General features: G+C 46.1%; 1 protein-coding gene across 1 annotated transcript; it reads left to right on the top strand.

The window, feature by feature from the left end:
* The first annotated feature begins 61,345 nt into the window (after positions 1-61,345).
* On the top strand, positions 61,346-123,825 carry LOC145715045 (coiled-coil domain-containing protein 71L-like). Its single transcript, XM_081794627.1, has 2 exons — positions 61,346-62,105; positions 123,755-123,825. Exons 1-2 carry the CDS (start codon positions 61,367-61,369, stop codon positions 123,823-123,825), a joined length of 810 nt encoding a protein of 269 aa, XP_081650753.1. The 5' UTR covers positions 61,346-61,366.
* Positions 123,826-144,179: the final 20,354 nt, after the last annotated feature.

Genomic DNA, 144,179 nt, shown 5'->3' with positions numbered 1-144,179 from the left:
TTGCTCTGAGTGATATCCAGCAGCTGGTGGTTTTAAGCAAAAAGTGACATGGTCCAACCCATTCTGAAGGACACTCAGGCTGCTATGTTGAAATCAGATCACAGGGCAGGTCAAGGATGTACCAAGTTCCTGCCTCCAGGGTGTTCTCAGGCTATGAATGGTGTTGGGTGGTTCCTTACATCCCCCCCTTCCATACAGGGACATCCAAGACAGATCCGTTTGTCCCAGGCTCCTGGCCCTCTGCACAGTGTTGGGTGAATCCGGGGTAAGTTTTGCTGAGGGAGTGGGGGAGGAGGGAAGGAAGGAGGTGACAGTTCCACAGTCAGAAGGGGGCCGAGTCCATAACATTGCATCTATTTCCTAGATTCTGTTTCTATCTGCCTCCTGGTTTATCTTGTTTATTTTACACATGACAAGCTGATAGCCATTTAGCAAACACTCTGCTCTATTTTGGGTGAGACCAGCATATGGCAGCAGGAACAACTGTGCCCAGAACCAGCTCCTGGAAGCCAAGCTCTGGCAAGGTCGTGGAGACTCTGTTCCACAAAGAGCCATGTGCTGAGAAACCACAGCTAAGAGCAGACGCAGTCATGGCCCTTTCCATCAAAGCTCATGAATCCATGGCGGGGGATCGGGGAAATGCAGCTGCTACAACTCTCTCAGAGCGTCGACCCACGTCCACTGGCCAGACACACCAGTGGTGCAAACTTCAGGACAGAGAGCATGTCTTCTGTTAGGGAGTCACGATTGTGGGGGGTCACTTACTTACCTACTGTTTTTGATATGAGTGTGTCTGGATGGGGGACAGAGGGACAGTCAGTGGGAATTCATCAGGGATTCTAAAGGATCTGAAAAAGTTTTTGGCTCTCCATTAATATCTCTATCTCTATCTCTAACTCTATCTCTATCTCTATCTCTATCTCTATCTCTATCTATCTCTATCTCTATCTCTATCTCTATCTCTATCTCATCTATCTCTCTCTCTATCATCATCTATATCTATCTCTATCTCTATCTCTATCTCTATCTCTATCTCTATCTCTATCTCATCTATCTCTCTCTCTATCATCATCTATATCTATCTCTATCTCTATCTCCATCTGTCTATATCTATATCTATATCTATATCTATATCTATATCTATATCTATATCTATATCTATATCTATATCTATATCTATATCTATATCTATATCTATATCTATATCTATATCTATATCTATATCTATATCTATATCTATATCTATCTATCTATATCTATCCATATATCTATATCTATCTATCTATCTATATATCTATATCTATATCTATATCTATATCTGTATCTGTATCTGTATCTGTATCTGTATCTGTATCTGTATCTTTATCTGTATATATCTATCATCTCTATCTCTATCTCTATCTCTATCTCTATCTCTATCTCTATCTCTATCTCTATATCATCTATATCTATAAATATATATCTATCTATATATCTATATCTATACCTATACCTATATCTATATCTATATCTATATCTATATCTATATCTATATCTATATCTATATCTATATCTATATCTATATCTATATCTATATCTATATCTATATCTATATCTATATCTATAATCTATCATCTATATCTATAGATATAGATATAACAAACACAGAGCTTGCATAAAAATTCAGAAAATTCCTGAAGGCCTTGCATGATTCTCTGGAGAAGAACTCAGGCCTTCAGGACACCATCCAAGGCAGAAACCCACGGCAGTCAACAAAATCCATGGTGCGAGATGTGGGAACGCGGTGTTTTCCAGCGGGACCCGGGAGAACTTATATGCCTTTGCTAAACCGATCAGCAAATATCAAGTGTGGCTTTGGCTTTATCGCTGCTTTGGAGGGCTGGCCTCTTTGTTTAATGGAGAAATCCTCCCGCTCCCTACTGGACAGGCTAGAGCACACACCTTACCTGCAGGGTGGAGGTCCCCGGGCGTGGCTGTCTAAATTTCAGCTGCTAAGCTGCGGGCAGGTGAGTACTGTGTGCACACTCTGATGGGCAGATTGAATGGTCCGCGATGTAAATGGTCAGCAAAGGGAGAGTTCACAGCTCAGATCTGCTGGGGCCAACTTTAAAGCATGGGGAAGCTCAATTTCCATACTGCACACCTGGAAAGATGAGAGGATTTATTTCTGATTCACATGAGGATGGAGTCTGGAGGGCACGGAAGGACCAAGAGACAGATCTCTACAAGGAAGTCCCTCCATGTCTGGGCCCTTTGTTCTTGTGAGGACGTCCACAAGAGCCCCTTTGATAACCCTCATGTTAAAAGGTGGGGGTAATTCCTATCTCCTTAAGCATGGGGTGTACTTAGTGGCTTGCTTGTAATGAACAGAATGTGCTAGAATGTGGATCCTCCTGGAGGTGGCTGTGCGGTGAGGACTGGAGATGCTCAACTATCTGCAATCTCCTCCTGCTTGAGACACAGGCTCAGCAAACATTCACTGTGTACTGACCATGTTCCAGGGATGTGCTCTAGGGACACAGAATCACGTGAGGCGAGGTCCCCGTGAGATGGGCAGGGAGACATGAGACAGACGCTGTCACTGGGCTAACCCCTCTTGGTCTACTGGGGTTGCATTAGTCGGTGAAACTCCCCTGCTTGTTCCCCTTTTTCCAGGAGCAACACACAAGGACAGACCAGAAGCAAACACTGGGCACAAAGGGGACTTTGCCCTCAGGAGCTGGGGGACAACTCCGCGTTAGGACCACTTACCAAGTAACAAGTCCCCTGGTTCCTGGTTGGGGAAAGGCCGGTCCTGCCACAGAGAAGGCGGCCAACTCCTAAGGTCCCAACTGGAAAAGACACTCCACTTGGTGGGAGAAGATCCCCACCTGAGCATTTGGGGAAGAACAGCCCCAAGGGGGAACGTTCCAGCATCCACAGACACACAAGCAGAGGCCAGGTGACTGCCTGGCAGAGAAGACTTGATGACATTCTTGCGGGGAAGAGGGAACAACTCTACAGTTGTCCTTTAAGGGACACGACGGGATCCATGGCCGCTGACCTTGAGGAGTGGAGCATTGGAAGAGGTCATGGCAACTGGTGACCTGGAGTTCTTTTGATCCCCAACATTCTATTGAGATAACGTGGACCTGTGAGTCCACAAGTGGCTGGAGGTGTGTGGGGTGGCTTTGTGCAGAGCTCAGGAAGCAAGAGGAAGGAGGAACACAGGGTCAGTGCATGGGGACGGGGAGGGAAGGGAGGTGTACTTCAAGCAGGGATGGAGGGCCAGCTGGGGAGGCATGGACTCTGTCTAGAACATGACGTATAGGGATGAGACTGTGCCGCGTGTCCCCAGCACGCCTCTGGAGTGCCCCCGCCTCCCCCAACACGGCACTGCTCTAGGGGATTTTCTCAGCGAGCCCTCCACACACTAGTCCATGTAGCCACTGTACCCAAAGTGCTGAAACCCAAAACCTGGACGTCACGCTTGCAGGCTCTTCCCGCAGCCTCTAAACCCATCAAATGCTGAGTCCAAGGATTCTGACTCCCAGAAGTCTGGGAAATGTGCCTCTTCTCACCGCCCGCCCCCCCCCCCCCCCATGGCCACCTTCCAATCCAGAGGACCATCACGTCCTCCCGAATGGCACCCAACTTGTGCCTAGCTTCAATCCAGCCCCTGTGAAGCACCCAGGAAGTTTTCAGTCATGGGTTTGGTCATGTCCCTCTGCTGCAGAAACTCCACTGTGCCCTTGCTTGTGGGATCCGAAGAGTGCCATCTGTGGGAGGAAGGGATTAGTGGGGTAGGACAACAAGTCTACATGGGGCTCTCCTCCGATGGAGAAAACCCTAGTCCATCATATCCTGGATGGAGATGCTGGTCAGTGGCGTTGGCCTGTGGCAGCCCAGTAGGGGATTCTGCTCTTGCCAGCCTCACTTCCCACACAGTGGTCTCCTCCCCTGACTCCTCCAGGTCTCCTGGCCAATCCCCTTCATGGCCACACACTCAGGCCAGACACCCATGAGCTCGCTGCATCAGACCATAGTCACCTGTACCTATAACACCTGCCCTTCTCCATAGCACTTGGTCCAATTATCATTTTTTACATGTGTTTGCATGATTTCCTCAAAATTAATCCTTTCCCTTGCTCTGGACTGTATACATCAGAAAGGTGGGACCTGGATCCAATTTGCAACTGGATCCCTGGGCCCCAAATGGACTGGGCAAGGGTCTGGAATGTCACAGAGGGTCTGGGTTGAGCTTTGGAGCCCTGACGTACCCACACACCTGCAGAAGTCTGTGGTTACATGGACGCTGAAGGCACGACAGTCAGGGGAACGGGGCGGGGTTGGGGGGGCTCAGTCACGAGGTCCCTTCTCTTTCTCTCTCCAGCAGGTGGCCGGCCCAGACCTAGAGGAGAAGGCTGTGTGTCTGGGGCTGGGGGGCAGCCCCCTGAGCTCTGAGGACAAAGTGTGACAGCACAGTCCTTAACCAAATGGTGTGATCTCAGAGGTGTGCACATAAAAGAATCTGAGGGGCGGCCTGCAGCAGTGATCATGACAGGCATCTGGAGGAGGCACCCAGGACCCCAGTGGGGGGAGACACTGATAATCCTTATCTCTAACCTGTGCCCCCTTCAGGCCCAGAGCCTTTCCAAAGGCCAATAAACATTTTACATTCTCACTTCAACTCCAATGTGGGAGCATGTGCTCCTTTTCTTTGGCTTTTCAAAGGGAGAAGGACAAGGCTTAAGATAAGGCTTTGGAAGCTGTGACCTTCCTCCAGGGTTAGCAATGACCAGCAGTATTTACTGAGCACTTATTAGGAGCCCACCCAGGAGTTACTTTCAGCTCCTGTGGCCACACAGGCATTGCTATTTTCCCAAGGAGAAAAGGGAGGTGTGAGAGTTTAAGCTTTCGGGATGCATGCACAGCTGGTAAGTGGCAGGACAGAAGCTGGAGCTGCCCAGCGGCTCCCACAGTACCTGTAGACATGTGATTGGCCGCTTCCGTGGTACCTGCTGTGCTGTCCACGAGGATCTTGCCGTCCAGTGAGGGACACAAGAGAAGAAGGGTCACTGAGATTTCACACCAGATGATACTCTGTCCTGGGGGTTGGGGGCGGGGCGGGGGGAGACTGTCACCATCCTGGGCACTACAGGGTGGTTATCAGCATCCCTGGTCTTTACCCACTAGATGCCAGGACCACCTCCCCTCCAGTTATGACCATGGAAAGTGTCTCCATACATTGTCACACATCCCCTGGGGCAGGGGCAGGGGCAGAGTCACACCCCGCTGACAGCCCCTGACACTGGGGACATGTGAGTTTTGCAAAGTAGACACAAACTTGTAGAATGTTGTGCAAAGGAAGGCCCTGCCTTCTCATAATGGTGTGCAACAGCACACATTTTAAGAACCCTGAAACCTGAGCTCTCCACGCCGTCCTGGAAATTGACATGAGGGAATAGGATTTGGGGTAAAGAGAGATTTTCAAAACGCAGATTAGTTTTCTCTCTCTGCAACCACATTCTTAGGGACGACTCCACGCCCTAAATAACTCAAGGTGTGCCCTCCGTCTGTTCCTTGGGGCCTCTTCCCATAATATGACTCCCATATTTAGGTGCCCACGTGTATTTCTTATCACTCCTGGGATTATGTATGCACGCCGGTACCTGTGGGCTTAATGTCTGTCTCTTCTCTCAAAAAGAAAATCCACTGGGAAGAGCCCTTTGTCAAATCCTTTGTGGCCCAGGGTCAAGCCTTGCACTGATCAGCTCCTCAGTAATATTGTTGAGTAGATCTCTGGGCATTGATTCTTTCAAATTCTTCCCCAAATCATCAGGATAAGTTAGAAATATCCAAGTGTACACACAACTCACAAGTCACAACGTGGTGAGTATTTGCAGAGAAGGGGGTAAGAACCTCACAAATGAAAAACCTGGGTAAATTTAGCTCCATCCTAATGGCGGTGTCATTGATTTTTGTCACACTTCACATCTTGTATTTTAGAAATAATAGTCATCAGCTCCTGTAATCAAAAGTCTCCCTGTAAACTTACTGATTTGGGGTACTTTTTGTTTTTGAAATAACACCTGCAGAGCAATCATCAGAACCTTGATTAATTCTTTGTGACACAAGGAGAAAAATGAAATACATCTTTTAAAAAGCTGCAGGGTTTTTGTGTGAATAATTTTCAGAGCGTCTTCTAAGAAGGGAATATTCTGCTAAATAGGAAACAGTACAAATATTAGAGGAGGTGGTGCATGCACTTGTGTGGGGGGTGCTGTGCGTATATAGTGTGTAAACGTATGTGTTCACAAAAAAGTAGAGAAACTATTGCGGAGAAAAATCAGAAAACTCTTGGTATCTTGCAGAAGATGATCAGGTTGACGTCGGTTTAAAAATTCCCCCAATTCAACAATATGGTGGAGGAAAAACAAGAATGTCCAGGCCTTATGTTTAGATATGACAGAGAATTTGAATTTACTTTGTTCCTTCCAGCTTCTTAAGAAATACCCCAAAGCTAGGAATGAAAGTCATAAGGAGACTCTGTGTACAAAAGAAGTGGAGTCTTGAGTGATGGCTCCACCGGGGAAGCCAGACCATCCCCTGCATAACCACTGGTGAAGGGGCCTCCCGGAGAGCCCCCACACGGAGGGAAGACCCCTCTCCCTCAGGAGGCTGCCCGGAGTGGGGGTTGTCAATGATGCCCCAAATTTGTGTGGAGAGCACTCCTGGTGAGGTGGGAGCACTTCACACTACATGCTCCTGCTGGTCACACACACACACACACACACACACACACACACACACACACACACACACACTTTTACTTTGGGTCTATTTTGGCCACTGTAATATTAACAAACTGACAAACTGGGAGAGAAAATCGGAGACTGATTTCTCAGGGGCTCTCTTCCACTGAAGCCCTCCCAACCCATTTCACGATGTGCCAGGGATTTCATCAAAGTTAATGAAGAAGCAGCATGAAGGGCCAGCTGGCTTCCGGACTTGGCATCCACTCCTACCCAAGGAGCTTCAGCCTCTTGAGATCCGAAGGGAATCCTGTTTGGAGCGTCCGACGGGCTGTAGGGCTGCACAGAGATTCAGCTTAATTAAGCTACATTCACGTTCAATCACAACACCCCTTCTTTACCCATTTCACACACTTTAGAAAAGAAGCTTCTTTTTTAATCACCAGAGGAAGGCTGCACAGAACCAGGGTATGCCCGAAGCATAGAACCTGCTCCCATCTCAGGTGCGACTAGGAGATGTGGGCAACAATGGGGCAGATTCAACACGAGGAGAGCATGTGGCCACCCTGGTGAGAGGTCATGTGTTTACTTACCTGGAATGAGTTTACACCCCAGCCTGAGCAAGCGGTGTGATGCTCACCCCCATTGGGGACTCAGACTGTTATCCCCTCGTCAGGCAGATTCCCAGGGTCTGAGCCTCTTAGGTGGGAACAATGGACACTTTGCTCGTTTGTCTGGTAAGTTAATATTCCACAAAATGAACGTGGGAAATTAGGCCATCTCGCGGGTATTTTAGAAACCTGCCATGCTATGGCTCCACGCTCTTTCCAGTTCGTTCTGGTGCTAACTCAGGGTTTCCCTGCCCCAGAGGGAATGCGTCTGTCACAGTGACAGCACCGCTAGGTGTGTCCTCTCACTCTGCAAGCCTCAGGGTGCTCCTGCTACCCACGGACTGTCCCCCTGCCACCCCACACTTGCTCACAACATCGTATTCCCCAACTCACCCTCGGAGTCCATCCAGGACGACAAATGATGCCAGACGTGGGGATGGCTGCTCCCGAGCTACAGAGATTTGAGTCCCTGATGCTCAAGGACCTCTCTTCCTCCTACTCTTCCTTCGTTTTAAGAATCCACATGTAGGTGATACCATGCAGTATCCATCTTTCTTTTTCTGGCTTATTTCACTGATCATAATGCCTCCAGGTTCATCCATGTGGTCACACACGGCAGGATTTCCTTCCCTGTTATGGCTCCACAAGATTCCATTGTGCATAATGGAATATTACATATGTCATATACAAAGAAATATTATATATCTGGAGATGCCCATTCATTCAACAGACACAGGTGGTTCCCTATGCATCCCAACCGCTGTGCACACATATTATCACAGAAACAGAGATTGACTGGTGGATACAAGGGACCAGGGTGAGGGCGATGGGGAGAGGCCAGACAAAGGGTGCAGAGGAGTAAGTTCTGGGGTCAACTGCAGTTAACAATTCCATATCCTATACTTGACACTTTTTAACAGAGTAGACCATAAGCATCCCCATAAAGACAATGCTATGTGAGGGAGGTGATGGATGTGTTCGTTCACACAATAGGTTGTGGTGAATGTTTCTCAGGATGGAACACAGTCATGGATGTTAATGTTAAGAAAGGGCTATCCCCTCCCTGGAAGAAACAACCGCAATGGGAAAGAAAGTCGTGTCCTCCCTGCCCTTGCCCTCTGTCGCCTACCTCTCTTCTCTCTTCTTCGATGTGAGCCTGGGTGCATGAAGCTCTTCCTGGAGTAGGCACAGGGTGCCTGCTGCTAACTGACTAATCTGAATCAGCTACTCCAGGAGAGGAAAACAGTGGGTCAGCACTCCCAGCGGTGGCACAGGGACCAAGCCCCTGTGCACAGACCCTGCTCCTGAACCTGTCCCTTCCAAGGCTGGATGAGACCCTGATCCAAAAGAAGCAGTGGGCCAGAAATGGCCAACTGTGAGTGCAAACAGCACGAAGATCAGAGCTGGATGCAGGGCTTGAACCCATGAACCGTGAGTCGAAGTCAGATGCTTAACTGACTAAGCCACCCAGGTGCCCCAGGCATTGGCTCATTTTTAAGCACATGACATCAGAGTCCAGAATGCTACTAAAGAAAACTGCACAGTGAAAGTTCCAAAACAGAAGAAACTTCTAGAGCCAGGCCTGGTGAGGAGGGCCCTGTTACAGATGAGAAGCCGGTGCGAGCCACTCTTCCTGGTATCTGTGGGCACAGTTCATCTGCACGTTCAGCCAACAGATGCTCACTGACACGCCCCACCGGGCTAGGTCCTCGGCTCTGTGCAGTGGGAGGGACAAAGATGAATGTGACTTAGTGCCAGCCTTAAGATGCCCCCCAACTAACCCGGTAGACACATCCTCAGGGTTCGGGAAACCCTTGCATTAAACTACTCCTTTCTGTGGAGAACGATTTAAATGCTTACTCTATGTGTGGGTGGCGTCCCTGTCCACTGGCTGTCATCTGAAGAGCTCACCTTTCTAGAAGAGCCCACTGTGAAGAGTAATGTGGGTGGGTTTCATTATTCCTATTATATCCCTCCCCCAACTTCCCCTCCACCAACAGAATTGTGTTCTGGACACTGATGCTTGGAGAAGCATGACTTTGACACAGCCTGCCCACCAATGTGCAATCAAGCCCCATGTTTCCAAGAGACTGGACAGTGGGCCTGGGGTGGAGCTGTGGCAGGGGGCTATCTTGAGCTACTTTATTGTATTTTTAAAAATATATCGTCAAGTTAGCTAACATACAGCATATACAGTGTGCTTTTGGTTTGGGGGGTAGATTCCCATGATTCATCGCTTACATACAACACCCAGTGCTTATCCCAACAAGCGCCATCCTCAATGCCCATCACCCATTTCCCCTCTCCCCCGCCCTCCCTTCATACTTCAATACCACCTCTCACCAGTCAGAGTGGCTAAAATGAACAAATCAGGAGACTCTAGATGCTGGAGAGGACGTGAAGAAACGGCAACCCTCCTGCACTGCTGGTGGGAATGCAAACTGGATCACCCACTCTGGAAAACAGTGTGGAGGTTCCTCAAAAAATTAAAAATAGAACCACCCTACAACCTAGTAATAGCACTACTAAGAATTTACCCAAGGGATACAGGAGTGCTGATGCACAGGGGCACATGTACCCCAAAGTTTAGAGCAGCACTTTCAACAACAGCCAAATTATGGGAAGAGCCCAAATGTCCATCAACTGATGAGTGGATAAAGAAGATGTGGTTTATATAGACAATGGAATAATACTACTTGGCAATGACGAAGAAAGAGCTGCTTTAAACAAAGCCTGGTCTTCAGTGTGTGTGAGTGGTTCTCTGGGACAGGAGGTGTATAAACGTGGCCTCTGGCCAGACTCCAGCCTCAAGGCCATGAACACCCTCTGGGGTTCCCAGAAGCCCACCAGGCTGTCACAAATGGCTACAGAAAATTAAGTGGTTCTAGATCTCCCAGAGGTTCTCCTTGTGGGTGCACAAAAGAAATCAAGTGAAGATAATGTTTTGTTTGTTTGTTTGTTTGTTTTTTCCCAGAGATACGTCGTTAGTAGAAATATTCCCTACATTTTATCTTTTAACTTAAATAGTTATTTCATGGCCATCAAAGACTTCTCAAGCACTTTTTAGAGATGATTTTGTCTCAGAACGGAATTTCATGCCCCATTATCTTGCAATGATTGTAACTTTTACATAGTCAGTATTCACTTTTTTTTTTTTTTAGTGGGGGCATTGGGGCACAGGCAGCATTGTGAAAACAATAAGTTGTTTGCCTTACAGATGGGTTCAGGGTTGAGTGCTTCTGAAGGTGCACCTATCCTGTTTCCAACGCTGGTAATGAGAATATTGTTAAATAAAGGTAGAAATTAAAAATTCAGAATATATTTTACATAATTAGTATTTTAAACTTGTGTGATTTACGCACCATTTTAAAGAATGCTTTGCCATACTGTAATTCCGACCATAAATCTCGCCCATAATATATACATTAAAGTACTCTGAGATTGCTCTAGAATGTGAATTACTAAGTACTGATGAATAATTTTGAATAATGTGACTGCTTTCACCATTGAGTGGAAAATTAAAATTGTGGTATTGCTCTATTTAGAAATGATTGGTTTGCAAGAGTGAAACTCACAGCTGTTGGCCTCCTCTAAATGATGGTGCTTCCTTCCAGAACAGAGGAGCAGAAACTAAGACTCGCTTGCAGGGTTTATCACACTAAAATGTTCCTACGGCAAAATAATGTTTCCTTCTAGATGCCCAGACGACCAGTAAATCTTGGACATCTCCAGGGGAAGGCTGGAGAGCCGTTGTCATGGTGTGTGAGGGTGTGTGGGGGGGACACATCCATGGGTGCCTGCCCACATGAACTCCATGATGACTCTCTCTGGTTTGTGATGACAGGAGGTGGGCACTAAAGTGAGGGCATGGCCTCGCATGACCCAGGGCTCCACTCTGGTCCAATGGAGTGCTTTCCCAGGACAGAGAGCTTTCCTGGGAACCCAGACTTTCAGTGCTAAAACCAGAGAAGAGTCTGGGCCCAGCAGGGACTACTGGTCACCCTAGATCACGATGATGATGTTGGTGCCAAAGACAACAGCACAATGATGGTTTTCATAATACTAGCAACAGCAACTGCTAACACATGCATGGCTCTGGCTATGGGCTGGCCCTGTTCTAACATTCCAGAATGTTAACCACTTCGACCCTCACAACAATCTCATGCAACACATATGACTGTTTCTCACTTTACCAATGAGGACACTGGGGTTCAGGGAAATTAGGTAACTTCTCTAAAGTTACACTTAATAAAAAAAGGGGACTTGGTGCAAACTCTGGTGGTCTGGGTCTAATGTCCAGGCTCTTGATCACTTTGCTGATATTTATATTTATTTTTATATTTATATATTTTTATATTTTTATATATTTTATTTTTTAATGTTTATGTTTGAGAGAGAGAGAGAGTGAAAGAGAGAGAGAGAGAGAAAGAGACAGAGGGAGATATAGAATCTAAAGCAGGCTCCAGGCTCTGAGCTGTTAGCACAGAGCCTGACGCAGAGCTCAAATTCACAAGCAGTGAGATCATGACCTGAGTCAAAGTCAGATGCTCAACCAACTGAGTCACCCAGGCACCCCTCCCTTTGTTAATTTTAAACCAGCAAGAACCACCACCAGTTCTCAACTGTTTCATATGAATCGGGTTCTTTGCTGGATATTTGATATATTTTGCATGCTTAATGTTCACAAATGTTGTGTAAGGTGCAAATTTATGTCTCGGCATAGAAAGATGTGCCCAAGGTCACACTCTTGATGAGCGAGGCCAAGACTGGACCCACATCTCATGGACTCTAACCAGAGGTGATCTGATGTGGCAGGGGCCCCTCCTGATTGCACTGCCAGCAATCACTCCACATTGCCACACACTCACCGTGCAATGGCACACACAGCTGGTGTCTCTTGAAAATGTTCTTGAAAAAGGAGTAGAGATGAGTAGTTTGGGGGTATATTAACTTTATGATATCTCAAAACTTGATTACATACCCTTTTGCTGCCCATGTGACAGAAAGTACTTCTGGAAGACATCTGCAGCAATGGCAGCTGTCTAAGAAAACACATTTGTGTGATTGTGTGAGTTGCTAATTAAACCGATGCCTTTTTGGAGACCACTATTCTTACCTGAAAAACAAAAAAAAAAAAATGACTGAGAGACAAATTGTGGTGTTTCAGACCTAGGTCTATGGAACCGATATGAGAATTAGAATTTGGAACATGTCGGGGCACCTGGGTAGCTCAGCTGGTTAAGGGACCAACTTCGGCTCAGGTCATGATCTCGTGGTTGATGAGTTCAAGCCTTGCATCAAGCTCTGTGCTGACAGCTTAGAGCCTGGAGCCTGCTTCGGATTCTGTGTCTCCCTCTCTCCGCCCCTCCCCTACTCACATTCTGTTTCTTTCTCTCTCTCAAAAATAAATAAAAATTTAAAAAATGAAAAAGAGAAGAATCTGGAAAACTTCCATTTTTCTCCATGAACTTTACAGCTACCCAATACCGAATGATTTTTCTGAATAAGTCAGTGGTGATATTGATGAATATGAGATTTTGATATTGTATAATGGTCTATGTCCACTTTTGGGAGATCGGCCCCAAGACTCACCAGCACTAACGCACACAGAGTCTGACAGACGTCAGCATGTTTAAATATGCCAGGGTACACTTGTGGGTTCATTACAACACCCGAGGTCATCAGTTTGGACACAGTTTGGGAATTGCAAAACCATCCAAATACATAAATGCATACTAGAAGATATGAGCAGCATTAGCAAACAACTTGACTTCATGGATCTTACAGAACACCACACTCAACAACCGCAGAAGGCATGTTCTTTACAAGGGCATGCAGTGAGCTCCCCGAGACAGACCCCACACTGGGCCACAGATTAAGTATCAGTTAACTTAAAAGTACTGAGATATACTGAGTATGTTCTCTGACTCCAACGGAATTAAATTAAAAATCAATAACAAGATTCCTAGAAAACACAATTCCGTATTTGGAAATTAAACAACACACCTCTAATTAATCCATGGGTCAAGGGAAAAATTAGGAAGTATTTCAAAATCAAATGGAAACAAACATACAACCTATCAGATAAGGTGGTACTTGAGGGAAATGGATAGCCTTAAATGTTTATATTAGAAAAGAAGAAAGGTCTAAAATTGATGACCTAAATTTTCCACCTGTGGATACCCAGAAAACAGAGTGCTGGGCAAATACAGGAATTATAAGGATAACAATAAAAATCCAGGACGCAGGAACCAGATGAGCAATAGAGACATTTCATAGTGCCCAAATGTGGTTCTTTGAAAAGGTGAACAAAACTGGTCTTACCTAAACTGGTCCACCGAAAAAGAGAGAGACACACGCTCCTGATACCAGAGATAAAGGGAGTACCATCCTCATTTGTATTCTACAAGTGTACACAGGAAATACGGAATACTGGAAGTAACATTGCATGAATGAAATCTGAAGGCTTAGACGAATTGGACAAAGTCCCTGAAAATGCAAATTTAGCACAATTGAGGCAAGATGCAGCAGAAACTCTGGGTAGATCTCTGTCTTTTAAAAGGAACTGAATTTGGGGGCGCCTGGATGGCGCAGTCGGTTAAGCGTCCGACTTCAGCCAGGTCACGATCTCGCGGTCCGTGAGTTCGAGCCCCGCGTCAGGCTCTGGGCTGATGGCTCGGAGCCTGGAGCCTGTTTCCGATTCTGTGTCTCCCTCTCTCTCTGCCCCTCCCCCGTTCATGCTCTGTCTCTCTCTGTCCCAAAAATAAATAAAAAACGTTGAAAAAAAAATTAAAAAAAAAAAAATAAAAGGAACTGAATTTGTTAGCAAAACCATGTGTACAAAGAAAACCTCAAGACCACATGGTTTCACTGGTGAATTTCATCAAATATTTAAAGAACAGGGGTGCCCGGGTGGCTCAGTCAGGTAAGTGTCTGACTTCAGCTCAGGACATGATCTCACGGTTCGTGAGTTTGAGCCCTGTGTCGAGTTCTATGCTGACAGTTCAGAGCCTGGAGCCTGCTTTGGATTCTGTGTCTCCCTCTCTCTCTGCCCCTCCCCTGCTTGCACTCTGTGTGTATGTGTGTGTGTGTGTGTGTGTGTGTGTGTGTGTGTGTGTGTGTCTGTCAAAAATAAATAAACATTTAAAAAAGGTTAAGGGAGAAATAGCACAATTTGTACATAATTCTTATAGAAATAATAATGTGAGGATATTAATTTCCAAATCATGTTATGAGGATAGCACAGCCCTGACATCAAAAATTGACGAAGATGATATAAAAAAGGGAAATACAGACCGATATCCCTCGTGAACATAACACTCCTTGGCCAACATGAACACGCTGAATGCAGAAATACACAAACTGGGAGGCATGTCACAACTAAATGTGGTTTATCCCTGGATCACAAATACATCTTCACATTCCAAAGTCAACATAATTTACCCTATCAGTACGATAAAGAACAAAACTTTTGACAAAATTCAGTGCTTATTTATGATTAAGAACTGTCAGCAACCTCTCAGAAACAGAAAGGAGTCTCCTTGATCTACTGAAGAGCATCTCGGAAACCCTACTGCTAACATCATACCTGTGAGCTATGAAACGCTAGCGCACCTGAGATCAGGAGCAAGGCAGATATATCCACTTCTGCCAACTCTGCTCTACATGAGACAGCAGTGTTGGGCCAGTGAGTGGGAAAAAGACTGCTTCAGAGACAATCCTAAGGAATCTAAACAAAACAAAACAAAACAAAACAAAACAAAACAAAACAAAAAAAACAAAACCCAAAAAAACCGTTAGACCTAATAAGACAATTTAGCAGAATCACAGGATACAAGCTCACTACAAAAAAATAAATAAATAAACAAACAAAAAATAAATAAATAAATGAATAAATAAATAAATAAATAAATAAATAAATAAAATCAATTGTACTTAGCAAACAAGTAGAATATTAAGTTTAACACTTTAAATAACAAACTCACAATATTCCATTTACAATAGAAACATGGTTAGAAATAAATTTGATGAAATCCACATGACATATGCACTGATAGCTTTCAAATATAGCTGAAAGAAATGAAGTAAGTCCTAAATAAATGAAGATGTATAGCATGCACATGTACCTTGGAAGACTTGATAATGTTAAGATATCAATTCTTTCTAAAACTGATCTATGAATTCAACAAGATTTCAAGCATACCTTAGAAGAATTTTCTGAGAAACTGACCAGCTTATTGAAAAATGTGTGTGCAGATGTGAATAATTTAGAATCACCAAAGCAATCTCAAAAAATAAGAACAACATTGAAAGTCACCTGATTTCAAGGCTTATTATAATAAAAAACACAAGAAATAAGGTGCTGGTTATGATGTGGAGAAAAGAGAGCTTCATGCATTATTGGTGGGAAAGCAAACTGGTGCAGCCACTGTGGCAAACAGCATGGAGGTTCCTTGAACAATTAAAAACAGAACTACCGTGGAGTGTCTGGGTGGCTCAGTTGGTTGAGTGTCTGACTGGCTCAGGTTTGTGAGTTCGAGCCCCACATCACGCTCTGTGCAGACAGCGCAGAGCCTGGAGGCTGCTTCGGATTCTGTGTCTCCCTCTTTCTCTGCCCCTGCTCACACTCTGTGTCTCTTTCTCTGTCTCTCTCAAGAATAAATAAACATTAAAGAAAAATAAAAATAGAACTATCATATGATCTAGTAAATTCTACTGCTGGATATGTACCCAAAGAAAATGAAAAAGATACATGTTTATTGCAGTATTTACAATAGCCAAGATACAGAAGCAGACCAAGTGTCCATCAATAGATGAGTGGATACAGAAGACTTGGTCTATGTACATATATGTATACATAGATATATGTGTATATGCTATATATACATACACATAGAATGGAACTTTACTCAGCCATAAAAAAGAATGGAATCTTGCCATTTGCAACAACATGGATGGAGCTAGAAAGTATAATGCTAAGTGAAGTCACTCAGAGAAAGACAAATACCATATGATTCCACTCATGTGGAGTTTAAGAAAAAAAGGAACAAAGAAAAAAAGAGACAAACAAGAAAACCAGACTCTTAACTTTAGACAACAAACTGACGGTCACCAGAGAGGACGCAGGTAATGGGACTGGTGAGACAGGTGATGGGGATGGAGAGTAAACTTATGATGAGCACGGAGGCATGTACAGAGATGTGAATCACTCACTCTATAGTACACCTGAAACTCCAATGGGAAATGACCACACCCTCTCGAAATGACTACCACTGAAAGAATGGGAACATTAAATGTCGATGTGTGTGTTGAAGGACTGGGGCTCTCACACGTTGTTGCTCAGTGTTTCATCCATCTCTCTCTCTCTCTCTCTCTCTCTCTCTCTCTCTCTCTCTATATATATATATATATATATATATATATAGTAAATAAACTTTATATAAATTTTACTTTATATAACTAAACTTTATATACTTTATATACAAACTTTATATATAAACTTTATATATAAACTTTATATGCTTTATAAACTTTATATAAAGTTTACTATATATAGTAAATAAGTAAATAAACTACATATATAAAGTTTATTTACTTATTTTGAGAGAGAGAGAGAGAGAGCACATGAGCAGGGGAGGGACAGAGAAACATGGAGACAGAGGACCCAAAGTGGCAATGCCCTGAACAGCAGAGAGCCCGACGTGGGGCTCAAACTCAAGAACTGAGAGATCATGACTTGAGCCCAAGTCAGATGCCTCACCGACTGAGCCCCCAGGTGCCCCAACTGTCAGTCAGTGTTTCTAATCAAGCCACACATATACAGCATGACCTGGCAATTCTGCAGCCCAGACGTTTTCCCAAGGAAAAATAAAAACAGGTGTCCACAAAAGACTTACACACCCCATAGCTTTATTCACCGGAGCCAAAAACTAAAAATAATCTTGACATCAGTGAATGGGAGAATGGATAAACAATCTGTGTGTCTATCTACACAATGACTGGGGCTCAGTAACTTAATCGAACAGAGTAGTTACATAACATGACTGAATCCTGAAAATCATTATGCCAAGTGAAACAAGTCTACAGAAAACAGCACGCAGTATGGTACCATTTATCCAAAGTTCTAGAACAGGCAAAACAATCCACGGTGGAAAATAACCAGCAAGCGGCTGCTTCCGGGGAGTGGGAAGGGAGCGGGAGGTGATGGGAGATGGGCAGAAGGGAACGTTCTGTGGTGAGGGGGATGTTCAGCGTCTCGCCAGGAGTCTGGGTTACTTACACACGTGCATTTGTCAGAGGGAAATGGGATGATTCACTTGAAATGTGTGCGTTTAGTGTTATGCAAATTTTACCTCAAAAGAAAAAAAATCTAAGTCAATACTAAATTCTAGTTTATGACACGTATGTTGAAGAACCCAGGGAAATGTGCACTGACTTCCACAAGTGACTCTGAAATACATAAAAAGCATATGATGGTTTGATGCTTGGAGGGGATAGAGAGATGGACGAAGCTGTGATAAAACAAGAATAGTAAAAGCTACATGGAGGAATGTCACGCAGGCCTTCACTGTAAAATTCCGTCAGCTCTTCCGTACGTGTGAAGTTTGTACAGTGGAACGTTGGAGGGGAAAAAAAGTAGTGGCTGAGTGCACACTGGGCTCATGCACTTGTGTCCCACTCTGTTGGATGTAGCTGGCTCTGCAGACGGTGGCCCTGAGCCCTGAGCCCACCAGAGATGCCGTGTGGCTAGGAAACCTGCTCGGTGCTCCCTGGCCATCATCCTCCCTCAGAGGGGTGCACAGGCACGGCGGGCAGGTAGGGTCCAGCATGGACGCCAAGTCATGAGAACATGGGCTCTGAAATCTGATCTCCGGGGTGCGGACTTAGTTCCATTTCTGATGAGCTATTCAATCTCAATCCAGTGATGTAAACCCTCTGTGCCAGAGTTTCTGTGACTGCAACGTGTGGGTAATACAGCGCCCTCCTCCTCAGGTTGTCACGAAAAACATACCAAACCAGTGCTTTTAAGTGACTAAGGACAGTGAGTAGCACCATCGCCATTGTCATTGTCGCTCTGTGACTCTCATATCCTCTCCGTTCACCTCCGACACAAGGACACACAAGCACTCCCCAACTCCTTCAGCCAACATCCTAATTCCCCATAAAAGTAACCTCAGAAAATGGATGCCTGTCCCAGTAGCCAGCCCACCTCTGCCCTCAACATGCTCAAGCCACAGCATTTATGAGGACACTGGGTATAGCTCCTGGCTTCTCTCTTCCAGTAACCTCACCCTCCATGCCTCAGTCACCCATCCCCACGGCTCTCTCCCAACCTTGTGGCTGGTGAAGCCACACCACCTCCATTCGATCACGTGGAGCACAGCACTCTCGAAACACCACATGTATCTAGACACGTATCAGAGCGACTCACCCGCTCTGGTCATTTCACAGCCAAACCCCAGCCATTTCTGAGAGTCTCTGAGATGCAGATCTGGGGGCCTGTCTAGGGTCCCTCGCCTTCCTTCCTCATGAAGCTTGATACCTCCTGAGAAGTCAACCCCCTTGGCCTCTGCCCACATGGCCTATGTCCCCAGAAGACCCCTGCCCTGATTAACCCAAATGCTCTGCCTACATGTGTCTGCACCCACCCAGCTGACCGTGGCAGTAGGCCAGCACAGACATGTGTCCAGGTCGCTCCAGGACTCAAGGCCACCCATCTTGCAAGGGCCGGGGGCTGCTGGCCTCCCCTCTCCCCATGACGGCCTTCCCTCCCAGGTCACCAAGGGAGACAGAAGCAACAAGAAAGAGACAAAGGTCCTCCCAGCCATCGCTCGCCTGGCACCCATGTCCCCATGTCTCCTCCACCTGCTCACTCCTGCAAACACACACCCGTGTGCCCTGCGGAGGCTGGGGACCCTGTGTGGACACCAGGGGCCTGGGCCTCTCACAACTTCAAGGCCACCTCTCAACCACAGTCATCTTGTCTTTCATTACCAACTCGCCTCTCTACAGAATTCCGTCTGGCCACAGATGTGTCAAAAATGCCTCCCACCTTGAACAAACCATGTAAGATCCCTTCTCCCACAGCAGGTACCTCACTCTCTTCTCCCCTTTATGGAAAGGTCTCAGAGGCTGTGACCATACTCAATGTCACCACCTGTGTTCCTCCCATTTTCCCTGAAAACTTCCCACAGAAGGGCGTTCACATACCCTATTCCCATCACCTCCTCCAGCAAGACCCGAGGGATCCCATCACCAAATCTCACAGTCAGACTGTCACCAGGGTGGCACTCTGCATGTTCTTTCCTCCGCCCCCAGGGCTCACACTCACTGGGACACCTCCTACCCTGACAGTCACTGTTCCATCCTCTTCTTGCACCACTGCTCATTCCCAGTTGAGCTCACTCAGGCTACCGGCACCAGCTATGTGTCCATCTCTGTCCTACGGCTCTACCTGCAGCCCACATCACCGACGCAGTCAGACAAACATCCGGGGCACACTTGGCTGTCCCATTTTATTCCTCCTTTCAATTATACAACACAGACTGATTTAGTACCTACCACGTGCCCCATGTTCTTCTGCACGGTAGACATGTATCAGAGAATAAAACAAACACAACTCCCCACTAATATTCTAGCAGGAGATTCTGTTCTGCTATGAAAGACAATTAACAGCTCAAATGACTAGATTACACGATATGTTAGCGGATAACAAGTAGTACTGAAAACATACCGTGGACACGGGACAGGGAGCTGGGGGAGAGGGCAGTAGGATGTAGTTCTTTAGAGGATGGTTCAAGGAGCCCTCGGCAGAAGGTTACACTTTTTTTTTAAATTTTTATTAATTTAATGTTTATTTATTTTTGAGAGAGAGAGAGAGAGAGAAAGAGAGAGAAAGAGCGGGAGCAGGGAAGGGGCAGAGAGAGAGGGAGACACAGAATCCAAAGCAGGGTCCAGGCTCTGAGCTGTCAGCCCAGCGCCCAACGTGGGGCTCGAACCCACCAGCCATGAGATCATGAATGACCTGAGTTAAAGTTGAACACTTATCCCACTGACCCATCCAGGTGCCCCATTTTACATTTTAGAAGAGACTAGTGAGCTGGCAGGAAGCTGGCTAGGGAGGAGTGTCGGGGGCAGCTGGATGCTGCAGGGCAAGGAGGGGTATGGTGCAGAGGTCCAGGAGACTCATGGGCAGGACGTGGAGAGGATTGTAGGGACCCTGACTTCTGCTTGGGGTGACATGAGAGTCCACGGACGGGCTCTGTGCTGAGATACAATGTGGCCCTCGATGCTCTGAAGGCTGATGGGACATGAACATGGGTACAGGGGGCGCAGTGAGGATAGCTGGCTACCATAACCCAGGCAGGAGTGATGTTGGTGGCCCAGGTCAGAGGGGTGGTGCTGTGTGGGGACAGCACGGGGTTCTGGTCCAACCAGATGCGTTGAAGAATGAGCCATGGGAACCTCAGGGGCGTGTTTATTCTCAGCGTCCTGGTCAGCATCATCGATCGCCCCTGATTGGCCCATATTATCTCCAATCCAAATATCTGCCTTTATCCATCAATCTAGATTAATTTCACAAAAATATTCTACCCCCAAAAAAGAAAACTGCAGAACAACAGAGGATTCCATGTGTAAAAGAAAATATTGAGTTTTTTGGTGGGAGATGTATGAATATGTGATGAATTATAAGAAAAGCAAAGAAATAATTATAGCATTTGGGGTAACAGGAGAAGGGGTACAGTTGATGGGTGTTCATGGGCTTCTTTGTGTTACCTGAGTAGGGTAGAGAATCCATTCATTGCCATTCTTTAAGGAATGCACCCAGTATATGTACTCTTTTGTCCATATGAAATATTCAAGATCGGATAAGGAAAAAGGTGCATTTAGAATGGGAAACGTTCATCTAAATCAGGCTTCTCAAATGTGCATATGTATACATGTGGAGATGCCTTATAAGTACCATAGAGATGTATTATATAGATGACATTGTGGTAAATGCATACGTATTTCTATAAAGGTACATAAGAAATAAAGTAGCTAAAAGCTAAAAAATACTACTTCTAGAAAATAAACTTACATTGTTTCTCACCCTTTTGGCTAAGATCAAGTGTAGAAAATGAGTACACAGTGGAAGGTCAAGTGTAGAAAACGAGCACACAGTGGAAGGGGTGGAGAGAACCCTAACTTAGTCTTCTACATCCTCCCCATCTTTGAGATCCTACTTAGAACGGTAGAAACCACTCCTGTGTGTAGCATCTATCTTCTACCTTCTTCTCTACATTTGACTTTGTAAAAGTCATATATTGTATATATTACCTTTATAATATTTTTAAATAGTGGTTAAAAATGCCACAATAGGGCACCTGGGGAGCTCAGTCAGTTAAGCGTCCAACTTCGGCTCAGGTCACCATCTCACGGTTTGTGAGTTGGAGCCCCACATCTGGCTCTGTGCTGACAGCTGGGAGCCTGGAGCCCGCTTCAGATTCTGTGTCTTCCTCTCTCTCTGCCCCTCCCCCACTTGCACTCTGTCTCTCTCTCAAAACTAAATAAACATTAATTTTTTTTAAATGCTACACTCAGCAACCTGAAGGTTCTGCATTAATAATCACAAGGAAAGTAAAGGTATTTGAAATTCCTTGGCCCCAAACCCTGCCAAAACCAAGAATCATCTTGTCAATACCCCAATGCTGGAGTAGAGCCTGTGGAGCTGTCCCCTCTCATCAGCAAACATTGTGTGGGAGGGACAGCCTGTGGTCACTGTATCCCCAGACATAAAGCTTCAGGAAGCGAGTTCAGGCAGCTGTCCATGGTAGTGCACTGCTGGCCCCTTCCCAGACCGCAGATAAGGGCCTTCAGGGTCTCTTTATGTCCAATGTGCTATAAAGGCCAATGCTGAGACGGAACGTGGCATCCGGGTCACATTTGGCACAACAAACAAGACCTCGGGCCAGAAGCAACTGACTCCACTCATTTGTTGCAAAGAGGAGTGGGGACACATGAAAATGGCCATTTCAGATCACGAGTGTCATGAATACAAATGAAAAATAAACTCACAGTGTCTGCGGGTCGTGAAGCCTGTCATGCTTGGCAAGTAGGAGGCGGGACTGAATTTGAAACCATAATCAACTGCTAATTGTTCACTCACTGTCAACCGTGTGAGAAAACAAACATATGAATATGGCTTTGACTTTTGACGAGTACTTGTGCGCATCGCCAGATGGGAGAGTACACAAAGATGAGAACACGGGAGGAGAAAGTGAGGCAGTTTGGAAAACATCAGATGATGTATTGTTTTTGTACGTAACGTTTCCTACCTCTCAAAGAGGGCTGCTGGACTTTCACAGAGATTCCCAAATTCTTCATTAGAAAAACTTTTTGGGGGGGCACCTGGGTGACTCAGTCAGTTAAGCATCTGACTCTTGATTTTGGCTCAGTTCATCATCTCAGGGTTCGTGAGATCCCAGGATTCAAGCCCCGCGTAGCGCTCTGTGCTGACAATGCGGAACCTGCTTGGGATTTTCTCTTCCTCTCCCTCTGCACCTCTACTGCTCTCTCTCTCTGTCTCTCTCTCCCTTTCTCTCTCTCTCTCTCTCTCTCTCTCTCTCTCAAAATAAACATCTAAAAAAAAAGAAGAGAAAAACTTGGGGCACCTGGGTGGCTCAGTCGGCTGAATGTCCGACTTTGGCTCAGGTCATGATCTCATGGTCCATGAGTTCCAGCCCCACATTGGGCTCTGCTGACAGCTCAGAGCCTAGAGCCTGCTTCAGATTCTGTGTGTCCCTCTTTCTCTGTCCCTTCCCCACTCACCGTCTCTCTCTCTCTCTCTCTCTCTCCCTCTCTTTCTCTCTCTCTCTCTCTCTCTCTCTCTCTCTCTCTCAAAAAAAATGTTAAATTTTTTTTTAAATAAAACTTTTCTTAACACCTGCTGGCCTATAAAGAAGAGCAAATAATACAAATATTTTTAAGGATACTGAACTTTTTTACAAAGCTTAATTTTTTAATTATTGGCTGCTTTGAGGATCCTTCATAAGGCATATCAATTGGATCAGTAATTGTATAGCACCCTGAAAACGCCGTTGCCTCAGAGTACTAATGTCAGAACAAATGATTTCCAACTCATTAGATCTCAACTGAGACCAGAAGAGTGTAAGAATGAACTCTCAGGAGCTGTGAGGCATTTATGTACAGCATGCCCAGTCTTAGACAACCCCACAGGTTGATTTCTCAGGGCATATTTCCAGATGAAGGAGTCAGGGTAGTCAGCCAAGTTCTTGGAATATCTCAACTAGTAAGTGCCCAACTTGGATTCAAACTCAGGTCAGCCTGTGCCCATCCCAGAATCCACACTTCCTTTCAAGCACAGTCTTCAAACGTCTTTTTTCTCTTTATGAAACATTCCAGAATTGATGCAGATTCCTTTTATCCCACAGGCCAATCAGTGCCAGCCCACAGAATGATGGATTTCCTTAAGACACTAGAGCCCAAGATTCATCTTCTGGTTCAAAAAATAAAGTTTATGTGCTTCTAAAGCCCGGTGTGTATACTGGTAAGTGAGCTAGGTTGAACAGACTTGACTCTGACCCTCATCTTCCTCGTCCTTCAGTTCATGGCACCCTGCCCGCCCATCCCACGCCTAGACCAGTTTGGGACCCTTGTGCTGACACCTCTGAACTGTATCCACAGTATTCACTTTAAAGTAAACCAGATGTGCGGGCAGATCAGTGCTCCCCACAAAGATGGCTCGTCTGTGGACCGCAGGATATGGAGAGTACCCTGGGTCACCCAAGTGGGTCAGCCCTGAAGGTGGGAAAGGGAGCAGAGAAAGACTGGTGGGTGCACCGTCATGGGTCTGAACCAAGGAGCAGGCGGACTCCAGCCCATGAGGGCCGCTAGTGGCTGGAAGAGACCAGGAGGTGGGAGTCTCCCTGGGAGCCTCCAAGAGGAATGCGGCGTGTGGGTGTCGTGACTTCAGCCCCATGAGACCACAGGTGAGCCCAGAGCTGGGAAGAACAGTGTTGCTTGAAGCCACTGTTTTCCATCATGTACATCAGCTGATGCCACTCCCTGCTTAACAGGCCACAGCACTTTCTCACTGCTGTTGCAAAAATATCAGCTCCTTGCTGAGCTCAGTGGCCCCAGGTTGGGGGACCTACCTGACACCAAATCCCCTGTGTGTCACGTCCCTCCTCCCCTCTCACTGGACGCCAGGCTCAGGGCCCCTGGTGTTATGATCCGGTTGTTCCTACCTCGGGGACTTTGCCCTCGATGCCCCTCCCTAAAATACTCTGCCCCCTTCCTCTCCTCCAGGCCTCAATTTCCACGTCCCCTTCTCCAAGTGTCCTATGCACCGGCAGCAGCAGCTCCAGGGATTGCTGCAAATGCACATTCTCAAACCCCGTGGCACACCTGCCTGATCAGAGACTCTGGAGATGGTGGGTCCCAGGTGCACTAGTTGACTGAGCCTCCTTTCCTCCCCTCATTCCACAGGGGGTGGCAGCCTCACCTATCTCCATCTCTGGTACCTAGAATGAGGCAAGCTGCACAGCAGGAGCTCAGTAAATATTTGTGGGATGGATTACTGAAAGTATTTTCTAGAAGCCGCCAAGAAGGTACCACGCTATGTATAAAAAGATCAAAACAGCATGGCTTTGCCCTGCAGAACTTACAGTGGAGTGGAAAAGGTCTTTTCTCATACAGTGTGGTGCACACCATGACAAATGCCTATGACAGCCCGAATGAGGGCCCCTGAACATATGTGATGCCTGGCTTGTGCCTAGCACAGGACAGATTGTGTGTGATGCATGTCCTCATCCATGAAACGTATACTGTCTCCCCTGCTTAGAACATGATCCCCCCATATTGCTCATTCAGAGACACACCTATACCTGGTGCCTGTCATCCAGAGGAAGTCATTAAAAAAATGGATTGGACGTGGGATGTCTGGGTGGCTCAGTCCGTTGGGAGTCCGCTCTTGATATTGGCTCAGGTTGTGATCTCACGGTTCATGGGTTCAAGCTCTGTGTGGGGCTCTGCACTGGCAGCGTGGAGCCTGCTTGGGGTTCCCCCTCTCTGCCTCATCCCCACTCATGTGCACTCTGATTGTTCACTCTTGCTCTCTCCCTCTCTCTCAAAATAAATAAACTTTAAAAAATATGTGTCGGGGTACCTGGGTGGCTCAATCAGTTGTCTGACTTCAGGTTAGTTCATAATCTCATGGTTTCTGAGTTCGAGCCCCACATCAGGCTGTGTGCTGTCAGCTCAGAGCCTGGAGCTTGCTTCCAATTCTGTGTCCCCGTCTCTCTCCGCCCCTCCCTGCTAGTGCTCTCTCTCTCTCTCTCTGTCTCTCTCTCTCTCTCTCTCAAATATAAACGTTATAAGTATATGAATGAATGAATGAATGAATGAATGGTCATAGATTCAGAAGATAGAAAAATCTTAGAGGAATGTGGACAAGGCAACCAGGCTTGGGGTGTTCCAGCTAAAAGGTGCAGTCAGAGCAAAAGCCCTGAGGGGTGGGCAGCTTGAAGAAAGGCCAGAGGGGTGGTGGCGGGGGTGCCTCCAGTGACCGTGGAGTCGGTAAAGCTGTGGTCCCAGCTGAGGCATGCTGACCCACACCAGGCAGAAGCCTGCGGGGGGTGGGGGAGAGGGCTTTACCACAACCCCCACGGAGAGTATTCCTGTCCAGGATTCTCCACCCAGGTGAGGGGTCCCCGGTACAGGATGGGGTCCTATACCAGGGGAGTCACTGGCCGACCCATCCTCGGGGGCAGACGGACTGTCTTCCCCGCCCAGCAGCTGAGGATGCTGCTGGAAGGGGAGAAGAGACTCAGTCCAGAAGGCAAGTGGAAACTTCCCACCTGAACTCTGAAAATAAGGAATGGGTGGTTTGAACTCTGCTTGAAACTATGCATTGGGAGACAGTTAGTCCTTTCAAGGCCATGGGCTAAATAATCTGAGGCATTTTCACAGAGCAGTGACTCATCTGAGATAGATTCACCACTTCACCTCACAGCTGGCCTTGTGGGGACTAATTTGATGACGTGTCTCCCTTCAGTGAATTTCCAAGAAAGGGTTTTGTGCGCCTCTATTTATTTAAGATGAAAAACACAATAAAGCTCTTTATTATCAAACCTATCCTGATTCAGTCGAAGCCCCACAGGTAAAGTCTTCACGTGCCCCTGTGTGTAAACAAACACGGACACTTTGCGCGGGGACAGGCACTTCTGTACGCACAGGACACTGAGCACACAACGTCGGCATATATAACATTACACCAAAACCCAGGGTACTTTTTTTCTCCTTATCAAAAATGTACTGGGCCATAGCTCTGTGAATATTCTTGGTGATCTAAGCTATTCATTAAAGGTAATAGAACAGAAAAATAACTTTTGATACACAGCCACTCCAACATGTTATGTTTTAGAGTCTTTGCTAAATCACATTGTCAGAGTTCACTTTATTTTACTATTGAGTCAATGTGAAAGAATGAACCCTTTCTTTCAGAAATGTCTCTCCTTAATGCTCAGGACCTGCTCTGCTAAGTTTAATACAGTGACAGTTCCAGGCTTAATTTACTCCTTGGAACAAGCCATTAAGTATGCATTTCAGCTCTGTGCCTGCACTGTGAACTGTCCCCTTTTCTTAAATACACAGCCACGTAGTAAAGGTCCCCCAGGAGGGGATTTGAACTAGGTTTGGTAGTTAGCAGAAAATCAGGCATAATGTGCACGCATCCAGAATCTTTCATGTGACACCAGGAATTTTTCAATCATCATCAAGAATCATAAAATACTTAGGAATAAGCCTAACCAAAGATGTAAAGGATCTGTACACTAAAAACTATAGAAAGCTTATGAAGGAAATTGAAAAAAAAAATAAAAACAAATGGAAAAACATTCCATGCTCATGGATTGGAAGAATAAGTACTGTTAAAATGTCAATACTACCCTAATCAATCTACACGTTCAATGCAATCCCAATCAAAATTGCACCAGCATTCTTCTAGAAGCTAGAATAATCAATCCTAAAATGTATATGGAACCACAAAAGACTTCAAATAGCCAAAGTAATATTGAAGAACAAGACCAAAGCAGGAGGCATCACAATGCCAGACTTTGGCCTTTACTACAAAGTTGTAATCGTCAAGACAGCATAGTATTGGCACAAAAACAGACACATAGACCAATGGAATAGAATAGAGACTCCAGAATTGGACCCACACAAGTACGGCCAAGTAATCTTTGACAAAGCAGGAAAGAATATCCAATGGAAAAAAGATAGTCTCTTTAACAAAGGGTGCTGGGAGAACTGGACAGCAACATGCAAAAGAATGAAACTAGGCCATTTTCTTACACCATTCACACAAATAAACTCAAAATGGATAAAGGACCTGAATGTGAGACAGGAAACCGTCAATCCCTAGAGGAGAAAGCAGGAGAAAACCTCTCTGACCTCAGCTGCAGCAATTTCTTACTTGACACATCTCCAAAAGCGAGGGGATTAAAAGCAAAAATGAACTATTGGGACCTCATCAAGATAAAAAGCTTCTGCACAGCAAAGGAAACAACCAACAAAACTAAAAGGCAACCGACAGAATGGGAAAAGATATTTGCAAATGACATATCGGACAAAGGGCTAGTATCCAAAATCTATGAAGAACTCACCAAACTCCACCCCCAAAAACCAAATAATCCAGTGAAGAAATGGGCATAAGACATGAATAGACACTTTCTGAAAGAAGACAACCAGATGGCCAAAAGGCACATGAAAAGATGCTCCACATTACTCCTCATCAGGGAAGTACAAATCAAAACCACACTGTTATATCATCTCACGCTGGTCAAAGTGGCTAAAATGAAGAAATCAGGAGACGCTAGATGCTGGTGAGGATGTGGAGAAACAGGAACCCTCTCACACTGCTGGTAGGAATGTAAACTGGTGCAGCCGCTCTGGAACAGTGTGGAGGTTACTCAAAAAAACAAAAATAGAACTACCCTACAACCTACCAAGAGCACTACTAGGAATTTACCCAAGGGATACAGGAGTGCTGGTGCATAGGACGCTCGTATCCCAATGTTTATAGCAGCACTTTCAACAATAGCCTAATTATGGAAAGAGCCTAAATGTCCATTGACTGATGAATGCATAAGGACATTGTAGTTTATATACACAATGGAATACTACTTGGCAATGAGAAATCTGGCCTTTTGTAGCAACGTGGATGGAACTGGAGGGTATTAGGTTAAGTGAAATAAGTCAGGCAGAGAAATACAGATATCATATATTTTCACTCATATGTGGATCCAGAGAAACTTAACAGGAGACCATGGGGGAGGAGAAGGAAAAAAAAAAAAGGAAGAGAACCAAATCATGAGAGACTCTTAAAAATGTAGAATAAACTCAGGGTTGATGGGGGTGGCGGGGAGAGGAAGGTGGGTGATGGGCATTGAGGAGACCACCTGTTGGGATGAGCACTGGGTGTTGCATGGAAACCAATTTGACAATAAATTTCATAAAAGAAAAAAAAAAGGAATTTTGCAATCATTAAAAAGTCAACCGTATGGGGGCGCCTGGGTGACTTGCTTGATTAAGTGTCTGACTTCAGCTCAGATCATGATCTCACGGTTTGTGGGTTTGAGCCCCGTGTCAGGCTCTGTGCTGACAGCTCAGAGCCTGGGGCCTGCATCTATTCTGTGTTTCCCTCTTAGCGCCCCCACCCACTTATGCTCTGTCTCTCTATTTCTCTCTCTAAAAATAAATAAACACTATTTTTTTTAAAAGTCAACCATATGCCTGTTCAGGTATTTTCTCCTGCATAGATGGACTGAGAATTAATAAAAGTGACTACATTATTTAACAGACGCAGTAAAGAGATCATCACCAGGTGAGGACCATCCCTGCCACCAACGGCTTCCCCAGCCAGATATAGGGACATATGTTGCCTTCTGAGAATGTGCAAATGCAGAGTATACTGTGCATACTGGGGCATACTGGGGCATACTGGGGGCAGGCACAGGCTGGCACCTCCCATTCACCTTTGCAAACAACGAACCTGTGTGTTCTGACTCCAGGAATGCCTGGAATACACACTGGCTCTAATTAACAACCGAGAGAAACATAGTGGTATAAAATTGATAGAAGAAATGTAAAATTGAACAAATGAATAATGATTAAATGGAAAAGCTATCTGTAACTCCCAGTAAATTATATTTTATGGCATCAAAAACATGCAATTTTTTTTTCCCAGAAGAAAGGATCTAGAATTTCCAAGGTAAAAAAATTTGGCATAAAATATGAGAGGAAGAGGGTACTGAATTTAGAAGCATGTCAGGCCCAACAGGGACAGATGCTAAACTAAACAGTCAGGAAAGGCCTCAAATCCCAAATCAGAGCACCGCCTCCAGTATGCTAAGGGCACAGGTGCAACAGCGTGAGCTTCGGCCACCCGGCTAGCTTTCCTTCCTTCCTTCCTTCTTTCTTTCCCCAAATGCCCCTACGACAGGACCTGTGATGGATGGCAGGATTCTGTCCAGAGGATGTAAGAGGCAGTCTCTAGTCCCACATCACTCACAGGCCAGTGGGATCGTGGCTCAAAGACAAAGTAACACCCCACCTCAGAGCGGTTTCCCCAACTCAAAACGCAGCCAGAATTCGTCAGTGCCCGTGGGGTGAGATCCAGGGTCCCCAGCCCTCCTCTCTGGCACTCCCACACCTGCCCCGTCCCCGATCTTCCTTCTGGGATCCCAACCAGCTTCACTCCAGCCTCAGGACCTGCACCTGTGCCCTCCACCTGAAATCCTCTTGTGCTCCATCACTGAGTGGCCGGCTCTCTGTCTGTCACCTGCCCCTCCTTGACTTCACGCCAGGTGAGCTCCAGTCAAGGCAAACAGACAGCCTCGTAGACAGAGGTGTCCAAGCAACTGCAGGACACGTATGGTGAGGGCAGTGCTCTGAGGAGGAGGTTTTGGCGAGCCCCGGCTGTGTTCACCCCTTGGGTGGCACTGCTGGTGCTCAAGGTCACCCAGAGTTGCAGAGCAGGAGCGATATGGGGAAAGTCAGAATTCTCACCGTTCTTAACAAAATTCAACGGCTTTTCCTCAAAACAACAACGGAAAACCAGAACACAGAAAAACTTATATTCCTGGAAGACTTTGATTAATTTCTAGAGTTGTGGAAAAGCTTCTTCTGACCAGTTCGGCCATCTTTTCTTAGTGGGAGAGTGACATTCAGAGGTCATTACTCTATTTTTTCCCTTCTTTCTGTCTCTGTCTCTGTCTCTGTCTCTGTCTGTCTGTCTCTCTCTCTTTCACATTTAAACTCCCCTCTTGGCTGCATCAACCTGTAGGCAGCTTCAGTACTTCCCTTTGAAAACTCCTCCCACTTCTCTCGAGTGCTCCCCCAGCTTCAGCCTCTGGAGGCATCTGAGGGCGCCAGACCAGCTTCTTAGGCGCATCCACTGCTGCTTCCACTCCACGCTGCTCCTACCCCTCGGCTGGCCCGGGAACCTGCCCAGGGTCTCCTGAGGCCTCCACCTGCCCACACCCAACCGCCATCCTCCATACCCTTGTGGACCTCCCAGCACCGACTTCCTTCCAGAAACACTCCTCCCCTGGCTACAGTCTCCAGTGTCCTTCCCGCTGCTCCTCAGCCTGCTGGTAAGGCATAGTCTCTTCTACCCAGCTGGCAGCCATGGCATTCATCAGAGACAGAAGAGGGGAGAGAGAGGAGAGACAGAGGGAGACAAAAGAGAGAGAGAGAGACAGAAGACAGAGACATGGAGAGACATGGGGAGACAGAGACAGAGAGAAGAGTGGAGTGAGAGACAGAGAGATAGTGGGCCTCACTCCCTCATGGGTGACATCCTCACTGTTGCTCTGGAACCTCACCCAGGCCCTGGCCTCAGCCACACAGGAATGTGTGATTCTCACATGATTTTCTCCAGTCCAGCCCTCTCCTCTGATCTGCAGCTCGCATCTCCCACTGTGCCCTTGTCCCATCCTCTAAACACAGGACCAGGGTGTCCCCAGTAATTACTGACCTGAAAGCATTGACACATGACCTGGGCTGACAGACTGTCCACTCAGGCCCTGAGACCCTCTGGGACTGCTAGTCCCTACAACTTTTTCCAAATCCCCTGTAATTCCCCTTGGAGTGTGTCTGTGAGCAGTTGCAACATCCATCCCATTTGAAAGACAGGACCCCAGCAATAATCCCCGGAACACTGCTCACCTACACTGTCCTTGCCAGGCCCTTGCAACATGCTACCTGCTGACCATCCTGTCAGGGCACCTGCTCAGAACTGCTGACCATCCCAGTGGGTCACCTGCACACACCTGCTGACCATCCTGACAGAGTCCTGCTCACACCAGCCCCCTGGAGCCGGCTGGGCACAATTTGTCTGAATCTGCTCAGCCTGTAGGTGAAATGATCAAATACTACAACCACTGTTGTTACACCTGAGAAGAGGTAGTTGGCACTTCCCACTTGCCATCATTCCCCAAGCACCTTCAAATGTAAAGATGCTTCTTTGCGCTGACATAGCCATGCTGAGCACCTGCCTGGTTTCAACTCCGGAAGTCAGTCAGGAGACTGAGAGAGATGAGTCTCTCTCATCTGGAAGTCAGTCAGGAGTCCCTCCCCTCTCTGGTCCAGAAGTCAGTCAGGAGAAACTCCCCACTCTCTCATCCAGAAGTAAGACAGGAGAACCTCCCCTGTCTGGTTGAGAAATCAGTCAGAAGAACCTCCCCTCTCTCTCTCCTGGATGTCAGTCAGGAGAATCTCCCCTCTATCTCCTGCAAGAGAACCTCAACTCTCTGATCCAGAATTCAGTCAGGAGTACCTCCCCTCTCTCATCCAGAAGTCAGTCAGGAGAACCTCCCCTCTCTCTTATCTGGAAGTCAGTCAGCAGAACATCCACTCTCTGGTCCAGAAGTCAGTTAGGAGAAGCTCCAGTCTCTCTTTCAGAAGCCACTCAGGAGAACCTCCCCTCTCTCATCCAGAAGTCAGTCAGGAGAACCTCCCCTCTCTCTCGTCTGGAGGTCATTCAGGAGAGCCTCCCCTCTCTCTCATTCAGGAACATTCCCTCTCTGGTCTAGAAGTCATTCAGGAGAACCTCCCTTCTCCCTCATCCAGAAGTAAGACAGGAGAATCTCTGTCTGGTCCGGATATCAGTCAGGAGAACTTCCCCTCTCTCTCGCCTCGAAGTCAGTCAGGAAAATCTCCCCTCTCTCTCATCTGACATGGGTCAGGAGAACCTCCACTCTCTCATCCGGAAGTCAGTCAGAAGAACCTCCACTGTCTCTTATCTGGAAGTCAGTCAGGGGAAACTGCCCTCTCTCTCGTCTGAAAGTCATTCAGGAGAACTTCCCCTCTCTCTCGTTCAAGAATCTCCTCTCTCTGGTCCAGAAGTCATTCAGGGAAACCTCCCCTGTCTCTCATTCAGAAGTCAGTCAGGAGAACCTTCTCTCTCTCATCCAGAAGTCAGTCAGGAGAACCTCCCCTCTCTCATCCAGAAATCAATCAGGAGACCTACCATCTCTCTCGTCCAGAAGTTAGACAGGAGAACCTCCCGTGTCTGGTCTAGAAATCAGCCAAGAGAACCTCCCCTCTCTCTCACCTGAAAATCAGTCATGAGAACCTCCCCTCTCTATCCTGCAAGAGAACCTCCCCTCTCTCATCCAGAAGTCGGTCAGCAGAACCTCCCCTCTCTGATCCAGAAGTCAGTCAGGAGAACCTCCCCTCTCCCTTATCCAGAATTCATTCAGAGAACCTCCCCTCTCTCTTGTTCAAGAAACTCCTATCTCTGGTCCAGAAGTCAGTAAGGAAAATCTCCCCTCGCTCTCATCCAAAATCAGTCAGGAGAAACTCCCCTCTCTCATCCAGAAGTCATTCAGGACCACCTCCCCTCTGTCACATCCAGAAGTCGGTCAGGAGAAGCTCCCCTCTCTCGTCCAGAAGTCAGTCAGGAGAATCTCACCTCTCTCTCTCCGGAAGTCATTCAGGACTACTTACACTCTCTCTTTCTCAAGAACCTCCGCTCTCTGGTACAGAATTCAGTGTGGAGAACCTCCCTTCTCTCTCGTTCAAAGTTAAGACAGGGAAACCTCCCCTGACTGCTCCGGAAATCAGTCAGGAGTACCTCCCCTCTCTCTTGCCTGAAGTCAGTCAGGAGAATAGCCCCTCTCTTTCCATCAAGAGAACCTCCACTCTCTGGTCCAGAATTCTGTCAGGAGAACCTCACCTCTCCCTCATCCGGAAGTCATTCAGAAGAATGTCTCCTCTCTCTCTTCAACAACCTCCCCTCTCTGGTCCAGAAGTCACTCAACAGAACCTCCCCTCTCTCCCGTCCAGAAGTCAGTCAGGAGAACCTCCACTCTCTGGTCCAGAATTCAGACAGGAGAACCTCCCCTCTCTCTCATCAAGAATTTGGTCAGCAGAACATCCATTCTCTGCTCCAGAACACAGTCAGGAGAACCTCCCATCTATCATCCAGAAGTCAGTCAGGAGAACCTCCCCTATCTCATCCAGAAGTCAGTCAGGAGAACCTCCCCTATCTCATCCAGAAGTCAGTCAGGAGAACCTCCCCTATCTCATCCAGAAGTCAGTCAGGAGAACCTCCCCTATCTTTCATTCAAGAACCTCCACTCTATGGTTCAGAAGTCAGTCAGGTAAACTTCCCATCTCTCTCGTCCAAAAGTCAGTCAGAAGATCCTCCCCTCTGTTGTCCAGAAATCAGTCGAGAGAACCTCCACTCTCTCATCTGGACGTTGGTCAGCAGAACGTCCACTCTGGTCCAGAAGTCAGTCAGGAGAACCTCCCCCCTCTCTCTCGTCCAGAAGTCGGTCAGCAGAACCTCCATCTCTGGTCCAGAAGTCAGTCAGGAGAACCTCCAGGTTCTCATCCAGAACTCAATCAGGACAATCCCCCCTCTCTCACATCCAGAATTCGGTCAGCAGACCCTGCCCTCTCTCGTCCAGCAGTCAGGAAGGAGCACCTCCCCTCTCTCTCGTTCGGAAGTCATTCAGAGATCCTCCCCTCTCTCTTGTTCAAGAACCTCCTCTCTCTGGTTCAGAAGTCAGCCAGAGGAACCTCTCCTCTCTCGTTCAGAAGTCAGTCAGGAGAACTTCCCCTCTCTTATCCATAAGTCAGTCAGGAAAACTTCCCCTCCTTCTCATCGAGAAGTCAGTCAGGAGAACCTCCCCTCTCTCTCATCTGGAAGTTGGTCAGGAGTACCTCCCCTCTCTGGTCCAGAAGTAACTCAGGTGAACCTCCCCTCTGTCTCGTCCAGAAGTCAGTCAGGAGAACCTCCCCTCTCTCTTATCCAGAAGTCGGTCAGGAAAACCTCCCCTCTCTCTCATTCAAGAACTTCCCCTCTCTGGTCCAGACGTCAGTCAGGAAGAACCTCTCCTCTCTCTAACCCAGAAGTCAGTCAGCAGAACCTCCCTTCTCTGTCATTCATGAGAACTTCCACTCTCTTGTCCAGAAGTCAGTCAAGAGAACCTCCCATCTCTCTAACTCAAGAACCTCCACTCTCTGGTCCAGAAGTCAGTCAAGAGAACCTCCAATCTCTCTCATTCAACAAACTCCCCTCTCTGGTCTAGACGTCAGGAAAACCTCCCCACTCTCTCGTGTAAAAGTCAGTTAGGACAACCTACCCTCTCTCGTCCAGAAGTCAGTCAAGAGAACCTCCCTTCTGTCTCATCCAGAAGTTGGTCAGTAGAACCTCCACTCTTTGGTCCAGAAGTCAGTCAGGAGAACCTCCCTTCTCTCGTCAAGAAGTCAGTCAGGAGAACCTCCCCTCTCTCATCCAGAAATCAGTCAACAGATCCTCCCCTCTCTCTTATCCGGGAGTCACTCAGGAGAAACTCCCCTCTCACTTATTCAAGAACCTCCCCTCTCTGGTCCGGAAGTCAGGAAATCTTCCACTCTCTCTCTTGTCGAGAAATAAGACAGGAGAACTTCCCCTGGTCTGGGCCATAAATCAGTCAGGAGAACCTTCACCTCACTCTTGTCCAGAGGTCAGTGAGGAGACTCTCCACTCTCTGGTCCAGAAGTCAGTCAGGAGAACCCCCCACCCCCTTCTCTCTCACCTGGAAGTTGGTCAGGAGAACCTCCACTCTCTCGCCTGGAAGTCAGACAGGAGATCTCCCCTCTCTTCTTTCAAGAGAACCTCCACTCTCTGGTCCAGAATTCCATCAGGAGAACCTCCTGTCTCTTGTCCAGAGTCAGTCAGGAGAACCTCCCCTCTCTCTCATTCAAGCAACTCCACTCTCTGGTCCAGAAGTCAGGAGAACCTTCCCTCTCTCGTCCAAAACTCACTCAGCAGAACCTACCCTCTCTCTCATACATGAGAACCCTCCTCTCTTGTCCAGAAGTCAGTCAGGAGAACCACCCCTCTCTCTCATCCGGAAGTCGGTCTGGAGAACCACCACTCTCTCATCCAGAAGACAGTGAGGAGAACTTCCCATGTCTCCCATCTGGAAGTCAGTCAGAAGGACCTCCTCTCTCTCTCATGAGCCCCCACAATGAAGCCAGAGTGTCTTAACCAAGAACAAATCAGACCATAGCCTGTTCCTGATCTGTATTCCCACTAACTTGCAAAAACTTCTCCATATTGGCCACTGGATTCCCACATGGGTCATTTCATTCTCACAGTTCCAAGGAGACAGGTGTTTGGAAAAGGAGGAATGGCCAACATCGTTAATTGTGGTAAAGGCATCTAGTGCGGTGAGTACTAGAATGTGTGGAGTGAATTTACAGGATGGAAGCCCTCTGCATCCTGGAGCAGAACAAGTTCAGCCGCCGTCCCCTCTTAGGAAGGTAGGAAATGATCTGTTCACTGATTTCCTCTCAGCACCTATGTCACATATGGCATGCAGCTGGTGCCCAATAAGTGCATCAAATGAAAGACTGAATGTCAGGTGTGAAGGGCACTGTCCCAGGGAGGACGCCAGCTGCCCAGAAGGACCTTTACCTCCGTGCCCTCTGTGGGCAAGGATGACATCACGCAGAACATCCCACGTCTACGTACATTGGGTGAGTCAACTCAGAGATTGTGTGTTGTGTCTGCAGCTCTCCGTGAACAGCCCGTTTGCCTCTTGGTTGGCCTCACATTCACAGGTCTTTCAGTGCCTTGATGTGGAGGACTGTGCTATAAGCTTCACCGTAAGCTCATGATACTTTGGAGGCTTCACTGTGAGTCTGCTCCTGGGGCAGGAGGCATGACACTGACCTCATGACACACAGTTTCTTCTGCGCCTTTTGATGCAACAGTGAAACAGCACTCGTTTATTCTGGTTTTTAAAAATTCCCAGGTTATAAATTAAGAAATGAGTCCTGGAATCAGGAGTAGGCTCCTGCGTGAGGTCTTGTGATTCTTCCACCCTCACCTACCATGGTTCAGGATGAGTACAGCCAATCCTGGTGCCGAATGGGAGAGTAGTGGAGGGTATCCCACCTCTGTGGGGAGTGGAAGCTGTGATTCTGAAATCATTGTTCCAGGGCTTACTGCAACAAAGGGTCAATCAGCAATCTCCAAAAGTGGCCACAGGTGAGCTGGGGAGCCCCTCGCTTCTGGCAGACTGGTCTCAGCTTCCTGCTGAGACAGGGGCCCTGCCCTCAGTGCCCTGCCACCTGGGCTCCCTAGGGGCAGCGGGGTGTTCTTCAACACAGCGCACAAGGGACAGCCTCCTCACCAGACAGATATCACAATCTTTTATAGGGCAATACCAGAAACGACATTCCAATCTTCGCCACATTCGGTGGCTGAAAGCAAGCCACGGATCACGTCCACACTAGAGGGAAGGGAATTCCAGGGACATGAGTTCTGGGAGGTGATCTTACTCTGCCTGCCACGCCTCTAGACCCCAGTCCCCAGCAAAGGGTCTGAGGAAGAAGAACCCACAGTCCTCACAGTAAAACACACATTCCCCTGCACCTTGCACGCCAACGTCAGTTTTAGGAAGACACGGCGAGGCAAACGTTGTTAGCCTGTGGCTAAATCATCCAGGCGTTTTTAGCCAAGTGGAAAGCTACTTATTTACCGAGTAAGAAAGAAACAATCCCGGCCCTTGTGAAGTCTTCAGCTCAGTGCCAAGCAGCATGCTTCAGTGTAGCGATGAGAACACTAAATAACAGAAACACAAAACAGCAGCAACAGCCATTTTTTAAAGGAATTTTGTAAATTTGAAGTCCAATATAGACGCTAATAATTGTTGTATTTACTCTGAATAACTCATCATCATTGCAAAGATCTGGCTCATTTTTCCTGTGTGTTCGATAAAGCATGTGTTTATAAATACATGTTGAGGTTCCCAGAGAGCTGTGTGCTCCATTCTTCATTCTGAGAGACAATTGATTACCAGTACCTTGAAGTCATTTTTCAAGGAATAACCATCAATATTGACAGCTGCCAGTCTTTTCCATTTATAATCAGCTAAAAACAGTTCTTGCCCATGGGGAAAATATTTACATTTTCAACCTGGGGTTACTTTCTAACTCCCAGGGTAGGAATCAGGCATTATGTTGTGGTTCCTTAGAGATTCAGCTGTCCAAACAGCAGATGACACAGAGAGCTGTGTGCACATTTGGAAGGGGGCTGATTAGCATGTGCACCTGCAGAGCACATACACTCCTTGCAACCTTGTTCTCCAGCAGCGGCATTCTGCACAGGGCTGGACACCAGTGGGGCAGGGCAGAAGACACCCACCACTTGGGGTCAGAAGGACCTGAGCTTGAATTCCTGCCTCACCCCCCCCCCCGCTAAATTACTCATGTCCCCAGGCAATTGCTTCATCTCTGAGTCTCAGGCTCCCCCAGGCAAACCGTCAAGGGCCCCCCACCATTTTGTGGGGTGCTACAAGGGGAAGGTGTGTGAAGTCCCGTGGCATTAGATGCCATTAGTTATGCTAATAGAATTTGGCAGGTGGAACTTGCGGGTTTGGGCACTGTTTTTGAAAACTTTGTTTTATGTAAAATTCCAACCTTAGACAGAAATAGAGAGAACAGAAAAATGAGCCCCATGCATCCATCAACGGGGATCGACAATTACTAACTCATGCCAATTTGATTCCTTCCACATCCACAAACACTCCTCCTTCAAATTATTTTGAAAGAGAACTCAAACAATCATTTCATCTATAGATATGTGAAAATGTATCTCCAAAAGATAGAGGCTCCTTTACATGCAATCTCAAGACTATACCGCACTGAAAGTAATAATGTCTTAACATCACAAAACATCCAGCTGGGAGTTGATTTCCTGATCATCTTATGTATTCTATTTTTTAATGCTTATTTATTTACTCTTGAGAGAGAGAAAAAGAGAGAGAGAGAGGGAGGGACGGAGAGAAAGGGAGACAGAGAATCCCAAGCAGGATCCCATCTGTCAGCACGGAGCCTGAAGTGGGGCTCCATCCCATGAACTGTGAGATCATGCCTGAGCTGAAACCAAGAGACGGACACTTGGCCGAATGAACCCCCCAGGTGCCCCACTCGCCCTTTCGATTTTAAACTCAGGCCAGGACTTTCCAACCCTTGAAGTGTTGACATGTGGGGCCGGGTAACACTTTGCTGAGGGGCCTCCTGTGCATGGGAGAGTGGTCAGTGGCCTCCCTGGGCTCTACCCACATGAGGCCAGGAGGACCCCTTCCCCTCAGTGGTGACCAGCAAAAATGTCTCCAGATGTTTCCAAATGTCTCCTGGTTGAAGAGGAGGCCTCACCTCCTGTGGAAAATCGCAGATTTGGAAGATGAGAGGCACTGCATCAGAAACAGTAAGAGATTGCCAGTCTTTTCTAGCAGGGCGGAGAAGCCCCCAGCCCCTCAGTTTCATAGTCATTTGAAAGGGACTGAGCTTGAATGGCACACACCCTGAAAACCATAGAGCACAGGGGTGGTTTGCAAGGTAACTGGCAACTCCGGGCACGTTCCCTGTACTAGATTCAGTTCTTTAAAAGTACTGGATACAAGGTTTTGCAACAGAAAAATGGGCTTGTATGTTGTGTTTCACTGGTGGAAAGAGAATTGTTTTCTCTTAGCCCCCCACCCTGACCCCACCGGCCCAGCTAGTCTGGTGACAGCCGAGACAAACGAGTGAAGAAGGGGCCCACACGACCTCACCTGTGGGAAGAGCATCCTCATGGCAGCCCTGGGGAGACGACAACCAAGTGAGGAGCTCACTGCCATGTGCTTTCCCCATCCCTACCCCGCCCCCATCCCCAGCCACCAGCAGGAAGGTGGCAGCTCACTTTGTGGGGACGGGAGCCACGCTGGCCGAAGGTGACACACTCTGTGTTCAGAACACTTGTGTGATGGTCACACCTGCCTCTTTGGGGCTCCACAAATATACCACCAGCCATCATCAAGACCGTCCCCCATCTGGCCTGCGTGTCATGAAACTGGATGACCTTCATTCAGGATCAAGATCTGGAGACTGGTGGAGATGAAGGCAGGACCCCTTAGTCTTCCGGGGCCCAGATTTGACTGGTATGTGAGAGTCAGCCCAAGGCAGTCTTCTCTGTCCCCTGAGTAGGAGTTCATCCTTCTATGGGAGGTTTGTGAGAACATCCCGGTGTATGTGTGTGCACACACACTCACACACACCTCTCGGGGATACTACAACGCTGTCAGCTCTGAGCACGCGATGCATGAACTCTCGGCAAATGTGTTTAACAAACTGCAGGATTTTGAGGGGGGGTGGGGAAAGGGATACTGATGCTACCTCTGCCCCAAACTGGTTTAAGATCACCAGTAAAGGTAAGAAGGAGTGGTCTTAAACACCAACCACCCCTGCAATACTGAGAGATTTGCCAAACTCATAGTGAACAAGAAACACAAGAGCAGAGACTATCACAGAGACATTCCTGATGTACAGAGAACCTGGAATGACACTCTGTGCCTCTCATCCTTCATCATGGCCCTGAATCTCCACAACCTTTTCAAGAACTAAGCGTCAGCCCTGCCCCCTTCTCACAGATGAGAAAACAAAGGCTTGAAATCTTCCACCCATGTTTCCTTGCTCTGACAGCTGAGAAGGAGCGTGATGGGTGCTGAGTTCTCCAATTCCACTTTCCCAATCTTATTTAATAGTGAGGATTGCTTCTGGAACATGCACAAGAAAGTAGCCAGCAGGCCTTTCATGATAGATGGTGCTTGTAAGATAAACATCGATTCGGTTGGAATGACGCCCTCCATCCCCCCTCCCCGCCCCCATAGATATATAGGGTTTTGTTTTTAGCGTATCCTCTCCTTTACCTGGAAAAAAAAAGAACCACACACATATTGACATATCATTTGAAAAGTTTACAAATGAATCTTGCAAGAATAATAACACCACTGATCAGTAGACTTGGAGATGAGGCACGCGCTGGGATAAAAGTATTTTTCTCCCAAAGGGACAACACACTTAGCGATAAAGTGCCCATCAGCAGATCCTGCCCAGCAGTGAAAACACAGGCTATGGACACATAACTAGGGAGGGTGTGCACAGCACTCTCAGCTGGAGCACAGAATTATTTTATTTATGAAAAAGCACTTGCGAAATTTTGCTGAGAGAGGGGCTTACTTGGGAAGGAGAGTGCTTTCTGCTCAGATTTCTTTATTGCTATGCCACAGAACTCCAAGCGCTGCCCAAAAAACTGTCATCGTCAAGTATGCATTTCAGGGATCAGAAGTGAGCCATAAAAACTGACTCCTGGCAGGCTGCAACTTGATAACCATACTCTAAATGAATAACCAGCTTCTTCTGTCACTCCTCATGGTAGCTTAGACATGAACACTCTTCAGAGTCCCAGGTGTTCAAGAGAAGCCAGTGCAGTGTCACGGGGATGGAGGGAGGGTGGCCAGAGATGGGAGACGCTTCTGTGGATTATGACAGCAGTGCCTTGTTTCCATATAGTTCCTGCTTTCAGACTGAACAGATGGAACCTTCACTCCCTGCACAGTACGAGATATTCCTCCCCAAATGATCATCCTTGGTGCCATCTCCCAGGCCAGCTTTGGGCCATGCCAGTTACCCACAAGCCTGTTCCATGAAGTCTCAGGGAGGGGGAGTGAGCAGAGAGGTGCTTCTTTCTAATGCACCCTGACCTTCCTCAAGCCACACGATCCCCAGTGTCAGAGAACAAGTCCTGATGGGACCAAGTCTTTCGTTTTCAAACCATGGTCCTCAGACACCCAGGGCACCATATCTTCAGAACCGCTGGGTTTTCCACCTCCAATTAAGGATTTGGGGGTACAGTATGGAGCCCCAGGGAGTCTGGACACGGCTTATTTGCAACAGTAAAGAATGAGCTCCGACCACTCAGGATAAGCTGTGAAGGCTTGTGGTGTCTCTCTACTGATGCTTCTCCATGCTTCTCCCCACCCATCCCACACCCTGCGGGGGCAGGCAGTATGGCAGGGACTAACTGGACGGAGGGACCATGGGGATTTACATGGTCTTGGAACTTACAAAACTTGCTCAGAGTTTTTCCTCCTGGCTCAGGCCGGGTCCAGGACATGGCTCGGTCCCCACATGGCCATAAAACCAGCTCTGAGGCCACAGGCCAAATGGTTTCCATCTTTTTTTTTTTAATGGTTATTTATTTTTGAGACAGACAGAGACAGAGCATGAATGGGGGAGGGTCAGAGAGAGTGGGAGACAGAATCTGAAACAGGCTCCAGGCTCCCAGCTGTCAGCACAGAGCCCGACACGGGGCTTGAACTCAAGGACCGCGAGATTATGACTTGAGCCGAAGTCGGATACTTAACTGACTAAGCCACCCAGACCCTCCCAAACAGTTTCCATCTTAATTCACCCAGCTCCGGGGTACACCGAGCAGCTGTGGAGGCATCTGCATCCCACAACTTGGCTTCCTTCTTGCACTTTGCTTCATTAAGCCCCAGAACACAGGAGCTGGACTGTTCCCCAATTCCCTGCTGGCAAAGTGAGCCCTTCTCCACTCCTCAGTCGTTGCATTGAAATTGTGGTGAGGTGGGGGACCCCGGAACCCTGTTCTGGCCCCCCGGCCTGTCTGTCGACAAGAATGTGAATTAGGAACCGGTTTTCCTGCCCAGCAGAGGGGTTCGTTTTCCTACTGTGTATAATGAAGACTCTTGCTCAGACTCGTCAATCCCCATCACACTGTTCCGACAAGGCACAGTGTTTCATCCTGTTAGACATCGGATGGGCCCGTTACATGGACACAGTGTAGCAACGGGGCTCGTCCTGTCCTCTGGGAGATAAAACAGTTCCCCCATGAATTCACTAACACACTCATTGAGCATTCACTATGTAAATGGCCAAATGGGGTTTACTCAGAAGCCAGAGGTGGGACCCTTGTCCTCAGAGCTGACAAGTAGCTGTGGATAGTACTGCTGAGCTCCAGAGTCGGCAAAGACCTGGCTTAGCATAGCACTAGGTGGCCCGTCCAGACAGGGAAGGCCACTCACATGCAGGGGAAGACACTTCTCCAAGTGGGGGAGGGCTCAAAGGAGGAGGTCCGGGAGAGAAGGGGGATATGAGCAGGGTTGGGCAGGGGTCCAGGTGGGGAACTGCAGCTGGAGTCACAAGACAGGCTGCATCTGCCCCCTTGTGTCACACGGAGGGCGCTTGGTGGCCCTGGCATTTGGTGACGTGAAGGCGTAGGCTGGGTAGGGAGGCAGTTTGTCCCCATCGCTCTGCCCTATGAGTCTGGCCCATATTGACTCTCCCAGACCCCCAACCAACGATGGCTCAGTGGCCTCCACCTCCCTTCAGCTGGTGAATTATGATGTAAGTGGTGGGCCCGGGGCCCGGGGGATGTCCCTCTGTAGGAGGAAAGGAAGGAGACAGATGTGCTGTCAATGCTGGGCAGCAAATTATCCAGCAGGCGACGGTGGGCCTGGAAAATTCACATTCGTGCATATTCACGGAGCCTTGCAAACAACATGGAAACACAAGACTCTAGCAGAGAGGAATATGTTCCTTAAAGGCGAATTTGTTCATTCGCAGAGGAAAAGCTTCACAGTTGGTAGAAAGAAAGTGGACTAAGTCATAGATTCAGAGGAACAGGACGGGCCAGTGGACACTTAAAGGGAAACCAGCCAGACAAGGAGGGACTGGCACAAACTTGCAGAAATGTCTTGAAAACCAAAGCGGGGAGGAGAGCAAAGGGCACTCAGCTGGGGCCAGACTTCCTTCTCTCTCAGTTACCTGGCGACCAACCCCCTCAGGATGGAAATGATTTAACGGTGAGCAAACCCACACGTTCATGGATGAAAATACCAGCTAGGCAGGACCACCCTGGAGGCCCTGAGGGAGGCATTTAGAGAGGGCTGTTCACCAGGTAGGGCAGCCTGGGGGTCCGCACTGGGTTAAGTCGGGGGCCACCCACAGGGAGACCTGTTCTTCTGCTTAACTGTAACAACTTCCTGCACAGGCTGTCCGCACACTCTCATCTTCGTGTTTGCTGGACCTGGCACTGGAGACTGGCAGGACCCGCTCACCTGGTGTCCACTTCCTGTTGGGGGATGGCACTAGCAAGACCCCCTATTTCTCTGACCTACCCGAGGGTCCCATCAGCAGCAGGATGTGACGGTCACAGGGGAAGGGAGGCCCACCGGCAGTCATGATGACTGCGTGGCACATCTTCAACTCTCTGTGGTTTCAGGCCAGTTGCTGGCAAAGGTACTCCCGGATGAACTCGATCTTCCCCTGGAGCCTCCGTCCCGCACCTGGAGGGAGGGTCCTTCGGCACAGTCTACATCCCCTGGGACGTTAGAATCTCCCCATGTCCACCTCTAAGCCACGACCTGGGGAACAGAGAGGATACACTCTGTAGCCACGAGCCACCCAGCAACCCAGGAAGGGCAGTATGGCACATGCTCCCGAAATCATTATTAGTCTTGCAACAATCCCAACTTCTAATCCCACCGATGAGGCCCTAGCCCCCGAAAGAGCCGGATGCGCGCAGAAAGACAGAGGTAAATCAGTGCACTTGGTGGCGCGATGACACATTTTGCGTTGGCACTGCTGGGGGTGGACACTGCTGGAATCTGCTGGGTGGAGGCCAGGGATTCTGGCAGATATGCTGCAGCAGCCAGAAAAGCTCCCGTGGCAAAAAGTAATCCTGCCCAAAGTGTCAACAGTGCTGTTGTGAGAAACCGTGATGCAAAATTGTGTTCATTGCAACGATTTCACAGTTGAGGCAGAGGAAAAAAAAAAAAAAAAAAAAAAAAAGGAAACGGCCTAACTTTCCCAACATAGAGACTTGCTTTAAATGCATTTAATAACTGGAGAATGTCAAATTAAAATACCTTTTAAAAAGTTCACTTTTTAGGAAAATTTAATGGCATGAGAAAATGTTCCTGGTATATTGCCGAGCAAACTGGTCAGTGATTCCCAAGGGTTCTGGAGGAAAGATGGACAGGTGAGCCTCAAGGGAAATACTCCAAGTGACACTGTAATGGTGGATGGAAGTCACTGCACGTCTGTGGAAGTCCGCAGATGTACAACACCGAAAATGAACACTAAGGCCAAGTGCAAGCTTTACGGTTAATGACAGAGGATCCCCACCGACCCAGCGCCCATACCTCCTGCACCCTCCCAGGCAAGCTGCCAATGGGAGGAATGGGGGAGCAGGAGGGAGAACATACAGGGGGAGCCTTCGCACTCCCCACGGGTTTCTCTGTGAAACTAAAACTGCTCGATGAGTCCATTACTTAAAATAATGATAAAGGAGGTTACGGATATCACGCTGCCTGTTCCACTGTCGCCTTGATGACATCAAGACTCCTCACTCAACCCCCCACCACCCTCACCTTCCAGGAGGATGACCGAGGACTGAGGACAGACACGCCACCGGACATTTGGAAGCAATCACCTAAGTGCAGGAGTGACAGCCGGGTGCCTCTTCAGATGGGGAACTCACAGCACTGGCTTCCCTCTGTGTCTTCTACCGTCAAGGTGAGAAACGTGTGTCTCTCTCTCCCTCTGAGTGTTCAGCCTCTGGGGAGGGGTGGCACTGGGCCTCCCACCCCTCCAGGAGGACGCGGGGCTCTACCACATGCATACTGCCTAGCTAGGGGCCAGGCCGCCTTGGCCTCCTCAGACGGTGGGGGCCCGGGTTATTCACGGGGGAGCTGGGCATTCCAGAGGACCTGCACGAAGGGGAGACTCCCTCACCCTCCCGCACCAGCTCACTGGTGCTCTGTGCCTGGGCTTCTGGACATGAGTGCCTGGGCTCGGGGAGGGTTTGGGCAACCCAGGGTCCTGTGTGCAAACCACATATTAATCCCTGAACCAACTCCCCAGGCTAACAGAGACTCCCGATGCATCTTGCAAGCATGTGCCTGGACACATGTGCCCGCAGCTGCGAGGAAAGAACCACAGACTGAAACATTAAGAGGACTCACGCAGTGCTTAGTTTGGGAAGGTGGAATTGTGGTTCACTTTCTCCCTAACATTTTGTTTTAAAAATTTCAAGCCTATAGAAGAGTGAAAAGTACAACTCTCACTTGCATGATTCACGTGTGTTTTATGTATCTACGTGGGTATATAGATATGGGACATTTATAAGTATGTATATAGAAATATTATATATGAATTTATATAAATTATGTAAATGTAATTTATAAATATTTATAAAATAATTACGTAGGGAATTTTAACAGAAAATCACTTATATGTGTGTATACATAAAGGCACTTTTCTTCTTTTAGGCTGAAGTGTTAGAAAGCTCCTTACAGGGGTGCCTGGGTGGCACAGTCGGTTAAGAGTCCAACTTCAGCCAGGGCATGATCTCGCGGTCCGGTCCGTGAGTTCGAGCCCTGCGTCGGGTTCTTGGCTGATGGCTCGGAGCCTGGAGCCTCTTTCTGATTCTGTGTCTCCCTCTCTCTCTGCCCCTCCCCCGTTCATGCTCTGTCTCTCTCTGTCCCAAAAATAAAAAAAATAAAAAAAAACGTTGAAAAAAAATTTTTAGAAAAGAAAGCTCCTTACAGACACCAAATCCTCTACCCCTGTTACTTAAGCATTGAGCACCTTCCGAGACCCAGGGCATTCTCCAGTGACATCCTTGGCCTTGATGTTGACAGGTCTGGTCCCTTGCACTTGGGTCCCACCTGTGGGGTCAGGAAGGGTTCCTCTTCCCTCCCTTCCCACCCCAGCCCAGTCCCCTCCCCCCTGCTCCTGCCATTCTCCCCAGGATCACTTTCTTACTGAAGAACCTGCTCATGGATCCTCTGCTCAGAGTGTGCTTCCGGACACCCTGACCCAAGATGCAGCTCACCAAGAGAGAGGTCACTCCACAAATGAGCCCTAGGAAATGCAAGACATGCTTTTCTTTTGGGTCTTCTAGTTCCTTCTTGTGTTGTTATCTAGGTTGAATTTATGAAAGGAAAACACACCCAGGGCTTCTCATGGCAAATAAGAAACATTCCCAGTGTCCTCAAATATTTGAAGGCAGCTCAGGGACCGTGGAGTTCAGTGCCAAGAGCTTCTGGAGGCAGCTAGGCTCGTCACTGAGGAAGTCACACAGGGAGAACGTGTCGCTATTTCATGCACGCAGTGCAGAGACTTGCCCCTGGAGACCACACAGGGCAAGCCCCCATCTGAGGCGTGAGTACATCTGCAGTAACGCACGGGGGCCCCTGCCTCTTGAGACAGCCTACCGTTTGCTGAGCTACTGCCGACTGCTGGAGATGCTTTTCTCCCTCCTGGCTGAACTCCTCTTCGGTGCCAACTCCACCCTTGGACCCCAGCTCTGGTTTCCTTTTTTTTTTTTCTTTTTAATGTTTCTATTATTATTTTTTTTTTTTTTGGAGGGGGAGGAGAGGGGCAGAGAGAGAGGGAGACACAGAATCCGAAGCAGGCTCCAGGCCCCGAGCTGTCAGCACAGAGCCTGACACGGGTCTTGAACCCATGAACCGTGAGATCATGACCTCAGCCACAGTCAGACACTCAATGGACTGAGCCAGCTAGATGCCCCAACTCCAGCTCTGTTTTCTAAAGCCACAAAGGGAACAAATAATCCCTCCTTTCACACGCAAGAATTTCAGAGGTGGCAGAAAGCAAGCTCTCCGGCTCCACCTTGTCCCCATGCTGGGTGTATGTGGCCTCGACCACACACTGTTCATTCCCTCATCCAGCGAACGCTTCAAGGGCCCACCACGCATCAGATGCCGCGGTCAGTGCCGGAGACAGAGTGGTGAACCAGACAGGCTACCTGAAGCTTATGAACCAGTGTGTAGACAATGAGCATCTGTTCCTCATACCGCGGGGTCCAGTCCCACAAAGTCACCCTGCAGAACTTCCAAGCCAAAGGCAGAGAGAAGACTCTTGCACCTTTCTCCTTAAAACGTTCCCCAGGAGTCTTCTACAGAACACAAGATCCCAAGAGATGCTCCCCAAACAGAGGTCCTAGGAGCACGTGAGATTAGCAAAGGCAGTCACATACTCTTCTGGGGTCATAGCACGCGGTGTGTTAGCAATTCAACATCTTCCTGTTGTGCAACATCTACTTGACTGCTTTTAAACATTTTTTTAACACTTATTTGTTATTGACAGACAGAGCATGAGCCAGCGAGGGGCAGAAAGAGGAGGAGACAAGGAATCCAAAGCAGGTTCCAGGCTCTGAGCTGTCAGCACAGAGCCCGACGCGGGGCTTGAACTAACCATGAGATCATGACCTGAGCCAAAGTTGGACCCTTAACCAGCTGAGCCACCCAGGTGCCCCTATTTGACTTCTTTTAAACCAGTGTCGCCCCAACCTACTGGAACTACACAACTCAGTCTTTTTTTGGAAGAGAAGTTTTCCTGTTTTATCTTTTGCAACTAGAATGCCTTGAAGCATTCTTGCTTTGCCCTATCCTTAAAACTGGAGACAAAGTAAAACCTGGGTAGGCACTTTCCCTTCCCCCTCCCCACCTCAGGGGAGGAGACAGGAAGTTGTGTGCTGGAGCCAGGGTCTGCATGATCAGCAGGAAATGAGCGGCAGGCCCTCTGGGCACATCATGAAGGCCTCCAAGCAGGAGTCCCTGTGTCCTCGGGAAGCGACAGGAGATGGGGCAGACAGATTGGTCTATCCTAGGCTCAGGGTCTTGGCTCAGAGGGGGCCTGTACCATCATCCACTGAGACAAAGCAACCACCTGTGTGTGACGGTCCCCGGTGAAGCGTTTGGCAGCGAGAGTCGCTTGGCCTGATTGTCACTGGAATCAGGCCCTGCAGGAATGCCCATCACCTCCTGACAATACCACTGCCAGCTCACAGCCCCTGGCCAAGCATCCCAAGCATTTGCAGAACAAGGATGGGGAGGGGGCCGCCCCAGCATTACCAGGACCCTTCTGGTTGTAAGTGACAGAAACTAAACACAGGCGGGTTTATTAAAGACAAGAACATTATTGGTTCCCATGACCTGGCGACTCAGCACCAGGCCGGCTGCAGGGGGCCAACCTCTGCTGTCAGGTTTACATTCACCTCCATGGACTACACTCTGGGGAAGCTTCCCTGGTGGTGACACAGTGCACTGGCTCCTGTCCAGGTGAAGAGAGAAGCCTTTCCTGGATGCTGAGCACAATTCCCAGGGCCCACTCAACAGGCCAATGAGTGGAAGAGCTGACTGGCTAGGCCTGGGCCAAGTGTTCTCTCTGTGGCTGGGGTGGAATTAGCCCCACCCAAATCACGCAGACAAAGTGTGGGCACAGAGTGGTCCCCCAAGGAAATTGTGAGGACCCTCACCCCAACACCCAGGAGCGGCTGTCCACTGTAGGGGAAGGGCATACCTGCCCACTGAACCAACCATGTCAAAGACACTGGAGGACAAATCATATCTTTAATGTCACTCCCACACCTCGGCTTCTTCCTCAATACCGAGTCCCACCTTGCCCTGCTTCCCCCAGTTGCCTAATGCTTACCTTACAGTGAAGAAAGATGGGCCCAGGACTATGCATGCTTAACAATCATTTCGATGGTGTGCAATTCAGGGCGGGAGGAGACCTCCTCCTGGAGGGGACCCCTCAACATGCCCAGAACCGGGGCCCCAACTCTGCAGGAGGTCCGCAGGACAAGGCAGGAATCTGAGTGTGCAGCCAACGTCCCACATAATGCTGACGCACGTGGCCCTCGAACAGTGCTTTGAAAAAGCCAGGCTGAATCCATGGAGAAGTGACCAGGGCCTGGGAAATTGTTTCATTATCTTTAGAAGAAGAAAACAGCCTGAGGATATGCATGCAATGCACAGAATCAGAGGAAAAGAAGGGTGTGACGCAAGATGAATGAGGGCTCTGTTACTGAGGAGAAATGAAGATGTCTGAAATACCTTCGATGCCATGCTCCAAGGTAAAACAATGGAAAACCCCCATCACTGGGAGAAACTGAGAAATGATGGAAATGGTTAGGTGGGCAGTTCGGTCCTCTCTGGGGAGTCAGAAGATCTACTTTGGGGCCCAGGCAGCTCTGTTCCTCAGTGCAGAGACCTTCAGTGCATGAAGACCTTGCCTTGGGCTCAGATGTGCCCACTTGTTAGGGTTGGAAGACCGGGAAGTAGAAGCACTGAGCGTGATGATAGAGTCCGGCATATAGACACACAGGTGTGTCTGCCTGCCTCGTATGGTGTGGGTACAGACACACACACACACACACAGACACACACACACACACACACACACACACACACACACACAGGCATGCACCCTGGAAGAATTCCACTAATTGCTGTGATATGAGAATTTGAATGTTGTACTTTATTTTTATATAAATAAAAAACACAAAAAAACTGCAAGTTAGGATGGACCAGGCTGTTAACTACATGCCATAGTAACAAACGGTTTCCTGAATACGGGGGCTTAAAACAGCAAAGGTTTGTGTCTGAGGAAGCAACACGCTGTCTGCGGGTGGGTGGGAGCTCTCCTCTGCTCCCCAGTGGGACCCCGTTCCGGCACCTCTGCTGCTCAAGGCAGTGGAGGGAGGGAGGGCCTCGTGGATGTCACACCAGCAGTGGAAGTGACACGTGCCGACTCCATTCACAACTCCCGGGCCACCTGGGAGTGGTCACCTGACCGCTCCCCCCACAACAGGGGACATGCCAGGAAAGGTAACTCTACCAGATACACAGACAGGGACAATATACATAGATGTATTTCTACCATCTACAGAGAAATGAGTATTGCTTCGTACTAACGACTAGTGCACTCATAAACAATAATAATATGTAGTATGTGTATACATATCATATTGCCTGTGTATACAGATAACATTACATGTACATATACTTACGTGCACAGGTGTACGTGCACATGCATACTCCCCTCTATGCATATGTGTGGTGTGTTGTGCACATGTATGTGAGAGTAGGAGTCAATTCACATGGCTTAGTCCACAATAAGCACTTTAAAAAACTAAAAATGAATTATGATCCCAAGCCACGGGTCCTTCTGCAGACCTTGGGCAGTGTCTAACGCCCCTGCACTACCCTCTCCACACTCACTTTCTTGAAGAGGGGGTGGGTGGCAGGACATCCTGTCCCTGGGTCAGCTAGAGAACCGCTGCACGGGCTACGCACTCATTAGCGGGCCTGGCGCCGTGCCAGGTACCAGATGTGGGGCTGTGGCAATGTGAGCTAGCCCCCGCCTTCTCGAAGTTTACGTCACACTGCGGGGACCGATAATGTGTGAACAAACCCTCAGGTAAGACACTCTCCAATGGTGATAAATGCTCTGAAGAAAATCAACCAGGGACTGGGGGAGGGGGAGGGGTGGTGGCAGCAGGTTCTTTACGTGGACAGGCAAGAGGGCTCTCTGAGGAGCTGGTGCACGAAGGAGGTGCCATCGCAAAGAGGCGTGAAGGGGCGCTTGGGGACCTGCATCGCTCGCCGGGCAGGGGATCCCGGAGGATGTGTTCGCAGGCCCGGTTGGGGGCAGGCGAGCTGCCAGCAGCTGTCTACCAGGTAATTCTGTGCAAGTGGGGTTGCGAGCGCTTCCTGGCCATCTTTGTCTCCCCCCCACCCTTGCTCCTTTAGACTCCTGCCCAAACATGTGCGGGACCGTGCGGTTGGCCATGAAGGATCTTCACTAAACAGCTCCCACCACCCTGAGTGATTGCTTTCCATTGGAGACAAATAACCACATAGTTCAGCTCTTTCCCAGACAGCTCCCCATTCCGAAGAGCCGCCTGCACATTAAAGCTTTCGATGCATGGTGCCCAGCCTGCTTAGGCCTTCTTTGTGGCCTCATCAGCAGTAACTGGACGATTACAAAGGCTTCTTCTGTTTTTACAAACAATGATTTATTGGACCCCTTCAACTCTTCTTTCCCAAGTCTGGGTATTACATGGGCATGTTTTGCTATAATTAAATTCCTAGATTACTGTCAAGCCAATTGTTTTACCCATCCAATCTGTAACAATGCGTTTTTATTGTCTCTTGTTTTTTTTTTTTTTATTAAGCTGGAAATAGATGTATTCTATGAGATCCAGAAAAGAAATAAAAACATCCCTATTCTCTAGTCAATCCACCCCAATCAGAGGGACTCTGCAGGAGGGAGGTAGGAATCCTCAGTGAGCTCTACTTAGCGTGGAAGAAGCCAGACATTCTGGGTTTGTCCACCCCACACTCAACAGGTATTTATTGAGCAACTACTAAATGCTGGCCACTGAGAAGGACACAGTGGTGAACAGGACAGGATGAGACTATCCTCAAATACTGACATTCTGCTGGGACGGACTTGTAACAAAGAAGTAAGATTAAAACAGTAAGATGGCAGTGTCCTTTATAAAGACAAGCCAACAGCATGCCTGATAGGATATGACAATGACTGAAGGCTATGAAAATCAAGTGACCACGGAAGCCCTTTGGAAACTCATATTGAGATGAGATCAGAATTAGGAGGGCAGAGCTAAACCAAGGAAAACAGCACTGATGACAGAAAGAAATAGCAGGTTCAAAGGCTCCGGGGCAGGTGATAGAACCTCAGCAAGTGTTAGAAGTGGCAGAGAGCAGGGAGAATACAAGATGAGGTGGAGAAGCTTAAATGGAGTTGAATTTGCAGGAAAAAGGAAAAGAAGTGTCTTCTGGGAGCAGAAAGGGAGAGAGGAGGGGACTAGGGGGCTCTGGAAGCAGCCACAGCCTTGGCTGTATCTTAGGGGCACACCTGTGCAGTACGCCTGCTTCACACTGCAGACCTCTTGACCAAAGACTCTTGCGGTCCAGGACGGGCATAAAACAGCATGAACCTTCATGCTGGGACGCAAGCACTCTGGCCTAGTGACCAGTGGCCAGAGCAGTGTCCCCCACGCCTGGCTACAGCTTCCAACAAGGGAAGTTCTCCAAAACCCTGACAGAAGCTGACCCCCAAGAACAAGTGTGGCTGAATTTTCCTCTCACCAGGAAGGATGAAGGCTCAGCTTGTTCATTCCTTTGATGGCCAGAAAGTAAGGGTGTTAGGTATTCCGTGCACTTCACAGTTGGGAACCTGATGAATCCCTGCTGCATTTGTAGCCTTGATACTAGAATGGTACCCGGTGTACTAGGTGCTCAATACATGATTAAAAGAAAGACCTGCCTGGATTGAAGACTTGGCTGCTCCTCTCACCCCCTCAAGGTGGCCGCATGCATCCAAAGTTCCTTCTCACGCCCACCCTGCACCCAAGGCTCGCCCACATTCGAGCACACCCACTGCCCCTCCCTGGGTCCCTACAGAGATGGCGACCAAATGATTGGGGCCTGGGCTGCACCTTAGAATCGGTCTCTGCCTTACACTTAGCTGCTCACTGGACCTGGGCTCAGTATCATGAATAGAAAGTCAATAACTCTCCAACAAAGAGTGCTCATCAGAGTTCTTTGGCTGTCTACTGGGACCTATGGCTGTGCACAAAGAGCAGTGACCCAGGAGGAACTTCTGAAATGGTTTGAAGCAGGCCCATCCCCTTGCTGAAAGCATCACAGCCTCCCAGTGTGCTCGGCATAACCCAGAAATGGGGACAATCAGACGCTGGCACTGTGCGGCTTCGACAGGAGGCAGGCTGGATGTCCTGGCATCTTGGGGAGGAATCGGGAGTTGGGGTGGGGGGGCCACTGCAGTGACATGGTAGCACCTGGAGGTCTGTACCACGCATTGCCCCCACTTGTAGATCAATACTTCACGCCCATATTGATCTCAATTGGTTTCCTCACTGACAATCAGCAGTTCCAGAGGAAGTTGTAAACATTCCCCAAATAAAAGTGACAACAAGGAAATCTGAGCATAGGTACATTAAAAAAAAAGAAGAGGAAAGATTTTCTTTAAAATCATAAAATGTTTATAACAATAACAGATAATGGAGTAGCATTATATTCAGAATGCAAAGGTAGCAATTAAATCTCTGTTGGGCAAAATGTCCCCTACTGCCAGAGATGCACTCCCAACCTCAGAACAAAATCTCCTCTGTTTTGATCTCCTACCTCTGTGATTATGGAAGCTGCAAGGACTTGGCTGGGGGTGGCAGAGAACTCATCTGTTAGAAACCTTAAAAAAAAAGAAAAGAAAACATGAGAACGGGACTCAGGAGGGACTGATTACAAGTTAGCTCCAGATGTGGGTAGAGGAAAAAAGAATGCATTTTGCCAAACTGACAGAGCTCCTGACCTGTAGCTCCCTGAGGTCCAGCTATGATTCCCTATGGATAGGGAAAATTGTGGTGTCTCTCTAGAATTTTCCCCCTTGACACATGGCAGGTCAACTTTTCCCAGCAGGAAGCAGATTTTTGCAATAAAGCATTTTGATTTTAATGTATCCTTGTGCAAATTGGATACTCTGAGTCTAGACCCTCATATTTTTAAATACTTGATGGGTGGGAGTGGGGACATGCTGCTATTTTAAATCTCTCAGCAATTTTCTGAACCATCTTTGGAAAGGAAGACTGCTCTTTATTTCCAAAAAACAAAACAAACCAAAGCATTTCAATGAGCCCTTTGATTTTACAAAGGAGAAGTCAAACCCCTATTTGGGAATGGAGAGGTTCTAACTAAGGAGATGTGAAATAGCCTTGCGTGATAATGTGAAGTGTGTCACTGCTGTGCATGGAACTCACCTTTGAGCTGGGAGTGTAATGTGGGAGATGAGTCTAGGACTTTGTGTGGGGGGCTAGGGGGAAGTGGGCAGCATTCTTTATGCTGATCCCAAAATGCTGCGGTTGATGGCAGGCAAGAGGTGGGTCCTGGGACTGGTGCACTGGATGCAGAAACATGGTATCAGGTTGAGGGTTAAAGAGAAGCACATCTAGCAGGGACCCGCGGCTATGGTGGACCTGGCTTCAGATCACAGCCTTCTTTCAACTTTGGTCCCTCCAAGCTTTCCGTGAAGTTTTGATAAACATGAAAGGAGCCTGATTTAATCCCACTTTAAGGAAACAGAGGAGGACCTTAACCCTTCTGGAGAATGTAATTGTAAAATGCTGGTGATGTGTGGAGGGCAGAGCATTGGTCTGTCTGAGAAGAACAAGTACAGTGGATGTCAATGGATATAATCCTCCTTGGTTCCCTTCCCTGTCTTCATTCTTCTGGCATTAGAACTTCTCTTTCTAGCCTGAAGCCCTTTGCACACCAGACTTAGCCACTCAGAATGTGGTCTCCTACTGGCTCAATCCTGGCCAATTCAAAGCTTCCCTGGGACTTTCACTGGAACCATCAGATGCTGGCTGAGAAAGTTGCTGGGGAGGTGCTGTAAGTACAGAGGGGCTGGTAGCTGGCTTTTGTCCATGTACGAGAGAGCCCAGCTGAAGAGGAAGAATGGTTGAGTTACTTATTCCTCTGGTTTTCTCTCTGCTCCACTGTTGCAAGCTGGCTTTGTCCACCTTCTGAAGCTCTCACTTCTGCCGTGGCTCCCTACAGCTCTCCTCCATGGAGCCCTGTAACTGCCCCCTCCCCACTCCTTCAGGTCCTGGGATGGAAATGGTTCTCCCATTATCACTAGCCCAGGGGTTCCTCGATGTGCCGCTCTCTGGACAATATCTCTGTTGATTCTTCTGCTTTGCCAGTTTGTGGTCTATTTCCTTCCTGAAGCCTGATCTAGTAAAGATTGGCCTCAGTGGTCAAACAAGAAACAGGCCCTTCTGTTGTCAGCTGGATAATAATGGGAGTTAGTGAGTCCTAAAAAATGGAGCAGTTAGGAGCCACTTGTGTTATATTCATGACAAACACAAGTTATGAAGCCTGGTCTTTGCTCACAGAACCTCCTGAATTCTGGGAAGTAACCACATCTATCTGAAGTTGCCTCTAAACTTCCCTTAGCATGCTTATCTAGGGCTTGCCAGTGCTGACTCTTAAAAACCAGGCTGAGAGAATGACATCAGCAAGATGGTAGCACAGGAGGTCCCCTGTTCATATCCACACACCCCCCACCCCCCTCTCAGCAATAAAAACCTGGCATCTATCCACAGACAACAGTGCTTTTCTGGGAGCTTTGGGATCCAGGTAGGAAATTCTGAAACCCTATGCAGTCCAAGCGCTATTTTGAGAATGGAGGCCCATAGCCAGGTGGCTGACTCACTGACTGCAGTCTCAACTATATACCCAGAAACAGGTCCATGCCCCTGCAGGCTCAGCTATAGCGCCATCTGCCATCTCTCCTGTCACCAGCCCCGTACGTCAAGGGCTCTGGGAGAAGTTATACCCATATCTGCACTGGCTCAGAGGCCCATAGACCTCAGTCCCAGCTGTGTACCTTGAAATGGCCAGCCCTTCTCAGTCATACACTAAGATCAAGTGGGGATTATCCTTGGGAGACAACGATGGTTCGCTATGTACAAATCGACAAAGGTGTTACACTGTATGAACAGGATAAAGGATAAAAGCCATATGCTCATCTCAACGGACACAGATGAAGCATTTGACAAGACTCAACATCCCTTCACGATAAAAATTCTCAACAAATTAGATTTGGAGGGAATGAACTTCATCGAAATAAAAGCCATATATGATAAACCCACATCTAACATCATACAATGGTGAAAAGCTGAAAGCTTTTCCCTAAGATCAGGAACAAGACAAAGATGCTTATATTAAACCTAGTACTGAAATCCTAGCCAGAGCAATTAGTCAAGAAAAAGAAATACAATGTTTATAAATAAGAAGTTAGTTTGTCTCTGCAGATAACATCATCTTACCTATAGGAAACCCTGAAGACTCCATCAAAAATCTCTTCAAACTAAATTCAGTAAAGTTGAAGGATACGAAATTGACACACAAAAATCAATTACATTTTTATACACTAACAACAATGTGTCTGAAAAAGAAAATAATCCCATTTATAATAGGATCAAACACAATAAAGTACTTAACAATAAATTTAACCAAAGAGGTGAAAGATATGTGTACTGGAAACTATAAGATATTGGTGAAAGAGACTGAAGAAAACGTGAAGAAATGGAAAGATAGCCCATGTTCATGGATGGGAAGAATATTGTTAGTGCCCACAGTAGTTAAAACAATGTGCAGATTCACTGATATTCCTACCAAAATTCCAATGACTTTTTTCACAGAAATAAAGAAAACAATCCTAAATTCACATAGAATCACAAACACCCAGAAAGCCAAAGCAATTTTGAGAAAGGAAAAAAAAAATGGAGTCATCACACTTCCGTATATCAAACTGTTACAAAGCTATAGTAATCAAAACGGTATCATACTGGCAAAACAAAAACAAAACAAAATCAGACACATAGACCAACAGAACAGAACTGAGAGCCCATGGGGTGCCTGAGTGGCTCAGTCAGTTAAGCGCCTGACTCTTGGTTTTGTCTTGGGTCACGATCGGCTCGGGTTTTGTAAGTTTGAGCCATGCACTGGGCTCTGTACTGACAGTGTTGTGGAGGCTCTTTGGGATTCTCCCTCACTCTCCCTCTCTCTCTTCCCCTCCCCAATTCGTGCTTCCTCTGTCTTAAAATAAATAAATAACCTTCAAAGAAAAAAAAAAGAATTGAGTGTCTATGAATAGACCCATGCATATACTGTCAAGTAATACTATGTGACAAGGGAGCAAAGAATACTCAATGGAGAAAGATAGCATCTTTAATAAATGGTGTTGAGAAAACCGGATATTTTCATGCAAAAGAATGAAGTTACGATTACTATCTTATCCCATTTACAAAAAGTAGCTGGCAATAGATTACAAAGATTTCAATGCAAGATCTGAAACCATAAACTCCTAGAAGAAAACATAAGAGAAAAGCTCCTTGACATTGGTCTTGGCAAGGCTATTTTGCATGTGACACCAAAAGCATAAGCAACAAAAGCAAAAATTTAAAAAAGCGGCACCATATCAAACTAAAAAGTTTCTGCACAGCAATAGAAATGATCAGCAAAATGAAAAGGCAACCTACAGAATGGGAGAAAATAGTTGCAAACCATGTCCCAAATAAGGGGTTAATATCCAAAATATTTCAGAAACTCATACAACGCAATAGCAAAATCCTCCTCCTCCTCATCATCAACATCCCCTTTAAAAATGGGCAAAGGACCTGAATAGATATTGTTACAAAGAAGCCCTGCAAATAACCAACAGATGCATAAAACAGTGGTCACTACCACTAAACATCAGGGAAATGCACATCATGGGAAACCACAATGAGATATCACCTCACACTGAGTAGACAGACCATCATCAAAATTACAAGAGATAACGAGTGTTGGCAAAGGTGTAGAGAAATGGGAAGAAGCCTCATGCACTACTGGTGGAAATATAGATTGGTACAGCTGTTACCATGGAGCCATTACCAGTACAACATGGAGTTTCCTCAGAAAGTTAAAAATAGTATTTCCACATGATCCAGAAATTCGACTTCTGGGTATATACCCAAAGGAAACAGAATCACTATCTGGAAGAGATATCTGCAGCCCATATTCGCTGCAGCATTATTCACAATAGTCAAGACATGGAAGCAATCTAAGTGCCTATAAATGCATGAGTAGATGAAGAAAATATGCTCCACAGGCAGACACACATTCTCTCTGTCTCTCTGTCTCTCTGTCTCTCTCTCTCAAGCATTACACACACACTCACACACACACACACACACACACACACACACACACACACACACACACTCAAAGTGGAATATTATTCGGCCACGAAAAGGAAGAAAACCTTGCCAATTTACAATGCTCCAAGAGTCAAAAAATACCTAGGAATAAACCTAACCAAAGATGTAAAGATCTGTATACTGAAAACTATAGAAAGCTTGTGAAGGAAATTGAAGAAGATACAGAGAAAGCGAAAAACCTCCCATGCTCGTGGATTGGAAGAATAAATATTGACGACATGTCAATACGACCCAACGCAGTCCTCACATTATATGCAGCCCCAATCACATTGCACCGGCATTCTTCTCCAAGCCGGAACAAGCAATCATAAAATGTGTATGGAAACACAAAAGACCCTGAATAGCCAAAGTAATACTGAAGAAGAAAACCAAAGTGAGAGGCACCACAATGCCAGACTTTAGCCACTACCACAAAGCTATAACCATCAAGACAGCATGGTATTGGTACAGAAACAAATACATAGACTTAATAGCATAGAATAGAGACCCCAGAATTGGACCCACATACCTATGGCCAACTAATCTTTGACAGAGCAGGAAAGAATATCCAATGGATAAAAAGACAGTCTCTTTAACAAATGGTGCTGAGAGAAGTGGACAGCAACATGCAGAAGAATGAAACTAGACCACTTTCTTACACCACTCACAAAAATAAACTCACTATGGATGAAGGACGTGAATGTGAGACAGGAAACCATCAAACCCTTGAGGAGAAAGCAGGAAAAATCGTTTTTGGCCTCAGCGTCAGCAAGTTCTTAGTTGACACATCTCCAGAGGCAAGGGAACTAAAAGCAAAAATGAACCATTGGGACCTAATCGAAATAAGAATCTTCTCCACAGTGAAGGAAACAATCAAGAAACTAAAAGGCAACTGACCGAATGGGAAAAGATGTGTGCAAAAGTCATACTGGATAATTGGTGAGTATCCAAAACCTATCAAAAGAACTCACCAACTCCACACCCGGGAAACAAATAATCCAGTGAAGAAACGGGCAGAAGACTTGAACAGACACTGTTCTAAAAAAGACATCCAGATTGTCAAGAGACACATGAAAAGATGCTCAACAGCACTCCTCGTCAGGGAAATCCAAATCAAACCCACACTGAGATACCACCTCATGCCAGTCAGAGTGGCTACAATGAGCAAATTAGAAGACTATAGATGCTGGTGAGGATGTGGAGAAACAGGAACCCTCTTGCACTGTTGGTGGGAATGCAACCTGGTGCAGCCGCTCTGGAAACCAGTGTGGAGGTTCCTCAAATCATTAAAAATAGATCTACCCGAAGACCCAGCAATAGCACTGCTAGGAATTTACCCAAGGGGTACAGGAGTGCTGAGACATAGGGGCACATGTACCCCAATGTTTATAGCACTACTTTCAACAACAGCCAAACTATGGAAAGAGCCTAGCTGTCCATCAACTGACAAGTGGATAAAGAAGTTGTGGTTTATGTATATACAATGGAATACTACTTGGCCATGAGAAAGAATGAAATCTGGCCATTTGTGGCAACGTGGATGGAACTGGGGGGTATTATGCTACGTGAAATAAGTCAGGCAGAGAAAGACCGATACCATATGTTTTCATCCATGTGTGGATCCGGAGAAACTCAGCAGAAGACCATGGGGGAGGTGATGGGGGGAAAAAGTTATAGAGAGGGAGGGAGGCAAACCATAAGAGACTCTTCAATACTGAAAGCAGACTGAGGGTTGACGTGGGGTTGGGGAGAGGGGAAAGTGGGTGAGGGGCATTGAGGAGGGCACCTGTTGGGATGAACACTGGGTGTTGCGTGGAAACCAATTTGAAAATAAATTACATTTAATAAAAAAAAATCCAGGGGTTGCTCTTACTGAATATGAGGATAGCTTTCCATTTTCAGCACTTTATGAGCGTGAGGTAGTAGTAGCTTAAGCTGCGTAGATGAAAGTTTTGTTTGTGTGTTTAAGAAAAGGAGTTGAATAAAGACAGAGGCCTGTTACATGTATCACGTTAACCTTGGCAAGTTTCTCTTCTGATTGTTACCGTGACTTATCACTCTTAGTGATTCACATAGTTTGGAGTCGTCCTTTCATGCGGAAGTAGATTTCAGTTGATCATGGTAGGTGGTCCTTGTAGTATTTTGTGAATGAATTGTGTATGTGGTGATGATGGATGAACTATGCTGGTTGGTTTCAAAAGCACTTACACGGACGGTGTAACACGTTTTCTACCCTTGGAATCCCATACGGTCTCTTACTACTTTGTGTATGACTTACCTGAAATATCATGAATTGGTAGGTAGTGAATAGGTTTTAGTGGCACTGAATGCCCTACTGGCCACTCACAGAATTCGTTGACGCTTTGCTCTTAAGCACACAATGACTCGGTCTTCCCTACGCTGCATGAAAGTGAGCATGGATACTAACTAGGCAAACTGTTTGCTGCTGCTGTGAAGAACAGCTTCGTGAACTGTGAGCTGTAGCAACACACGTATGGAACCCTAAGCAAGGCACAGTACATCGGTATTCTTTGAAAGGGTAGAGTAGTTATTTCAATTTGGCTTTCAGTGCGTTGCATGACAAGGCATTTAATTAGCTAAAACCCTCTTAGAGTCATGTTTGATTGCAAGGTGTGTGTACTGTCCACCGCTAAGTGTCATTTCATGTTAGATGGAATTAATGGAGGCTGAAGCACCCGTGCATTCACCTCTAAGACAACCCTCTTGAACTCGTGAAGAATTATGGGCCTTCTCAGGTAAGACTAGGTACAGGTCTTTCTCAAGGGCATAATCTTAAACACAGCCAAACCTAAGGCAGCTTTGGGCAGTCCACCGTGATAAGATATGCAGACATTGTGACCTCACAAAGCGCATGGTCTCCTAGCAACTGCGGTGTAACTCTCACAGGCTGCCGCCTGATTTGGCTTCATGGTAGGAAATTCATCAGGGCCCTGCGGCGGCCGCGAGACCTGGCAAGCGCGGTCGGCCCCTAGCGGCCTCACATCCTGAGCAGCATGAAGAGGAGGCGGCGCTGGCCCAGGGAGGCCCTGGCCCCGGCCGCCGGGGGAGGAGCCTCTAGCGCTGCAGGAGGGGCCGCGCTGGAGGCGCCTGAGGAGAAGGTGGTGTACATGCGGTGGCAACCGTCGCGACTGTCGCTGGCCAGCAGCACCAAGGCGCTGATCGACGCTTTCAAGCTATTCCTGCCCGGCAGCACGGAGTTCATGAGCTCAGACGCGGAGCTCTGGAGCTACCTCTGCAGCCTCAAGCACCAGTTCTCCCCCCACATCCTGCGCAGCAAGGACGTCTACGGCTACTCCTCCCTCCTGGCCCTGGTCCCGGACCCCCGGCACCAGCCCCCCGAGGCCCGCCTCCAGACGCGCCGGCCAGCTGCCAGGCGGAGGCGCCACGGAGCCCGCAAGGTGGCGGTCGGCCAGAGGAAGGTGCCGCCCCCGCCGCCACCGTCCCACGAGGACAGCAGCCCCCGTAAGCCCGCGGCACCCAGGCCCTGCTCCAGGAGCCGCACCCTGGAGGAGAGTGGGAGGGCGGCCACCCCGACGTTGACCACCTTCCCCACCATCCGCGTAGTCGGCGACGTGTGGGTCGAGAGCAGCCTGGCAGAAGCGCGGCGCCAGGCGCGCCAAGTCCTGGGAGTGAACCTGGAACCCGTGGTGAGACTCCGCCGCTTCCCAGTGCCTGGGCGTGAGATGCGGGCCACCGCCGCGCGACCTCTCAGCCCCGGGACGGGTTGTGCCTGTAGGGATGAACCAGGGACTGCCGGGACCGCGTCCCCTAGTGCACTTTATGGGCGAAGAAGCACCAGATGGTCCCGGCCCGCGCCCCCGGGATGCGGCGCCGCCTTCTGGGACTCCCGGGCAGCTGTGCCTTCTGCTGCCTCCCAGCACCGGGTCTGCGGAGGGAGGAGACCCCTGGACCGCAAGGGAGGTCCCCTTTCGTCCTAACCCCAGATTGAGATGTCTCCAGGACTGTAGGGGCAGATCCATGTTCTCTCTTGTTCCCTCCTTGGTCTGAAGTCGTCAGACTTCCACCCCCACCCCCTCCAAAGGAATTTGGTTCCATGCTTGTGTAATAAAGCTAGAATTTCCTTGCTGTTCTCCCACCTCTGGCTCTTCCCGCCTCATTTTCTTTCTTTCTTTCCTTTTTTCACTGCCACTCTTTCTGGACGAAAGATCGAATATGTGTGGAAAGTTGTTGCAATAGTTGGTATTCTCAACACCAATTGCAATAGTGGGTATTCTCAATCCCACACCTTTCCGAGTTTTAACTGGATTCCAACGCTTTGACCAAGGATATTGTCTAAGAAATTCAAGCGTATCACTGTTAATAATGTAAGGATTTGTATGGCTTTGAATGTCATGGGCTCGGTGATTACAAACCAAAAGATTCAAAGTTCAACTGTGTACACATTCTTAAGACGTTTCTAAAGATTTTATATTGAAATGTAATGTTTATGTTTACTGAGCTCCTAAAGGAAATGGTAGACACTCGGGAAGTTTTGTTTAGTAAAATTAACTTGGGAAATTCTTTATAAGTGGGTAAAATTGAAAGTTCTTTGAGAAACCACACGGTTTCTATTAAAAACCAATGAGTGAATTTCAAAAAATAAATGAATGAAAAACTGGTTATGGACATGGATGGAATCCACTCGGAAATGACTTGGCCTTGTACCAATCTCACTTACTGATCTGGGAATCTTTCCAGGATAATTTATTTTAAAATTGAAATCACATAGTGTAAATGAGTATGGGTAAGGGTGGTGACTAAACCTGCATACATAATAGCCGTTGGAATTCTCTGAAGTATTACTGATCTAGAGCGGTGGTACATTTTTTTTTGGCAAAAATAACTGGTTGAGGTTATCTTTGGGCAAAATAGATTTTCCTCACTTGTGTTTGTCATTGTTGCTGGATAACAGGAAATATCCACATTACCATGCATCACTCTTATAAATATCATGGCAGTTGGTTAACAGTTTTGCTCCAGGACTTTCCTTTATTATCTTATGTCCATGCACAGTTATGTTAGCAGGTATTGGTCTTTTGTTTGACAAAGACCACAGGGATCAAACAGGAGAGCCACACAGAGTACTTTTCACTTTTATGATAGTGTTTATATCCTGTGGCCCAGCATGGAATTCTTGATTATCCAAGTGACCTCAGTTATTGGTGGCAGCAAGACTTAATGGTCGTTAGTCAGTGATGCCGCAGCTAGATTTTACTGCGATATCGGAAGGGCCAAGCAGTGATTTTGTACCACTATTCTTTCAATTTAAGTATTCTGCAATTGAACCATCCATCCCAGGCAGAAACATGACCTATCTTCAACATTAGGGTTTCTCTCTGCTTGGCAGCTTTTTAGGGGAATAATGAGAGTTGTGATTTTTTTCTAAATTTTCTTTTAATGTTTATTTATTTTTGAGACAGAGAGAGACAGAGCATGAATGGGGGAGGGTCAGAGAGAGAGGGAGACACAGAATCTGAAGCAGGCTCCAGGCTCCGAGCTGTCAGCACAGAGCCCGACATGGGGCTCGAAACCACGGACCGTGAGATCATGACCTGAGCCGAAGTCGGACGCTTAACCGACTGAGCCACCCAGGCGCCCCGAGAGTTGTGATTTTGACTCTTGGGCTTGTAGAGTTCAAATGGCATAGCTTCCTAAAATACAGTTTTCAGTAAGCCTCATATTCTTTTTTTCACTACTCAATGATAATGTGTTGTTACAAATACTGCCACATGAGTAAATAAAAGTGAATAATTATTTAAAAGATGCAGAGGGTTAAAGTATATTTGTTTCATAGGAAGCTTATATAAATTTTCGTTACTAGCTTCCATTGCCAATGGTATTTCAAATACAGAGGTTTTTCTCCCCCACCCTGCCCAAATTAACTGTTTTAGCTAATTAGCCCCTGAGGGAAAGATACATATTTGTACAACTTCCCTATTGTATATAATTGTATAGTAATTAAAAATGAATCCAATGACCATATTAGAATGTAATTTCAACATATAGCTTATCGAGGTAGCTTCCCAGAGGGTTTTGAAATTAGATGTAGCTGGGAGGATAACTTTGCTCAGCACAGCTTTGAAACACAACCATTGACACCATGCAGTTATTTGAACTTAACCTTAACTGAGAATCTTAGTTTTTCCCTGCTATACCTTGTTACTTTATTGCACTTGAACTTGCATTCATGCTTTGGGTTATCTGGGCTATCTGATTTCGGTTTGGATCTGAATGTCCATCCTGAATTCAATATGTTGTTTAGCTGGTCCCTTAAAAAATATTGCCATTTCTGGTTTAAAAAACAGGATGTTAAAAAAAAAATCTTTGTTTTTGCCAATTTTTAAGAAAACCTTGCTGAAGTTTTGTTTTACATTTTATAAAATGTGAAGAAACAACTAATATAGTTGATTCATCTATTAATAGGAAAATGAAAGTATTTTATGTATCCTTTTGGGCAGACCGTGAAAAGGAACTTGACACGGTGGCCTTTCTGGTGAGGCATTCATTTACTGTCTTCTAAAACGAGTCTGCGCTTAGTTTGTACAGATTTTTGAAATAATTCCCATAGTCTTTATTCATTCTCATACCTTTATATCTCATATGGCACAAGTAAGGAGGAAGTTTATGACCTTGCTATGCTTGAGTGCCTATATGTGGTGACTGGCACCTCAAATAAGCTTTTGAATTCCTGGTGTCATTTTTATCCCCCTTCTACTTGTCACCCAGCAAATTAATTTTCCTTACAGAACCAGTAATGTTATAATTGTGAAGAGCAAGCTTCATTGTTGTTTACTGTCACTGTTGTGCTGTGTGTTTTGTCCAAGTTTGAGTACACAATTTTTCCAGTATAATTTAAACCGGTGGCTGACACATATTAATTTGCTGTGTGCAAACAATAGTACTAGTGTTCTGAACACTGTTGAATAAAAATGCATTAAACATATTTGGATACAAAGAGATCTGAGCAATTTTGAACTCATAGTTTTTTGGTGTTCCAAGGATTGCCATGGAGCTCTTAAAATCAGCGTTTTTAGTGCATATATAATTTATATATATTATATATAATATATATAATATATATATAATATAATAATATTGTATATAATATTTATATTATTTAGTGGGTATATATAACATATAGTGGAGGTGTATATATATATACATATGTGTATATATATACATATATAAAATTTACTTTATTGGTGTGTTTAAAATATTTTTGGTAGATTGTCATGTCTTAATGGAATTAGAACTCAGTTGTTTGTCATGGAGCTGAATTGTGTTCTTGGACAGTTTAATGTGCACATATGATTAAGATTTACAATCTGGTTGTACTTTTCTTTTTAATGTATTAACTGTAAATACTTTTTTTAAAATATTTTAAAATATAGCCTTTATTCTCTCTTACATATGTGAATTTATTTATTTTTTTTAATTTTTTAATATATGAAATTTACTGTCAAATTGGTTTCCATAAAACACCCAGTGCTCATCCCAAAATGTGCCCTCCTCAATACCCATTACCCACTCTGCCCTCCCTCCCACCCCCCATCAACCCTCAGTTTGTTCTCAGTTTTTAACAGTCTCTTATGCTTTGGCTCTCTCCCACTCTAACCTCTTTTTTTTTTTTCCTTCCCCTCCCTCATGGGATTCTGTTACGTTTCTCAGGATCCACATAAGAGTGAAACCATATGGTATCTGTCTTTCTCTGTATGGCTTATTTCACTTAGCATCACACTCTCCAGTTCCATCCATGTTGCTACAAAAGGCCATATTTCATTTTTTCTCATTGCCACGTAGTATTCCATTGTGTATATAAGCAACAATTTCTTTATCCATTCATCAGTTGATGGACATTTAGGCTCTTTCCATAATTTGGCTATTGTTGAGAGTGCTGCTATAAACATTGGGGTACAAGTGCCCCTATGCATCAGTACTCCTGTATCCCTTGGATAAATTCCTAGCAGTATTATTGCTGGGTCATAGGGTAGGTCTATTTTTAATTTTCTGAGGAACCTCCACACTGCTTTCCAGAGCGGCTGCACCAATTTGCATTCCCACCAACAGTGCAAGAGGGTTCCTGTTTCTCTACATCCTCTCCAGCATCTATAGTCTCCTGATTTCTTCATTTTGGCCACTCTGACTGGCGTGAGGTGGTATCTGAGTGTGGTTTTGATTTGTATTTCCCTGTTAAGGAGCGACGTTGAACATCTTTTCATGTGCCTGTTGGCCATCCGGATGTCTTCTTTAGAGAAGTGTCTATTCATATTTTCTGCCCATTTCTTCACTGGGTTATTTGTTTTTCGGGTGTGGAGTTTGATGAGCTCTTTATAGATTTTGGATACTAGCCCTTTGTCCGATGTGTCATTTGCAAATATCTTTTCCCATTCCGTTGGTTGCCTTTTAGTTTTGTTGGTTGTTTCCTTTGCTGTGCAGAAGCTTTTTATCTTCATAAGGTCCCAGTAATTCACTTTTGCTTTTAATTCCCTTGCCTTTGGGGATGTGCTGAGTAAGAGATTGCTACGGCTGAGGTCAGAGAGGTCTTTTCCTGCTTTCTCCTCTAAGGTTTTGATGGTTTCCTGTCTCACATTCAGGTCCTTTATCCATTTTGAGTTTATTTTTGTGAATGGTGTGAGAAAGTGGTCTAGTTTCAACCTTCTGCATGTTGCTGTCCAGTTCTCCCAGCACCATTTGTTAAAGAGACTGTCTTTTTTCCATTGGATGTTCTTTCCTGCTTTGTCAAAGATGAGTTGGCCATACGTTTGTGGGTCTAGTTCTGGGGTTTCTATTCTATTCCATTGGTCTATGTGTCTGTTTTTATGCCAATACCATGCTGTCTTGATGATGACAGCTTTGTAGTAGAGGCTAAAGTCTGGGATTGTGATGCCTCCTGTTTTGGTCTTCTTCTTCATAATTACTTTGGCTATTCGGGGCCTTTTGTGGTTCCATATGAATTTTAGGATGGCTTGTTCTAGTTTCGAGAAGAATGCTGGTGCAATTTTGATTGGGATTGCATTGAATGTGTAGATAGCTTTGGGTAGTATTGACATTTTGACAATATTTATTCTTCCAATCCATGAGCAGGGAATGTCTTTCCATTTCTTTATATCTTCTTCAATTACCTGCATAAGCTTTCGATAGTTTTCAGCATACAGATCTTTTACATCTTTGGTTAGATTTATTCCTAGGTATTTTATGCTTCTTGGTGCCACTGTGAATGGGATCAGTTTCTTCATTTGTCTTTCTGTTGCTTCATTGTTAGTGTATAAGAATGCAACTGATTTCTGCACATTGATTTTGTATCCTGCAACTTTGCTGAATTCATGTATCAGTTCTAGCAGACTTTTGGTGGAGTCTATCGGATTTTCCATGTATAATATCATGTCATCTGCAAAAAGCGAAAGCTTGACTTCGTCTTTGCCAATTTTGATGCCTTTGATTTCCTTTTGTTGTCTGATTGCTGATGCTAGAACTTCCAGCACTATATTAAACAACAGCGGTGACAGTGGGCATCCCTGTCGTGTTCCTGATCTCAGGGAAAAAGCTCTCAGTTTTTCCCCGTTGAGGATGATGTTAGCTGTGGGCTTTTCATAAATGGCCTTTATGATCTTTAAGTATGTTCCTTCTATCCCGACTTTCTCAAGGGTTTTTATTAAGAAAGGGTGCTGGATTTTGTCAAAGGCCTTTTCTGCATCGATTGACAGGATCATATGGTTCTTCTCTTTTTTTTTGTTAATGTGATGTATCACGTTGATCGATTTGCGAATGTTGAACCAGGAGCCCTGGGAATGAATCCCACTTGATCATGGTGAATAATTCTTTTTATATGTTGTTGAATTCGATTTGCTAGTATCTTATTGAGAATTTTTGCATCCATATTCATCAGAGATATTGGCCTGTAGTTCTCTTTTTTTACTGGGTCTCTGTCTGGTTTAGGAATCAAAGTAATACTGGCTTCATAGAATGAGTCTGGAAGTTTTCCTTCCCTTTCTAGTTCTTGGAATAGCTTGAGAAGGATAGGTATTATCTCTGCTTTAAACGTCTGGTAGAACTCCCCTGGGAAGCCATCTGGTCCTGGACTCTTATTTGTTGGGAGATTTTTGATAACCGATTCCATTTCTTCGCTGGTTATGGGTCTGTTCAAGCTTTCTATTTCCTCCTGATTGAGTTTTGGAAGAGTGTGGGTGTTTAGGAATTTGTCCATTTCTTCCAGGTTGTCCAATTTGTTGGCATATAATTTTTCATAGTATTCCCTGATAATTGTTTGTATCTCTGAGGGATTGGTTGTAATAATTCCATTTTCATTCATGATTTTATCTATTGGGTCATCTCCCTTTGCTTTTTGAGAAGCCTGGCTAGAGGTTTGTCAATTTTGTTTATTTTTTCAAAAAACCAACTCTTGGTTTCGTTGATCTGCTCTACAGTTTTTTTAGATTCTATATTGTTTATTTCTGCTCTGATCTTTATTATTTCTCTTCTTCTGCTGGGTTTAGGCTGCCTTTGCTGTTCTGCTTCTATTTCCTTTAGGTGTGCTGTTAGATTTTGTATTTGGGATTTTTCTTGTTTCTTGAGATAGGCCTGGATTGCAATGTATTTTCCTCTCAGGACTGCCTTCGCTGCATCCCAAAGCGTTTGGATTGTTGTATTTTCATTTTCGTTTGTTTCCATATATTTTTTAATTACTTCTCTAATTGCCTGGTTGACCCACTCATTCGTTAGTAGGGTGTTCTTTAACCTCCATGCTTTTGGAGGTTTTCCAGACTTTTTCCTGTGGTTGATTTCAAGCTTCATAGCATTGTGGTCTGAAAGTATGCATGGTATAATTTCAATTCTTGTAAACTTATGAAGGGCTGTTTTGTGACCCAGTATATGATCTATCTTGGAGAATGTTCCATGTGCACTCGAGAAGAAAGTATATTCTGTTGCTTTGGGATGCAGAGTTCTAAATATATCTGTCAAGTCCATCTGATCCAATGTATCATTCAGGGCCCTTGTTTCTTTATTGACTGTGTGTCTAGATGATCTATCCATTTCTGTAAGTGGGGTGTTAAAGTCCCCTGCAATGACCACATTCTTATCAATAAGGTTGCTTATGTTTATGAGTAATTGTTTTATACATCTGGGGGCTCCGGTATTTGGCACATAGACGTTTATAATAGTTAGCTCTTCCTGATAGATAGACCCTGTGATTATTATATAATGCCCTTCTTCATCTCTTGTTACAGCCTTTAATTTAAAGTCTAGTTTGTCTGATATAAGTATGGCTACTCCAGCTTTCTTTTGGCTTCCAGGAGCATGATAAATAGTTCTCCATCCCCTCACTCTCAATCTAAAGGTGTCCTCAGATCTAAAATGAGTCTCTTGTAGACAGCAAATAGATGGGTCTTGTTTTTTTATCCATTCTGATACCCTATGTCTTTTAGTTGGCGCATTTAATCCATTTACATTCAGTGTTATTATAGAAAGATATGGGTTTAGAGTCATTGTGATGTCTGCATGTTTTATGCTTGTAGTGATGTCTCTGGTACTTTGTCTCACAGGATCCCCCTTAGGATCTCTTGTAGGGCTGGTTTCGTGGTGACAAATTCCTTCAGTTTTTGTTTGTTTGGGAAGACCTTTATCTCTCCTTCTATTCTAAATGACAGACTTGCTGGATAAAGGATTCTCGGCTGCATATTTTTTCTGTTTAGCACACTGTAGATATCGTGCCAAGCCTTTCTGGCCTGCCAAGTTTCAAAGGAGAGATCAGTCACGAGTCTTATAGGTCTCCCTTTATATGTGAGGGCACGTTTATCCCTTGCTGCTTTCAGAATTTTCTCTTTATCCTTGTATTTTGCCAGTTTCACTATGATATGTCGTGCAGAAGATCGATTCAAGTTACGTCTGAAGGGAGTTCTCTGTGCCTCTTGGATTTCAATGCCTTTTTCGTTCCCCAGTTCAGGGAAGTTCTCAGCTATAATTTCTTTTAGTACCCCTTCAGCACCTTTCCCTCTCTCTTTCTCCTCTGGGATACCAATTATGCGTATATTATTTGTTTTTAGTGTATCACTTAGTTCTCTAATTTTCCCCTCATACTCCTGGATTTTTTTATCTCTCTTTCTTTCAGCTTCCTCTCTCTCCATAACTTTATCTTCTAGTTCACCTATTCTCTCCTCTGCCTCTTCAAGCCGAGCCATTGTGGTTTCCATTTTGTTTTGCATTTCGTTTAAAGCGTTTTTCAGCTCCTCGTGACTGGTCCTTAGTCCCTTGATCTCTGTGGCAAGAGATTCTCTGCTGTCCTGTATACTGTTTTCAAGCCCAGCAATTAACTTTATGACTATTATTCTAAATTCACTTTCTGTTATATTATTTAAATCCTTTTTGATCAGTTCATTAGCTGTTGTTATTTCCTGGAAATTCTTCTGAGGGGAATTCTTCCGTTTGGTCATTTTGGATAGTCCCTGGAGTGGTGAGGACCTGCAGGGCACTTCCCCTGTGCTGTGGTGTATAACTGGAGTTGGTGGGCGGGGCCGCAGTCCGACCTGATGTCTGCCCCCAGCCCACCGCTGGGGCCACAGTCAGACTGGTGTGTGCCTTCTCTTCCCCTCTCCTAGGGGCGGGATTCACTGTGGAGTGGCGTGGCCCATCTGGGCTACTTGCACACTGCCAGGCTTGTGTTGCTGGGGATCTGGCGTATTAGCTGGGGTGGGTAGGCAAGGTGCACGGCGGCTGGAGGGGCAGGCTTAGCTCGCTTCTCCTTAGGTGATCCACTTCAGGAGGGGTCCTGTGGCAGCGGGAGGGAGTCAGATCTGCTGCCGGAGGTTTGGCTCCGCAGAAGCACAGAGTTGGGTGTTTGTGCTGCGCGAGCAAGTTCCCTGGCAGGAACTGGTTCCCTTTGGGATTTTGGCTGGGGGATGGGTGGGGGAGATGGCGCTGGCGAGTGCATTTGTTCCCCACCAAGCTGAGCTCTGCCGTCCGGGGGCTCAGCAGCTCTCCCTCCCTTTGTCCTACAGCCTTCCCGCTTTCTGAGCAGAGCTGTTAACTTATGACCTCCCAGACTCTAAGTCGCGCTTGCTGTCGGAACACAGTCCGTCCGGCCCCTCCGCTTTTGCCAGCCAGACTCGGGGGCTCTGCTTGGCGGGCGAGCCGCCCCTCCGGCCCCGGTTCCCTCCCGCCAGTCCGTGGAGCGCGCACCGCCTCGCCGCCCTTCCTACCCTCTTCCGTGGGCCTCGCCGCCCTTCCTACCCTCTTCCGTGGGCCTCTCATCTGCGCTTGGCTCCGGAGACTCTGTTCTGCTAATCCTCTGGTGGTTTTCTGGGTTCTTTAGGCAGGTGTAGGTGGAATCTAAGTGATCAGCAGGATGCGTGGTGAGCCCAGCGTCCTCCTAAGCTGCCACCTTCCGGAACCCTCTTCGTAAATACTTGTTAGAGAATGTGCAGTGTCTGGCTCTTCTAATGATGTTGGAAAGTTTTTGAAATGGAATCTTATGTTTGCATGTGAATCGCAAAACAATGTGAGAATTTTTTATTTCTTTTGTTAACGTCAACACCCTGGAAGCCTGGAGATATGGTTTTTATGCTACTTTGGGACTCAACTGTTTGTTAATATCAAGTCTGATGATCTAGTGAATCTCTGAGACAATGCTTCATGCCAGAGTGCAAACCAGTACCCAGTTTGCCACAATAAAGACTTTAAAACTGCATCAAAGTTCATTTTGAGTCCTGACTCCAACCCCCTTCTAGTAGTGATAGAAAGCCTAACACTCACGTATTTTTATATTATAAAAGAACGTAAGTGTGCTGCATAAGAGTAGCAGCAGTAAAGGCTGTCCTAGAGAATAAAGTAAAGCCAGAATTTTCATTACAGCCTAGCGGGTAGACGTAGAGAGCTAGCAAGGGCAGGATTCATAGTATTATATGCCCTGGATTTGTCTTTGTGTCTGAGTTCCTATCCATATTTGGAGGCAGCAGCGTACTAACTGTGGATCACATTGCCTGCGGTTGGATGAAAGATGGACCACTCGAAACCATTAGAACTGTACCTAAGGTACAGAAATGCTCTGTGCTTTAGCTTCCTGAAGAACCACATGTGGTTAGTAAAATAAACTATTGGACTGCTGAAAGGATTAAAAAAGGATATTAATGGGTGAACGCATAGAAAATGCTTCATAAATGTTATTAACTGGAGGCATGTGGGCTGAAAATAAATATATATGCTGAGAGGTACTTTCAAGTTTAACATCCTGAAAATAGAGTGTGGTCTGAGAAAACCAAAAGACAAATGATGAGAAGGTAATGTATGAGTGGGTTTAGTTGAAGAAAGAGACAGCAGGAGGTGAGGTTAAGTTGATTTATTAGGTAGTTGACACTGTTGGAGGTTTTCTAGACTTCCTTAGATATTTGGGGTCTTTTGTCCTTTGTTCTGAAATATATTTAAAACATACTGTTATGTATATTAAACTATCTGAGAATTTATACAAATAATAAGAGTTACCGATCACGAACTTGCCAAATGTCAACACGAAATTTTCATTTTGGGTAAGCTCGGTAATGTTTGCTTTAAATCCGTGTGAGTTTACCTGTACAAAACTAAATTTGAAGCAATATGTGTGAGTTTTGTACTTCCTGTGTTAAAGGAGACAAGTAAGTGCAGTAGTTAGATTTGAAATAGCAGAACGTTGTTACCATAGGGAAAAGATAGCCTCACAGTTGAAGCATGGACACACTCATCTTCTTTAGATTTGGATCTAATGCCTGTGACTTAGCTCTGATTCCACTCCCACCTGCAGAAGGAATAACAATATATTCTAGGTTGGGGAGCAAGTCAAAGTTACAGTAGCTGAAATTAACAATAAAATAATTTCCCTAGATAGAATTTATCTGGTGGTAAGAAGATCAAAACTGAGCCTGGCTGCAGATTTTGCAAGAGCAATGACTTATCGTCATCACTCCCTTGTCTGGGCAATGTCACCTTACACTGAAATTTATAACATGCGGGACATATCCAGAGCCCAAAAGGAAAGCAGTGCTCAGAAAAGATGGGACAGTATGGCTCCCAAGCAAATTCGAATAAAGATTCTAGGGGACTCAAAACTGAACTTCTCTTGCTTTGAAAGGTATTCATAGAAATGTTAATGTTGAGATTCTTCCAACTACAGAAATAGGTTATGTAAAATGTGTATAAAGTACCTATATTTATATGTTTATATTTAGATTTATTTTTTATATAATTAAATATATTTATGTTTAAAGTACATATTCTTTAAATGTTTAGTACAGACAGTAGAGAAAAAAGGATGTGATTTAGGGGTCTGCACTCAGATTAAAATAAGATTACGGAAGTATAGTATACATTCAAAAGGACATATATTATTTTTTTCATGTTTGTTTATTTTTGAGAGAGAGACACCATGTGAGCAGGGGAGGTCCAGATAGGAAGCCACAGGATCGAAGCAGGCTCCAGGCTCTGAGCTGTCAGCACAGAACCTGATGTGAGGCTTGAACTCACAAACCGTGAGATCATGACCTGAGCCAAAGTTGGACACTTAACGACTGAGCCACCCAGGCACCCAAAAAGGACATGTATTATTAAAAGTATTCTGAGCACAGCTTGATGAAGTTAAGTTCAATATACTTGTGGAACCTGTACTCATTAAACAAGGTACCAGTACCCCAAGGGACCACCTGTGCCTCTTTCAGTCACGGTCTATGTCTCCTTTGGGACAGCAATTATTCTGACTTCTTACAGAATATACAACTTTTGCTTGTTTTGGGACTATATAGAAATGGAATTATGTGTCCTACACCTAGCTTCTTTCATTCAAACTTATGTTAGTGATATTCATGTTATTGTATGTATAGATCCTTTATGCTCATTGGTGTATAGAATTTCCTTATATGAATAGTTTACAATATTTCTACAACTCTTGGTGGACATTTAGGTAAGTTATGGCTTAGGGTCATTATGAATGAAACTTCAGTGAATATTATAGGACACGTTGTTTGGTGAACATGTTTTAGAATAGTATTTATTTATCTAGGAGGGAATTTGCTGGGTCACATGTCATCCAACTTATCAGCTTTGGTAAGATTCCTCCAAACTGTTTCCAAAATGGTTATACCAATTTACATGAACTTCTTTCTATAGTAGTGCCTGCGTAGTGTCTGTGAGCTCTGAATACTTGATAGCCTTGCCAACACTTGCTAATATGGTCTTTTTCATGTTATCTATGCTGGCAGGTGTACAGATTTTTTTTATATGAGAAATTTCAATCCAAGTATTGTATACGAATAGTTAAAAAAAGAAACACAACATCCAAATTGCAGATCAGGACTTGCAATAAACAAAACAAAAGCTTTGTTTCCCCCACGAACACCTCTTCCCCAGAGGCAACACTTTCTTTTGTTTTCTTTTTTCTTTTTTTTTTTAAATCAGGGTTTTTTTAAACAGACCATTTTGTATGAACAATTTTAGATTTAGAGACAAATAGCACAAAAAATACAGTTTCCTCACCCCCACTAGTTTCTATAGTACCTTGCACTAATGTGGATACATTAATTATAAGTGGTGGATGAGCCATCACTGATTGACACAATATCATTAGACACATTATCATTAACAGTTAGGGTTTATTTTGTGTTATATAGATTCATAAGTTTTGAGAAATGTAAAATGGTATGTACCTACTATTGCAGTATCATACAGAATAGTTACACCACCCTAAAGTGCCCTGTACTCCACCTACTACCACTTCCTCTCTCCCCCTAAACCCTAACAGCCACTGGTCTTTTTACTGTCTCCGAAGGTGTTTTTGTTGTTGTTGTTCTTGTCGTTGTTGTTGTTGTCATTGTTGTTGTCGTTTTGTTTTGTTTTGTTTTTCCAGAATGTTATCATAGTTGGAAACGTAAAGCATATGGCTTTTCGGATTGGATCCCTTCACTTAGTAACCCACATTTAAGTTTCCGCCATGACTTTTAAGTAGCTCCCTTTCTCCCTCTTTCCTTCCCTCCTCTTCTATCTCTCTGCCTTCCTTTCATTAAGGGAGTTTATTTTTTAAAACAGCTTTTGGTTTACAGAAGAAGACTGGAAAGGGCAGAGTTCCCCTGTTCTCCCTCCTACCCCCCAAAACATAGTGTTCCCTATTGTAAACTTCTTGTGTCAGTGTAGTGCATTTGTTACAACGGATGAGCCAAAATGGAAACTATTATTAAAGAAAGTCCCAAGTTTACCTTAGCATTCACTGTAGTGTGCAGTTCTGTGAGTTTTGACAAATGCACAATGCCATGATTCAAAGCATTTCTCTGTCTTACAAGATGTTTCACTGCCGTAATATTCCCTGTGCTTCATCTGTTATTCATCTCTCCCTTCCCACCTGAGTTCCTGGCAACCACAAGTCTCTTTACTGCCTCCATTATTTGAGGCAACACTTTTTACTGTTCCAGGTTTATATTCTTTTCTTAGGTATCTTCATGAATATAAGTAATATAGCATACTGTTGCTTATTGATTTGTCAGTTTTAAGCACCGTCTACTGACTTCCTATGTGAAGATGACGTATAGGTCGCTTCAGCCACCTGTCTTCTCTCTCCTCACCTTCCGATATATTCCTGAACTTCTAGCTTTATACTGTTTCAGTCAGGTCCAGCCAGCCGGTGAGTCACTATCGGTATTTTAAAGAGTTACACACGTGATGGGAAATCCCAGAAGCCAAACAAAGGATGGCGAAGCAATCAGGAATGACTATCATCAGAAAGCTGTTTCCACCCCCAGGACTAGAGAAACTCAGAACCATACCTAGCAGGAACTGAGAACATGGGAGAAGAGGCTCTTGGAAAGAAACTAGAATTTGGAGGAGATAAAATAACTGGTAGCAAGTGGAGTGGGAGAGAGAAAAACCTCTGGGCTTATACCTTCCTCCCTTTCTCCCATCAAACACCCATTGGTCAAACCCCTCTGGAAGCCAGGTGGCAAGGAACCAGGAAACACAGTCTGTAGGAGTAGTGCAGGAACTGGATCTGAGGGCAAAAAGACATAATGGCTAAAGTTACATATATGTACCAGTTAGGGTTCTGCAGAGACTCAGTATCAATAGGAATTGGTTCACAGGATTACGGAGGCTGAGAAGGGCAGACCCAGGAGATCCAGTAGTTTGGTTCCAGGCAGACTCCAAAAGCCTAAGAATCAGGAGAGCTGATGATGTATGTTCCATTCCAAGTCTGAGTCTGAAGTCAGGAGACCAATATTGCAGCTTGAAGACACTCAGATACACAACAGTGGATTCTCTCTTACTCTGCCTTTTGTTCCATTCAGTCTTCAATCGATTAGTTGAGGCCACCCAGTGTTTGTCAAGGCAATATGTTTTGCTTAGTCTCCTGATATACACATGTTCATTGTACTATGAAATGTCCTCACAGACTCACTAGAAATAATGTTTAACCATATATCTGGGTGCCCTGTGGCTTAGCCTAGTTTAAACATGAAATTAACCATCACAAGATACAATTTTATGTATGTATGTATGTATGTATGTATGTATGTATGTATGTATGTATGCATGCATGTGTGAATGAATATACGTTATTTGAGAAAGAGAGAGAGAGAGAGAGAGAGAGAGAGAGAGAGAGAGAGAGAGCATATGCTCAAGCAGGATAGGGGCAGAGAGAGAGAATTCTGAGAATTCTGTCAGTGCAGAAACTAATGCTCATTTTAGTCTTATGAACAGTGAGATCATAATCTGAGCCAAAATCAAGATTTGGATTCTGAACTCACCGAGCCACTCAGGTACCCAACAAGATGTAATTTTAAAATAGAGACCTATTTCCCTTACCTGTACTATCACTTTTCATTCCTTACATTGTAAGATAAATGTCTTCCTCAACCTTGCTGCACTTTTTCTCGGTTTCCCATCAGCTTTGGACTTCTGTTTGTCATTGTTGTTAACACTGGTATTATGCTCTGCAATCAAGTCTCTTTCCGTTGTTTAAGGTTGATTCTAAAACTTGAAAACTAATAAATGGTTTAAATTATTGGATATTAAATAATATGCAAACATTAGAATTACTACTCTTTTCCTGGAGTCCTTGGACCTGCTGAATGAGGACATCTCTTGGATCAAGGTGAAATGGGTCCTTTTTCTTTGGGTTCCATCAGTGCTCTAAACCACACCATGTTTCGCTTGGCTCATTCAGACTAAGACCATCTTGTGGATATTTGCTCATTCTCCTTTGATTTCTAATTGCACTTCTTTGTTTTATTGCACTCTTTCAGTGTTCTCAAATCATGCCACTTATGACATCTTCCTGTTATCCTCTTAGAAGTCACTTATGGACCCTTCTCTTTTCCTGCCTCATTTAGGTGGTGACTCAGTAGGTCTGCTTCATAGCTTCCTTCCTGTGATTTTCCTCTACTATGGTCCCCGTTTGTTTCCATGGTTTCATGGTTATATGGCTATCTGGGGAGTGAGGGAGCATTGAAAAGCCTGGACTCTTGAGCCAGACGGCCTGGGGTTAGACTTTACTTGTTCCACTTACCAACTGTGTAACTTGGATGTTGGATGAGTTATTTGGCTTCTTTATAACCCTATTTCCTCCTCTAGAAGATAATAATCGTAATTGTATATACTTTATAAGTTTGTTGTGTGATTAATATGTAATAATATGTGAAAATAACCCATAACAGTGTCTGGCACAAAAATAAACAGTTAATGTTTGCTATTATTATTAAGTATAATTTTTCTTTATTTTTTTCTCTCCTTGTTTTGCTGGAGTACACCTTCAGATAACTTCCTAATGAAGAATGAATAGAATCAAATGTAGTGAGTCTTTGCACGTCTGAAGATATCTTGAGTCCACTCTCAAATTTAATCAATAATTTTCATAGGTATAGAATTCTTGCTTCTTTTTTTATTTTATTTATTTTTAATGTTTAAAGTTTACCTCCACATTAGTCAGCATGTAGTGCAACAATGATTTCAGGAGTAGATTCCTCAGTGCCCCTTACCCATTTAGCCCATTCCCCCTCCCACAACCCCTCCAGTGACCCTCAGTTTGGTCTCCATATTTATGAGTCTCTTATGTTTTGCCCCCTCCCTGATTTTATAGTATTTTTGTTTCTCTTCCCTTATGTTCATCTCTTCCACTCATAGAATTCTAGCGTCTAATGGCCAGTTTCCCCTTCCATCCATTATCCCCTGATCACAAATCCATTGGGACTACAATATCTGCTCTTTAGAGTGTTTTTGACTCACCATCACTTTCACCTTCTTGTATTTTTCAAAACCATTCAGTACGTCTGGCGTATGCTTAAGGAAAAGGGAATGGAGGTCCACCTTTTGAAGGGCTTAAAAGAGAATTTATGAACATATTTTAGACTACCACAGCCTGTCTTCTGGCCACCTATTATTCACTTTCATCCTACATGAAAAATATCCTCACCCTACCCCAAGAATCCTCCCTCTTAAAGACCCAACCCTTGTAACATCAGCTCAAAGTCCAGGATATTTTTATCTAAATTAGGTCCAGGTGTGAATGAGTCTCCTTGTGTGCACTGGTCCTCGATTCCACTTTCAATCTGAAGACCTATGAATGAAGACCTATGAATTAAGCACACAACCAACACGGGCACGTGATAACCAGAAAACACACACACACACACACACAAACACACACACACACACACACACACACACAGAAAAAACAAACCAACCAACAAAACACAAGCATTTCTGTTCCCAAAGAAAGGAAGGAGGTTATCATGAGTCACTGGTCCATAACAATTCTGAAGTTCAGCTGGCCCAGGTAGGCAGTCCGTTCATTGGGTCTTAAGGCCTGGGAGTGATTTTCCATGGCTCTAGCTCCTCTGGGGTTCTGGCATTTAACCTCCAAGTCATTCTTCCCTTCTCATGAAAGGTAGCCTGTGTCTACAGCCTTATGGTTGTCTCGGCCTACTTACTGATTATAGGAGTTTGTGGGTCCAAAGCCTTCTTTCATTTTACTCTCTGGGATTAAGTAAACCCTTCTCTACCATGGACTTTTTCAAAACTTTATAAGGAAAAACACTCCTAAACTTCAAGTTATATTGTAACAGAGAGAACCCTGTACCCCACAGTTTACTCTGCGAGGGTATGCTTATGAGAGAGAACACCGGTATTCTCCAAGACCCTTCTTCATTTAGGACACTTTTCTAGCATCTTTTCCCCAACGTCATCTGCTGAGTGACGTTGGTAATAATTTCACCTTCAATAAGAGTGACATTATTGATGTTATCTGTGCTAACAAAACATGAAATTGTATTTGAATGGCATTGAGTAAGGGCAAGTAGTATCGGTTAGGGACGTGTTCAGCTGTCACCGAAAGGCGGCCACCAGTGGCATGAACAAAGAGAGTTTTACTCACAAAGAGGCTGTAGGCTGTGCCCCATTAAGGCAGCAATGTCATCTGCAGCAGGCTGCATGGAATGGCAGAGCTGCCAATTTCTTTATGACCTACTACACAATTTTGGAAAAAAGGGTAGCAGCCATTAATATAATAATACAAATATTTTTACCACTTTCCATCTTCAAGATGCATCACATGTGTGAGCATTTCAAGCTCACAGCACATCTGTGAGGTAGAATTGTCGATGTCTTTTGGAGGTCATTCGTTTTCTTCTTAAGTCAAAAATTAGCTGTCATATTTCTAGGGCATGTGGCTCCACCAAATCCCCTCCTAGGATTCCTTTGCTTATCAATGCATCAAGCAAACTCATAGGACTTCTAGAATTTAATACTTGTGAGTCACGGAGAAACCAGTTCTGTCTTATCAAATCACATTAAATACTCATGCCATTCAGTATACTCTCAGATGAACCGTTGGAAGGTGTTCCTGTATTAGCATTGTATTTCTGTTGGCAAGAAACTTGCCTCCTAGGAGGCACTGTAACTTTCATATCTATTAGTAATTGCCAATGAAGTAAAAACCAAGAGTTTTCTTTGTCTTCTTGTTGACACGTTATAATGTATACTAAGTTACCCCGTTTCCTTGTTTAATTTCTTCGCATCATAAACCAACTGCAATATCATCACGGAACAATGGTGGCCCCGAATGTAGCATCATCAGCTCTGGAAACTTCAGATATGGCCACGGTAACAGTTAGGGTGGACTCCTTCCAGTTCTTGGCCTCTTGGGCTTGTCTGATTCTCTCTGTTTATCTACCTCCGACCCCACACCCCCGGCCCCAGCAGCATTGAGAATATGGTTAGTCAGTGAATCTCCAGCAGATACAGATGCAGACCATTTCTCTGGATAATCTTTATGGTTGACTGTGGCCTGGGTAGCAGGACTGGTTCAGACACAAACACCTGATTTGGGTGCCATCAAGTAGTATCCGTGCCCTCCCTGAGAAATGGGACAGTATGCATTTCAAACCCTTCAAGTCTCCACTTCTCCCTGCAGACGTCTGTGTTTTGTTGCTTTCATCCACCTACCAAAGCAACCCAAACTTTATGCTAAAGAGAGTGGGCCTCGTGTGTCCTTTGCAGATTGGAATGTTGTTACTAGTTTGGGTTATCTTAACAAAAACTGGCAAATTATCTAAACATGTAGAATTCGGTGTGAATTAAGAATCCGTACCTGTAGTAAGCCTCCATGATTCCGTTGATTAGGGAGAGGTATCAGACCAGAATGTAAGAAACCCTGCCTTCGAATGTTACAGCTCTATGGACTTTCAAAGCAGTATTTTTCACCTGGTTATCAAAAGTCGTCAAGTCTTTGTGAGTATACATTCAGAGCTTTTTTTAAGATCTGGAAAGTAGTCTCCAATTTTTCATTACCTTCCTTACACATTTATTCCCAGAGTTCTCTTTATTTTTTAATCTTTCTGTTGGGCCTTTGACCACACCTGTCAAATAAAAAATTTCCTCAAATTGAATATATGAACAATTAAGAGCAGTCACGTGTTCAGTGCCCAAATATTTTATGATTTCCGTTAGGAGTTTATTCTGTCTGTGGACGGTAAATAAACAAATGTCTTTTTTTTTTTCTTTTTCCCCACATAAGTAAGTAGATATGCAAGGCTGAATGGTAGCTACCTGTCAAGGGTAATAGGACGTTCAGGAGTGTAAATAAGATTTCTTTCAGCAAAAAAAGAAAAACAAAAGATTATTTGATGACCTAAGATAAGTTAAGCTTTAAAAATGAAAGGAAAATAGCCATGAACTCAGATAAAAGTTAGGCAATTAAGTAATTTTCCCTAGGGCAGCAAAGAGTTTTGAGAAATACCATAATCTGTAGAGTTTGTACTAAAAAGCTCTACTGACACGATGATAAGGCTGATCTTTAAAGGTTGTTTTGTGTAGTGATATTATTCCTTTTTTCTTGAAATCTAAAGAAGCTTTTCTCTTGGCTCTTAACATGAAATGAAAAGACATTTTCCCCCTATATTTTCTTCTGCCGTTTTTAGGCTGAACTTTTACAAAAGTCTTTTATGTATTCATTGCTTTTTATCTTCATCCTTTGTCCAGAAGAAGCCTTGAGATTGGGAATGATGTGGATTCTTTCTAACCCAAGCTCAGAGGACTTAACTTCTCATAAAACCCATCTTTTGAGGAGGCATTGAACTCGTATCATGGAGTTCCTTGTGTAGCCCATGGGCAAGATTCTACTGAAGTAATCGATAGCATCGTGGAGACCCTGTCTCTGAAAGGAACTAACAACAAATAAGGATTTGACCTTATAGGCTGATTTTCCTAGAAATCTAGGAATCAACAGGGCCAGAAGTGGGATGGTGGGAGAGGGACATTGGAGATGTGCTGAATACCCAGATTCACTTGAAGCCAACTGAGCAGAGGAAGGTATTGTCCTGGAGGAGCTTGGCTCAGCAGGGATCAGCTCCCAATCGTTATGCACTTAGTGAAAATACACTCATGAGAGCCTACATGAAGGATGCCTCCAGAACTCTAAGAGGATTCATTCCTTTCTTATGTCTTTTTTTATGGAAAGTGTCTTGGCGGTGCTTACTTCACCTTTGTGTGTCCACAGTTCTTCTTCCCACTAGTTGTGTTGCCATGAACCTCCTTACGTAGCCCTTGCTCCCCTCCTAGACCATGTGTTCCTCATGGACAGGGCTCACCTTAGCCATCCGTGTGTCGTTACTACAGTGCCAGCCATGTGCAAAGGACCCTGTATATACTGAATGAATGCAATGTGTTTATGGGGTTTCAGTTCCCAATTTTTACAGAAGAACTAGCTGTCTCACTTCAATTTTATGTGTAACAGCAGCAGTCTATACTGGGGATTCTCTCACACATTCTCTCTTTTTACAAACACCTGCATAATCACTTTTGATGAACTCTTACCCTTTTGTGATCAGATGAATTGGGTGGAACCTTTGCCATCTGCTACTATCTTATTTGCAACCCAATACCACTTCAATTCCCTATCCTACAGTAAATTCTTGCTTAGCAAGAAGCACTATAGTTCAGTGACTAAGAGGGTGGCCCCTGGAGCCAGGTTGCCTGGGATCTAAAATCCTATTTTGCTCTATTTCTAGCAGCATACCTTTGGACAACTTATTTTTTCTCTTTGTCACTCATTTTTCTCAGCTGTAAAATCAGGCACATCCTAGCACCTTCACCACATAGCTCTGAAATGAATGCAGTGAGGTAACAAAGGTAAAACACTTAGAATAATGCATGGAACCCCCTTAACTGTGAGTCAGTAAACACTCGCCTTTATTAGTGATGTAACTACGTTTTTGACAAAGTCGCTGCTTGCTTACTTAAAACCTCCACGTTGGCTGTGTTGAATGTACAGAAGAGGTGAACTATGGAAGGCACCATGTCAGAGTCAGGCTTACTTGATAGAATGAGTTCCAACTCCCTGATGCTGGTGATTGCAAGAGGATACTCAAGGGCACAGAGAGGCACAGAGAGGCACAAGGCCCTCGGTACAAACCCATAACAAGATGATCAGAAAGCCATAGGAAAACAGAGGGAAGAAACTAATTTTCCTTTAGTTCCCACCATACACCAGTACAGTTCTCTGCAATTCACACACGTTTCCCTCTCAAGCAAACATAACAGGCCTGTGGGAAAGGTATTATTATTCTCATTTAACACGCAACTAGACTAATGCTTAGAAAGTTTAAATAACTTGCCAAATATCACATCTATGTGGCAGAGTTAGGATTTGAACCAGCACTGGTGATATCCCACTGCCTCTGCCAAACTTCAGAAACATCTTTGGGAGAAGTGAAATACGTTAATCATAATCATGCGCTGAATAACATAGGACTGGGTACTATAGGCCCATGCAATCCCAAGGCGGGAAAAATATTAATTTACGAAGTCTATTTTGCTTACTGTTATATTTCTCAGAGTGCACAGCGCAAGTGTTCACTCTTTGTGAAATGAGTGAGTTTACGAGGGAATGGACAGAAGTGTGAATACCTATGCTCATACAATTACACCGTGTAGTTTGGTTGAGGATCTCGGGACACTCTGCCTTACATCTTAACTCAGCAGAGTAACGGGAACGTTAGAGCTGTCATAGCAGGTGAAAGAGAAGGTTACTTATCATACCACTTGTCCCAAATTACTCGTAGGCCAGTTTAAAAAGCAGCACACAAACATAAGACAGTGAGAGAGAGCCAGGAAAGCTCAGAGAGAGGGAGAGAGAGAATCCCAAGCAGGTTCTACGCTGTCCGCACAAAGCCTGATGCAGAACTGGAGCTCGCAAACCATGAGATCATGACCTGAGTCGAAAGCAATATAGTCACATGCATAACTGACTGAGCCATCCAGGTGCTCTCACCTTTGTTAAGATTGAAATTCCCAGGTTTTTACGTAGATAAATGACAGATCTTACAAACAACAACAAAACAGATTAGAAGGATGGTTCAAAACCAAGGATTGCAAGATTGCAGTAAGGACATAATATGTGGGAGTAATCGGGGTGGGTGGGAGGAAGAAAGGGCCAGGGGCCAGATGGAGGGTCTGTAAATGGAAGCCGACATTCTAGCAAAGGTGGAGACTTGTTACTTCCACTCCTTTACTCCCGAACGTGTTGTCCCCAGCATGTGGTGTCCACTTACCATATGCTTCAGGGCTGGAGGATGGATAAGCTGCCCATTGTAATCAGGAGAAAACATTCCACCCACAGAATTCACTAATTGGCCTGTTCTATAATGTTTACCCTCTTACTGGCATTGCTAAAAGCACCTACTTTCTCTATACCACCATAGAACAGGCGGATTTTCCCTTGTCAGCCTTTGCTCGCTTGCTTGTTAGTTTATTGGTCCACCTATGGCTTTATTCACCACTCACCGAAAACTGACTGAGGGACTCTTTGTGCCAGGCTCTATTCTTGAGGTATACCCCTGCCTCCATAGTGTTGGTGGGTAATTCTTGACCTCTGGGCTTTCAGCTACTACATCAGGTTGGACTCTTCATCACCTTCTGTTGCTTTTTCATTGTCATTGGGAAGGTGCCTGCCTGTTTCTTCTAATTATGTGCACCGTAGAAATCAGTGCTTTGGGGATATGGACGACTGCAGTGAAAAGACCCCCGGACTGTCTTTTCCCTTGGGGAATTTGCATATTTGTGCATATTTGTGTCTCAAAATCTAGTTTATCCAAGAGGGTAGACATTTTAAACAAAGCAAACAAAGTCCAGAAGGGGCTCAAGAATCAAAATCGTTGGATGTGTCTCCGAGCCTGGTAGCAATGCAGGTGGGCTAGAGGCCTACAGATGTGGAGTTAGACTGTTGTTGGAAGACAGCTTCACTGTGCATCTTCAGCCAGGAAGTGGTACAGCTGGAATAAGAATTCTCCTAGTGTGATTCTTGGCCTGGTGTTTTCCTGCTGACTCATTGGCCTGGGAGGGCTGAGACCTTTTGGAACTTCGTTGCATTTTGCTGTAGAATCAAACACTAGCTAGGTTTGTCAGCTAGTTATAGAATGGGCTTTGACAGCAAGGTGGGGTTGGGGTCAGGGTGACCTGGCAGGAGGGAGGAAACTGAACAGGCAGGAGAGTGGGACTGACAAAGGCTGTTTTCTTCTATTTTGTTCCGGCCAGACCTTAGTGAGGATTTCTAGTCCCGAGTACTGGTGAAGTTTATGTACTGGCAATGGAATTGGGCGGGCACCTTAGAGAGATTCCTGACAGTCTGGGGGAGGTGTGTGTGTGTGTGTGTGTGTGTGTGTGTGTGTGTGTGTGTGTGTCAAAGAGAAGGAGAGTGAGAGAGAGAGAGAGAGAGAGAGAGAGAGAGAGAGAGAGAGAGAGAGAGATGGAGAGGGAGAAGTCCCAGTAAGGGAATGCGATATTTATTCGGATTGCCTCTTCAATTCATTTTCAAAGGATTCAAATCACAGGGAATTTCTCTTAAAACTAAAAGTATGTACTGAGTTTAATCCTAATAACATTAATAAGAAAATAAGATCTAGAATTTGATGTCCATCAATTTATAAATAAATCTTCCTGGGGCATGGGGGTCAACATGGTGGAGAAATAGGGGGATCTGTACATCCCATGTCTCTCAAACAAAGTGCTGAAGCCAAAGTATTTTGAACCCCAAAAGTCTGCGAGTAAAAGACACTGAATACTCCTGAAGGAAATCAGACAACTTGAGAAATGACAGGTGGTTGATTGTGAACTGGGGTACATAAATTGGGCCAAGTAGGAATGGAGGGAAGAGATCCCCTTCTGCGGAGAGACAAAAGTAAGAGAAAGAGTGGCTCGGGAAGTGTAGGGCTGTATGTGGATAAGAGGAGAACCTCGGACTGGGACTGAGAGGGATCTTATCTCTAACTGTGGGGCTTTCTTGGGTCTGGGGCTAGGCTCCGTGTTTGCGTACTTGGGGAGGAGAGGAGGCAGCATTGGTTTCAGGGGTAGATCAGGGGCACAGTCCACAGAAGGAGACAGTATCCCCTCCCTGGAGGGCTGTGCGATAGAACAAAGCCTGCCTGCATCCACCACCCCCCAGATCAGTGGCTGCGTCTAGGGCGCAGTCTGCAGTAGGAGAAAGTGGCCCCCTCCCGGGGGCGTCGCTGTGGGACAAAACAATGCCTGTCTGCATCCACCATGCCCAAGCTCAGCAGTGAGGTCAGCAGCGTAGTCCACGGCAGGAAAAAACGGGGCTCCCTGAAGCACAGCAGCACAAAGATAGCCAGGAAGAGATTTGTAGCAGCACAGAGAGGCACTTCCCCAGTGCCAGAGCACACGGAACGGGTCTGCGAATCCTAGACAAGCGCTATGCCAAAGGAGTCAGTGGAGCAAGAAGGACCACCCTGTGTGTGCCCTGGGCACAATGAGGACAACTGGAACGGAGTACACCAGGTCATGGAGACGAGGCTGGACATCACCATTTCCCCACAACCAGCACCACCACCACCACCACCAAGGCGGGGCCTCAGGGATCAGTCAGAGGGTCCATAGTGGAGGTGGGACCAGCCTACCCCAAACCGCGCCCCTGTGTGCTGGGTACCTGCTTATCTGATGGAGCAGGATAGGCGCTGTGGAACCAGGCAGCTCCATCATCCGGACCAGTGATGCTGCATAGACTGGATTTATTCCGGGACAACTCTTGTTGTTAGATATATTCTCCCTTCCTCTCTCTTCCCTCTTTTAGGTTGATAACTCTGCTTGTTGGTTTGCTTAAGCAGACACTTATAATCCATTCCCTTGATACATTTCCTACCTATACTTCTATACTTTCCTTTCTCTCTCTGGAATAATCAAGCCATTTGGTTTCTCTGTCTGGGTAAACTTATCTTCCTTTTGTTCCCCCCACCTCCTTCCTTATTTTCCTTTCTCTCTCTCTGCAATAAGCCATTTAGCCTCCCGGTCTGGTCAATATATATATATTTTTTCCTTTTCCCCACTCCTGTCATTTCTCTCTTTATATGTGTTCTTCAAACAGCAACACCTCTACCGTGTTCTTTACTTGTAGCTGGTGTTTCTGGTTTGTTTCTTTTGTTCCGTTTTTGATTTCAGGCTGTTTTTCTGTGTGTGTGAGCGTGTGTGTGTCCATTTATTTCTTTTAGTTGCACGTTTCCTTCCATGTCTCTGTTTCCTGTTTGTTGGTTTGTTTGTTTTCCTTTCCAGGGCTACTTCAAGGGACAAATAAAAGCACACCTTGTGGAGGGTCAAAAACATCATGACGAGTAGAGAACTCAAAGAGCCAATGCCACAACAACAGAGAGCAAGTAACACTCTCCAAGAAACACTAACTGCAGGGCTAGAACCTGCACAGGGCATGACCCCCATTTCATATAACAATTCTTGCAGGTGCAGAGCAAATAACAAGCTTGTAAACATCATAAGAGAGAGAGAAAACTAGCCAAAATAATGAAACAGGGGCATTCCCCTCAAAACAAGTTCTGGGAAGAAGTGGACAGCCAATGACTTGATCAAAACAGATATAAGCTACATATCAGAATTTAGCATAACAGTCAAAAGATGAATCGTTGGGATTGGCAAAGGCATAGAAGACAGCATGGAATCCATTATTGCAGAGATCAAGGAAATAAAAAGTATTCATGAAGAATTCAAATGGTATAAATGAGGTGCAATTTAAAATGGAGGCAGCCACAGCGCGGATTGAAGAGACAGAGGGGAGACTAAATGAATTAGAAGATAAAAATATGGGGAAAAGGAGGCGAGAAAAGATAGAGAGAAAATTGAGGATCGAGAGGGGAGAATAAGAGAAGTAAGTGATGCAACCAAGGATTTCCAGAAGAGAGCAAAAAGTGGTGTGAAGATGACCTTGAACAAATCATAGCTGAGAACTTCCACAATCTGGGGAAGGAAACCGGCATTGACACCAAACGAGCACAGAGAACTCCCTTCAGATGTAACTTGATTTGATATTCTGCACAACATATAATAGTGAAACTGGCAAAATACAAGAATGAAGAGAGAATTCTGAAAGCAGCTAGGGATGAATGGACCTTAATGTACAAAGGTAGATGTATTGGGATAGGAGCAGACCCATCTACTGAAATCAGACAAGCCATAAAGGAATAGGGGAATCTTCAATGTGATGAATAGGAAAAATATGCAGCCAAGAATCCTTTATCCAGCCAGCCTGCCATTCAGAATCGAAGGAGAGGTAAAGGTCTTCCCAAACAAACCAAAACTGAAGGAATTCATCACCGCTAAACCATCCCTGCAAGAGATCCTAAGAGGGATTCTATGAGGGAAATGTCGCAAGTATCACAAAGTGCCACAGACACCAGTACAAGCATGAAAAGTACAGACATCACAGTGCCTTGGAACCACAGCTTTCCATGATAACACTGCATGGAAGTGGAATAAATGCTCCAACCAAAAGACATAGGGTATCAGAATGGATAATACAAAACAAGACCCAACTATTTGCTGTCTTACAAGAGACTCCTTTCAGACCTGAGGACACCTTACTATTGAAAGTGGGGGGATGGAGAGCTACCTTTCATGCTACTGGGAGTCAAGAGGAAGCTGTATTAGCCATACTTATATCAGAAAAACTTGACCTTAAATTAAAGTTTGTAGCAAGAGATGTTTAAGGGCATTATTAAATAATTACAGTGTCTGTCCATCAGGAGGAGCGAACAATTATAATGAGTATGCAGTGAATTCGGAAACACACAAAGATTTAAAACATTTAATCACAAACATTAACAATCTCATTGATAAGAATGTGGTAATTGCAGGGGACTTTAAGACTCAACTTACAACAATGGACAGAAAATCTAGACAGAATCAGGAAAGAAACAATGGTTCTGAATGATACATTGGACCAGAAGGACGTGACAGATATTTTAGAACTCTACATCCCAAAGCAGCAGAGCATACTTTCTTCTGGAGTGCACGTGGAACATTCTCCAAGAGAGACCACATACTGGGTCACAAAAAGCCCTCAATAAATATAACAGAATTGAGATGACACCATGCACACTTTCAGATCACAATGGTTAGAACTTGAAATAAACTACAGGAAAGAGTCTGGTAAACCTCTAAAAGCATACAGGTTAATAAACATCCTACTAAAGAACAAATCAGTCAACCAGACAATTAGAAAAGAAATTAAAAGACATAAGGAAACAAATAAAAATGAAAATACAACAATCAAAACTTTTTGAAAAAAAATTTACTTAAAAAGATGTAAAAGGGTTACTGAAGCTGAATTTTGCATACTTGAGACAGCATGTAATGCACTAAGGAGTCAGAGTGCTTGGGGTAACGGCCATTTCCATAACTTTCTTAGTTCTGTGACCTTGAGCAATTATCACATCTCCTTCAGCCTCAATTCCTTCTTTTGTACATAGGGTCAATTGAGATGCTTTATCAGGTAATTTGCTTGCCACAGGGAAGTGATTGGTAGCTGTAAGTTCATTGCTTTGCCCCTGGTATTCCCAGAACTCCTGCCAGGCAGCCTGGAGGCCTGTGTGCTACCTGAATCTGCAGCATTTTCAGACATATTGTTCACTTTGTGATTAAGTCTTCCCGTTTCACTGAGCCCTTGATTCACTCCATGCGTTCTGGCATCTGCCACCCTGCATTGGTTCCCTCCTCCTTTTTAACACCCTTACTTAGTTTTGTGTAATACAGTGATCACACCACCTGAGCATCAGTTATTAGCAATAAGCGTGACTCCTCTGAGTAGCTATGGTATTCTGATTATTCCCACATAAAGCTAGTTTCTGCAGCTCTGATTATCTGCTAAATTATACCAATGCATATTTTAGAAGACTCTTTTGTTGTTGTTGTTGCTGCTACTGCTGTTGTTGTTGTTGTTTTTGTTGTTGTTGTTGTTGTTGTTGTTGTTGTTTAGAAATCATTTGCTTCAGGTTCATCTAGTCTATCCAGTAACACCTGCATTAACATTGAGATAAACCTTGGTTTTACCTGTTTTCACATTTTAACGCCAGTGGATTTTGTTTTTGGTTTTCTTTTTCAGGCTCCCTTTGGGAAGTTCTATTTCTTCCATCTTCTCACTCATATTTCCTAAATAGACAACGGATTGTTTGCTAGTTGCTGTCTCTGGGACGTTGTTGCTGTTTGTCAGGTGTTAGTAGTGGCATGCCAGGCCTGGGGTGTTCATTCTTTCATGGATTTTTGTTCCAGGTCTTCATGACAAAGGCAACAGAATGAAGAAGGTACTGAGTTGAGGCAGTTAGAAATTCACTTCAAGTAGGACTGCCAGAGGAAGTGGGCACTGCATTTAGAGGAGGAGACACAGAAATGAACCACAAGTGAGCAAAATGAGTTGGGTATAAGAAAGAAAAATAATTCTAGCACGATAGTCAAGTTTTCTTTGCTTTTATTTGAACTATGGGATAAATGTGTAACATACTACAAACCCTTATGATTTGGGCTGCTTATGTTTATTTTAATGTTTGTTGGTAGGTTGGGTGGGTGGGTGGGTGGTTGACTTACAGTGTGTGTGAGGAAGGGGAGGGGATGAGAGAGGGGGAAGAGAAAATTCCTAGCAGGCTCTGTGCAGAGTGTGACCTGGGGCTTGAAACCACAAATGGCGAAATCATGACCTGAACTGAAACTAAGATTAGGTCACTCAACTAACTGAGCCACTAGGCTCCCCTTGGCTGCTTATTGTATTTGCACATTGGGTCTTCGTGTTACAAATACCATAGGGAGTGGTGTACATGCATGATCTAAGGAAGGTGCAGCTATTTAGTTCTGGCTTATTTTTTTTCCTTATAACACTTTATTCAGGAGTTATATTTCATAAGTTTATTAGAAAGACAGATTGAAGATTGTAATTGGGAGGAAATCAGGTAAGGAGTCATTGCAGTTGACCAGGAGAGGTGAACATGACAGGAATTAGTGTGGATGCAGGAAATGGAGAGATGAGGACAGATGTGGTATTTTTTTGAAAATGCTTTTTGTTGTGTAATTAACACTATATAAAATAACTCTTTTGGTGCATAGTGCTTTGAGTTTTAGAGATTGTATATAGTCATGTAAATGTCACCCCAGTGATAATACAGAAGAGTTCTGTTCCTGGGGCACATAGGTGGCTTAGTCACTTAAGCATCCCACTCTTGATTTTGGCTAAGGTCATGATCTCACTGTTCTTCAGTTTGAGCCCTTGCTCATGAACTTCCCCTTTGATTCCCCAAAGTATCTTTATTTGGACAATAAATTATATTGTTGCCCTAACAATAATCGAACCTGTGTCAGAAGATCCATTTTGAAGATTAAAAGCATTAAAAACAATACCTGCTCATAATATGTGCTCAGTAAGTACTAGTTGCTATTGTTAGCTGTGACAACTAGAATCCATGTTTTAAATATCCAGTTTCATGCATTAACCCAGAAGCAAGGATTGTTACTGTAGACCTTGAACTCTGAAAGTGACATTTTTGGTGGAAAATGGAGAATCACCACATTGTGAGCAAATTTAATACAGTTTTGAAAAATTCTCTTCCAGTTTAACCTAGCATGGGTGAAACCAGTAGCTTGAAAAAAATGGCCATTTTCTTTCATTTCACTAACAGGGTAATCACCACGCAGGACATCCTGGTGTTACAGAGAAAATACCATGGGGGTTGTTAATTTGGGTTTTGTGTTTACTGTGCTGTTCTTTCCAGTCTGATCCCTAGTTTTATTTCTTTGATCTTTCTTTGGGCAATACCTTCCTTTTCCTCCCCTCATGTAATGTCTAAAGTCAATTGCTGTCCCTTCTTCATACCTCCTTGTGCTAGCGGATAAAGAAATTATACATACCTGAAAAAGCTTTATTTGCAGTAATGGTTTCATGTGCCTACTCTTAAAATCCTTTGACGTGTTTGAGATTGGGTAGTAAAAAAGTGGGTTAATTGAGATATGACTTTTCTTCATATAGGCATCTTGAGAGTTTCTGCTAAGCTTGTGAGGTAGTCACACTAGACAGGCACAGAGGTAGGACGGACCTCGACTCCTGCCCTGCCACAGGCTAGCTGTGTGACCTTGGGTACACCATTTGTTTCATCTCTCTGAGTTTCAGTATTTAGCATGCTTAAAAAAGGGGTAAAGACATGTGCTGCTTCCCAAGGTTAAACATGAGGCTCAAATGAGATGATGAGTTAGTGTGCTGTAAGCAAATGTTGGCCAAGAGTTCCCTTCTTTACAAATTGGTTGATGTGATTGGGACTCCTTTTGTAAGATCCATGAGCAGAGGCTTGGAGGAAAAGAAGATAAAAATGCTGCTTCTGTTTGTGTGTTTCTGAGTTGCCTGTGGCTGTAGTACTTGGCTATCTAACCAGGTGCTGCTTCAGCATGCATGAAATACTTCAAATGGGCGACAAGATGGTTTTTCTTTTATCCTAAACTTCAGGCTGTTGGAAGCATATCTGTGGAAGCCTATGTGATCTGACAGCTTGAAGGCTCCACGAGAAGTCAAGTGTGCAAGGGAGCCCAGCTTTGAGCCAACCAGGGAAAGGATGGCTTAGCTCTCTAAGGAACATGCACGTTTCTAAGGTGATAGAGTAGAGAATAAAATGTGTCCCTTTAAACTCCACATTCCCCTGCTCTTCAACTTCTATGAAAGTCTTTGGCTACTAGCAGTCTGGGTCTGGAGCCAGCATAGCATTTTTCTTCTTTTAGTTTATCCTGGTTTATGATTTGCTCCCCTTCAACTGAAAACTTGTTTTTATTATAGAAAATGTCAAATATGTAAAAGTCAAGAAAATATCATATTATACCCCCATGTCCTTAGGACCTAGTTATAAAAATTAACAACTCATGTCTAATCTTGTTTCATCTGTATTTCTACCCGTTTTGTCCTTGCTCCCGTCTTTTCCTGGTTTATTTATTTGGTTTATTTATAATGCACACGTTGCATTTTATTCAAAATATCATCCTTTTTGTTTTTATTTTTAAAAAGTTTTATTGTAGTATAATTGGCATAACTTGCAGGAAACTAAAGTGTGCTATTTGATAAGTTTATACATCAGTGTGGATGAGTATACACACAGATCAAAAACTATATACACACACATATCCATGAAACCACCACAGTATAGATAGTGACCATATCCATCAGCGAAAAGTTTCCTTGTGTCCCTTGGTTATCCTTTCCTCTTGCCCCTCTCTGCCACCCATTACTGATCTGCACTCTGTCACAATATATTAATTTCTTTTTTTTAGAGTTCTAGATGAATGAGATCATAAACGACGTACTTTTGGTTTGGTCCAGTTTTTTTTTTTTGTTTTTTGTTTTTTGTTTTTTGTTTTTGTTTTTGTTTTTGTTTTTTTCCCGGCCATGGCATAGTCTTTGTCTAGTCTACCAATATCATCATGTTGTGACTAGGTACCATTTAGGAAGCTGCACGTCTGGGATGCAGACGGGATACCTGATGAGACCTAGACTAATCTTACAATCAGTGTTACAGCTGTAACTTGGACCCAGACAGGTCCCAGATGGTACTCCTCGGTGGCTCAGTTGGTTAAGCCTGCTTGGGATTCTCTCTCTGATGCTCCCCTGCTGGTACACTCTGGGAGGAAGCCGGGTGACGTTCCGGAGGAGGAGACTGAGCAGGTACACTGAGGGTCCGAGCTGACTGTGCTAAATTCATTAAGAGATAATATTTTCATTAAGAGATGGTACTCCAGGGTGGCTCAGTTGGTTAAGCCTGCTTGGGATTCTCTCTCTGCTGCTCCCCTGCTTGTGCTCGCATTCTCTCTCTCTCTCTCTCTCTCTGTCTCTGTCTCTGTCTCAAAACAAATAAAAATGTGTTCTTTTTTAAAAAAAAGAGATAATACTTCAGGTGGATCTTGCAAGATAAAGGGAAGTTTAATGGACAGTGGGGACTGGTGTATAAGGTAGAAAGAATGTAGTATCAATGCGGGGACATGAGAAACTTATTGGCCTGGGGGCTGATGATGAGAAATAATTTTGGTAATGCTGGTATGACCAGAAAGATGTAGGGCCTAAAAAAATACCTGTTTTGGTTATCCAGAGCAGCTTTTTCACTGATAATCTTATGAGGTCTTTAAAAAGACTCCTTGAAATGTTGAATAAATGCAGGAGATCCCATTTCTGTTTTCTCACTTCCAAGGATCTCAGATGGAGAGCTTCTGAACAAGCTGATCTCAAAAGCATTTTCTGATTTCAGCCAACCTAGGTTTTGCCATCCAGGAGTAAATTCACTGCTCCCACCTTTTCTGCTCAGCTCTGAGTCCCTTTCATGTTAAAAGAGATCTGCTTGCTACTTTTAAACTGAATAGTATTTCCAAACCTGTCCCCACTGTCAGTAGTTGAAAGGCTAATAGTCAGCTAGCATCTGAATACCATTGGAGTGGTACCTCACTTATTTGGTTCATAAAAGGATGATGGTTGTAAAAAGGAAAGTGTATGATTGGTGGTTTAGCCATGTTTTGGAGGCTAACTCTTGTTTCCTGCTTTAAAAATGCATTTTGCTATTTCCTAGTTAAGAATCGATTATAATGAGAAGGTAGTAAATGCAAAATAAAACGTGCTTTTAGGTTTTAATGCACAGTGCTGTTGCTGAGAATCAGTGAAACAGATTTCTTTTTTTTTTTAATGAGTAGGTAGTTTGTGGATGTGAATTTCAAAAGGTACACGTGTTCAAATCCCTTCTTTCCTCCTCAAGCAACTTTAATTGTTCTTTAGTGGCCCCTTTTATAAAGGGAGTCTATGCTTGTATTAGCACGTATGAGTGTGTTATTGTTTCTAGGATTTTGTTATGGAAATGCTAATTAGAAAGAGTAGAGAGAATATTATCTCTTGCCAGTCATGATAGCAACGAGTGTGTGTGTGCATGCGTGCCTGCGCGCGCGCACGCAAGTGGGCAGATAATCTAAATAAGTGTTTACTTTTCACCTAAAAAATAATAAACATGCACATTAACAAAGTTTAACCCATACTGAAGAAAAAGAGTAGTTAAATAGAAACTGAGTAGGCCCACCTTTGGATTTAACAAAGACTTCCAGCAGCTACTACATTTAAAGAACTAAAGGAAAATATATTCAAAGATACAGTAGGAAACATAATGTGAGTCCACCGAGAATCACAATAGACAAATGGAAGTGATTTTTAAAAAAGTGAAATTTATGGAATTGAAAAATACATTAACTCAAATTAAATTTCACTAGATTAACTCAGTGGATTAGAAATAGAAGAAGGAATGTGTGAACTTGAAGGTAAATCAAGGGAAATGTGCCAAGCCAAAGAATAGAGAGGGAAGAAAAATTGGACACCAATCAGTAGAGCACTGTGTGACAATATCAGGTGCTCCAACAGAATTATGTAACACATGTATAATAGGTGCCCCAGATGGAGAGGAGGGAGAAAAAGGGACAAAATTATTACTGAACAAGTTGTTTACATACCAAATTTGATGAAAATTATCTGAAAGATCCAAAAAGTTGAAATAACTTCAATTTGGATGAACTCAAAGAAGAACACACCTAGACAAATCATAGTTACACTATTGAAAAATAAAGATATTATTTTGAAAGTAGAAAGAGGAAGCTCCTTATCACATATAGGGCAAGAATAATGTGACTAATGGCTGATTTCTCATCAGAAACAATGGAAGCCCGAAGATGGTGTACTGATAAATGTGAAGTGCTGAAAAAAACCATCAACTAAGAATTCTGTGCCCAACAAAACTCTCCTTTAAAAATGAAGATGAAGAAATTATGCTGTTTCGGTCGCCCTGCTACTCTTCACTGGCTAGGAATTCACCACGTGTGGAGAAATGGTCTTGGCAGCCAGACAGCAGGCCCGGTTTTCACAACTGTGGTCGAACTAGGAAGCTGAAGAATTGTACTTCAGGTGTGAAATGGCAGCTGTACTGTTGAACGCCATCACGGGGAAACCCGCAGCAATGCACTGGGGAGGCAGTGTGGGGTGCGCCTGTACACTCTGGGAGGAAGCCGAGTGATGTCCCGGAAGAGGAGACTGAGCAGGTACCCCGAGGGTCCGAGCTGACTGTGCTAAATTCTGCCTGCTTGGCTGCACACCTGGATTTCACACATTGGTCCTCGGCACATTGAAGCTCTGTGTGACCAGCGTCATGGGACACCTGGATCAGAAACCATGGCAGTGGGGACACCCTTCCTGTGCACGTGCTGTGTACCGGGCTCTGGGCTGAGCATGGCACAGAGGTCATCCTTATTTTCAAACTGATGTTCGGCAAGCTGAGACATCAACTGCGCACTAACGTCACCCATGCACTTGAAAGTGGCTGAGGTGTTGGGCCTCGTCTGGGCACGTGCTTCCTGGATCACTGGCTGTACCGTCAGGCAGTCTGGGAACAAAGCCTGGTGTCGGCACTAACGGGTGACAGGGGCTTGGACACCTGCTTGGCCTCTCTGCACCTCAGCCTTCTTGCCCACAGGTGACACCATAGGGGTTCCGTTTGGAAACAGAGACGGTGTGAGTCTGTGGGCTCTAAGGGGTCCTTTTTCTTCTCTGCACCCCCACCAACTTCTTGGGTGTCTTGGCCCTTAAGGAGATCAGGAAGAAATGGAGATATTTTGCCATGGGATATGATGGCTTAACAGGGCAGGATTCGGAGACTCGGGAGTTTGGGCCTAAGTTTGGCCATGTGCCGACCAAGGGGTGCAGACCACCTTTCGAGGTTCTGCCTCTCCCTGCCACCCTGACCGTGGTGTGAAATCCAAGAACAGGCACAAAGTCATTATCAGGACTTTCAAAATAAGATCTTCAAGGAAGTAAATAAGACTGGGTCTCCAAAGAGAAGAACACCATCCCCTTCTCCACAGCCTTTGGGGTCTTAATGGCCAGGTAAAGGGGTTTGCCTTTGGGCAAGCTTGACCTCCCGCCGCCCATGGACCATCGAAGAGGCACAACCACACAGCTTGGAATCCCTTACCGCCCCTGACATGCCACACTGGGTGCCCCCGCTGGCCATGCTCCTGCCTGACCTCTGCATTCTCAGACGCTCAAAGACGAGGGACCGTGCCGGCCGCTACGAGGACGGAGTGTTTCCCCTGTGCGCCAGACACAGGAGGCCAGGTGCATGCTCCAGCCTCAGCTTTGCCACTAACCGTCTGGTCAACCTCTGTGAGTCCTGTTCCCGGTGAGACAGCTTCCCCACCCCAGAACTGAGCCGTCTGATCGCAGTCAGATCACCCAAAGCACCCAGCGCTCGTCGGGCAGTCAAGGCCACACTGCCTGCAGCCACACATGTGCTGCATCCAAGGTGCCACATGCATTCGCTCACTTCCTCGCGTGGCAAGGGTGATACCGCTCAACAAATGTTTTATCTTTTCTATTTGCAATAATGTCGCTGGCATGCATGACAGAATGATGATTTGGGGCAGCTTCATTGCTTAAAGGAAAATGTTCAGTGATTTTTGGTCCGATGGGTGAAAACACAGGTACTGAAATGTTAAATGTTCCTCGTCATGTCCTACCTACGTTTTGAGTTAGCCTAGCAAGAGGCTTTCTTACACTGTATAAAAGTATATCTGCTGGACCCCCCAAGGTCCCTTCCTATAGGGTCCTCAACCTTGGGACTGCTGATTGGGGGACCAGACGGTCTCTCTTGGGTGCGGGAGGTCATCTGGTGTGCTGTGTGACGTTTAGCAGTGTCCCTGGCATCCACCTGCTATGTGCCAATGGCAACAACCAAAAGTGTCTCCAAACATTGTCAGATGTCCCCCAGGGTGAGGGGGAAATTCACTGCCCATTGAGAACCACTCCCCTGCACCAACTCCCCCAAATGTAGATGGAGTGAAGCAAGATTGCTATGATAGAGATTTTGGTTGTTTCAGTTTTTAATTAAAATTTCTAACCTCAACAAAGAGATGCCATCCAAATGTTGAAAAACTGACTTCTTCAAAACTTTTGCTTTCCTCCCATTTAATTTATCTCCTGTGAATGTGATTCTCTGATGTTTACAAGCATTTGGTCAGCATGGATGGGGGTAATTACCTGCGAACCTCAAGCCCTCCGTGATCGGGAGAGGACACCTTTGCTTCCAGGGTGGTGCTGAGCAAGGCTGTCTCATCTTGGGTAGATGGATGTTGCCCTTGATTACATTTCGAAGAAGCAAGGACACCTGTGATTTGATTATCTGGATGGAGTGGGCGTACCATCAGTGATCTTATTCTCTCAAATCAAGGACTTGTTGCAATAAGTAAAAAGAAGAGTAACGTTTGGCTGAAGGCAGTGTAGTGTGATGGAATTAATGGCACTGCCTGAGTAGATGGCCGGGCACTTCTTTCTCTGGCTGCTGTGTTTTCTTAGGCATGCATTTGTGGTAACCTGCGTGACCCTGACTGCTCCGTGGAGCCCTCATCCCCGCCCCTGTGAAATAGATTTGGCACATGAATGAGATGGAAATTCAGGCGCTCCTATGTGCTAGGTTTTGGCCACTGAAAACTCACCTATGCTCACAGAGGGCTTAAATAAGATTGCAGAAGTGAAAAATACAGTCCCGAATCTGCTGCTCCTGTATTGCTCAAACCCAAAGAATGACCAAGATCCCGAAGCACTGGGAAAGCCGGAGGAGGGCAACGCATCCGTGTTTCAGCAGAATGCCTGCATGAGTGTATCTGGCTCATTTTCTCCCACTGACCTCGTCTGTGAGACATTCTCTCTGTGGACACATCTGGAGGCCGAGAAAGACAATTTAGAGTGTCCTGTCTCTTGCAGGAACTCACGGGAGAAGGCTCGGTGTGGGCAGGAAGGACTCAGCTCAACCTGGAGGAGTGAATCTAAGCTGTTCCCTGCAGACGAGAAAAGTGCTACCAAAATTTTGTCACCTAGATCACAGCCGCCCCAGGCGCCATGCGGGGGACACGGATTAATGCTGGGGGCATGAATGAATGCATGGGCGAGGCAGTGAGGAAATCAGTAAATCGCCTGTGGTGGTCATTTCAGTGAAATCCACCCTGGAAAATTGAAGGCGATGGTAACAACAGCCAAAGAAGAGCCACAAAGGCATGCAAGTTACTACAGGCTAAGCACCATTTTCAGGGCTTTCCACTCGGTAACTCATATAAGCCTGGTCAGCACCCTATGTGCCAACGACTAGCAATATCACATTCTGAAGACGGAAACAGCGAGGCATAGAGAGGCTGCATCACAAGCCCAAGGTCACAGAGCTGGGGAATAGAAGTACAGGATTGAGAATCCCTGGCGTCCCCCACCCGGAGGCTGCCTTCTAACCCTGTTCCGTATTTCCTCTCTATTAACGTGATATGGGGGCACCCGGGTGGCTCAGTGGGTTGAGCGTCCGACTTCAGCTCGGTCATGATCTCACGGTTCGTGAGTTTCAGCCCCGCTTGGGCTCTGTGCCACAGCTGGGCGCCTGGCGTCTGCTTCTGATTCTGTGTCTCCCTCTCTCTCTGACCCATCCCCACTCACGCTCTGTCTCTCTCTGTCTTAAAAATAAATAGAAACATTAAAAAACAGTAAAGTGATATGGCATTATTTGCTGTACCTAAACAAGCCTGGGTTCTGCACAAACATGGATTGATTTGTTTACTTGAGTCATGAGGTCCCTTCTTGGTGGCTTATCACAATTAGCTGGGAAGTGTCTGAAGCAGATTGAGTGTATGTTCCCTCAGCCCCCTCTGGAAACTCACTCGGGAAAGTAAAACCGAAGTGTACAGACGGGCAAGCGGGGTTCGGTCTGCTAAAACTCGGTGTGCGGGCGTCTGCATATCCCTGTGTAACATGACAAATGCATTTCCCATGGAGGGTACCGCCTGGATTCGGAAGCCTAGTTTGGAGCACATAACAAGCCAGGTCAAGAAGAGAAACAGCTTCCAGGGCAAGATATGCCATGGCCTCCGGGCCCTCGGCAGCAGTTGCTATAGAAATGTCTGGGCACATGTTCTGGTGAGCACGATGGGAGTGAGATTAGTCACGATCTTTACTACTGGTTTAGGGCTCCAGTCAAAACCGTGTCTCCATAGAAAGGAAACCAACCATCTCCATAAAAGTTAATCCCTGATTAAGGGGGTGGAAAAAGCCAGTATATTTGTAGTGACACGAGAATCAGGAATGGAACATAGAGGCCTTCTGTATTTTGCTCTTTCTGCTTAAATAATGCAGCAATGGGAGAGTTTTTTTTGTGGGAATGTGTAATTTAATATCATTGAGTGAGGGAATTGGAATGTTTCACCTGCTCTACTATTGAATGACACACTCTCAGGCCAGCAGTGGACTTGTGTCAGGGCCGAGCTGAGGTCTCCACAGGAGCCCAGTGGGGAAACGGAGGCACAGTGAGGGTTGGGCACAAAGGGCAGGAACGAGGACTGTTTTGTAAATCCGAGCCTGAGGCACGGGCCGGGCGGCATGAGTGCGGAAGATCTTCTGGCTGAGGGCAGGGGTGAGACGCACCTGTGTAGACAGTCCTTCCACACTTCGGGGTCCCTCCTCGGCAGTCAGCATGGGGCCAACACTTTGCTGACACTGTCCGGCCCCACAGCCGGGGTTTGAATCTCATACTGGAAGACTTTTCATTTTGGGTAGAGGATTCCCAGCCCCATCACATCTCCCCAAAACCTGTGAGTTTCCTATCGTTGCTCCTGCACAAATTTCTGTAAACATCGCACTTTGGAACACCACTCGTAGTTGCCACATGCCTCAGCGTTGGGGTCCAGGCAGGCCCTTCCTGTGGTCGGGGTTTCCCACGGCTGCAGCCAAGGAGCAGCTGGGCCTCCCAGCTCCTATGGAGCCCAGCTCCAAAATGTGTTCACTTGCTTGTGGCCCCAGCTCCTGGCAGATGGCCCTCCCTGTGGGCCATTCACAGCCTGGCTGTTTGCTTCTTCAGAGCCAGCACAAGCATCTTGTTCTACTGGCAGTCTCTGATGTCAGAGAAGGATGAGATGCTCTTATAAAGGACTTTCCATCCCTCGGTTAGATCAGGCCCACCCAGGTCAAACTCAATTTAATTATAGCCAGCGAAATAGGGACCTTAACTGCACCCAACATCCCTTTACCATTGTCATATGATATAATGTGCTCATGACAGTGACCTCCCATCCCCTTTGCCCTATTCTGCTGGTCAGAAGCAAGACCCTGGTCTGCCTGCTCTGGAGGGGAGGGGATTTGTGCAAGGGTGTGACTCATCATAGGTCACCTTTGGGAAGGTAGGTCTGCCACACCTTCTCAGCCCTGGCTCCAGATCCTTTCAGGGCACAGAGATTGGAGGAGGCCTGAAAAGTTAGAAGTGTGTGTGTTTTGTTCAGCTCTGGGATTCTCAGCACCCAGGACCGGGGGACCCAGATGGTCCATTAACCTCCTTCCACTTTGCTTCCCTGCTTAGGTGCTCCAAGGAGGCAGGGGCTACATGTCCCATAGAGGGGGCCCTGGACCACTCCCCCCAACCATTCATCCATCCGTCCGGGTGTCATGGCTGACTGTGTGCCTACAGTGTCTCCATCCCTACCCTGGCCTGGAACACCACACTGGCCCCCAAGTTGCTTATGGTTCAGTGCGTGTGGTGGTGAGGGGGGACCGAGCCTGTCTTAGTTTCTGTGGGCATTACCCATGTCTCCCGGCCTGGCTCACAGAAAAGAGCAGTCTATTGGTTGTCATAGCTTGGAAGTTGAGGGATGGCCTGTCTTCAGGCACAGCTGGGTCCAGGGCTCTCGGTCTTGAAAAATACGCAATCAATAAAGTTCTTTTCTGTCCCGTTCTGCTCTTCTGGTGGGTAGACTGAGCCTCCTCGGCTGTGGGCTCTTAGCAAACACCACACAGCATCTACAAACTCCCCAGCCAGCTTGTGACGTCCTCATGCACAGACTAAGTTCACACACTCCTCAGCAGGGGACGGTGATTCACATCACCCCCCCTTGTCCCCTCGTTTCAGCCAAGGCCTCGCTTTGTACCCTGTCACTTGCTGCCCTCCACTTGAAGGTGCCAAGTCAGTTTTAGGGACAGAACACCAATTCAATGCATTAGCTCTAAGACCAGAAACACAAGCTGCAGGCATGGCTGGATCCAGGAGCTCTCATGATATCACTGGGGTTCTAGTTCTCTCTGTGTCTTTGCGCCATTTCCCTCTCCTTCTCCAGATAGGCTGTCTCTCCGTGGAAAGGAAAGATGGCTGTGAGGGACGATGGCCCTGAGGCACCAGGACCAGGGCAGGGCAAATTTGCACAGATTCAAGGAGACGCTCACTCTCAGGGTCATACCTGAGAGCTACGTACCCCATTACACTGTGTCCCGGCTACCCCCCTCCCTCGAGCTGGAGCCAGCACTGTGGGCACTTCAGCAGTGGGGCAGAAAGAGCTCTTGGTTCAAGCAGTTTCTGTAGATGATAAGGGAACTCTGGTAACAAGTTTGACTGGCCCTGCTTGGGCACACGATCCCACTTGCAGTACCACTGAGCAGACAGGACCCCTGGGCTCCCGGGAGCCAGGTCTTCTGCGTCACGGTCCCTTGGGAACCACAAGTACCGGAGGGTCAGCCCCCAAAGCACAAGCTGGACGGGCAAATGTAACACATGGTCTCTGGGGTTCCACCCGAACCCGCAAGAACCTAAGTGTACCCTATCTTTTATTACCTGGTACTGCTATGTGCTTACAGATCTCAGCCCTTCAGTCAAACTAGGAATCCGTGAGGATGAGAGCGGTGCCTTACGCCCCCACAGCGCTGAACAGAGAGCCTCGTGCCTCCAGGTGCCCACGGAATCTTCCTACTATGACTTGATTCTGTACTGGGGCTGCTGAGGAAGTAGACTCTTATGCTGCCTGGTGGGAAAGCTTGACGGCTCCCCCGACTGGCTAGGCTAATCCGCATCAGGGATGGGATGACGCTATTTCCACGGATGGCCTCTTCTGTGTCACATGTGCATGCGAAACGCGGCCTCCTCGCGGAGCTGCGAGAACCTGACTCTCTCCCTCTCTCTCTCTCTCTCTCTCTCTCTCTCTCTCTCTCTCTCTCTCTCTCTGTGATCCCTGCTTCGGAGAGCTCGGCCCGGTGGGGGAAACGCTGGATTCTACCTTTGTGCTTTGGGAACACCAAAACCGGGCCTCATACATCCTGGAGACCCCTGCTTCTTCTAGCCAATGGGAAACCTGGGCGAATGGCAGCGTGGCGGGCCTCTGGGCCTCCAATCCAGAGCGCTTGGATCAATGAGGAAATATCACTGCCTCCCTTTGCTCTCGGTGAGCAGCTTGGGGTCTCGGCTGGGTCCCAGGGAAGGCTCTCCTTCCTAAGGACACCAGGGTCGCAGCTTAACAAAGGACGGGTCTTGTCGGTGGGAAGCAAGACCAGAAGACAGCATGGTGGGGAGCTTGGAAGATGCTCAAGATGCTTGGCAGATGCTTGGCAGATTCCCACCTACCCTCATTTTATTTGGAGAGACCAGAAAGCTTCTGAAGCCGTCCTCCCTCTTGAAGTGAATGTATTCTTTAGTTATTCATTATAATTGCCTTTGGAATGTGCTCACTAATCTTAGTCTCCTAGTTACTTATTGGTTTTGATTGGCTGGAGAACACTTTTATCTGGGTTAATCTGAGTCACATCACTTACACAGAAATGAAAAAAAATGAATCGTGGGTAGAAAATATAAAGCACAAAACTAAACCTTGAAGAACTATAGTAGGGGAGAAACACTTGGGGATTTAGGGTTAAGCAAAGATCTGGACACCAGCATAATTTGGTGGACTTCATCCAAATTAACCACTTTGCTCTTCAAAAGGCCCTGTCAAGATAACAAAATGACAAATTAGAGACTGGGACACATATTTTCAAATTATATTTCCAACAAAAGCCTTATTTTAAACTATATACAGAATCTGTGAAAGTCAACATTTAAAAAATCCAATTAAAAACTGAGCAAAAGATAGGAACAGACATCTCACTAAATAGGATACAAAGATGTCATATCAGCCCATGAAACAATGTTCAACCTCTTTTCCACTAGGGAAATGGAAATTAAAAGCATACTGAAATCCACACCATCAACACAACAGAAATTTTAAAAATAGTGAGTACACCAAAAGCTAGTAAAGATTTGGAGAAACTGAATTGTTCCTACATTGCTGGTGGGAATTTAAAATGGTGGAGTTACTCTGGAAAATAATTAGAAAGTTTTTTTTTTTAAATTAGTGATGGAATTATCAAAGATCGAGCAACAATACTCCCGGGAAATAATTCTAAACTTATGTTCATGTAGATACTTATAGACACAATTCATAGCTTTATTAGCAACAGTCAAAAATGGGAATTTACCTAAATATCCTTCAGTGGGTTAATTGTTAAACTAACTGTGGTATATCCATACCATGGAATATTACTGGGAAATAAAAAAGGAATACTAGCAACTCCTTGGGATTAATCTCAAGGGATTTACTCTGAGCGCAATAAAGCTCATCTCAAAATAGTTACATACTGTATGATGCCATTTATATAACAGTCTCAAAATAACAAAATTATAGAAATAGAGAACACATTGGTGGTTTCCAGGGTTAAGTAGGTGGAGGTAGAAAAAGAAAAGTGCCTTTAGCAACATCAGGGCAACATGAGGGATCCCTGTGGATGTAAATGTTCTGTACCTTGGTTATACCAATGTCAATATCTTGGTGGTTATATTGAAGTATATTTTTGCAAAGTGTTGCCTTTGGTGGAAACTCAGTAAAGGGTACACGGGACTTCTCTGTATTATTTCTGACAACTGTGTTATTTCTTACAATCTCAAATGTACATGTATCTCAAATACAATTTTTAATTTAAAAAGATATATTGGGCTTTATCAGAATTAAGAACATTGCTTTCATAAGACACTATTAGGAAAATAATATGTAAGCCAAGCCACAGAGTAGGAGGAAGGATTTTCAAAACATTTACCTGACAAATTATTTGTTTCCAGAATATGTAAAGAATACTTACAATTCAATAATAACAAGATTAAACAAGCAATAAAGGACACAAACAGGTAATTCACCAAAGAACATGTATATGGTTAAAGACACAGCTAAAAGAACATTCAACAGAATTGATCACTAGAGATAGTGAAAATTAAAACCACAACGAGATACCAGTGCACAACTAACATAATAGCACCAAACAAAAAGACTGAGAATTTCGAATTTTGTAGAGTGTTGGAATACATGAAATTCTTAAATGTTGCCAGTGGAATGGAAAGCATGTCAGCTATGTTAGAAAATTCCTTGTCAATTTAGTATAAACATGCATTCAACCAATGACCCAACAATTCCATTTCTAGGTTTTTAAGAAAAATGAAACTGTGTGTCCACATAAAGAGTTCTACATAAATGCTTTATTCCTTAGAGTCAAAACTGTTAAGCAACCCAAATAGATGAATAAATTGTGGTTTATGTACACAATGGAAAACTACTCAGCAATAGGAATCTATTGACACGTGCAACACAGGAAGAATTTCAAATGCATATCATTAAGTAAAAGAATCTAATTTCAAAATGCTATATAGTGAATTATTCCATTTATATAATTTTTAAATATATACATTTCAAAAGAATTAAATCATACAGTGTAGGTTCTCTAACCACACTGGAATTAGGTGAGAAATTAATGTCAATCATGGATAAAGATGTGGTTTATATACACAAAGGAATACGACTTGGCAATGAGAAAGAATGAAATCCTGCCATTTGTAGCCACGTGGATGGAACTGGAGGGTATGATGCTGAGTGGAATAAGTCAGTCACAGAAAGCAGCATATGTTTTCACTCATGTGTGGAACTTGAGAAACTTAACAGAAAACCATGGGGGAGGGAAGGGGAAAAATAATTTCAAACAGAGGGAGGCAAACCATAAGAGACTCTTAAATAGAGAGAACAAACTGAGGGTTGCTGGGGAGTGGGGGAGAAAGGGAGAAATGGGTGATGGGCATTGAGGAGGGCACTTGTTGGGATGAGCACTGGGTGTTGTACGTAAGCAACGAATCATGGGAATCTACTCCCGAAGCCAAGAGCACACTGTATATACACTGTATGCTAGCCTAATTGACAATAAATTATATTTAAAACAGAAATTAATGTCAATCAATAACCTGATAAAAACTCTAAAATCTTATAAATTGGAGAACACACTTTGAAACAAGCCAGAGACCAAGGAATAAATCACAAGTGAAACAGAGTATTTTGAATGATATAACACTCTACACCCACTAGGATGGCTAAAAGGAAGAAGACAACATCACAAGCTTGGGCAAGGATATGGCAAAATTGGAACGATCAGACTTTGCTATGTGATTGTAAAATGGAACCGCTGCCATTTTGGAAACCTTTTGACATTTTTCTCAAAATGTTACACATAGAGTTCCTAATGACACAAGCAATTAATTGCACTCCAAAGTATGTCTAAGAAAACGGAAAACATATTTCCACACAAAAACTTGTACACAAATTTTCCTAGAAGCATTACTCATGATCGCCAAAAAGTGGAAACAATCTGAGATGTCCATCAACATATCAGAAGATAAAGTGTGATTTCCATACAGTGGAACATAAAAAGAACTGCAGGGCTAATGAAGGAATGCAGGGCTACAACAACATGGATGGACCCTGAAAAAATTATGTAAAAGAAAAGGCCACATTTTCTATGACTATCATATGAAATGTCCAGAATAAGAAAATCCACAGAAACAGAAAGTAGATTGATTAGTGGTTGCCAAGTGTTGGTGGGAGGGGACCAATGGGGAGTAACTAAGGAAATCAATTGACTTACCTGAGGAAATTATAAGTAGGACAGCAATAATTAGTAAAATAGGAAATAGACAAAAGCAGAAAGAATTTTAACAAATTGAAAACTTTTTCTTTGGAAAGAGTAATAAAATTGCTAGACCCCGCTAATAATACTGTATTAATTTATTTTAATTTAACTTTTATTTATTTAGTTTTTAATTTTAGAGAGAGAAACAGAGCATGAGTGCAGGAGGGGGGAGAGGAGAGAGGAGAGAGAAAGAAAACCTTAAGCAGGCTCCAGGCTCAGTGTGGAGCTCACTACGGGTCTTGATCCCACGACCCTGGGATCATGACCCAAGCCAAAATCAAGACTCGGATGCTCACCGACTTACCCACCCAAGTGCCCAATACTGTGTTAATTTTAAAAAGAGAGATAGAAAGAGAACATAAGTTATTGACATAAGGAATAAAAATATGTACATCCTTACAGACCCTACAGACATTGAAAGGACAAGGAAAGAGTCCAAATATCCATCGATGGATGAATGGATAAAGAAGAAGTGTTATATATATATGACTCTCTCCCTCTCTCTCTCTCTCCCTCTCTCTCTCTCTCTCTCTCTCTCTCTCTCTCTCTCTCTCTGTCTCTCTCTTTCTCTCTCTCAAAAATACATAAACATTAAATATATATATATACACACACACAATGGAGCATTAGTTGACAGTCAAAAAGAGTGAAATCTTGCCATCTGCAACTATGTGGATGGAACTGGAGGATATTATGCTAAGTGAAATTAGTCAGAGAAAGACAAAAATCATATGACTTCAATTACATGAGGACTTTAAGAGACAAAAGAGATGAACATAAGGGAAGGGAAACAAAAATAATATAAAAACAGGGAGGGGGACAAAACTGAAGAGATTCATACATATGGAGAACAAACTGAGGGTTACGGGAGGGGCAGTGGGAGGGGGGATGGGCTAAATAGGTAAGGGGTGCCAAGGAATCTACTCCTGAAATCATTGTTGCACTATATGCTAACTAATTTGGATGTAAATTTAAAAAAAATAAAAAAATAAAACACGTCAATAAAATAAATGAATGAATGAATGAATAGATAGATAGATAGATAGATAGATAGATAGATAGATAGATAGATAAATGGAGAAGGAAATGTTTAAATGGTTTTATGCCAATAAATTTGACAGCTTAGATGAAAAAGAAAACAAAACCTACCAAAACTGTTACAAGTAGAAACAGAACGTCTGAATAGTCCAACAGGACAGCAGTGCTACTTTTCCATCCAGAGGACCTGTGATTCCTCCCATTGAAGGTTTCTACCCAGCAGTGGTGTCAGAGCTGTGCATTTGAATATCCTGGGAAGCTTTCGAAGATACCGAATGTGCGTGTCACCCTTAAAGATTCTGATGCAATTGAGCAGAGTGGGCCCAGACATGGCAATTTTTAAAACATTTCCAAGGTAATTCTCATGTGCAGCCAGGGTTCAGAACTCAAGTGTACAAAAACTTCCATCTTCTAAACAGTTCTGGGTCCCGGCCCCGGCTCTGCCACTAATCACCTGTGATACTGACAACCTCCGTTTCCCTGTTCCCTCGGTTACTCTTCTGCATAAAACAAGGGAGGTGGATTCCATCAGTTTACAAAGTTGTTTGTGCAGTGAGACTTGAAAACATCATGCCCAGGGGACCCCATCGTGGAGGGAGCTAAATTAAGAGTGTCTGTGATTGAGCAGAAACAGCCAGGAACACCCGTCCTCCCCCAAACTCCCTGGAGGCACTTCTGCAGAGTTCTGGGACCTTGGGCAAGTCACGGGCTTCGTGCCTCTGATGTGCCCTGTAGCCAGACAGTAAGTCTCCGCCCACCGATGGGGTTGAATTTGTGGAACACGAAGGCGCCTCCAGCTCTCCCCACACTGCCATCTGCACCTCTCCATAGTGAGACCTTCTGACGCCTCCTTGTAGCTACTTATCTGACGGTCAAAGGGGGTTCCTCTCTTTTACTTCCAGCGGCGCCCACAAGCCATGCTCAGAGGGTGCATTTATTTATTTATTTATTTATTTATTTATTTATTTATTAACGTTTTATTTACTTTTGACACAGGGAGAGACAGAGCCTGAACGGGAGGATCAGAGAGAAGGAGACACAGAATCTGAAACAGGCTCCAGGCTCTGAGCTGTCAGCACAGAGCCTGACACGGGGCTCGAACTCACCGACAGCAAGATCAGGACCTGACCTGAAGCCGGACGCTGAACCGAAGCCACCCAGGCGCCCTTCAGAGGGTGTTTTTTAAAAAAAAAAAGTTTTTGAGGGGCACCCGGATGGCACAGTCCATCAGGCATCCGACTTTGGCTCAGGTCATGATCTCCAAGTTCCTGGGTTCGAGCCTTGCGTCCAGCTCTGTGCCAACAGCTCGGAGCCTGGAGCCTGCTTCGGATTCTGTGTCTCTTTCTCTCTCTGCCCCTCCCCCACTTCCTCTCTCTCTCTCTCTCTCTCTCTCTGTGTGTGTGTCTCTCTCTTTCTCTCTCTCAAAAATACATAAACATTAAAAAAATTTAAAAATAGATAAAATAAATTGTTCACTAGAATGTCCTGGAAGAACAAGACGATGAGGTTTCAGGCCAGCGGGGAAATTTGGTTTGGCTCTGGCCAGCAGGGGTCAGGATGAGCTGTTCCACAGGGGCCCAATGAGGCTCCTGGTAAGTCCTGTGTACTTCTGCTGAGTTCGGAGAAAGTGCAGGCTCTTAGTCAGCAGCTCGGTGTTCAGTCATCTGTCATGCGGAATGCTCACACAAGTGTGGGAAAGACAGAGAAGCAGGGATGCTCAGGCAGTGTCTGCCGCTATGCCCCTCCCATCACCATCACCCACACGGACCGTGACCTTTCCCACCCTCGGCCTCCACTGGTTCTTGACTGGAGAGCTCTTCTCATTCCTCATCCAGAGAGCATGTGTCACTTCCTCCAGGAAGCCCTCCCTGATATCCCCGACGAGGCTGTATCTACAGACACATCTAGCCTACAGACAATAGTGGAAGCATTAATATGTGACTCCCCTTCTGGGTAGACAATTAGGAAGGATGTTGCCTCTGGCCAAACATAGCCCTGGGGACTTATGGCTTGGGGAGGGATGGTGGTGCCGCCAGCAGGTGGATACAGCCCTACATTAGGACGCAGGGTTTGGTCAGCAAAGTGTGGGCTAGATTTGAATCCCCTCTCATTATACCCTCTTGAGAAAGCCCTTGGTCAGTACACAGACCACACAACCGTGCAGGTGGCCCCCTTCAGAGCTTCCGTGACTCATTCCCATAGCACGCTTTTTGCGTGTGCTATGAACACGTATTTGCAGCGTCTTTGCAGGCAAAGACATGTTTAATTTTGCTCATATTCTATTCCTAGCCTAGTTCTCGATTCTTAGTAAGTGCTCAAAGATGGACACTGGACACCCAGCAGACAGAAGGAGATTTGGAACACGAGGCATGTGGTAGTCTTGTCTGAACGAACCTCTAACCTGTGAAGGCTGAATGATTTTCAAACCCAAAGGACAGGCTGTGTCCCAGAGGGAAGCCTCATAAAGGAGAGCCTTTTCCTTCAAATATGAAGACAGGCAAGAATCTACTCCATTTTGCTTCCAAAGCCTGCATAGCTCCTCCTTGTAAAAAATACCAACAGAAAGAGCTTCTGGGGAATCTCCTCACTGAGCATGCACATGGCTTCACATCAGCCCCAACCATCCCCTCGATCTCTGCCATCGGAGAGGTGACTTTCAATTACCTAAGAAAACTGGACATTCTTACGTTATTACAAGAAAGTAGTGAAAATTTGGAGGGGCTGGCTGGCTTAGTCAGCTGAGCATCTGACTTTGGCTCAGGCCACGATCTCACGGTTCATGGGTTTGAGCCCCACTTCAGGCTCTGTGCTGACAGCTCAGAGCCTGGAGCCTGCCTCGGATTCCATGTCTCCCTCCCTCTCTGCCCCTCTCCCACTCGCACTCTGTCTCTGTCTCTCTCACAGAAATAAGTAAATAATAACAATTTTTTTAAAGTAGTGGAAATTTCAACAAAAGGATGCGTACCCCAGCAGCTTTTCAAACATGCAAACGTCCCTTGTTTTCTTTCACAAAGTGATGGGGCTTGGTGATATTCCTGTATTGGCGTAAATGCTTTTGCCTCATCACTGACAGCTTACTTATTTGTACTTATTCATCTCATTTGACCTGGACTTGCCCAGTCTCCTGTGCATCAGGGAGCATGGTGGTGGCTATTACAACCGTGCTACGATAAACATCGTTGACTGCCCATCTTCTCATACATACATAAGTATCCCTTTAGGACACATAACTAGAAGTAGAATTTCTGCATCTAACTGTGCAGATACCTTTACATTTGAAGCAATAGTAGGCAAGATCTACGGCTTTAAAGTAGTAGCTTGACGCATACAAGTATGCCGTGTGTGTCTGTGGGTGTCTGTGCACACGTGCTCACGCACCTACCTATTTATACACACAGTCTCCTTCCTCCTCCCCATCACAGGGCCTGATGCAGGCACCTGACCCCAGCACACTAACAATAGACACTGCCTCTCAGAAATGGGGATGGTGCCCTCTTTCCCTGTGCTCAGGGGACCCATTTCTGCCTTCCTATATGGTCGTAGGCAGCATCCTTCTGCCACCTCAATTTCCACGGCCTCAATGTCTTCAAAAGTCACCCTCATTCTTCACAGACATTCTTGATCTTCAGCTCGCCTGCCCACCTTTACTCCACACGGTTCACGCTCCAAAGGAGAACGATGTCTCTGCGGGAGAAATGCTCTAAGCAGTTCAAGAGGGAGCAGGTGGAGAGGAGAGGGAAGCCCCAGGGGGCGTCCACTTTAGAGAGCAGGAAAGGAAGGACAGGGGGTGGGCCTAGAGGCACAGCCAGGGCAGGGCTGGGCTTCCAGCACAGGGGAAGGCTGAGCTATTCAAGGCAGAGGGAGGACACAGGAAGAGGGTCTCCGACCCACCAGTGCAGGGGACATGCAGGCACACCTGGGCATAGCTCCCAGGCCGATTTTGGTCTTCCCTCAGGAAAGAGCTCAACTCCGCTCTCCTGGGAAGGCCCCTTGACTCCCTTGGCTGGAATCTGCGAGCTCTGATTAAATTTGTGCATTCGTTCACTCATTCACTCCTTCACTCATCTTACCAATGCCCACTGAGCACCTCCTGTTTTCTGGGTGTCAACATCATAGATTGAAAACAGAAGTGTATAAATGTGAGGGATTCTTACTCCAGCTGCACCTTCTGGAAGGGAAGAAGGGCAGGTGTGGAGTGGGCAGTGGGAGGAGCCAGGGATTGGGAATCACAAATAACAGTGTCCCCCTTTCTCCTTCCTCAGGCACTAAGCATCACCCACTCACTGCCAGCCATGGTCTGGACACTGAGGACCCGGACGTGAACAAGCAATTTGCCTTTCCCCACCCCGCATGGTGTTCCAGTAGCTGACATGTGCAAAACCAAGAAAGCCTGTGTACCTGCAAGGACAGATACAGCCAAAGGTTAACAGAGCCAGAGAGTGATGGAGTGAGAGGGTCCCATGGAAAATAATAAGTAGGGAGGGCTTCCATGAGGGGTGCCTTTTGAGGTGAGAACAGAATAACTAGAGAGAAAATAACATCTGGGAAAAACATGCTAGTTAGAGAGAAGAGCCAACGCAAAGGCCCTGGGGCAGGAGGAAGCCCCAGGACAAAGTGCTCAAGGAGCTGAGTGGAGGGGAGGAGAGGGCTGGGCAGCAGTGAGACTGGGGAGAGAGCAGAGAGGTAGAGAATAAGGTGGGGGGGAAGGAGGAGGAGCTGGTAGGGAAGGGGATAACGTGGGCCCTGCAGGCTGGCATAAGAATGTGGTTTTTGCTCTGAGTGATATCCAGCAGCTGGTGGTTTTAAGCAAAAAGTGACATGGTCCAACCCATTCTGAAGGACACTCAGGCTGCTATGTTGAAATCAGATCACAGGGCAGGTCAAGGATGTACCAAGTTCCTGCCTCCAGGGTGTTCTCAGACTATGAATGGTATTGGGTGGTTCCTTATGTCCCCCCCTTCCATACAGGGACATCCAAGACAGCCCCATTTGTCCCAGGCTCCTGGCCCTCTGCACAGTGTTGGGTGAATCCGGGGTAAGTTTTGCTGAGGGAGCGGGGGAGGAGGGAAGGAAGGAGGTGACAATTCCGCAGTCAGAAGGGGGCCGAGTCCGTAACATCACATTTATTTCCTAGATTCTGTTTGGATCTGCCTCCTGGTTTATCTTGCTTATTTTGCACATGACAAGCTGATAGCCATTTAGCAAACACTCTGCTCTATTTTGGGTGAGACCAGCATATGGCAGCAGGAACAACTGTGCCCAGAACCAGCTCCTGGAAGCCAAGCTCTGGCAAGGTCGTGGAGACTCTGTTCCACAAAGAGCCATGTGCTGAGAAACCACAGCTAAGAGCAGACGCAGTTATGGCCCTTTCCATCAAAGCTCATGAATCCATGGCGGGGGATCGGGGAAATGCAGCTGCTACAACTCTCTCAGAGCGTCGACCCACGTCCACTGGCCAGACACACCAGTGGTGCAAACTTCAGGACAGAGAGCATGTCTTCTGTTAGGGAGTCACGATTGTGGGGGGTCACTTACTTACCTACTGTTTTTGATATGAGTGTGTCTGGATGGGGGACAGAGGGACAGTCAGTGGGAATTCATCAGGGATTCTAAAGGATCTGAAAAAGTTTTTGACTCTCCATTAATATCTCTATCTCTAACTCTATCTCTATCTCTATCTCTATCTCTATCTCTATCTCTATCTCTATCTCTATCTCTATCTCTATCTCTATCTCTATCTCTATCTCTATCTCTATCTATCTCTATCTCTATCTCTATCTCTATCTCTATCTATCTCTCTATCTCTATTTCTTATCTATCTCTATCTCTATCTATCTCTATCTCTATCATCATCTCTATCTCTATCTCTATCTCCATCTATCTATATCTATATCTATATCTATATCTATATCTATATCTATATCTATATCTATATCTATATCTATATCTAATCTATCTAATATATATCTATCTATATCTATATCTATATCTATATCTATATCTATATCTATATCTATATCTATATCTATATCTATATCTATATCTATATCTATATCTATCTATATCTATATCTATATCTATATCTAATCTATCTAATATATATCTATCTATATCTATATCTATATCTATATCTATATCTATATCTATATCTATATCTATATCTATATCTATATCTATATCTAATCTATCTAATATATATCTATCTATATCTATATCTATATCTATATCTATATCTATATCTATATCTATATCTATATCTATATCTATATCTATCTATATCTATATCGATCTATATCAATCTATATCTCTAAATCTGTGTCTGTATCTATATCTATATCTATCTATATCTATATCTATATCTATATCTATATCTATATCTATATCTATATCTATATCTATATCTATATCTATCTATCTATCTATAAATATATATCTATCTATATCTATATCTGTATCTGTATCTATATCTATATCTATATCTGTATCAGTATCTATATCTATATCTTTATCTATATCTATCTATATCTATATCTATATCTATATCTATATCTATATCTATATCTATATCTATATCTATATCTATATCTTTATCTAAATCTATATCTATATCTATATCTATATCTATATCTATATCTATATCTATATCTATATCTATATCTATATCTATATCTATATCTATATCTATATCTATATCTATATCTATATCTATAGATATATATATATATAATGAACACAGAGCTTGCATAAAAATTCAGAAAGTTCCTGAAGCCCTTGCATGATTCTCTGGAGAAGAACTCAGGCTTTCAGGACACCATCCAAGGCAGAAACCCACGGCAGTCAACAAAATCCATGGTGCGAGATGTGGGAACGCGGTGTTTTCCAGCGGGACCTGGGAGAACTTATATGCCTTTGCTAAACCGATCAGCAAATATCAAGTGTGGCTTTGGCTTTATCGCTGCTTTGGAGGGCTGGCCTCTTTGTTTAATGGAGAAATCCTCCCGCTCCCTACTGGACAGGCTAGAGCACACACCTTACCAGCAGGGTGGAGGTCCCCGGGCGTGGCTGTCTAAATTTCAGCTGCTAAGCTGCGGGCAGGTGAGTACTGTGTGCACACTCTGATGGGCAGATTGAATGGTCCGCGATGTAAATGGTCAGCAAAGGGAGAGTTCACAGCTCAGATCTGCTGGGGCCAACTTTAAAGCATGGGGAAGCTCAATTTCCATACTGCACACCTGGAAAGATGAGAGGATTTATTTCTGATTCACATGAGGATGGAGTCTGGAGAGCATGGAAGGACCAAGAGACAGATCTCTACAAGGAAGTCCCTCCATGTCTGGGCCCTTTTTTCTTGTGAGGACGTCCACAAGAGCCCCTTTGATAACCCTCATGTTAAAAGGTGGGGGTAATTCCTGTCTCTTTAAGCATGGGGTGTACTTAGTGGCTTGCTTGTAATGAACAGAATGTGCTAGAATGTGGATCCTCCTGGAGGTGGCTGTGCGGTGAGGACTGGAGATGCTCAACTATCTGGAATCTCCTCCTTCTTGAGACACAGGCTCAGCAAACATTCACTGTGTACTGACCGTGTTCCAGGGATGTGCTCTAGGGACACAGAATCATGTGAGGTGAGGTCCCCATGAGATGGGCAGGGAGACATGAGACAGACGCTGTCACTGGGCTAACCCTCTGGGTCTACTGGGGTTGCATTAGTCGGTGAAACTCCCCTGCTTGTTCCCCTTTTTCCAGGAGCAACACACAAGGACAGCCCAGAAGCAAACACTGGGCACAAAGGGGACTTTGCCCTCAGGAGCTGGGGGACAACTCCGCATTAGGACCACTTACCAAGTAACAAGTCCCCTGGTTCCTGGTTGGGGAAAGGCCGGTCCTGCCACAGAGAAGATGGCCAACTCCTAAGGTCCCAATTGGAAAAGACACTCCACTTGGTGGGAGAAGATCCCCACCTGAGCATTTGGGGCAGAACAGCCCCAAGGGGGAACTTTCCAGCATCCACAGACACACAAGCAGAGGCCAGGTGACTGCCTGGCAGAGAAGACTTGATGACATTCTTGCGGGGAAGAGGGAACAACTCTATAGTTGTCCTTTAAGGGACACGACGGGATCCATGGCCGCTGACCTTGAGGAGTGGAGCACTGGAAAAGGTCATGGCAACTGGTGACCTGGAGTTCTTTTGATCCCCAACATTCTATTGAGATAACGTGGACCTGTGAGTCCACAAGTGGCTGGAGGTGTGCGGGGTGGCTTCGTGCAGAGCTCAGGAAGACAGAGGAAGGAGGAACACAGGGTCAGTGCATGGGGACGGGGAGGGAAGGGAGGTGTACTTCAAGCAGGGATGGAGGGCCAGCTGGGGAGGCATGGACTATGTCTGGGACATGACGTATAGGGATGAGACTGTGCCGCATGTCCCCAGCACGCCTCTGGAGTGCCCCCGCCTCCCCCAACACGACACTGCTCTAGGGGATTTTCTCAGCGAGCCCTCCACACACTAGTCCATGTAGACACTGTACCCAAAGTGCTGAAACCCAAAACCTGGACGTCACGCTTGCAGGCTCTTCCCGCAGCCTCTAAACCCATCAAATGCTGAGTCCAAGGATTCTGACTCCCAGAAGTCTGGGAAATGTGCCTCTTCTCATCGCCCGCCCCCCCCCCCCGATGGCCACCTTCCAATCCAGAGGACCATCACGTCCTCCCCAACGGCACCCAAATTGTGCCAGCTTCAATCCAGCCCCTGTGAAGCACCCAGGAAGTTTTCAGTCATGGGTTTGGTCATGTCCCTCTGCTGCAGAAACTCCACTGTGCCCTTGCTTGTGGGATCCGAAGAGTGCCATCTGTGGGAGGAAGGGATTAGTGGGGTAGGACAACAAGTCTACATGGGGCTCTCCTCTGATGGAGAAAACCCTGGTCCATCATATCCCGGATGGAGATGCTGGTCAGTGGCGTTGGCCTGTGGCAGCCCAGTAGGGGATTCTGCTCTCGCCTGCCTCACCTCCCACACAGCGGTCTCCTCCCCTGACTCCTCCAGGTCTCCTGGCCTATCCCCTTCATGGCCACACACTCAGGCCGGGCCCCCATGAGCTCGCTGCATCAGACCATAGTCACCTGTACCTATAGCACCTGCCCTTCTCCATAGCACTTGGTCCAATTATCATTTTTACATGTACTTGGCTGATTTCCTCAAAATTAATCCTTTCCCTTGCTCTGGACTGTATACATCAGAAAGGTGGGAGCTGGATCCAATTTGCAACTGGATCCCTGGGCCCCAAATGGACTGGCCAAGGGTCTGGAACATCACAGAGGTTCTGGGTTGAGCTTTGGAGCCCTGACATACCCACACACCTGCAGAAGGCTGTGGTTACATGGACGCTGAAGGCACTACAGTCAGGGGAACGGGGCGGGGTTGGGGGGGCTCAGTCACGAGATCCCTTCTCTTTCTCTCTCGAGCAGGAGGCTGGCTCAGACCTAGAGGAGAAGGCTGTGTGTCTGGGGCTGGGGGGGAAGCCCTCTGAGCTCTGAGGACAAAGTGTGACATCACAGTCCTTAACCAAATGGTGTGATCTCATAGGTGTGCACATAAAAGAATCTGAGGGGCGGCCTGCAGCAGTGATCATGACAGGCATCCGGAGGAGGCACCCAGGACCCCAGTGGGGGGAGACACTGATAATCCTTATCTCTAACCTGTGCCTCCTTCAAGCCCAGAGCCTTTCCAAAGGCCAATAAACCTTTTACATTCTCACTTCAACTGCAATGTGGGGGCATGTGCTCCTTTTCTTTGGCTTTTCAAAGGGAGAAGGACAAGGCTTAAGATAAGGCTTTGGAAGCTGTGAACTTCCTCCAGGGTTAGCAATGACCAGCAGTATTTACTGAGCACTTACTAGGAGCCCACCCAGGAGTTACTTTCAGCTCCTGTGGCCACACAGGCATTGCTATTTTCCCAAGGAGGAAAGGGAGGGGTGAGAGTTTAAGCTTTCGGGATGCATGCACATCTGGTAGGCGGCAGGACAGAAGCTGGAGCTGCCCAGCGGCTCCCACAGAAACTGCAGACGTGTGATTGGCTGCTACTGTGGTACCTGCTGTGCTGTCCATGAGGATTTTGCCATCCAGTGAAGGACACAAGGGAAGAAGGGTCACTGAGCTTTCACACCAGATGATTCTCTGTCCTGGGGGTTGGGGATGGGGCGGGGGGAGACTGTCACCATCCTGGGCACTACAGGGTGGTTATCAGCATCCCTGGTCTTTACCCACTAGATGCCAGCACCACCTCCCCTCCAGTTATGACCATGGAAAGTGTCTCCAGACATTGTCACACATCCCCTGGGGCAGGGGCAGGGGCAGAGTCATACCCTGCTGACAGCCCCTGACACTGGGGACATGTGAGTTTTGCAAAGTAGAGACACACTTGTAGAATGTTGTGCAAAGGAAGGCCCTGTCCTCTCATAATGATGTGCAACAGCACACAATTTAAGAACCCTGAAACCTGAGCTCTCCACGCCATCCTGGAAATTGACATGAGGGAACAGGATTTGGGGTAAAGAGAGTTTTTCAAAACGCAGATTAGTTTTCTCTCTCTGCAACCACATTCTTAGGGACGACTCCACGCCCTAAATAACTCAAGGTGTGCCCTCTGTCTGTTCCTTGGGGCCGCTTCCCATAATATGACTCCCATATTTAGGTGCCCACATGTATTTCTTATCAATCCTGGGATTATGTATGCACGCAGGTACCTGTGGGCTTAATGTCTGTCTCTTCTCTCAAATGGAAAATCCACTGGGAAGAGCCCTGTGTCAAATCCTTTGTGGCCCAGGGTCAAGCCTTGCACTGATCAGCTCCTCAGTAATATTGTTGAGTAGATCTCTGGGCATTGATTCTTTCAAATTCTTCCCCAAATCATCAGGATAAGTTAGAAATATCCAAGTGTACACACTCACAAGTCACAACATGGTGAGTATTTGCAGAGAAGGGGATAAGAACCTCACAAATGGAAAACCTGGGTAAATTTAGCTCCAACCTAATGGCGGTGTCATTGATTTTTGTCACACTTCACATCTTCTATTTTAGAAAGAAGAGTCATCAGCTCCTGTAATCAAAAGTTTCCCTGTAAACTTACTGATTTGGGGGTACTTTTTGTTTTTGAAATAACACCTGCAGAGCAATCATCAGAACCTTGATTAATTCTGTGCGACAAAATGTGTGTGGAGAGCACTCCTGGCAAGGTGGGAGCACTTCACACTACATGCTCCTGCTGGTCACACACACACACACACACACACACACACACACACACACACACACACTTTTACTTTGGGTCTATTTTGGCCACTGTAATATTAACAAACTGACAAACTGGGAGAGAAAATCGGAGACTGATTTCTCAGGGGCTCTCTTCCACTGAAGCCCTCCCAACCCATTTCACGATGTGCCAGGGATTTCATCAAAGTTAATGAAGAAGCAGCATGAAGGGCCAGCTGGTTTCCGGACTTGGCTTCCACTCCTACCCAAGGAGCTTCAGCCTCTTGAGATCTGAAGGGAATCCTGTTTGGAGCGTCCGATGGGCTGTAGGGCTGCACAGAGATTCAGCTTAATTAAGCCACATTCAGGTTCAATCACAACACCCCTTCTTTACCCATTTCATACACTTTAGAAAAGAAGCTTCTTTTTTAATCACCAGAGGAAGGCTGCACAGAACCAGGGTATGCCCGAAGCATAGAACCTGCTCCCATCTCAGGTGCGACTAGGAGATTTGGGCAACAATGGGGCAGATTCAACATGAGGAGAGCATGTGGCCACCCTGATGAGAGGTCATGTGTTTACTTACCTGGAATGAGTTTACACCCCAGCCTGAGCAAGCAGTGTGATGCTCACCCCCACTGGGGACTCAGACTGTTATCCCCTCATCAGGCAGATTCCCAAGGTCTGAGCCTCTTAGGTGGGAACAACGGACACTTTGTTCGTCTGTCCGGTAAGTTAATATTCCACAAAATGAACGTGGGAAATTAGGCCATCTCGCGGGTATTTTAGAAACCTGCCATGCCATGGCTCCGCACTCTTTCCAGTTAGTTCTGGTGCTAACTCAGGGTTTCCCTGCCCGGAGGGAATGCATCTGTCACACTGACAGCACCACTACGTGTGTCCTCTCACTCTGCAAGCCTCAGGGTGCTCCTGCTACCCACAGACTGTCCCCCGCCACCCCACACTTGCTCACAGCGTCATGTTCCCCAACTCACCCTCGGAGTCCATCCAGGACGACAAATGATGCCAGCCGTGGGGATGGCTGCTCCCGAGCTACAGGGATTTGAGTCCCTGATGCTCAAGGACCTCTCTTCCTCCTACTCTTCCTTCTTTCAAAAATCCACATGTAGGTGATACCATGCAGTATCCATCTTTCTTTTTCTGGCTTATTTCACTGATCATAATGCCTCCAGGTTCATCCATGTGGTCACACATGGCAGGATTTCCTTCCCTGTTATGGCTCCGCAAGATTCCATTGTGCATAATGGAATATTACATATGTCATATACAAAGAAATATTATATATCTGGAGATGCCCATTCATTCAACAGACACAGGTGGTTCCCTATGCATCCCAACTGCTGTGCACACATATTATCACAGAAACAGAGATTGACTGGTGGATACAAGGGACCAGGGTGAGGGTGATGGGGAGAGGCCGGACAAAGGGTGCAGAGGAGTAAGTTCTGGGGTCGACTGCAGTTAACAATACCATATCCTATACTTGACACTTGTTAACAGAGTAGACCGTAAGCATCCCCATAAAGACAATGCTATGTGAGGGAGGTGATGGATATGTTCGTTCACACAATAGGTTGTGGTGAATGTTTCTCAGGACAGAACACAGTCATGGATGTTAATGTTAAGAAAGGGCTATCCCCTCCCTGGAAGAAACAACCATATATATAGTAATATATACAGTAAATAAGTAAATAAATTTTATATATAAAGTTTATTTACTTATTTTGAGAGAGAGAGCACATGAGCAGGGGAGGGACAGAGAAACATGTAGACAGAGGACCAAAGTGGGCTATGCCCTGAACAGCAGAGAGCCCAACTCGGGGCTCAAACTCAAGAACTGAGAGATCATGACTTGAGCCCAAGTCAGATGCTTCACTGACTGAGCACCCACGTGCCCAAACTGTCAGTCAGTGTTTCTAACGAAGCGACACATGTACAGCATGACCTGGCAATTCTGCGGCCCAGGCATTTTCCCAAGGAAAAATAAAAACAGGTGTCCACAAAAGACTTACACACCCCATAGCTTTATTCACCGGAGCCAAAAACTAAAAATAATCTTGACATCAGTGAATGGGAGAATGGATAAACAATCTGTGTGTCTATCTACACAATGACTGGGGCTCAGTAACTTAATCGAACAGAGTAGGTACATAACATGACTGAATCCTGAAAATCATTATGCCAAGTGAAACAAGTCTACAGAAAACAGCACGCAGTATGGTACCATTTATCCAAAGTTCTAGAACAGGCAAAACAATCCACGGTGGAAAATAACCAGCAAGCGGCTGCTTCCGGGGAGTGGGAAGGGAGCGGGAGGTGATGGGAGATGGGCAGAAGGGAACGTTCTGTGGTGAGGGGGATGTTCAGCGTCTCGCCAGGAGTCTGGGTTACTTACACACGTGCATTTGTCAGAGGGAAATGGGATGATTCACTTGAAATGTGTGCGTTTAGTGTTATGCAAATTTTACCTCAAAAGAAAAAAAATCTAAGTCAATACTAAATTCTAGTTTATGACACGTATGTTGAAGAACCCAGGGAAATGTGCACTGACTTCCACAAGTGACTCTGAAATACATAAAAAGCATATGATGGTTTGATGCTTGGAGGGGATAGAGAGATGGACGAAGCTGTGATAAAACAAGAATAGCAAAAGCTACATGGAGGAATGTCACACAGGCCTTCACTGTAAAATTCCGTCAGCTCTTCCGTACGTGTGAAGTTTGTACAGTGGAACGTTGGAGGGGAAACAAAGTAGTGGCTGAGTGCACACTGGGCTCATGCACTTGTGTCCCACTCTGCTGGATGTAGCTGGCTCTGCAGACGGTGGCCCTGAGCCCTGAGCGCACCAGAGATGCCGTGTGGCTAGGCAACCTGCTCGGTGCTCCCTGGCCATCATCCTCCCTCAGAGGGGTGCACAGGCACGGCAGGCAGGTGGGGTCCAGCACGGACGCCAAGTCATGAGAACATGGGCTCTGAAATCTGATCTCCGGGGTGCAGACTTAGTTCCATTTCTGATGAACTATTCAATCTCAAGCTGGTGTTGTAAACCCTCTGTGCCAGAGTTTCACTGTCTGCAATGTGTGGGTAATACAGCGTCCTCATCCTCAGGTTGTCACGAAAAACGTACCAAACCCGTGCTTTTAAGTGACTAAGGACAGTGAGTAGCACCATCGCCATTGTCACTGTCGCTCTGTGACTCTCATATCCTCTCCGTTCATCTCCGACACAAGGACACACAAACACTCCCCAACTCCTTCAGCCAACATCCTAATTCCCCATAACAGTAACCTCAGAAAATGGATGCCTGTCCCAGTAGCCAGCTCACCTCTGCCCTCAACATGCTCAAGCCACAGCATTTATGAGGACACTGGGTATAGCTCCTGGCTTCTCTCTTCCAGTAACCTCACCCTCCTTGCCTCAGTCACCCATCCCCACGGCTCTCTCCTGACCCTGTGGCTGGTGAAGCCACACCACCTCCCTACAATCACGTCGAGCACAGCACTCTCGAAACACCACATGTATCTAGACATGTATCAGAGCGACTCACCCGCTTTGGTCATTTCACAGCCAAACCCCAGCCATTTCTGAGAGTCTCTGAGATGCAGATCTGGGGGCCTGTCTAGGGTCCCTCGTCTTCCTTTCTCATGCAGCTTGATACCTCCTGAGCAGTCAACCCCCTTGGCCTCTGCCCACATGGTCTATGTCCCCAGAAGACCCCTGCCCTGATTAACCCAAATGCTCCTCCTACGTGTGCCTGCACCCACCCAATTGACCGTGGCAGGAGGCCAGCACAGACATGTGTCCAGGTCGCTCCAGGACTCAAGGCCACCCATCTTGCAAGGGCCGGGGGCTGCTGGCCTCCTCTCTCCCCTTGACGGCCTTCCCTCTCAGATCACCAAGGGAGACAGAAGCAATAAGAAAGAGACACAGGTCCTCCCAGCCATCGCTCACCTGGCACCCATGTCCCCATGTCTCCTCCACCTGCTCACTCCTGCAAACACACACTCGTGTGTCCTGTGGAGGCTGGGGACCCTGTGTGGACACCAGAGCCCTGGGCCTCTCACAACTTCAAGGCCACCTCTCAACCACGGTCATCTTGTCTTTTGTTACCAACTCTCCTCTCTACAGAATTCCTTCTGGCCACAGATGGGCTAAAAATGCCTCCCACCTTGAACAAACCACATAAGCTCCCTTCTCCCACAGCAGGTACCTCAGTCTCTTCTCCCCTTTATGGAAAAGGTCTCAGAGGCTGTGACCATACTCAGTGTCATCACCTCTGTTCCTCCCATTTTCCCTGAAACCTTCCCACAGAAGGGCGTTCACATCCCCTATTCCCATCACCTCCTCCAGCAAGACCCGAGGGATCCCATCACCAAATCTCACAGTCAGACTGTCACCAGGGTGGCACCTTGCATGTTCTTTCCTCTGTCCCCAGGGCTCATGCTCACCTGGGACACCTTCTACCCTGACAGTCACTGTTCCATCCTCTTCTTGCACCACTGCTAATTCCCAGGTGAGCTCGCTCAGGCTACCGACACCAGCTATGTGTCCATCTCTGTCCTACGGCTCTACCTGCAGCCCACATCACCGACGCAGTCAGACAAACATCCGGGGCACACTTGGCTGTCCCATTTTATTCCTCCTTTCAATTATACAACACAGACTGATTTAGTACCTACCACGTGCCCCATGTTCTTCTGCACGGTAGACATGTATCAGAGAATAAAACAAACACAACTCCCCACTAATATTCTAGCACTAGATACTGTTCTGCTATGAAAGACAATTAACAGTGCAAATGACTAGGTTACACGATGTGTTAGTGGATAACAAGTAGTACTGAAAACATACCGTGGTCATGGGGCAGGGAGCTGGGGGAGAGGGCAGTAGGATGTAGTTCTTTAGAGGATGGTTCAAGGAGCCCTCGACAGAAGGTTACACTTTTTTTTTAAATTTTTATTAATTTAATGTTTATTTATTTTTGAGAGAGAGAGAGAGAAAGGGAGAGAAAGAGAGTGGGAGCAGGGGAGGGGCAGAGAGAGAGGGAGACATAGAATCCAAAACAGGCTCCAGGCTCTGAGCTGTCAGCCCAGCCTCCAACGTGGGGCTCGAACCCACCAGCCATGAGATTATGAATGACCTGAGTTAAAGTTGGACACTTATCCCACTGAGCCACCCAGGTGCCCCATTTTACATTTTAGAAGAGACTAGTCAGCTGGCAGGTAGCTGGCTGGGGAGGAGTGTCGGGGACAGCTGGAGGCTGCAGGGCAAGGAGGGGTATGGTGCAGAGGTCCAGGAGACTCAGGGTCAGGACGTGGAGAGGATTGTAGGGACCCTGACTTCTGCTTGGGGTGACATGAGAGTCCACGGACGGGCTCTGTGCTGAGATACAATGTGGCCCTCGCTGCTCTGCAGGCTGATGGGACATGAACTTGGGTACAGGGGGTGCAGGGAGGATGGCTGGCTGCTATAACCCAGGCAGGAGTGATGTTCGTGGCCCAGGCAGAGGGGTGGTGCTGTGTGGGGACAGCACGGGGTTCTGGTCCAACCAGATGCGTTGAAGAATCAGCCATGGGAACCTCAGGGGCGTGTTTATTCTCAGCGTCCTGGTCAGCATCATCGATCGCCCCTGATTGGCCCATATTATCTCCAATCCAAATATCTGCCTTTATCCATCAATCTAGATTAATTTCACAAAAATATTCTATCCCCAAAAAATAAAACTGCAGAACAACAGAGGATTCCATGTGTAAAAGAAAATATTGTGTTTTTTGGGGGGAGATGTGTGCATATGTGATGAATTATAAGAAAAGCAAAGAAATAATTATAGCATTTGGAGTAATAGGAGAAGGGGTACAGTTGATGGGTGTTCATGGGCTTCTTTGGGGTACCTGAGTAGGGTAGAGAATCCACTCATTGCCATTCTTTAAGGAATGCACCCAGTATATGTACTCTTCTGTACATATGAAATATTCAAGATCGGATAAGGAAATAGGTGCATTTAGAATGGGAAACGTTCATCTAAATCAGGCTTCTCAAATGTGCATATGTATACATATGGAGATGCCTTATAAGTACCACAGAGATGTATTATATAGATGACATTGTGGTAAATGCATACGTATTTCTATAAAGGTACATAAGAAATAAAGTAGCTAAAAGCTAAAAATACTACTTCTAGAAAATAAACTTACATTGCTTATGAGCCTTTTGGCTAAGATCAAGTGTAGAAAATGAGTATACAGTGGAAGGTCAACTGTAGAAAATGAGCACACAGTGGAAGGGGTGGAGAGAACCCTAACTTAGGCTTCTACATCCTCCCCATCTTTGAGATCCTACTTAGAATGGTAGAAACCACACCTGTGTGTAGCATCGATCTTCTACCTTCTTCTCTACATTTGACTTTGTAAAAGTCATATATTGTACATATTACCTTTATAATATTTTTAAATAGTGGTTAAAAATGCCACACTAGGGCGCCTGGGGAGCTCAGTCAGTTAAGCGTCCAACTTCGGCTCAGGTCACCATCTCACGGTTTGTGAGTTGGAGCCCCACATCTGGCTCTGTGCTGACAGCTGGGAGCCTCAAGCCTGCTTCAGATTCTGTGCCTCCCTCTCTCTCTGCCCCTCCACCACTTGCACTCCGTCTCTCTCTGAAAACTAAATAAACATTAATTTTTTTTAAATGCTACACTCAGCAACCTGAAGATTCTGCATCAATAATCACAATGAAAGTAAAGGTATTTGAAATTCCTTGGCCCCAAACCCTGCCAAAACCAAGAATCATCTCGTCAATACCCCAGTGCTGGAGTAGAGCCTGTGGAGCTGTCCCCTCTCATCAGCAACCATTGTGCGGGAGGGACAGCCTGTGGTCACTGTATCCCCAGACATAAAGTGTAGGAGGTGCATTCAGGCAGCTGTCCGTGGTACTGCACTGCTGGCCCCTTCCCAGACCGCAGATAAGGGCCGTCAGGGTCTCTTTATGTCCAATGTGCTCTAAATGCCAATGCTGAGGCGGAACTTGGCATCCGGGTCACATTTGGCACAACAAACGAGACCTCGGGCCAGAAGCAACTGACTCCACTCATTTGTTGCAAAGAGGAGTGGGGACACATGAAAATGGCCATTTCAGATCACGAGTGTCATGAATACAAATGAAAAATAAACTCACAGTGTCTGCGGGTCGTGAAGCCTGTCATGCTTGGCAACTAGGAGGCGGGACTGAATTTAAAACCATAATCAGACCTGCTAATTGTTCACTCACTGTCAACCATGTGAGAAAACAAACATATGAATATGGCTTTGACTTTTGATGAGTACTTGTGAGCATCGCCAGATGGGAGAGTACACAGAGATGAGAACACAGGAGGAGAGAAGTAAGGCAGTTTGGAAAACATCAGATGATGTATTGTTTTTGTACGTAACGTTTCCTACCTCTCAAAGAGGGCTGCTGGACTTTCACAGAGATTCCCAAATTTGTCATTAGAAAAACTTTTTGGGGGGGCACCTGGGTGACTCAGTCAGTTAAGCACCTGACTCTTGATTTTGGCTGAGTTCATGATCTCAGGGTTCGTGAGATCCCAGGGTTCAAGCCCCATGTAGGTCTCTGTGCGGACAATGCATAACCTGCTTGGGATTTTCTCTTCCTCTCTCTCTGCACCTCTACTGCGTGCTCTCTCTCTGTCTCTCTCTCCCTTTCTCTCTCTCTCTCTCTCTCTCTCTCTCTCTCTCTCTCTCTCTCTCAAAATAAACATTTAAAAAAAAGAAGAGAAAAACTTGGGGCATCTGGGTGGCTCAGTCAGCTGAATGTTCACCTTTGGCTCAGGTCATGATTTCATGGTCCATGAGTTCCAGCCCCACATTGGGCTCTGTGCTGACAGCTCAGAGCCTAGAGCCTGCTTCAGATTCTGTGTCTCCCTCTTTCTCTGTCCCTTCCCCACTCACCGTGTTTTTCTCTCTCTTTCTCAAAAAATAAAAAAAAAAGTAATTTTTTTTAAGTAAAACTTTTCTTACCACCTGCTGGCCTATAAAGAAGAGCGAATAATACAGATATTTTTAAGGATGCTGAACTTTTTTACAAAGCTTAATTTTTTAATTATTGGCTGCTTTGAGGAGCCTTCATACGGCATATCAATTGGATCAGTAATTGTATAGCACCCTGAAAAAGCCGTTGCCTCAGAGTACTAATGTCAGAACAAATGATTTCCAACTCATTAGAACTCAACAGAGACCAGAAGAGTGTAAGAATGAACTCAGGAGCTGTGAGGCATTTATGTACAGCATGCCCAGTCTTAGACAACCCCACAGGTTGATTTCTCAGGGCATATTTCCAGATGAAGGAGTCAGCGAAGTCAGCCAAGTTCTTGGAATATCTCAATTAGTAAGTGTCCAACTTGGATTCAAACTCAGGTCAGCCTGTGCCCATCCCAGAAGTCCACACTTCCTTTCAAGCACAGTCTTCAAACATCTTTTTTATCTTTATGAAACATTCCAGAATTGATGCAGATACCTTTTGTCCCACAGGTCAATCAGTGCCAGCCCACAGAGTGATGGATTTCCTTAAGACACTAGAGCCCAAGATTCATCTTCTGGTTCAAAAAATAAAGTTTATGTGCTTCTAAAGCCCGGTGTGTATACTGGTAAGTGAGCTAGGTTGAACAGACTTGACTCTGACCCTCATCTTCCTCGTCCTTCAGTTCATGGAACTTCTGCCCCCCCATCCCACACCTGGACCAGTTTCGGACCCTTGTGCTGACACCTCTGAACTGTATCCACAGTGTTCACTTTAAAGTAAACCAGATGTGCGGGCAGAACAGTGCTCCCCACAAAGATGGCTCGTCTGTGGACCGCAGGATATGGAGAGTACCCTGGGTCACCCAAGTGGGTCAGCCCTGATGGTGGAAGAGGGAGCAGAGAAAGACTGGCAGGTGCACCGTCATGTGTCTTAACCACCGAGCAGGCGACCTCCAGCCCACGAGGGCCGCTAGCGGCTGAAAGAGGCCAGGAGGTGGTAGCCTCCAAGAGGAATGCGGCATGTGGGCATCGTGACTTCAGCCCCGTGAGACCACAGGTGAGCCCGGAGCTGGGAAGAACAGTGTTGCTTGAAGCCACTGTTTGCCGTCATGTACATCAGCTGATGCCACTCCCTGCTTAACAGGCCACAGCACTTTCTCACTGCTGTTGCAAAAATATGAACTCCTTGCTGAGCTCAGAGGCCCCAGCTTGGTGGACCTACCTGACACCAAATCCCCTGTATGTCACGTCCCTCCTCCCCTCTCACTGGACGCCAGGCTCAGGGCCCCTGGTGTTATGATCCGGTTGTTCCTACCTCGGGGACTTTGCCCTCGATGCCCCTCCCTAAAATACTCTGCCCCCTTCCTCTCCTCCAGGCCTCAGTTTCCATGTCCCCTTCTCAGAGTGTCCTATGCACTGGCAGCAGCAGCTCCAGGGATTGCTGCAAATGCACATTCTCAAACCCCGTGGCATGCCTGCCTGATCAGAGACTCTGGAGATGGTGGGTCCCAGGTGCACTAGTTGACTGAACCTCCTTTCCTCCCCTCATTCCCCAGTGGGTGGCAGCCTCACCTATCTCCATCTCTGGTACCTAGAATGAGGCAAGCTGCACAGCAGGAGCTCAGTAAATATTTGTGGGATGGATTACTGAAAGTATTTTCTAGAAGCCGCCAAGAAGGCACCACGCTATGTATAAAAAGATCAAAAGAGCATGGCTCTGCCCTGCAGAACTTACAGTGGAGTGGAAGAGGTCTTTTCTCATACAGCGTGGTGCACACCATGACAAATGCCTATGACAGCCCGAATGAGGGCCCCTGAACCCATGTGACGCCAGGCTTGTGCCAAGCACAGGACAGATTGTGTGTGATGCATGTCCTCATCCATGAAACGTATACTGTCTCCCCTGCTTAGAACATGATCCCCCCATATTGCTCACTCAGAGACACACCTATACCTGGTGCCTGCCATCCAGAGGAAGTCATCAAAAAAATGGGTTGGACGTGGGATGTCTGGGTGGCTCAGTCAGTTGGGAGTCTGCTCTTGATATCGGCTCAGGTTGTGATCTCATGGTTCATGTGTTCGAGCTCTGTGTGGGGCTCTGCACTGACAGAGTGGAGCCTGCTTGGGGTTCCCCCTCTCTGCCTCATTCCCACTCATGTGCACTCTGATTGCTCGCTCTTGGTCTCTCCCTCTCTCTCAAAATAAATAAACTTTAAAAAATATGTGTCGGGGTACCTGGGTGGCTCAATCAGTTGTCTGACTTCAGGTTAGTTCATAATCTCATGGTTTCTGAGTTCGAGCCCTGCATCAGGCTGTGTGCTGTCAGGTCAGAGCCTGGAGCTTGCTTTCAATTCTGTGTCCCCGTCTCTCTCCGCCCCTCCCTGCTAGTGCTCGCTCGCTCTCTCTCTGTCTCTCTCTCTCTCAAAAATAAACGTTATAATTGAATGAATGAATGAATGGTGATAGATTCAGAAGATAGAAAAATCTTAGAGGAATGTAAACTAGGCAACCAGGCTTGGGGCGTTCCAGCCAAAAGGTGCAGTCAGAGCAAAAGCCCTGAGGGGTGGGCACCTTGAAGAAAGGCCAGAGGGGTGGTGGCGGGGGTGCCTCCAGTGACCGTGGGGTCGGCAAAGCTGTGGTCCCAGCTGAGGCACGCTGACCCACACCAGGCAGAAGCCTGCGGGGGATGGGGGAGAGGGCTTTACCACAAACCCCACAGAGAGTATTCCTGTCCAGGATTCTCCATCCAGGTGAGTGGTCCCCAGTACATGATAGGGTCCTATACCAGGGGAGTCACTGGCCGACCCAGCCTCGGGGGCAGACAGACTGTCTTCCCCGCCCAGCAGCTGAAGACACTGCTGGAAGGGGAGAAGAGACTCAGCCCAGAAGGCAAGTGGAAACTTCCCACCTGAACTCTGAAAATAAGGAATGGGTGGTTTGAACTCTGCATGAAACTATGCATTGGGAGACAGTTAGTCCTTTCAAGGCCATGGGCTAAATAATCTGAGGTATTTTCACAGAGCAGTGACTCATCTGAGATAGATTCACCACTTCACCTCACAGCTGGCCTTGTGGGGACTAATCTGATGACGTGTCTCCTTTCAGTGAATTTCCAAGAAAGGGTTTTGTGCGCTTCTATTTATTTAAGATGAAAAACACAATAAAGCTCTTTATTATCAAACCTATCCTGATTCAGTCGAACCTCAAAGGTAAAATCTTCACGTGCCCCTGTGTGTAAACAAACACGGACACTGTGCACGGGGACAGGCACTTCTGCACACACAGGACACTGAGCACGCAACGTCGGCATATATAACATTACACCAAAACCCAGGGTACTTTTTTTCTCCTTATCAAAAATGTACTGGGCCATAGCTCTGTGAATATTCTTGGTGATCTAAGCTATTCATTAAAGGTAATAGAACAGAAAAATAACTTTTGATACACAGCCACTCCAACATGTTATGTTTTAGAGTCTTTGCTAAATCACATTGTCAGAGTTCACTATATTTTACTATTGAGTGAATGTGAAAGAATGAACCCTCTCTCTCAGAAATGTCTCTCCTTAATGCTCAAGACCTGCTCTGCTAAGTTTAATACAGTGACAGTTCCAGGCTTAATTTACTCCTTGGAACAAGCCATTAAGTATGCATTGCAGCTCTGTGCCTGCACTGTGAACTGTCCCCTTTTCTTAAATACACAGCCACGTAGTAAAGGTCCCCCAGGAGGGGATCTGAACTAGGTTTTGTAGTTAACAGAAAATCAGGCATAATGTGCACGCGTCCAGAATCTTTCATGTGACATCAGGAACTTTTCAATCATCATCAAGAATCATAAAATACTTAGGAATAAGCCTAACCAAAGATGTAAAGGATCTGTACACTAAAAACTATAGAAAGCTTATGAAGGAAATTGAAAAAAAAATAAAAACAAATGGAAAAACATTCCATGCTCATGGATTGGAAGAATAAGTACTGCTAAAATGTCAATGCTACCCAAATCAATCTACACGTTCAACGCAATCCCAATCAAAATTGCACCTGCATTCTTCTAGAAGCTAGAACAATCAATCCTAAAATGTATATGGAACCACAAAAGACTTCAAATAGCCAAAGTAATATTGAAGAACAAGACCAAAGCAGGAGGCATCACAATGCCAGACTTTGGCCTTTACTACAAAGTTGTAATCGTCAAGACAGCATAGTATTGGCACAAAAACAGACACATAGACCAATGGAATAGAATAGAGACTCCAGAATTGGACCCACACAAGTACGGCCAAGTAATCTTTGACAAAGCAGGAAAGAATATCCAATGGAAAAAAGATAGTCTCTTTAACAAAGGGTGCTGGGAGAACTGGACAGCAACATGCAAAAGAATGAAACTAGGCCATTTTCTTACACCATTCACACAAATAAACTCAAAATGGATAAAGGACCTGGATGTGAGACAGGAAACCGTCAATCCCTAGAGGAGAAATCAGGAGAAAACCTCTCTGACCTCAGCTGCAGCAATTTCTTACTTGACACATCTCCAAAAGCGAGGGGATTAAAAGCAAAAATGAACTATTGGGACCTCATCAAGATAAAAAACTTCTACACTGCAAAGGAAACAATCAACAAAACTAAAAGGCAACCGACAGAATGGGAAAAGATATTTGCAAATGACATATCTGACAAAGGGCTAGTATCCAAAATCTGTGAAGAACTCACCAAACTCCACACCCAAAAAACAAATATCCAGTGAAGAAATGGGCAGAAGACATGAATAGACACTTTCCGAAAGAAGACATCCAGATGGCCAACAGGCACATGAAAAGATGCTCCGCATCACTCCTCATCAGGGAAGTACAAATCAAAACCACACTGGTATATCACCTCACGCTGGTCAAAGTGGCTACAATGAACAAATCAGGAGACTCTAGATGCTGGCGAGGATGTGGAGAAAGAGGAACCCTCTCACACTGCTGGTGGGAATGCAAACTGGTGCAGCCGCTCTGGAAAACAGTGTGGAGGTTCCTCAAAAAAACAAAAATAGAACTACCCTACAACCTAGCAAGAGCACTACTAGGAATTTACCCAAGGGATACAGGAATGCTGATGCATAAAGACCCTTGTATCCCAATGTTTATAGCAGCACTTTCAACAATAGCCTAATTATGGAAAGAGCCTAAATGTCCATTGACTGATGAATGGATAAAGACATTGTGGTTTATATACACAATGAATACTACTTGGCAATGAGAAATCTGGCCTTTTGTAGCAACGTGGATGGAACTGGAGGGTATTATGTTAAGTGAAATAAGTCAGGCAGAGAAAGACAGATATCATATGTTTTCACTCATATGTGGATCCAGAGAAACTTAACAGAAGACCATGGGGGAGGAGAAGGAAAAAAAAATAAGAGGGAGAGAACCAAACCATAAGAGACTCTTAAAAACTTAGAATAAACTGAAGGTTGATGGGGGTCGAGGGAGAGGAAGGTGGGTGATGGGCATTGAGGAGACCACCTGTTGGGATGAGCACTGGGTGTTGCATGGAAACCAATTTGACAATAAATTTCATAAAAGAAAAAAAGGAATTTTGCAGTCATTAAAAAGTCACCTTTATGGGGGCGCCTGGGTGACTCGTTTGATTAACTGTCTGACTTCAGCTCAGGTCATGATCTCACGGTTTGTGGGTTTGAGCCTCGTGTCAGGCTCTGTGCTGACAGCTCAGAGCCTGGGGCCTGCTTCTATTCTGTGTTTCCCTCTTAGCGCCCCCGCCCATTTATGCTCTGTCTCTCTATTTCTCTCTCTAAAAATAAATAAACATTATTTTTTTTTAAAGTCAACCATATGCCTGTTCAGGTATTTTCTCCTGCATAGATGGACTGAGAATTAATAAAAGTGACTACATTATTTAACAGACGCAGTAAAGAGATCATCACCAGGTGAGGACCATCACTGCCACCAACGGCTTCCCCAGCCAGATATGGGACATATGGTGCCTTCTGAGAATGTGCAAACGCAGAGTGTACTGTGCATACTGGGGCATACTGGGGCAGGCACAGGTTGGCAACTCCCATTCACCTTTGCAAACAACGAACCTGTGCGTTCTGACTCCAGGAATGCCTGGAATACAGACTGGCTCTAATTAACAACCGAGAGAAACATAGTGGTATAAAATTGTTAGAAGAAATGTAAAATTGAACAAATGAATAATGATTAAATGGAAAAGCTATCTGTAACTCCCAGTAAATTATATTTTATGGCATCAAAAACATGCAATTTTTTTTTTCCCAGAAGAAAGGATCTAGAATTTCCAAGGTAGAGAAATTTGGCATAAAATATGAGAGGAAGAGGGTATTGAATTTAGAAGCATGTCAGGCCCAACAGGCACAGATGCTAAACTAAACAGTCAGGAAAGGCCTCAAATCCCAAATCAGAGCACCCCCTCCAGCATGCTAAGGTCACAGGTGCAACAGCGTGAGCTTAGGCCACCTGGCTGGCTTTCCTTCCTTCCTTCCTTCCTTCCTCTTCCAACTCTGTGGTCCAGATGTCAGTCAGGAGAATCTCCCATCTCTCGCCCAGAAGTCAGGCAGAAAAACCTCCACTCTCTCTTGTCCAGAAGTCAGTCTCGAGAGCCTACCCTCTCTCTCATCCAGAAGCCAGTCAGGAAAACCTCCCCTCTCTCTTGTTCAAGAACCTCCCCTCCCTCTCTGGTCCAGAAGTCAGTCAGGAGAACCTCTCCTCTCTGTTGTCCAGAAGTCAGTCAGCAAAACCTCCCTTCTCTGTCATTCATGAGAACTTCCACTCTCTTGTCCAGAAGTCAGTCAGGAGAAACTCCCATCTCTCTCACTCAATCAAGATCGTCCACTCTCTGGTCCGGAAGTCCTCCACTCTGTGGTCCAGATGTCAGTCAGGAGAATCTCCCATCTCTCGCCCAGAAGTCAGGCAGGAAAACCTCCACTCTCTCTTGTCCAGAAGTCAGTCTGGAGAACCTTCCCTCTCTCTCTCATCTGGAAGTTGGTCAGGAGAACCTCCCATCTCTGGTCCAGAATTCATTCAGAAGAAGCTCCCCTCCCTCTCGTCCAGAAGTAAGACAGGAGAACCTCCCCTGTCTGGTCCAGAAATCAGTCAAGAGAACCTCCCGCCTCTCTCGCCTGGAAGTCAGTCATGAGAATCACCCCTCTGTCTCCTGCCAGAAACCCTCCCCCCCTCATCCAGAAGTCAGTCAGCAGAACCTCCCCTCTCTCATCCAGAAGTCAGTCAGGAGAACCTCCCCTCCCTCTTGTTCAAGACCCTCCTGTCTCTGGTCCAGAAGTCAGTAAGGAAAACCTCCCCTCTCTCTCATCCAAAAGTCAGTCAGGAGAAACTCCCCTCTCTCATCCAGAAGTCATTCAGGACCACCTCCGCTCTCTCACATCTGGAAGTCGATCAGGAGAACCTCCCCTCTCTCATCCAGAAGTCAGTCAGGAAACCCTCCCATCTCTCTGTCCAGAATTAAGACAGCAGAATATCCCGGCTCTGGTCCAGAAATCAGTCAGGAGAATATTCCCTCTCTCTCATCTGGAAGACTGTCAGCAGAACCTGTACTCTCTGGTCCAGAAGTCAGTCAGGAAAACCTCCCCTCTGTCGTCCAGAAGTCACTCAGGAGAACCTCCCCACTCTCTCATCCGCAAGTTGGTCAGCGGAACATCCCATCTCTGGTCCACAAGTCAGTCAGGAGAAGCTCCAGTCTCTCGTCCATAAGTCACTCAGGAGAACCTCCCCTCTCTCATCCAGAAGTCAGTCAGGAGAACCTCCCCTCTCTCGTCCGGAAGTCAGTCAGCAGACCCTCCCCTCTCTCATCCAGAAGTCAGTTAGAGAACCTCCCCTCTCTCTCGTTGGGAAGTCATTCAGGAGAACCTCCCCTCTCTCTCTCATTCAAGAACCTCCCCTCTCTGGTCCAGAAGTCATTCAGGAGAACCTCTCCTCTCTCTTGTCCAGAAGTAAGACAGGAGAACCTCCCCTGTCTGGTCAAGAAATCAGTCAGGAGAACCTCCCCTCTCTCTCGCCTGGAAGTCAGTCAGGAGAATCACCCCTGTCTCTCCTCCAAGAGAGCCTCCACTCTGTGGTCCAGAAGTCAGTCAGGAGAACCTCCATTCTCTCATCCAGAGAGAATCTTGTCAATCAGGGGAACATCCCCTGTCTCTCATCCGGAAGTCGGTCAGCAGAACCTCCGGTCTCTGGTCCAGATGTCAGCCAGGAGAATCTCCCCTCTCTCTCATCGGGAAGTTGGTCACCAGAACCTCCAGTCTCTGGTCCAGAAGTCAGTCAGCAGAACTTCCCCTCTCTCGTTCAGAAGTCATTCAGGAGAACCTCCCATCTCTCATCCAGAAGTCAGGCAGGAAAACCTCTCTCTCTTGCCCAGAAGTCAGTCAGGAGAACCCTCCCTCTCTCTCATCTGGAAGTTGGTCAGGAATGCCTCCCCTCTCTGGTCCAGAAGTCAATCAGGAGAAACTCCCCTCTCTCTTGTTCAGCAACCTCCCCTCTCTGGTCCAGAAGTCAGTGAGGAGAACCTCTCCTCTCTCTTGTCCAGAAGTTACAACAGGGGAACCTCCCCCTGTCTGCTCCAGAAAACAGTCAGGAGTACCTCTCCTCTCTCTTGCCTGAAGTCAGTCATGAGAACCTCCCCCCTCTCTCCTTCAAGAGAAACTCCACACTCTGGTCCAGAATTCAGTCAGCAGAACCCCCCCTCTCTGGTCTAGAAGTGAATAAGGAGAACCTCTCCTCTGTCTCTTCCCAAAGTAAGACAGGGGACCTCCCCTGTATCGTCCAGAAGTCGGTCAGGAGAACCATCCCGCTCTCTTGTCCAGAAGTCGATCAGCAGAACCTCCACTCTCTGGTCCAGAAGTCAGTCAGGAGAACTTACCCTCTCTCCCGCCTGGAAGTCAGTCAGGAAAATCTCACCTCTCTCTCCTTCAAGAGAATCTCCACTCTTTGGTCCAGAATTCAGTCAGAAGCCCTCCTCTCCTTCCCTCGTCCAGAAGTCAGTCAGGAGATCCTCCCCTCTCTCTCATTCAAGAATATCCAATTTTTGGTCCTGAAGTCAGTCAGGGAAATCTCCCTTCTATCTCGTCCAAAAGTCAGTCAGGAGAACCTACCCTCTCTGGTCCAGAAGTCAGTCAAGAGAACCTCCCCTCTCTCTCATCCAGAAGTCAATCAGCAGAACATACACTCTCTGGTCAAGAAATCAATCAGAAGAACCTCCACTCTCTCGCCCAGAAGTCACTCAGGACAACCTTCCCCCCTCTCATCCAGAAGTCTGTCAGTAGAACCTCCCCTCTCTCTCATCCGGAAGTCGGTGGGCAGAAACTCCCATCTATTGTCCAGAAGTCAGTCAGGATAACCTCCCCTCTCTCTCATCGGGAAGTCATTCAGGAGATCCTCCCCTCTCTCCAATTGAAAAGTAAGACAGGAGAACCTCCCCTGTCTGGTCCAGAAATCAGTCAGGAGGACCTCCCCTATCTCTCGCCTGGAAGTCAGTCAGGAGAATCTTCCCTCTCTCTCATCCGGACGTTGGTCAGCAGAAAATCCACTCTCCAGTCTGGAAGTCAGTCAGGAGAACCTCCCCTTTCTCATTCAGAAGTCAGTCAGGAGAACCTCCTGTCTCTTGTCCAGAAGTCAGTCAGGAAAACCTCCCCTCTCTCTCATCCAGAAGTCAGTCAGGGGAACCTCCCCTCTCAGGTGAAGAAATCAGTCAGAGGACCTACCCACTCTCTCGTCTGGAAGTCGGGCAAAAGAACCTCCACTCTCTGGTCCAGATGTCAGTCAGGAGAACCTCCCTCTCTCTCATCTGGACGTCTGCCAGGAGAACCTCCCCTCGCTTGTCCAGAAGTCAGTCAGACAACCTCCCCCCTCTCTCTTTCAAGAACCTCCACTCTCTGGTCGAGAAGTCATTCAGGAGAACCTCCCCTCTCTCTTGTCCAGAAGTAAGACAGGAGAACCTCCTCTGTCTGGTCCAGAAATCAGTCAGGAGAAACTCACCTCAATCTCGCCTGGAAATCAGTCATGAGAATCACCCTTGTCTCTCCTGTAAGAGAACCTCCACTCTGTGGTCCAGAATTCAGTCAGGAGAACCTCCCCTCTCTCATGCAGAATGCAGTCAGGAGAACCTCCCCTCTCTCATGCAGAAGTCAGTCAGGAGAACCTCAGGTCTCTAATCCAAAAGTCATGTAGGAGAACCTCCCCTCTCTCATCCAGAAGTCGGTCAGGAGAACTTCCCATCTCTCGCATCCGGAAGTCGATCAGCAGAACCTCCGCTCTCTGGTCCAGAAGTCACTCAGGAGAACCTAGCCTCTCTCATCGAGGAAACATTCAGGAAAACCTCCCCTCGCTCTAGTCCGAAAGGCAATCAGGAGAACCTCCCCTCTCTCATCCAGAAGTCAGTCAGGAGAAGCTACCCCATCTCTCATCCGGAAGTCAGTCAGCAGAACCTCCACACTCTGGTCCAGAAATTAGTCAGGAACACCTCCCCTCTCTCGTCCAGAAGTCAGGCAGGAAAACCTCCCCTCTCTCATCCAGAAGTCAGTCAGGACAGAAGTCAGTCAGGAGAACCTCCCCTGTCTCTCATCTGAATGTTGGTCAGGAGAACCTCTCATCTCTGGTCCAGAAGTCAGTCAGGAGAACCTCCCCTGGCTCTTGTCGGGAAGTCATTCAGAGAGCCTCCCCACCCTCTCGCTCAAGAACCTCCCCTCTCTGGTCCAGAAGTCATTCAGGAGAAACACCCCTCTCTCTCACCCAGAAGTAAGGCAGGAGAACCTCCCGTGTCTAGTCCAGAAATCTGTCAACAGAACCTCCCCTCTCTCTCGCCTGGAAGTCAGTCCTGAGCATCACCCCTCTCTCTCCTGCAAGAGAACTTCTGCTCTCTGTTCCAGAAGTCAGTCAGGAGAACCTCCAAGCTCTCATCCAGAACTCAATCAGGACAACCTCCCCTCTCTCTCTTCCAGAATTCGGTCAGCATAACCTGCCCTCTCTTGTCCACCAGTCAGGAAGGAGCACCTCCACTCTCTCTCTTTCGGAAGTCATTCAGAGATCCTCCCCTCTCTCTTGTTCAAGAACCTCCTCTCTCTGGTTCAGAAGTCAGTCAGAGGAACCTCCCCTCTCTCATTCAGAAGTCAGTCAGGAGAACTTCCCCTCTCTTATCCATAAGTCAGTCAGGAAAACCACCTCTCCTTCTCATCCAGAAGTCAGTCAGGAGAACCTCCCCTCTCCCTCATCTGGAAGTTGATCAGGAGCACCTCAATTCTATGGTCCAGAAGTCACTCAGGAGAACCTCCCCTCTGTCTCGTCCAGAAATCAGTCAGGAGAACCTCCCCTCTCTCTTATCCGGAAGTCGGTCAGGAAAACCTCCCCTCTCTCTCGTTCAAGAACCTCCCCTCTCTGGTCCAGACATCAGTCAGGAAGAACCTCTTTCTAACCCAGAAGTCAGTCAGCAGAACCTCCCTTCTCTGTCATTCATGAGAACTTCCACTCTCTTGTCCAGATGTCCGTCAACAGAACCTCCCATGTCTCTAACTCAAGAACCTCCACTCTCTGGTCCAGAAGTCAGTCAAGAGAACCTCCCATCTCTCTCAATCAACAACCTCCACTCTCTGGTCCAGACGTCAGGAAAACCTGCCCACTCTCTCGTGTAAAAGTCAGTAAGGACAACCTACCCTCTCTCGTCCAGAAGTCAGTCAAGAGAACCTCCCTTCTGTCTCATCCGGAAGTCGGTCGGTACAACCTCCACTCTTTGGTCGAGAAGTCAGTCAGGAGAACCTCCCTTCTCTCGTCAAGAAGTCAGTCAGGGGAACCTCCCCTCTCGTGTCCAGATGTCAGTCAGGAGAACCTCCCCTCTCTCATCCAGAAATCAGTCACCAGAACCTCCCCTCTCTCTCATCCGGGAGTCACTCAGGAGAAACTCCCCTCTCACTTATTCAAGAACCTCCCGTCTCTGGTCCGGAAGTCAGGAGATCTTCCCCTCTCTCTTGTCGAGAAATAAGACAGGAGAACTTCCCCTGGTCTGGGCCAGAAATCAGTCAGGAAAACCTTCTGCTCACTCTTGTCCAGAGGTGAATGAGCAGACCGTCCACTCTCTGGTCCAGAATTCAGGCAGGAGTACCCCACCCCCACCCCCTTCTCTCTCATCTGGAAGTTGGTCAGGAGAACCTCCCCTCTCTCGCCTGAAAGTCAGACTGGAGATCTCCCCTCTCTTCTTTCAAGAGAACCTCCACTCTCTGGTCCAGAATTTCATCAGGAGAACCTCCTTTCTCTTGTAAAGAGTCAGTCAGGAGAACCTCCCCTCTCTCTCATTCAAGCAACTCCACTCTCTGGTCCAGAAGTCAGTCAGGAGAACCTTCCCTCTCACGTCCAGATGTCCGTCAGGAGTATCTCCCCTCTCTCTGGTCCGGAAGTCATACAGGACAACCTCCCCTCTCTCTTGTTCAAGAACCTCCCCTCTGTGGTCCAGAAGTCAGTAAGGAGTACCCCCCTCTCTCTCACTCAGATGTAAGACAGGAGAACTTACCCTGTCTGGACTAGAATTCAGTCAGGAGAACCTCCCATCTCTCTCTTCTGGATGTTGGTCAGCAGAACCTCCACTCTCTGGTCCAGAAGTCAGTCAGAAGAACCTCCCCTCTCTCTGACCTGGAAGTCAGTCAGGAAAATCTTCCCACACTCTCGACCAAAAGTCAGTCAGGAGAACCTCCCCTCTCTCTTCCAGAAGTCAGTTATGAGGCCATCCCCTCTCTCTCTCTCATCTGGAAGTCTGTCAGCAGAACCTCCATTCTCTGGTCCAGAAGCCAGTCAGGAGAATCACCGCTCTCTCTCCTGAAAGAGAACCTCCACTCTCTGTTCCATATTTCCGTCAGGAGAACCTCCCCTGTCTCGTCCAGAAGTCAGTCAGGAGAACCTCCCCTCTCTTTCGTCCAGAAGTTAAGACAGGGGAAACTCCCCTGTCTGCTCCGGAAATCAGTCAAGAGTACCTCCCCTCTCTCTTGCCTGAAGTCAGTCAGGAGAATCTCCCCTATCTCTATTTCAAGAGAACCCCCACTCTCTCATTCACAAGTCAGTCAGGAGATCCTCCCCTCTCTCGTCCAAAAGTCAGTCAGGAAATCCTCCCCTCGCTCTCATTCAAACACTGCCAATCTCTGGTCCAGAAGTCAGTCAGGTGAACCTCCCCTGGCTCTTGTCGGGAACTCATTCAGGAGAGCCTCCCCACCCTCTCGCTCAAGAACCTCCCCTCTCTGGTCCAGAAGTCATTCATGAGAAACACCCCTCTCTCTCATACAGAAGTAAGACAGGAGGCCCTCCCCTGTCTAGTCCAGAGATCTCTCAACAGAACCTCACCTCTCTCTCATCCAGAATTCGGTCAGCAGACCCTGCCCTCTCTCGTCCAGCAGTCAGGAAGGAGCACCTCCCCTCTTTCTCATTCGGAAGTCATTCAGAGATCCTCCCCTATCTCTTGTTCAAGAACCTCCTCTCTCTGGTTCAGAAGTCAGTCAGGAGAACTTCCCCTCTCTTATCCAGACGTCAGTCAGGAAAACCTCCCCTCCTTCTCATCCCGAAGTCAGTCAGGGGAACCTCCCCTCTCTCTCATCTGGAAGTTGGTCAGGAGTACCTCCCTTCTCTAGTCCAGATGTCACTCAGGAGAACCTCCCCTCTGTCTCATCCAGAAGTCAGTCAGGAGAACATCCCCTCTCTCTTATCCGGAAGTCGGTCAGGAAAACCTCCCCTCTCTCTCGTTCAAGAACCTCCCCTCTCTGGTCCAGACATCAGTCAGGAAGAACCTCTTTCTAACCCAGAAGTCAGTCAGCAGAACCTCCCTTCTCTGTCATTCATGAGAACTTCCACTCTCTTGTCCAGATGTCAGTCAACAGAACCTCCCATCTCTCTAACTCAAGAACCTCCACTCTCTGGTCCAGAAGTCAGTCAAGAGAACCTCCCATCTCTCTCAATCAACAACCTCCACTCTCTGGTCCAGACGTCAGGAAAACCTGCCCACTCTCTTGTGTAAAAGTCAGTTAGGACAACCTACCCTCTCTCGTCCAGAAGTCAGTCAAGAGAACCTCCCTTCTGTCTCATCCGGAAGTCGGTCAGTAGAACCTCCACTCTTTGGTCGAGAAGTCAGTCAAGAGAACCTCCCTTCTCTTGTCAAGAAGTCAGTCAGGGGAAACTCCCCTCTCGTGTCCAGATGTCAGTCAGGAGAACCTCCCCTCTCTCATCCAGAAATCAGTCACCAGAACCTCCCCTCTCTCTCATCCGGGAGTCACTCAGGAGAAACTCCCCTCTCACTTATTCAAGAACCTCCCCTCTCTGGTCCGGAAGTCAGGAGATCTTCCCCTCTTCCTTGTCGAGAAATAAGACAGGAGAACTTCCCCTGGTCTGGGCCAGAAATCAGTCAGGAGAAGCTTCTCCTCACTCTTGTCCAGAGGTGAGTGAGCAGACCCTCCACTCTCTGGTCCAGAATTCAGGCAGGAGAACCCCCCCACCCCCTTCTCTCTCATCTGGAAGTTGGTCAGGAGAACCTCCCCTCTCTTGCCTGGAAGTCAGATTGGAGACATCCCCTCTCTTCTTTCAAGAGAACCTCCACTCTCTGGTCCAGAATTATGTCAGGAGAACCTCCTTTCTCTTGTCCAGAGTCAGTCAGGAGAAGACCCCCTCTCTCTCATTCAAGCAACTCCACTCTCTGGTCCAGAAGTCAGTCAGGAGAACCTTCCCTCTCTCGTCCAAAACTCACTCAGCAGAATCTCCCCTCTCTCGTCCAAAACTCAGTCAGCAGAACCTACCCTCTCTCTCATACATGAGAACCCTCCTCTCTTGTCCAGAAGTCAGTCAGGAGAACCACCCCTCTCTCTCATCCGGAAGTCGGTCTGGAGAACCACCACTCTCTCATCCAGAAGACAGTGAGGAGAACTTCCCATGTCTCCCATCTGGAAGTCAGTCAGAAGGACCTCCTCTCTCTCTCATGAGCCCCCACAATGAAGCCAGAGTGTCTTAACCAAGAACAAATCAGACCATAGCCTGTTCCTGATCTGTATTCCCACTAACTTGCAAAAACTTCTCCATATTGGCCACTGGATTCCCACATGGGTCATTTCATTCTCACAGTTCCAAGGGGACAGGTGTTTGGAAAAGGAGGAATGGCCAACATCGTTAATTGTGGTAAAGGCATCTAGTGCGGTGAGTACTAGAATGTGTGGAGTGAATTTACAGGATGGAAGCCCTCTGCATCCTGGAGCAGAACAAGTTCAGCCGCCGTCCCCTCTTAGGAAGGGAGGAAATGATCTGTTCACTGATTTCCTCTCAGCACCTATGTCACATATGGCATGCAGCTGGTGCCCAATAAGTGCATCAAATGAAAGACTGAATGTCAGGTGTGAAGGGCACTGTCCCAGGGAGGACGCCAGCTGCCCAGAAGGACCTTTACCTCCGTGCCCTCTGTGGGCAAGGATGACATCACGCAGAGCATCCCACGTCTACGTACATTGGGTGAGTCAACTCAGAGATTGTGTGTTGTGTCTGCAGCTCTCCGTGAACAGCCCGTTTGCCTCTTGGTTGGCCTCACATTCACAGGTCTTTCAGTGCCGTGACGTGGAGGACTGTGCTATAAGCTTCACCGTAAGCTCATGATACTTTGGAGGCTTCACTGTGAGTCTGCTCCTGGGGCAGGAGGCATGACACTGACCTCATGACACACAGTTTCTTCTGCGTCTTTTGATGCAACAGTGAAACAGTACTCGTTTATTCTGGTTTTTAAAAATTCCCAGGTTATAAATTAAGAAATGAGTCCTGGAATCAGGAGTAGGCTCCTGCGTGAGGTCTTGTGATTCTTCCACCCTCACCTTCCATGGTTCAGGATGAATACAGCCAATCCTGGCGTGGAATGGGAGAGTACTGGAGGGTATCCAACCGCTGTGGGGAGTGGAAGCTGTGATTCTGAAATCATTGTTCCAGGGCTTACTGCAACAAAGGGTCAATCAGCAATCTCCAAAAGCGGCCACAGGTGAGCTGGGGAGCCCCTCGCTGCTGGCAGACTGGGTCTCAGCTTCCTGCTGAGACAGGGGCCCTGCCCTCAGCGCCCTGCCACCTAGGCTCCCTGGGGACAGCGGGGCATTCTTCAACACAGCACACAAGGGACAGCCTCCTCACCAGACAGATGTCACAATCTTTTATAGGGCAATACCAGAAACGACATTCCAAACTTTGCCACATTCGGTGGCTGAAAGCAAGCCACGGATCACGTCCACACTAGAGGGAAGGGAATTCCAGGGACATGAGTTCTGGGAGGTCATCTTACTCTGCCTGCCACGCCTCTACACCCCAGTCCCCAGCAAAGGGTGTGAGGAAGAAGAACCCACAGTCCTCACAGTAAAACACGCATTCTCCTGCACCTTGCACACCAACGTCAGTTTTAGGAAGACACGGCGAGGCAAACGTTGTTAGCCAGTGCCTAATTCATCCAGGCGTTTTTAGCCAAGTGGAAAGCTACTTATTTACCGAGTAAGAAAGAAACAATCCCGGCCCTTGTGAAGTCTTCAGCTCAGTGCCAAGCAGCATGCTTCAGTGTAGCGAGGAGAACACTAAATAACAGAAACACAAAACAGCAGCAACAGCCATTTTTTAAAGGAATTTTGTCAATTTGAAGTCCAATATAGACGCTAATAATTGTTGTATTTACTCTGAATAACTCATCATAATGCCAAACGTCTGGCTCATTTTTCCTGTGTGTTCGATAAAGCATGTGTTTATAAATACATGTTGAGGTTCCCAGAGAGCTGTGTGCTCCATTCTTCATTCTGAGAGACAATTGATTAGCAGTACCTTGAAGTCATTTTTCAAGGAAA

Source organism: Panthera onca, chromosome Y (genome assembly GCF_046562875.1).
Source record: "Panthera onca isolate mPanOnc1 chromosome Y, mPanOnc1 haplotype 2, whole genome shotgun sequence".
Lineage (NCBI taxonomy): Eukaryota > Metazoa > Chordata > Mammalia > Carnivora > Felidae > Panthera > Panthera onca.
The sequence above is the reverse complement of the archived record's forward strand: the minus strand, read 5'-3'. Positions and strand labels throughout refer to the sequence as shown.

Excerpts from the sequence above, each read along its gene's own strand:
- LOC145715045 (XM_081794627.1), top strand. The coding sequence starts at position 61,367 with ATGAAGAGGAGGCGGCGCTGGCCCAGGGAGGCCCTGGCCCCGGCCGCC. Across the intron at positions 62,106-123,754 it reads CCCCGGGACGGGTTGTGCCT|GGCTCATGCTCACCTGGGAC; the intron begins GTAGGGATGAAC and ends CTCTGTCCCCAG.